Source organism: Harpia harpyja, chromosome 1 (assembly GCF_026419915.1).
Source record: "Harpia harpyja isolate bHarHar1 chromosome 1, bHarHar1 primary haplotype, whole genome shotgun sequence".
Taxonomy (NCBI): Eukaryota; Metazoa; Chordata; class Aves; order Accipitriformes; family Accipitridae; genus Harpia; species Harpia harpyja.
Genome location: NC_068940.1, coordinates 84027215 through 84170932, shown reverse-complemented (window position 1 = coordinate 84170932; position 143718 = coordinate 84027215). Strand labels below are relative to the sequence as shown.

The window sequence follows — 143718 nt, the reverse complement described above, 5'->3', positions numbered from 1 at the left end:
TATTATCTCAAGATTATCAGTGTGTGCCTCTAAATGAGTTTCTGCTTTCAATACACAAGAAAGAAGTCTGAATTCAGAAGGTGTTACCTTATTCCTAAATATGCCAAGTCCAGTGAAGCTGTGGTTTGAATCTTACAATTTAGCTGTGCAGAAACAACTGCTAAAATAGCAGTACTCAGTGACAGAAATTTTACACTGCACACCTTCTCAAATTTTGGCCCTTTTTACTGGAAGCAAAATGGCTATAAACTGGATAAAAGGGAAGTGGGATGATAATATATGTTGCAAAAAATATTCAATGGTCATGTTAAGCCCAGTTGGGATATACAGAGTTCCTTGGGAGAGGTATGACATACAGCTTTTACACTTCAACACCTCTATTTTATTAGAATATTTGCACTATAATGGAAGGAAAATGGAAGTAAAGAACAACTGTGAATACATGAAGAAGAAGAAATGGAGCCACCAAAGAAATGGAAATTATGAAGGAAGTATGGAAACAAATTGAAGGAGGTCACAAAAGCCCTGGTTATTGCACTCTGTGAGTACAGTTATGAGAACAGTCTTCACTATGAAAGGCATTTACCTCCCAATCATTCTTCTGAGCTGTGCCTACGTGAAAAAAAAATCTCTACTGAATACAGTCTTTGGAGATCTATGTGCACCCACTTCTGCCTGCTTTGCCATTGGGTCTTTTATTCCAATGTCCTTTACAACACTGCACCACTGAAAAACTTGCCTTTCTTCTCATAACCTTTCTTTGATTTCTGATTGCTTTCTTGTGTTACTGCTTTGATTAATCATTTTCAATGACCAGTCACCATTTGCTAGTGCAGACTACCAGCTCATTTAACCAACTGTTAACATGCTGATTCCTCCTTTCATTTTCTACTGCCATATACAATATTTAATGAAGCTCAGCATTCCTTGATAGATAGCTTTTCAATTTCCTTTCAACTTAACAAGCAGCACTTCAAAGCCTTCCTTTGAACCTGGAGAGGTGGCAACACCCAAACCTTTTTGCATACCTTAGGAGAGAGCTATAAAACACATTTTTACTGCAGAAGGCTTTCTTCTTTGCTTGTGCTGTGAACAACTCTTCCCCATGTCTATCATCTGTTATATTAATTGTGCTCCCTACCTTTGTCTGAAGCATTGTTTATTTCAGGCTTAATTCACCTACTTATTTAATTTACACCTGTTGTATATGCAATTATGACTATATTCTTGATCCTAGATTCTTTGGTGACTATTTTTATACTTTGTTCAGTTACACTGTGGACAGCTGGAAATGCTTGTACATGGCATATCTCTCTCTGAAGATTTATTTGCTTTGCTCTTCTCATCTAAAATAAAAGTTATCCCAATAGCAGAAAACTGGGATACAATATGAATATGGCTATGTCTTACAGAGATACTTTGAAATGTTCTGAACAAATCGAGAACATTTTATGGAAGAGGTCAATATGGAAGCACATCCAGTGTCTGTTTTAAAGAAAATAGTGATCCAGTTTTCTGCACCCACCTGCACAGCTCAGGTGTGTGAGCACTGGAAACAATTTCTGTTTCTGAACAGCTGTTTCACAGAGAGACTGAACATGGGAGAAAATCTCAGCTGTAGTTCTTTCTCTAGTGTTTTCTACCAGCTGTCTTCAACAACTCCCACACATGCTGCATTATAAACCCAAGGGATGTGACAGCCTTCATATCCTATGGAAGCAACTTAAGGACCTTAAGAGGCTCTTGAATTCCATTCCAGCATCTGACTTTGCAGCTTGGGAGCACTGGGTATCACAACTCACATGTCCCTTCCTGTGGATTTGCTTATTGAATACTAATGGGAGCAGGCTCGAAACTGAAAACTGAAGAGAGGTAGGCATCCCACAGGACCAACATTAGAATTACCTCCACTTACCTATACTTTTTAGCAACAGATTAGCACAAGATGAGTCTATCTCCATCCACTTGAGCTATAAGAGGATTTCATTTTAAAAGATAAGATAAAAAACAATAGTTTTGGTCTTGCAAGAGCATACTTCAATCCAATGCCATTTCTTTTAAGCTATTTAATGAGTGAACAGAACCTAGCGATCTTCTGAACCTAGCACAAAATTCATGTATTCAACTTAGCTTTCCCCCTGAAGCTTTTCACGAGTGCCAGCATGCACCACACCCAAAACAGCATAAGCAAAGACAACAGTATATCTGTACAAGAATCAACCTATTTGTCATACAGACCAAAAAGGATTATTTTAAATAAGGCAGAATCTGAAAAAAGTGTTACTGTGTGTGTGTTATTCATGTGCTTATACAGGTATCACCTTGCTTAATATTCTAAGGGTGCTCACTAGTGTCCATTTCTAAGTCTCATAGACTGAAAAAGCTTGATTTCCTACAAAAGCTGTGTTGTTATGATACATCCATGATAAGATCACAGTGCACTGTAAATTACCACTCACCAGGTTTCATAACAACTTCTGTTTCTGCCATAACTGACCATATTTGTGAATATTCTTTTTCATTTCAATTTAAATTTTCTTATCCAATCCCAATATAATCATACTTTGTCTTTTAAAAAACCTATTACTTGTTTTCTAGCATAAACTTCATGAATGACAATTGAAGGATATAAAATGCTATAACAATTTTATGCTATAATTTGCTGTGATTTCATTAGGCCTACAGCTTCTCTACAACTTTCTTCTTACTTACAGTCCATACTTCCTGCAGACTACTTACTACAAGATAATGGAAAATTTTCCTGGATAATGCCAAATTTTCCTGATATAAAGAAAGCATTTTGCACTGTTATCTGACCAACAAGATTCAAATCTACATATATCTCTGGGACCTGATCACATCCTTAATTCTGGGCTGACACATTCCCTTTATGACCTCTACTTTCTCTAATGTAACTCTTAGGAACAGCCTAGCTTTATGCAACCATAATTAAACTCTCATTCTCTTTTCAGACATCCTTTGGCAACCTACTTATAATTAGCTACCTTCTCTTCATGAGTTTTTCTCTTTTTTAACTCTTTCCTTAGTATTTCCCCCATTCCATTCTCCCTGTTCACCATTTGTTGATGTCTGTATAATCACTTATTCTCATTAGAAGTATATTCATCATTTAGTTTTGGAACCTTGTCCAAGATTCAATCATCTCATCTATCACTCCCTATCTCTCATATGGAAATTGAAAGCCTTGTTAAAGGCATGAAGTTTATTATTTGATATAACATATCTTTTATTTATCCATGAATTAAATTAAAAGTTTGATTCCTGTTTAACTAGAAGCTTTTAAAAGTCTTGCTACCAAAGAGTTACAAGGTATATGAAGATACTATGAAGTTGAGGTGAGATTTCTAAGACCATTAAGGCTGAGATCTTGAATGTTTTTGCTCTTGATTTCTAAAGGCTACAGACCTTAGATGGCCACCACATAATCCTGCTTAACAACACCTTTTCTTGCCATGGCAGATAGATTTCTTTATTTTCCCAGCACAATGGGGACCTTCAAATATGCAGTCAAACACAGAAACTAGCTAAGGACTTGGAAGTCAAATGTAGCGGAGGACAGCCCAGATTTAGTGCACAAAGATGACTACCATGGTACAACTGGGCTCAGTGAGTTTTGAAACAGTACATGAGCAAATCATGTCTCCAGTCAGAAGAGCAAATACCTTTGCTCTATGAACACATCGAAGACAGGCTGTCAGGTGGAGCTATATTGCAGGAGGAAAAATAAAACAGAAAGTAGATTTTTTAACTGTGGGAGGAAAGAAGGCCACTGCATCAGTTTCCACACTGTTGCCAGTTGTTCCACTACACTAATTGTCTGTTAGCGTCCTACTATTATTAAATTAACTCCTCAGACAGAAGCATGCCACACAGGAGAGTTGAATGCTGTGGGCCTAATTCTGTTATGTTAAGGGTCTATAATATTACCGTGCCCACAGGGCTCCACATATCTGAATAAGAGAAGGCCTCATTGGCCTTAAAAGCAAGGTTTAATTACAGTCCTCTTCCCAGTACTGTACAAAGATAGCAAAAAGATATGCAGTAGATGGTTGTGGATACGCATAGCTGAAGTATATCCACAAGAGCCATGTTATCTGATTTTCAGGCTTTCAATGCACAGTGTCTGTTGTAACACCCATTTACAAGAACAGATTATATATAATGGAACAAACTCTGCATGTTTCTAGAGAGGATGAATTTCTGTTTGTCTAGCAGTCCAGTGAGACAAAAAAGTGAGTAATGTTATGCATAGAACCTTGAGAGCATGTGAAAGAGCACGTAGCAGTTACTATAACACAATGAATTAGGGCTGCTGGAGCAGTATTTCGTCTTGAAGTAGGGAAGGAAGCTGAAAAGACAATATATTGAGAAGAGCAACCTGAAATGGCCTGGGAACTAAAGATCTCAGAAGACAGCAGATGGCATGAAAGAGACTGAAAGTTACTAACCGACAAATGAGGAGGAAATATTTTCAAAACAACATTTAGTTGAAAGTCTGTTCAAGCAGAATCCAGAAAGCTTTCAGTCATTATCATGGTTTCTCTAGCATTTCCACATCCATTAACTAAATCTGGACACCTAAATGTTTGGACAGTAGCACTCAAAAAACTAGTAGCTAGCTAGTGAAGAGAGCTTCAGAATCCTTTCTTATCTGGTCCCATTTAACTCCTTAGGAGAAAAGAACTCTAACACCTACAACAATAAAACATCAGTCATAAATTTAATGTGAAAAAGAAATTAGTTTTGTAGTGAAGCCTCAGGCAGGCTAGCATAACCTTGATTTTGAATGAAATCCTGAGAGCAAGTTGCACTGGCAGAGTATTCAAGCTGTATGATCTCCGTGGACCACACTGGGATGAAGACCAGATAATCCTCTAGATAAGCAGTAATGCCAACCATTCAGAAATCAAGGTGTTTTATGGGTCCAAATCAGAGAGATCCCATCCATATTTACTATATTCTTTCTCCAAAATAAAAAAAATGGCATAGGAAGAACCCACAAAAACCTCCCCATTTGAAATGGTGGAGCTATGGTGGAGATAACCAGTGGATGGACTGAAAAAGGAATAGGAATATAGGACTGCAGCAGATGGAACAATCTGTAGCCAGAGGATAAGATCTGAAAGGAGGAATCTAACATTCATTTTGACTTTCAACTACAGAAAAAAAAAAGGCATTCCTGGATTCCCAGTAGGGTGGGACAATGACAATTGCACAATGTGTATAATTAAAAGGATATTGTGAAATCCAAGGCAAACATCAAAGAGGTTGTTTAATAAATCAAAATAGGGCTGTTCCATACAGCTGCACAATAGCAAATATAAAGTTTCTAGCTACAGAGAAGAAAAATGATTGTGCAACAGCTCAATAATATTAATGGCCTGGTAACCTTAAAAAATTAAGACTTGAAGCTAAATGAAAAGTTATATAAAAATCCTGCATGGATTTACTGAAAATAAATCATGCCAGATCGCTTCTTCAATAAGATAACTGACTTTTAAAACTAAGAACATATGACCAAAGTTGACTCCAACAAATTTTTGTGTGTTCACTCTATGAGAAATTGAATTAAAATGAAGACAGGGAATTAACTAGAAGAACTGAAGATAGGTAAGAAACTGACTGAAAATAAAATAATGAGTTGGTCTGAAAAGAACAGTTGTCAGTGTAGTGGAGTTCTTCAATAAACAGTCACCATTAATGACCATAACACAGTGACATTTTCTGATGGTACAATAACTGAAAACATGGTGTTGTTGGATGACTGGAAACTTACACAGGAAGAAATCATGTACTACGAAACAAATAGAATTTGTATAGAACAAGGTGCAAGGACCCAAGGTTACAATATAACAAGTATTTCTGCTACAATCTGGGAGCTCATTGGTAGGGAAATACTAACAAGGAAGGAAAAGAACAAGGGTGTCTTAAACTGTTGGTCAGTTTTAGACTGAGGATTTGCCTCCTGCTGCAATGCCTCCATGGAAAGCACAGATATGATCCTAGGTTATATCAGATGGAGTCAGCATTCCTGGGGGAATATGGAAAATTACTGCTATTTTACAAGGTGTCACTGAGAACTTATCTAGGTGGACATTTTTCTTTTCAAAAAATATGAATTCAAACTGGAATGATGCTGAGATAATTAGGAGGCTAGAGAAACCAGTATTACTGGGGAGCATGATAAGGATTTGGCCTGTTTAGCTTAGCAAAATGAAAATGAAGAGTGAATAAGATGGGTCTCTACATCAGAAGGGTAAATACCAGAGAAAAGAATAATTAATGTGGACAAAATGCAACAAATGCACTGGAATAAATGGATTAAAAGTGGTTATAAATAAATTTAATTAGGACAGGTTCTTGCCTACAGAGGAGTGATGGTTAAATTCAGAATTCAAAACATATCCTTCAAATCAATTTCTAGCCAAAGATATGAGGATACAATGACTTATCTTTGGATTGCTGCTGCCTACTTCATGTAATCTTGGGGAACATACTGCACCCATGTTATCTAATGGTCGCTATGTCCACAAATAGGAATTTTTGTCTCCATAAGGACAACAGGTTAAGCCCTTAAGATACAGAAAGGAAGTATTTACATTTGAAACAGAGTAAGACTTACACACATGGGGTTTTAAAAATTATGGCACTTACTTCAGGTTCCTGTAATTCTTAGACCCATTTAGAACTCACCAGCAAGTCCTCTGCTTTCTTAGTATTTCCAGCTAAAAGATACTACTGTGCTATGCCAGGAAAATTATTTGCAAACTTTGTGGGATTAAGATCCAATTTCTATTCCATTTACAGAGTACTTTGTGGACCTGCTGGCCAAAAAATACCTTTAGCATCCCTTGGGTGTTAAGCAAAGCAATTTTTTTAACCTAATGGATAAAGTGTCTGTCATATATTTCAAAAATATTGTGTTCACGTCCTGCTGGGGTTGTATTTTCATTAAAAATTCTTTATATATTTCTTTCTTTCAGTGTCAAAAGGTTGTCAACATACCCATTTATTATTTATTAAACATTTTCAGCCTTCCTCTGTTTTTATCTTTGTTTTTTAATCAAACCAAACAAATTGTGTCAACAGAAGAAAAATGTATTAAACATGAGAACAGATGAAAATATTCTCTCAGTGATTGGATGCCCATACATTAAACACAGTAGTCCCCCTGCACTGATTAATATGACACACACTAAACCAAACAAAAACATACGGCAATTAAAGTCAGAGAGAAAAACATGCAGAGTGAAGAAGAGGGGAAGAAAATAAAGAAAAGGGAAGGAGACGTGGATTTAACTCCAGCTGTTTTTTCTAAGTCTTCAACTATGAAATCCATTTAATTGATTCAAAGGGACTAAGACTCCTTAGCAATTGCTGTTCATTCAGTATTCTTCTTTGTCACATCCCACAACCACCAAAAACTTAGTAACTGCCTGCTCTATGCCACACAGAGACACCATTCATTAAGGTCAACAAGGTGTATTATAATTACACCAGTATCACACCAGAACTTTGGAAGACAGGGCATGAGCAAAAACATAGAATCATAGAATCATAGAATCATAGAATCATTTCGGTTGGAAAAGACCTTCAAGATCATCGAGTCCAACCATTAACCATGCCCCCTAAACCATGCCCTGGAGTACCCTGTCCACTCGCTTTTTGAATACCTCCAGGGATGGTGAATCAACCACTTCCCTGGGCAGCCCATTCCAATGTTTGACAACCCTCTCAGTAAAAAAATTTTTGCTAATATCTAACCTAAATCTCCCTTGCCTCAACTTGAGGCCATTTCCTCTTGTCCTATCTCCAGACACCTGACAGAAGAGACCAACACCCACCTCACTACAACCCCCTTTCAGGTAGTTGTAGAGAGCGATAAGGTCTCCCCTCAGCCTCCTCTTTTCTAGACTGAACAACCCCAGATCCCTCAGCCGCTCCTCATAAGACTTGTGCTCAAGGCCCCTCACCAACTCGGTTGCCCTTCTCTGGACACGCTCCAGCACCTCAATGTCTTTCCTGTAGTGAGGGGCCCAAAACTGAACACAGTACTCGAGGTGCGGCCTCACCAGTGCCGAGTACAGGGGAACACTCACCTCCCTGCTCCTGCTGGCCACACTATTTCTGATACAGGCCAGGATGCCGTTGGCCTTCTTGGCCACCTGGGCACACTGCTGGCTCATATTCAGCCGGCTGTCAACCAGCACGCCCAGGTCTTTCTCTGCCGGGCAGCTTTCCAGCCACTCTTCCCCAAGCCTGTAGCGCTGCATGGGGTTGCTGTGACCGAAGTGCAGGACCCGGCACTTGGCCTTGTTACATGATACATGATATTTCTTCCCCTTCAATATCAGTCAGTTGGTTCAACTTTTATTTCATAAAGCCCCTGAAGTGGCCAAGGCATTAAAAGATTTTTTCTATTAAAACTGAATGAGATATATATGATGATCAAAGATTACTCCTTTAATCTCATATGTTGCTCTTTTTCAAAGTGTGCAAGACGTTTCTTCCCAATTCTGATTACATTTTTTAACTTTATGTGTGCCTCTGTATACACGTGCATGTGTACGTGTGTGTGTATAAATAACCTATGTGGATATATATATCATTTTATAATACATAAAATTATTTAGATATAAATATATTTATTTATTTTTATAATACTTGTCTGTGTGAACTTTGACGTGTCAGTGGAAACTAACACTGTGTAGTTGGCAGTCTCTGTATATATAGTATCACTTTCAGTATGGAGAGGATTTGGGTATTTCAATGGCATAAATATTTTGGGGCTTTATTCTGATGTAAGTAAGTGATATATCTAAATATATTGCCTTATTTCAGTACATGCTAGACTTCTTGGCAGCTCAAAACAGGTGGAATCCAGGCCTCAGTTACTAACCAAGAGATATTTCTGGAGGTGTACATATACATGTGTGGCAGCCAGTCTTTTCTCAACATTTCCCTTCAATTTTTAACTTGAAACTTTCTCCACATGGGCTGAAGGCTAAACTGATGTTGATGATACACTAATCTGGTCTTTATCTGACAGATGCAATGAATACTGCAGATTAACTAACATTCAAAGTCCAGAACCACAGTATAAATAATTGGACTCAAGCATATAGGCATTGCATTTGTGATAGAAAGTAGACATTGCATGGCCTGCTTTGTTATAAATATGATACTACTACAGCTTTAGAAGCCAAATACTGTCAGACAAGCAGATAAGCGTAAGAAGGCAGTTCCCATTTTCAAGGGTATCCCTGATTTTCTGAAAATAGCGTTGAGGTAGGAATCTCCCTGAGCCCCTACTTAATCTCAGTAGAAATAATAATTTCCGTCTTTCTTTTCTCAGATAGTCTGAGAGGAAAGACTTTCATTTAACCAATTCTCAGTTAGTCCTTGGTGTAATAATGGCATTGATTTAGCTATTTACATTTCCTGGCATTAATACCCTAGATATTTCAATGTCATTTGCTAAATCTTGAATTTGTATTTAATCTATCCCATAGCAAAGAATTTTCTGCAACATTTGCACAAATATTATGTACACAATTCTCAATGCATTCTCATAATTTGGAAACAAGTCTTCATGGGTTTTAGAACCAGCACATCCTCTGCATAAAACTTTTTGCTCATTTCTTGCATGCGTGTTATAGCTTATAGAACACAGCAGCCATATTGCCCTGGGTTGTCCTTACTAGCACTGCCAGCAGGATCTGGAAGAGTAGGAAGGATTGTCCCTCTTTAATGAGAAAGATTCTGAAATCTAATTACCTATTATTTGCCTTAATGAGGGGTTAGTATATAACAATTTAGTCTGATTCTTAAAGGGGGCATTGAATCCCCTTCCTTCAAGGGTTAGGAAAAAAAATCCCAAGCAACCCTATCTTTTCTCAGTGTCCAGCAGCAACACTACCAAGCATTCCTTCAAGCACAATTACAATTATATTTATGAGTTGTCTGCCTCTTGCCAAGACTGAATAAATCTGACCTGATTTACGTGTCTAATTAGAGTAATAAGAGGTTTGAATTTTTTTCATCTTACAAGCCAAGGGCTCTGGCAAGAACCTTTGTGTCACAATAGATCAAGTAAATTGAGCAGTAATTTGTGCCATTCACAGGTACCTTCCAAACTTCTGTAATGAAGGTTCTTCAACTTTCTTAATCGTTCCAACTCTGTAGTAAATTCTGGGTTTTGCTTACCAAAATGTCTTTGTCTGTGGAGGACAGGCATGTGCAATGGTTAAGTCTAGCCAACACGTTGATTTCTTGTATTAGCACTCACTCAACATTGGTGTTTTCACCAATATCATCCTTCCTTAATTTAATTTTAACATTTTTCTTCTTTAAAAATGCCAGGTTCACAACAGAAGATTCACAAAATCTGTGCCTATCTATAAAGTAATGATAAATGTTTTGAATCCATGGGGACCTCCACAAATAATTCAAAGACTGCACAAAGTTTATGTTCTATGGTTGCAAAGGGACTGAATTAAAGGCTTTTGGTTTGGTGGGGAGAGTTACAAAATAAAAGTTGAAAGCTACTGTCAAACTGAACTCCTTGACTCCATGGTGACAGGCCAAACACCCAGTCTTATTTGAGGATAAGAGACAAGTTAGATACTGTAGCTTGACTTGACTCCAATCCAATTGATCCTAAGGCCAAATAGACCAGATTAAAAAGTCTTGAAGGAACTTGCTCCATTCCACACATTTAGTGGTGAGGTATCTCCATGGCCTGCTGACTTTAGGACAGTTGTTCACTGGACTGACTTCCGTATTTAATAGCCTGCATACTAGCTCTTGCAGCTTACCAGAAAAGCACCCATGTTTCTTAAAAACATGACTTTGTGTGCAGATTGTCCCAAGAAAGCTGCTTCATACAGATTCTTTTTACTTTCAAAGAGATTATAAATCCCCAAATTCTCAGCTTCACCCTGACTCCCCCTGTAAGGAGTTAAAGCACAATAAAAAGGTTAATTAAAGGTTAAAGCACAATAAAAGCTAGTTTAAGAAGATAAAGTTCACACAATTAATTACAAACTTGTAAACTGGATTGCAAATAGTAAATACATTTAAAAATGCATACCTAAATTTTAACAGCTAAGTGGTTTCTCCCTAGGTGCTCAATAAATAATAATCACCCAAAAAATCTTGTTGCAAAAGCTAAGGGTGCAGAATTCATCAAATTACTCCATCTGCTGGGTGATTCCCTCCAATCCTGGATGATTTCTCTTAGACTGTGTATTCCTGTCCTTTTTTAATGCAAATGAAACATTCAAAGCTTGATCAGTGTCCTTTCAAAGCAAATGAAATATTCAGGGTTTGCCTTTGATATTCAGAGCACTTCCTGGAATCATGACTCCCTCTTTTCTCTCTCCATTTCCAGTTTAAGAAGACTTTTATATTGCAATTTTAACATATTCTTTCTTCCACAGAAGGCACAAGACAAATGCTTTAACACTTTCTTAACTTTACTAGTCTTCCTATGTTGCACCTCATAAAAAGTATAAATTATACAACAGTTTGGCTAAGCTTATGATTTCTGGTGTGTTCCTATTGTTCTATGGAGACTAATGACACATAGGAAATATAGATGTCCTACTCTGTAATAGAGTACTCAAACTTTGTGGCTGCCTCCCACCCTTTGTACATCCTAACCCTCCTACTGAATAGTCTTCCCTGGACCCTAAGCTCAGCTGTTCTAAACAAGATACTGTAGCAGCTCTACTTCTTCATAAGTCAGTGTCTCCCTGTATCTTGTATTCAGTCATGCTCTTCCAGTATTCACTGAGGGCTGCCTCATACACCCTGTTTTCATGATTTGTCCGCAAGTACAAAATTTTCTGTACAGCCTTCTCTCCGTCATGTTTTTCATATCTTTTTCCAAATATCAGCACTGCCACCCATCTGCATCCCTGTTCCTCAGGTATTGAAGTCAGCTCTCAGAGATGACATTTCATATCCAAATGTCTCCTTCAAGGCTGCCATTTAGGGATAATTTTTATCCTGTGGAATCTGCATCCACTTATCTTTATTATCTCTTCCCTTCAGTTCTTGCCTCTGAAGCATCGTCATCATTCTTTCTAGCCCATGTATTCAAAGGGAGCAATCCTACCTCCAAAGTCCCCTTCAGCTGGGCCACGTTCTGGTTGCTGGGTTTATTGCTGCAAGATTGTCTATTAAGCCTTTTGCATAGGGTAATTCTGATCCCCCTTTGTCTTTCGTAATCATCCATGTACCAGCAGAACCTGAAAGTAGGAAGTCTGCCTCACAACCTCAGCTACTAAACCACTTTCTCAGTCATGACATACAGTCCCAAAACACAGACAGCAAACCAATCATACAGACACAGATTTGCTCTCTTGTTAGGAACAAAACTTACTCTGCTTGCATTCCAAGTACATTGCAGGCAAGCAACCTCTTGCTCTTTTTTCTACTCTCTTTTCTGGCTTCTGTGCACAATAAACCATGAGTAGACTGCCAGAAATGTGAACACTGGCCTACGAATAAACGTGTGTTTGGAGATACACTTACCTTGTTTAACAAAAGCTACCCTTCAGCACAGACTCAGCAAACACATTGTGAAATTTTTTGCATTGGGACCATCTATTATGGAACATCAATATGTCTGTATTTAACCTGATTGTACTTCTGTTTTATTCAGAATTTATTCGGTTGAGCTAGTGCATGAGTAAATAAAAATATACCTCTAAAGAATCAATTGTGAAAACCGGAAAGTGTAATTTCCTATTTTAAATAATCACAGTCTACATATATCCTAGTTTATGTGAAGGCTTTGAGGGGATGTAGCTCTAAGATCAAGGCTTTTGTGGTCTCCAATATCTTTTCCTGGAATTTCAATTCTTGCAGGTCAGTGCATATTCTACTGGAAAAGTAAAATGCTATGAGCAAAAATATTTGCAGTCTTGAATCAGGATTAGGCGAGCTAACAACCAGAATTTCCATTCTGGAAGTTCTAATTGATCAGGAAAGACAACTGCTAAGTGTAGACACATAAGCAAGCTGCTGAAAGTTATCTGCTTCACTAATAAAATAACAGAGCTTTAAATTAAATGCACTTGGGCTTGAAACTGTCTTATAGAATGCCTAGGTTTCTCTGATATTAAATGATTTACACAAACTACTTTAGTGTTTAGTCCTAACCCCCTGCCAGACATACCAGTCAGCAATGGTAGAATGAGGCATCCTATCATGCTTAGTCTCAGTTCAACTAAGCAAGTTATCAGGCATCTCCTGACCTTTCTGTGTTGGTTTTGCATTCAAGTGTTGAAACTGGTCCCATTTTAGGCCACGCTTGCTATGGTTGTACTAAAGATGGCCCTAGATAGGAGTCACCATATCTTTCTATGGGTTTCGTCAAGGGGACCAGGTTCAAAACACCACAGAGACAGGTGATCCAGCACGCAGATAAGGCCTAGCCCTGAAGTTCACAAACATTTTCATCAGTTAATGTCATTATGAGGTTGAGACCAACACTCACATATGGAAGGTCTCAGTCAATGTTTCTCTACAGAGAGACCTGTGCAACCCAAGCTGTGCTCACATTAGTTCAGGGAGGAAAGAAATCCAGAGCACATATAAGAAACTGAATCAATAGCCCTCCCTACCAACCCATCCAGAGCAAATTAAAACTGCCCTCCCATTTTGCAAGCCACAGAGAAGAGTGAGACAGAATCATATATATTGCCTTGAAATGAATCCCCTTAGCACACAGCTAGAGTAGCACAAGAAAATATAATGTATGTCTTTTAGCACAAGCTTGAGTTTGTACAGCTCAAGGACTCAAGCAGATGAAAGTTCCTGACAGGACCAATGGGCAAGAGAGCACCCTTGTTCAGGAAAAGACATTCCTACATTTCCATGCACCAAAGAAAGGATAGAAGAAACTTATTGTGGGAAAAGGAATGTGGGGAAATTAAGACAGAAAAGACACAGGGCAGGTGCAATGATGGCATTTATATAGGAATTTGGTACATTGCCTTCTACACTCTAATAAGGATAGCACCTATTCAGTAGTGGTATTTCTTTTATTTACTATAACCAGTCTATTACATTTCAGGCACATATCAGCAACTTGCTGAATTCTTACGGTAAGACTCAACTTTCTGTGTAGTTCCTCAAGCAAAATTGTGCAGAAATAATCTGTCTGCAAGAAAAGCATCTAGTAGCCTGAAAAGACCGTACCAAGTTCACACAATAATACCTTTAGCATCCCTTTGCAACTCTTCTTATGAGACTTAGTGTATGAAATTACATTTAAACTAGGTTTAGCTATAAAAGGCATGTTAAATATGAAGATAATACCATATGAATGCTTCACTGAAATCAGTACTATAATAATTTCTAATAAAAGGTCCCTTGGTGGACCAGTTAAAGAAGAAGATACTGAACTGAGATACTGAGGTGTTTTTATAGTGTCTTTATTTTCATTTTATCTCAGGAAATGTCCATTATTGATTGAAAATACCATCAATGAGACAAATTAAAATAAGGCCTCTTCTTTGCCTAGGAGATGAGTGTTTTCTCTATTTAGTTTAGGTGGAGCAAAAAGCTTTCATTAATACTTACTGATTGCCATACTTGGGAAATTTAAAGGACACATGAAACTTAAATGTCTCATGCTTGCATATGCACAGATATACCTGCATTTATGTAGTACCCAAGTTTCTTGTACATACATAACTAGTTCTGACCCAAACCCACCAACGCTTTGAAAAACATGTCCTGAAAGGATGCATTCCTACCTTTTCACATCATCAATATATTTTCTTCACTCAGAAGAAGATCAAGTAGATAACATGTGACTGAGATTTTCTATTCCTGGAAAGGTCAGTATCTCTGACCTTGTGAGGGGATTGTCTTATGACTATTGGGCACTGATATGTCTGTGCATCAGCAGTCCATCCGTCCATGACCACAGGGGAGGATTCCAGCAGTTCGGCCTAAATATAAGAGTCTTACTGTATCAGTGTGAACTCATCAGTTAACATAGTCAAACAAATCTAGATTAAGTAATGATAGTAATTGAAAAGAAGATCATTGGAGATCTTCAAACAGAAGGTAGCTATGGAGGATTGACTAATGAGCTTACAAACTAAATACTTAGCCCAGTTTCACACCTTCACCTGACAAAGAAGCAGAGGCATCTCAGGTCCACCTGGAACCAAGGTAACACTGAATATGGGTGAAAAGGAGACTCAGCATTGGGTAGAAGAGGTGTAGAAGAATTGAAGTTCAGGTTGTTCTAGTTTGTACAAAGTGCAGTAGCCCAGTGGTGGCTCTGTCTTGTCTGAGTTGGTTTGCCTGCTTGGGCAGCATAAGAATAAAGAGGCAAATAAAAGATGCAAAGAGTCACTGTGGCCTCAGGATGTCATAAAGGGTGTTCTTTGTACCAATTGCATTTACTCTCCTGGCAAAAAATACACTTGTTCTTCACTAGAAAAAAAAATTTTCTGCCATTAAATAATATGTGAGTGCGTCAAATGAGATTCTTCAAGTATCACTGCTCAGATGTCCTGTGTCTACTTCTTGCTGTCATTCATGCATACTGTATGGTCTCCAAATGCTGTCTTATCACCAGAACATCAATGTTCCAATTCCAAAATAATGTAACTAAACTTCTAAAAGTGAATTACCATTTTCTGCAGAAAGCTCTTCTTGAGGTACCAAAGCTCATTGCAGAAATAAAAGCTCTACAGGACTGCTGCATGATAAAGCATTACAATACTCACAGTTTTCCAATTTCCTTTTAGGTAGAACCTTTTAACTACACCTTTCCCTAGTGCAGTCCTTTAATTTAAAATTGATTTCCTCACCAAAAAATGTGGCCTAATTGCATAAAAGGCTCCTTAGTGCAATGAACAATTAGTAGTGTTCAGTGTGTTTCAGTCTCAAACAGCAGATGTCAACAGTCTTGCAGATTTCAGATATACAAATCAATGACACCATCTGAAAACTAAAAAGAGCTTGGTTTATATTAGTCTAACAACTAACAAGAGCTTGGTTTATATTTTGAGCAATATGCATTTGAAAAGAACACATCACTTCCCATTTAGAAGTTGTATGTTCTTTTTATTTTGTTCTTTACCATCACCTCCCATGGTGTAAGAAGCAGAAAGTTTTCAATAGGAAGAAAGGTGAAGCCTGCTTTAGGCTCTCAACATGAAGTCTTATATCAAGGGTATAGGAATGAACATAAAAAATTGGACAAAAGTGCTTTGTAATTGTTTAAATCAGCATTAAATTTTAATAAAATTGGAACATTTTCAAAAAAAAATTAGATGCTCCTGTTGGCAAGGAGGGATCCAGCTAAGATAAGCTCTGCATAAAAGTACCTTCTTATCATTAAATGTTTGTAATTGGCAGCTATAAATTGTTCTTTCTTTATCCCCCCTGTATGCTGTTTTCTTGGTTACAACATTATTGGCTGCTAATTTTATTTTTGTCCTGTGATAATGTATAAAAGTCACTGTGAAACTAACGTGAACATACTGTGAGTTTTATGTGCGTCTCTTGCTGTTACTAGATAGGGCTGCAGGGCAGGCCTGCTTGGGTTTACTGCATGGGTATGTTTTATTATGTAACAAACACAGCTAAAGCTGATAACAGCTTTAGATAAATACCTAATTGAAGATATTTTTCTGTCTGCAGGGGAAAGTAGAAAACATTCGCTGTATACCTTGAGAGGGAAATAAACAGCATGAACTAAGGAGGATGACCTGAAAAGAGATGTGTTTTGTACACAACAGGACAAGCTAAGTTATCAGTCCTTTGCATAACAGGAGTTATGGGCAGAGACAAAATATATTATCCAAAGATTTATTCAAATCAACCATTACCCAGAGATTCTCTATGTCCCAGTTTGAAGTTTTAACAGACACTGATAGCATTACCACCCCCTGACTGGGCTCCAGCTACTTCATAAAAGCTACATTTAGTTTGCAGATTCTCTGCCCTTTCAAGTTCCCAGTCCTAGGCACAATTTACAGCATAGTCAAGCTCCTTATTACAGCTACATCCAGGCATGCATCTAGCCAACCCTCAGCACTGCAGCTATCACGGAGGGGAAATCCAGGCACGCTGGCCAAGTGGAATTCATCAGCTAAGCACAGCAGCAGCCAGTGCTGATTCTTGGTGTTACTGATGCTGATACTGTGTATATGGCAGTAGGGAAAATTTTGTCCTCAGCACAAGTTTTAAGTATTCTAAGGAAAGCCATATCTGAAATGACAACCAAACTCTTAGCATAAAGTGCGGTGTTACTCTAGTGTTAATGGAACCTTCTATATTCCATAACATTTTGAAAATCAGGACACCCACATAGGATTTAAAGAACCTTATTTAGATTAGTAATTTTGACATGTTTGGAACTAAAAGGGGTGTGCCTCACAAGTAAAATTAAGTGCAATATGTAGTTGGGTACCCAGTTCCCAAAGAAATTCACTAAAATTTAAGGACCGGTGCCTTTTTTACATTTAAACTTACATATGTAAATTGTCTTTGAAGTAGCTCTAAAAATATCAGATTGCTCTCCTTTTCCTGAAACAGTCTATATGAATTTTCCTGGTTTAATTTATTTTTTTCACTACAACAAAAAGTCCTTCCCTCTCTATTCAAATGTGAAAAATGTATCTGTTTTCATCCACATAAATTTCTTTCCAATTGACTGGACTTCTTTATCCACTATACACACTAAGAGAAGAATTTCAGATCACCAGTGACCTCATCCAAAAACTTTAAATGAAGGAATTACTTCAAGTTTATGTGGAATAATAGCAATGCAGCCAAATCCTTCTTCTTTTTTTCTAATTGAAGGACTGCTTAAGATTTCTGGAAAAAAATTCACAGATACTACATCCCACTATTCTTTGGCAGCTGGGAAAGAAGATGGTGGTTTTATTGTTTACAAATAATCATTTTACTGTTATAACTATAAAGGATATTTTTCAGAAATACTGCTTATCATCTGCAGCCTACCTTCCAGCAGGCAGCAGGTCCCCACACCACTAATTGTAACACAGAAAAGGAAAGACTTTTTAAAAACACTTCTTGAACTTCGGATAAATTTCAGAACATGGTATTTTGTGTATTATCCAAACCACAGTATTTTGTCTTTCTTTTTTTTGTTAGTTCCCAGCACACAGATATATTTTCCAATGCTTACCAAAGCCTTCTATATATGCTTTAAGTAGGTTACATTTTTAGAAGGCAGAAAAGGAACCGGAAGTCAAAGTATGTCCCACTGTCTTGATCAGGTAACACAGGAAGATTCCACCCAATCAGCAAACAAACAAAAAGGGGTTTATTCTCCTCTAGGCATGAGTCCCATTTGCTGCAAGGATGCTGTCAGGTACATGTGGCATTTCCTTAATTCCACAGAGAAATCTGAGCTCATTTCAGCACTGTGTTTCCTCATGGTGGGGAAAACCAACCACTTTGTCTCCTTCCAAGCCTCAACTTGACATGCTCCCAGCACATACTTCCTCCACCTCAAGAGCTTTATACATCCAGCAGTGGTGATAGCAGTACATGGGAAAGAGTGAAATTAATGCTGTTGAGAGGGGCATAGGTTTCCTTAGAGCCACGTCTGGCTATAGAACTCTGCAGTTGCAGGAGAACCACAATAGAAAGTCCCATCTCAGGGGGCCAGATCAACAGTGCCGCAATTTTTGCCCTGCCACACAGCACAGAGGGAGCACCACATTGACACAAGCAGAGCTAATGAAAGAGGCTACAGCCATCTCACAGGTAAGTCCACCTCCAGGCATTTCCAGCACCCATTCCAATGGGGAAGCAGCTCTACTGACTATGAACCAGCTGGGAGTTTCTCCCATAGCCACCCCAACACTCCCAGGTAACTAGTTAAAGCTTTTATCTGGCACCTTTACTCTGACTGATTAACACAAAAGAAAAGAGTTAAAAGTATATAGCTCAAAAGGTGCCTCACTCAACATGAACTCAACAGAAACAGCAATTTCCATGTGTGGGTCTCTGCAAGTATTTAACTATACATTTCTGATTTCTTCATCTTCTTGATTTCATTTCATCTGCTCAGCGTTCATCAATAGTTAGCAAAGAATTTAATTAGGACATGTTATCTAAGCATTTGCAATTGCTATCAAAACTGTACAGTCATTCCAAACTGAGCTAATCTAAGAAATCTGTATCTGTGAGTCTTCGGAACAACAAGAAACCCAAACCACAGAAGCTCTACAGCATCTTCATTTAATAAAATCAGAAATTGTATGCATTCAGAAAAAGATGTGGTTCAAGTAAACACATTTAGTGTATCTCCTGTCAATGGCTTCCCCTGGTTGACTCAAATCATAGTGAGAAAAAAAAAAATTCTTAAACAAATGTACTGAAAGCTGGGAAAACAGGTAAAGCATTCTCCAATTCCCAGTGTGAAATTAAAGGATTGCTCTCAGTAGAGTAGGGATTGATTTTCCCATCCTCAATGTCAAGCTAATTTGTTTTGAAATTTAATGGGATTAACCTACACAAATCATCCATTGGCCAGTAAAGGCTTCTAAGAATACAGCATCTTACAACACTGCAGCATTTGTAGGTTTAACTTCCAGCTTATTACAGGCTTACAAAGTAGTGGTTAGCATAAACTATATTAAATAACTTTTGAGGATTTTGTACCTTGTTTTCAAATTGGGACCTGATGAGCATCATGTGATGCCAAGGAAATCTGGGCTGCATGGCATGAAAGTTTCCTTGCAAAGAAATCTATCACACAGCGGAGCAACTTCGCAGAGGACAGGCTGTCAGTTTTTTAAACTGGCTGGATCACACATTCAGTAGGATACTGGCTAACAGTGTTATTTAACCTCTTTTCATATGGAGGACCATTTACAGCTTTAAAAAAAACAAACTTAAAGACTGTCTTGTACAGGATTCTTACAATACCTTGTCATTTCCAACCAAATAAAAATCAGGCTAAATTTTGAATATTCATTTTTTTACTCTTATTGCCCACTATTTTATTTGCTTACTTCCTTGTTTATATTCCAAGGACATTGTAGCTGGTTTTTTACTAATTTTTTCCAAGACAAGTTTTTGATGTCTTATAGATCAACAGTCATCCATGGATTACAAGTTGTAAAAAGCAGCCATACAGATAAATGAAGCTAAGTTTCATGATATATATTCCCCATAGTTTCCATAATATATTTTACTAACATTCAGGAGAAAAATGCATTGAAAAATACACAGAGCCATCAGAAGACATTTACAGGAATTTGACCTTACCAATGGGCTAAACCCAGAAACTAAATCTGAGTGTTTCAGCAATGACGTTGAAAAATATGTGTATGTGTGACTACTTCAAATTTTATGCTTCTGTGCAAGTGAGGAACAATTTAAGAATGAAAAAGGAAACTAAGCCCTGGGGTATAACTACTTGAGGAAGAAGCTATCTTTTTAATTAGTATTTTCTATAAAGCACAGCTAGAGTATTTAGCTATAGTCATAATTAATAAGGATAATAAAGGAAAGTACATTTTTAAGACAAAATCAGTTGCTGGAGAAAGAGTGCATTGTTATATGTGTTACTTAACTGGATAAACATTTAGCAGGCACAGCTGACAAAAGGCCATAGATCATGTGCCCACACCCATAACAGTGAACCAAACATCCTTACAAACTACAGCTGACAGAACACAGCAGACAAAGATTTCACCATGGTCCGAAGAGCTCAAATGTTGGCTTACCCCTTTGCTTCACCAGTGACTCTCAAACAGAACTAGAATCGGACAAGCAAGAGAAAGGCTGCTTAGACATGTAGAGTGTGCACTGGGAATGATGGATGAGCAGTGCCTTGGGTGTTCCTATCTCAATAGGAAGAGCCATCCGAACCTTCTGTGATCTCTTCTCTGAGCAGCAGGAGACTAGATCAAGGCAAAGCCATTCTTTTCCTGTCTTACACACAGCTCGCACAAGAGTCAATAGCAGGCTTTTATCGAGCAATACATTACTTCAGTAAGTCAAACTCCTTTTGGAGTTTTTACATTAACATGCAGCCTAACTGGTAACTTTTTTAACAATAATGCTCTTAAAGCTTAGGTGAATTAGATTTTTCTTTTAAACTGTTTAGTATTCAAAGGTAGGATGGTGTGTTTTACGTGTCTTCACTGCCACCTTTTGGTCAAACTTTTTTCTTATTGCTTTTCTTTATTTATTTTTTATTTTATTTCTTTCTAAATCAATACATAAAGAGCGATGTAACAAACAAAAAAAACCCCAAAACAAAAAACTGAAAGTATATCCAGAGCAAGAGAATGTGCAAGATGATACAAATACAACTTTTCAGTATCAACATTTTCAAAGCCTAAGACGAGAACAAAAAAAAAAAAAAAAAAAACCAAGAAAAAGGTCAGACAAGAAAACACCCAAACTCATTCTATCCTAAATTCAGTTACAGAAAGGTTCACTGCTGTTGATTCACAGCCCTCCTGAGGTACTGTGATTGAATACAAATTTATAAAGCTGTCTCTAGATATGCTGACTTCAGAGCTAGGGTTTACTTGTTTTCTCTCCATAGATCAATGCCTCCCACTAAACACTTGTTTTCTTCTGATAGTTAGCTGCTTTTTCAGTACTATTAGAATTCCCATTTGTTCTACGTTAATGCACAACAGAATCCTATTTCATGATAAAGGCTGCTTGGTGTCACTGAAAAGCACACATAATGTTTTAATAAAGTATTATTACTACTATATTAATGTAAAGTTTATACAGCAACAGCACTTAAAATGCAACTGGAGAAGACTTCACCATATACAGACATATAGTAAAGTGTTTATTCACAACCAAAGCATTTACTATTCCAAAGAAAATGAGCAAAATTATTACATTTGTTGATTCCTCAAGTACCCTTTAACGGTCTTCAGCATTGAGGAGCCTCAAAAAGGCACGGAGCTGGCAGTCACCTCTCTCCCCTTGCTTCCTCTAGTCTCAGCAGAGGGACACAGGGAAAGGCCAAGAGGAGGAATGGCTATCACCATCCACCCTGTTATTTCCACCCAATGAATGGTACTGACTTCGGGCTGTTCTAACACATGCTGCATAGTGAAAAAGCATCAGAAACTACTAAGCCCTAACAGTCTTTTCTCACAGCCACCACCCAAGTCATCCACTATCCTCAGGAGACATAACAGAAAATCTGCTTCCAAGTGAAGCTATTTTGCATTCTAATAAATCAGAAAAAAAGTACATGCAAGAGAGCTGAACATTATTTTAATTTGTACCGCCACAAAAGAGAGACATTTACAAGTATATATCACATGCTGAGACCAACTGGGATCAGGACCTAGAATGTGCCTGCTCATTTATTAAGGCCTTAACTCTTCATTCATTAAACAAAATGTTACACAGACAGGAAGCAGCATCACTACTCTCTGGCTGCCACAAAGTGTTCAAATGAATTGAAATCAGTTAAGAACCCAGAACACCCTGGGCAGGGATACTGCTTCTCTGTGAGACTGGGTAAGATGAAGGAATATGTGGTAGAGAAGTGTGCCAACCTGTAGACCTGTAGAAAGAGTACATACAAGTAACAGAGGCATTTGTACTTTGGTGCTACACAATTAATAAAGTCTCAGGCTTACAGTTTAGCACATCCCAAGCCTAGTAAGTATAGCAATTGCTGCTACCCTTGCTCTGCTCTACTATTTGTCCTTAACGATCTCAAAATATTTTCATAGACATCAGGGTGAGCATCCTTATATTAAGCAGGGGGAAACAGAGACACAGAGCACTGAAGAAACTTTTCCAAAGTCACTCAACAACCTGTCAAAAGCAGATGAGAAGGAAGTCATCAGAGTTCTACACCAGGATGCTTTCCTCCAGTCCACCTTGGCTCTCCCACCAACCATGCAGTGGCTCCTCTGAGAATGCTCCCTCAGGACACTAACCACCGCAGGCAGTGTGCTGGCTGGGGGGACACTTTTCAGCTGAGAGAACTGGTATTCTGAAGTAGTTGGGAAGCATTGTTGTGTTAGGGTTTATGCTGCTGTACATCTTGTCTGGATAAACAAAGTGAGCATCATGGAAGATATCATTCTGAAATTTCTCCCCCGTGTTAATAATCACTTTAATACTCCAGGATTTGTCAAAAGTTCTGATGAGCAGAATATGCTGACTCAGACACTGGCACCTTTCTTTTCAGCCCCCATGATAACTTGGTGGACTTCTCTTTATAGTAGATTTTTGAAGTAGACAGCTATTGTAGAAATAATCAATGAATAAAAAATAAAATTAAGTAACCCCAGTGAAAATATTAGTTTGCTTTACTGCTTATTTCACCTTGCTGCCTCCTTCATGGTAAGTTTAGGTCTCCATTATGAAGTATTTAATTACAGAGATTTCATTCCTTAATTCTAACCGTTTATTACTTCAGGAATGCATTTTAAATAAGTGTTTAATACTATTTCACATCACCCTGTTGGTTTATAAAGAAATAGATGTTTTCACTGTGGTTTTATTCTTGTTGGACATGACTTAACCCATTTCTGTAATTAAAAAAGATTTACTCCTGCTATAAAAACCATAATTGATACAACATTTTAATTCCCATTTGTTGCTAGGAGTGATAGTTGTATTAATGCTCAGACTTAGAGTCTTGTTAAAATTTGACAGCAGCTTAACAACTTATTGAACATAACTGAGTTATGGTAACTTTACATGTGCCCGTTCTTAGTGCACAGCAGATGTGAGATACTGCAGCTTAACATAAACCACAAACTACACAAGGAGCCAAAAAACCCCAGCCTTATATCTCAGGTGCCTCCGGGGACTGTCAGCTAGGCACGGACATCACAGCTACATTCTTCTCTAGAGTTCAGCTTCAGAGGAAAGCAAGCATCAAGTCGGATGCTGACCTTCACTTTGGAGCTTTTGGTGTAAGAGCTTCTTACAAAGGACCAGATACAAAGTCTGCTGAAGTCAGTGGACGAATATCTGCCCTTGACCTCAATGATCTTTTGATCAAGCTTTCACCCTACAAAAACTATAAGCTATTTCATTGCGAAATGGGTTGGTGAAATAGTGACACAGCCCTTCTGTTCCATCAGAAGAAGGCCCTCTCAAGAAAAGGAGCATGTCCCATCACAGTCAACTTCTGGGAAGGAGGGACCACTGACTTTTTAAATCACTCTAACTGAAAGCTTGGCTGCTGCAGACTGAAGAGTCTTAGGGCTGTATCGGGATGTGAGCATGTTCTGGCCCTGTAGCTAATTTAGTAATAGTACAGGAGGTGCAGAAAAAACAACTTGCTATAGAACCCCAAAATGAAGTCACTCACATCCAAGTTTCAGTTTCTCCAGATAAAACAAAACAGATGAATTAGGACAATGGAAATGGCTTTTCCAGTTTATTTTCAGTCTTAACAAAAAAGAAAAAAACACAACATCTTCTACTGAAGTTTTACTCTTTTGGCCACAGAAGGTGGCCAAGAAGGGGATGGGGGAGGGGAGTGTAGTAGAAGCTCTTTTCCAGAAGTAGAGTAATTCAGTTTCCAAAGTATGTTCTTCTGAAGAGAAAAGGTTGTCACATGTGGAAAAGGCAACAGATGGGATGAGGAGAGAAAATATACAGGAAGCAGTTGTTGTGTTTTTCACTGAGTCAAAATATAACTTTATGTGTTTCAGACATAGCTGGATAGACTGGGGGGAGGAGGAGTGCATGTATGTGGCTGCATATGTAAATACACATACAAGCATACATACACTGTTTCAACACTGTTGTGGCAGCAACAGCCACTAAAATGTTCAGGATTTTTGAATGAAGATAGAGGTGGCCAACATGACATTAAAGGGAGATGTTATTTCATGGTAGAGCTTTGCCATTTGCCCATACCATCAAATCTCTAAAGCTTTTCTAGCAGAAGAAAGGGCTTGGTAGCATATAGATTAACATTCCTCCTGTGGATTACACTATAAAGTGCTGCTATTCAAGGGTAAAAGTAAAACTAAGAGCATTTTTATACAAAATTTAAAGGATCACAGCTGCAAGCTCTTTCAGTATGGAATATTCCAGTATCTTGCACATGAATGAAATTGTCCCATAATTTACTGAAGAATTTCCACAGAGGATACTCTGTAGGGCTAATCCATGTTCTGTTGTGATGCTAAATAAGGAACAATTCCAGCAAAAGTAACATAACACAACACTAGTGTCAAGCAGGTGTCAAGCAGATGTCAAGTCCACAACAGTAGAATTAGCCATCCTTACCAATCATTTTCAAATTACTGATTTAATTTTAAACACAAGCCAACTTCTTTCTCTGCTCCAGTGGAGTCTCATTTATTCTAAATCACATGCACTACTCTATACCAAACAGCTTCAGAGTTTCATTTAATATTTCTGACTCTATAACTAAATTTAGAGCAGGAAGAAAGACTTGTATAAGGAAACAGTATTTCTTTTTCTCTTATATAATTTCTATCCTTTTCCTTCATTATAATTGTATGTATATATATTTAGTAATGCTACAGTATTTGACTCATTTATGAAAATCCTTGCAGTATCTGAACATTCTGTGTAAACTTGTATTTGAAATTAATGTATTACCAAAAGAATTTATTTCTTCACCATTTTACTTTGCTCTACTGATCTGTTAAATGTGTTGCACCTCTCTTCCATTCAAAAGCATTATAAAAAAGACTAACCTGTCATTTTTTCTAGAATTACAAATAGCTATGTATGTTTTATGGAAATTAACAGTGCAAAAACATACAAAGGCAGCATTTGGGTTTTTCTCTTCAGCACCAAAGCAGTCATAGTAGGGCAGAGCTCAGTATGAATAAAACCAAAATTGGACAATATTCTATAATTTATTTTTATGACTTTGCCAGCACCTTTACTGAACTATAATCAATCCCTTCAACTATTTTTATACCAGTGACTTCTAGATAGCATAGAAACACATATTTTGAGTTATTTTTAAACAAGATAGTAGGATAAGTGAAGAAAATCGAGATTTCCAATTTCTGTCAACATAAAATAGTCCTTGTGAGTCCAAAAAGTTAAGTAACACTCCAGACTATAAAACATAAAGAATACTAAATTACAGTTTTTGAAAGTACTTTGTTCTAAGTTTCCATTCTAAGTTGTGTTTTGGGAGTGTACATTAGGATGGACTGCTAGGATTTCTGTTTTGCTGAAAGCTCTAAATTTACAGGAGGAGGCAGTCGGTAGAACTGGGAACCATTTAGTCATGAGTCAATCAAAACAAGTATCTTCTTACAGACAAAGATAAGAGGTTTATGGTTTACCAAACCAGTTTATTAAAGAATATTCATTAAATACTTCTGTAGCAGTCATTTAGGCAAGTTCCTCAAAGATGCTAAGGCATCCTTAAGCATATCAGCCCACTTAGGTGTCTTAGGCATGCAAAGCACCACAACAACTAAAAGTTAGATAGATGCCCTGCAGAATGGAATTCACAAAGCTCCAGACAGTTGTTTTAGGCAATAAGAAGAAAGTGCTTGTAAACATAAGGGATCTCTCAAGTGAGAGCAAAGGATAAATAACAACACTCAACCTCTTGGAGATCTCCTAATAACATTCAGGAGCATACATCCTGTCTTTGAAGTCTATTTTTTCCATGAACTGTTGACTAAGGAAGTCAAGGCAATGTTGTCAGCTGATGCAGATTAGGAAGGGGAAAAAAAAAAATCACATTGTAGTTTATGCCAAAGCCAGGATTCTTACAGATCCATATTGACAATCAGGGAACTATAATAATAAATCATTTTAAGAAACACTTGTTTCCTTAGCTTTGCTGCTCTTTATGAATGCTCAGAATGAGTTTCTCTACACTGCTTCATCTTCTGATATTGTTTCTGAAAATAGAAGACAAGACATATGCAATTTTTTCTACTATCTAAGCAGTTTAAAGATCTTCTGGCTTGACTCTCATCTCTTTGTAAAGGTATTGCCAAGCTTTCATTTGGTAGCCTACAATGATTAAATCCATGTCAATGTCTGTCTTTCTTTGCTTTCACTGCACTCTCCCTGCCTCCATTTTCACTGAGATCTCAAGTAGAATTGGCAGAGGCAGAGTTCTCAGAGGGCCATTAATGGTAAGTCACCTTAGGTCAACAACGCTAGTAAAACAAGTGTGCCAAAGAGAGTAGCAAAATAGCAGAAAACCAGACTTCTACTCTAGACTTCAAGTAAGGGCAATAACCAAACAAAAAAATGACCTGAAAGGAGATTTCTGAGTACACTTGCTATGATATGGATTTAAAGTTCTTATCAAACTCTTGTGCCCATCATCCAATGTCCATATTCAAGCTAGTGCACTCTCGAGTCCAGTTCCTGAAACCACCCATAGTCATTAGGGTCACGTATCGCTGTGGAGTTTGTTTTCAGTCTTTTCACAATCAATGCACCTTCTCAATTGCAGCCAATCAGGATTATTTTTCTTATGTTGAAATGGAATTTCCTGTATTTCAATTTGTGCCCATTGCCTCTTGTCCTGTCACTGAGAAAAGTCTGGCTCTTCTTTACTCCCTTCCGTCAGGTATTTATACACATAGATAAGATGTCCCCATGCCTCCACTTCTCCTAGCTAAACAGTCCATCTTCTGTTATGTCAAATGCTCCAATCCTTTAATCATCTTTGTTACTGTTTGCTGGACTCATTCAAGTATGTCCATGTCTCGCTCATACCAGGGAGCCCAGAACTGTACACAGCACTCTAGATGTGGAGTGCCAAGTAGAGGAGAAGGGTAACTTCCCTCGACCCGCTGGCAATGCTCTGCTTACTGCAGCCCAGGAGATTGTTGGCTGCCTTTGTTGCAAGGGTGCTCATGTTCAGTTGGTGTCCACCAGGACCTCCAAGGCCCTTTCTGCCAAGCTGCTTTCCAGCTGGTTGGCCACCAGCCTGCACTAGTGTATGGGTTTATTTCTTCCTAGGTGCAGGACTTTTTGTTGAACTTCATGAGGTTCCTGTTGGTCTGTTTCTCCAGCCTGCTGAAGTGACTCTGAATGGTAGCACAACTATCTGCTGTATCAACCGCTCACCCCAGGTTTTGTGTCTCCTGCAAAGCTCATTTCTGACTGGATGGCTGTTAGATGGAAGCTTACAGTTTTTCTCCGGAGCCTGCAGCATGCTAGAGCCTGCTGTTCTTGCTCTGCCTGAGCTCCCTGTCTCTATTCCAGTCCTGCCCCATTTCCTGCTCCAGTTCTTCCTTGAGTCCCTGCTCTGCTTCTAGAGTAGACCAGTGTCCCAGGCAGCAGAAAAGAGTCTGAACAAAGATCTCAGCTCTTGGATTATTCCTGACAATTAACTTCAGCTACCTACTGTTGTTTGTAGTGTGTAGTTAGTCACACAGTATAACTTGCACTTCTGGGTGACAGGAACATTTTAATTTCAACCATGGATAGCATGGATAGCAAGTCAGAATCTTAAACTAGAATTCCAGTATGTAGTTTTGGACTAAAGATCTTTTCTTTTGTAAGTAATAAAACTGTCCAGATTTAAAAATACTCTTGCTCTAAGAACTTGGTATAAAATACCACTATTAGCACTTCAATTGTTGAAAAATAATTCCAAATCTGGCAAAATACCCAACTTAACAAGCTCTAATTAGCACAATTATTTCCATATCGAAGACATATGTGTAATTGTGTTGTCAGTCTTTGCATGTAAGCAACAAAATTCCCTTACCAGTCAACCATAATAAATGCATTAATGTAGTAGTTCCATGTAAAAAAATTTGCCCCAAATCTGATGGTAGACAACTTTGAAGCATTTATTTCTTTATTTAAATTATGCTATTATTTAAATTGTTAATAATTATTAAAATATTTAAGTAATTCCAAATGTATTGGCAGGTTCTGTGCCACATTTATTTAGATTGTATCAAATTTATAACAACTGTCTGATCAACTCAGGGGTTTTTAAGTACCTCAGTACCCTTAACACAGCATTTTAAGAATTTCTCACATCTGCTCACTTCTCAAAGACATCTCGGCAACCAAGAAATGACTTTTAAGTTCTGACAAAGCTAATTCCTTGCCTTCCTTCAAATCCCTCTTTAAAATTAGGAAGCTGTTGTTATTACAATGGCATCCAGCAGTTGGAACTGCTATCACCACGCTGGCGAGTTATCACCACAGCCTGACATCCTAACCATCACCGTCTCATTATGTTCCTAAAGCAGTGTTCAGCTCTGCTTCTTCCCTAGGCGCTTGCATCACACCTCTCCTATTGTTTCAAATGTGAAACCTACATTACAGCCTGCAGAGAAAGTGTCAGTATTTGTGGTTTGTGTTTGCATAGCGCCTAACACTATGGGCTATGGTTTGTAGGCACTATGGTAATAGGCAAAAAAATCACAAAGTAAATGCAAGGTATAGTGTCAAAAAATTCCTTACAAATTGTAAGGATTTTAAAATATGGTATCAGAAGCAGAAAGGTTTTCTGAGAAATTCCCAAGGCAGAAGGCCTGGGAAAGGACATGGTTGTGGGATGGATCCTGCAACACTTTGACAATTCTGTGGTCTTGCCACATGCCTTCATAAGTCCTCAGTGGAAAATATGACATTAGAATGCCATTCCTAAACCACAAAATCTGTCAAAGAGCCATAGCTACAGGCAATAAACCACAGTAAATATTTTTCCCAAGGTATGTTCCAAAGCATCTTAATTTCAAATGACTCTTGTAGAAATATTGTAAAAAATTATCTTTTTTAACAATTAGAGGTAATGAATACCCATATACACTGCAGCAGAAAATATACCACCGCTATTTGCTACTATATAATCAGACTTAAGCAAAATGGTTTCCGGTAGAAAAAGAAAAAAAAAAAAAGAGGCAAAAATGTAAAAAACCTCTTGAACTGGGGCAGGTCAAATGCCTACCTGCATGCCCAATATTCTGTCTTTGCTCAGTAACCCTTCCCCGGTGAGTCCATTCCTTCCCCTGTATCCTTTGCATTTTACAGTCGTGAAGTGCTGCAGCTTTTTTGTTAATCTGTATATAAATTACTGTTATTTTTATTATCACTGGTTTCATTATTATAAGTATTTTAAGGCAGTAAGCTCTATACTCCAGTGACATGTGTGCAGTAAAATCATGAAATCATCAAAACACCAGAATCAGAGAAGTATCATAACTGCTTCAAGGGATAACGGTACAATTTAAATGTTATATAAGTAAAAGTGACAAACATAATGAGAAAGGCAAGCATTACTTTAAGAGTATGTGATTATACACAAAGAATATCACTATGCCTGAGTCAATCAAATTTTGTTCTTAGATATCAAGCAAATTCTTCTATGTTGCTTCCAAGAAACGACATGCATTATCAGAAAGGAATTTTGTGAAAGGTGTTAGTTCGACAAACTAGGAGTGGAAGTGCTTTATGTACTTGTCTATAAATTATACACTTGAAATCCAGAATGTAATTTCTTTTACAAGGAACGAGAAAATAAAATACTGCTATTCTTCTCTATTTTGAGTTGGTTTTCAACTCATTTAATTGAACTTTAACTGAAGCAGTCATGTGGTCTTTATTTGTACTTTCAACAGTGTCTAAAAGTATCACTGTTAAAAAATTATTTGGAAGTCATGTGGTTCTATTGATTTCTCATAATTCAAGAGAAGTAGTACATAATTTTGTTTCTTACATGTGTTGGACTGGATTGAACAGCCCTCTCAAACAATCTTGAGCCTCTGGGTTTTTTCACTGTATTCCTTTTCCTCAGCTTCCCATAACTTGGCACTGATGACAATCCTCCAGAGGAATTCAAGTATTTCAAGTAGTAGGAAAGCCACTTCTTTGAATCAGAAGAACTTGTGTGATAAATCCCGGCCAAGTAAGAAATTTGTTTGACTTTAACAATGTTACTTGCTAAGAACAGCTGGTCCTTTACTTTACATTCATTCAGCAGGGAATACAGCAGTTGTCTGCTTATCTGATCTCTTTCTATCATATTCCTTTGGATAAAGGAGCTTATTAAATGACAGTAAACCAAATAAGTTGTCTGATGTCCCAGTTCTCAGATGGCCTTAGCCCACAAGGAACGAGCATTCCCTGCCAGGTGCATCTGCAACTCCCGCTCACCATATGAAGAGAGGGCACTTATCACTTCCGTTCCCAAATCAACTCCGTCCTATTTAGGAGCCAACACTGCAGTTTCTTATGTTACAATTTTCAAAATCAAGCTAGATTTGATTGCATTTCAAAACGAATTTTCAAATTATTTCATAATTTTTCCAAGTTCATACATGGTTCTTTGTAGTGCGCGTTTTTTAATATTCCTTTTCACAGATTGCTGGGGTTTGGAATTTTGAGCAAGAGTCTTCTTGTTGGCATCTCACACATCTTCACGGCCAAAAACGTTAATGCAGTTAAATTCTGTGTCCACTGTCCCACCCAAAGCAAGACCCCTACCAATACCAGATCAAGTCCTAGGCTGCATTAGGCAGAAGATGGCCAGCTGGTTGAGACTGGTGATCCTTTCCCTTTTCTCAGCCCCTCTGAGACCCATCTGCAGTGCTGTGTTCAGTTCTGGGTTCAGTACAAGCAAGACATGGATGTACTGAAGTTACTTCAGTGCAGGTCACCATGAAGATGATTAAGGGACTGGAGCATTTCTCCTACAAGGAGAGGCCGAGAGAGCTGAGACTATTCAGCCTGGAGATAAGAAGGCTCAGGGAGGCTCTTAACAATGCATATAAATACCTGAGGGAGGAGGGGAGTGGAGAAGATGGAGCCAGACTCTCATCTGTGGAGCCCAAAGAAAGGACAACGAGCAATGGGCACAAACTGAAATATAGGAAATTCCATTTAAACATAAGAAAAAAGGAAAAAAGAAAAAAAAATTGTTTCCTGTGACAGTGATCAAATACTGGAATAAGTTGCCTAGAGAGGTTGTGGAGTCTCAGTCGTCAGAGATATTCAAAACCCAACAGGACAATGACATGAGGAACCTGTTCTGTTAACACTGCTTCGGGCCAGGGGAGTGGAGGAGGTGGACTAGATCTCCAGAGTCCCCCTCCAACCTCAACTATTCAGTGATTCTGTGAAGTCAGCCACCACTCTGTATAGCAAAATTATGAAAATTTCGATGATTCCACAATCTCTCTGTATTTTCACTATCCTCACAGTGAAGAATTTTTTCCTAATATCCAGTATAAACCTTCGAGCTGCAATCTGTGATCCCTGACTGTTCTTACACTCCATGGCACTACCAATAAGAGTTGGGTTTCCTCACCTTTGTACCTTCAAGTGTTTGAGTGTTGCTACCACATCACCCCTTAGTCTGCTCTTCACCAAACTAAACAAGCCCAGTTCCTCCCTGTCTCTCCTCAGGAACCATGTGCTGTAAGCCCTGCAGGACCTTGGTAACCCTCTGCTGAACACCCTCCAGTGCCATCCCGGAAACCCAGCCACTGTCTCAATGTTTCAACCCAGCTGAACCAAGACCATTTGCACTTGTTTAAATTACAGGGAATGGTTTCCACCCTTCTACACCACTTCCCCCACGCAGCATCATTTCTGAGTCACCCAAGGGCATGCTAGAGTCATCTTGCTGACAGTAATAGTTACACTTAGCTTACTCAACAAGTTCAGAGTGAGACTAAGTGTTAGTATGATTACATGTAGGCCTGTGTGTTACTGGAAGACTGCACCACTATTCCAACCATTTGGCAAGTTGTTCTCAGAGCTCCTCTTCTAAAGAGCAGTTGCAGAAGCAGACGAACTGCCCTGACCACAGACTTCTCCCTGTATAAACTGTGGTGAAAATGTTCTCAAGATTAAAGCACTGTCAGGCAATCTTGTCAATGATGCAATAGATTTTTTTTCTCCAGAAAATGCAATCTACCATTCCTTCACGTCCTTTGTCAACAACCACACACAGACTCTGCCCAGAATGGAGAAGGACTAAAACACAGACAGGCTAAGACAGAGTCACCAGAGTGTATTTCACCTCTGGAAAATACCCTGTCACACTTCAGCTACTACAGAAGTATTACTCTTTCTCACCCAGCTCCTGCAATAGTTAAAGAATATTGACACTCTTCTAAATACTTGGAGCTAGCCAAATATGCACAGCTTTAAATTTTTGTCAGCGAGATCATCCCCATTCTGCATGTGCCAAGAGAAATTATCTCATTTTGAATCAACTCCTGATTCCTGTGGTGTTTCCTACCTTAAGTCTCGCACTTCTTGCATAGCACTTTGGATAAATACCAGTTCAAAGCTGTCAGCATGCAGTGGCATCACCTAGATGTAATAGTCTGCAGGACTGCCATGCAGTTTGCTTTCCAGTAACCACTCTAATACAAGTGGTACTTTGAATGACTTGGAGTCATGCTTTAGGATAGCCATGAAAGGAAACTTTTCCCTAGCATTTGTATCTATTTCCACTTTGTCAGTGCCACCATAAAATGAGCTTTCCATTTTTATTCACAGGCAGGCACCTAATAGTACTCAGGATGCAGAGACTAGAGAGGGGATTGCTTGTGCAGAGATATAGCTAGGAGCATCTGTGCAGAGCAGCTTACTAGGTACTTATTTAATAGCCAGGTTCACTTTGGCTGGCTTTTTGCTCATTTTCTGAGAATGCTTATGCAGGAGCTTAGCTCTTGTGTGTTTTATGAAAAGTCTAAGGATATTGTAAGGATATTCTATCCTTAAGATCAGATATCCAGATGCTGAAATCTCTCAGCATCTTGAGCTACCTTTTGGTCTATAAATGCAGTCCCCATAACACTAACTTACACCAGGACTTCTGAGGAGAGCTTTACCATGGAGTTTCACTTGAAATAAGACAATGCTTTTAGCCCTTTGCACTACAAATTCTCATTTAGCCGGAGCGCAAGAGCGGCCCGGTACCCCTTGCCACAGTCAGCCTCCTCCTTCTCCTCCCCTGCGCTCCCACCGCCAAGCGTCACCCTGCTGATGCTAGGTACTGGGAACTGGGGAAAAAAACCCAACAAACCGACGGTGCAAAAAAAGGAGTAGAAGAGAAAACGAAACGGCACTTTCACAGAGTGAGAGCATACAAAATTTAGCATCCCTTGCAAAAAAGTGACTAATGGGAAGCAAGTGGAAAATAGCCTTCATGCAAAACCCAGACAAATATGCTAATGAAGGCAGCTATAAAGAAAAAATAAAAGTTAAGGTTTTGTTTTAACACAGGAGAGATAATTATTCTATCTTTTATTCCTTCTACGACAATCTCTTCTTTTCTGCCAGGCGTAGCATTCAGCTGGAGTCTATGTCCACTTAACATCTACTGAGAAGGAGAAAAAAATGTATTCCCAAGATATAAAGAGATGGAACTTGGCACCATTTTTGTGAAGATGTCCTGAGAAATACACAGTGAGCTCTAACATTTCTGAGACAGACGGGCCGTGTTTTCTGCAATGTCAGTATGCCACTAAATGTCAAAATATCCACTAAAAGAGAGCTTTCACAAGATAATGATAGTTCACACTATTGTGTGACTAAACTTTCAGGAGACAACTGCTTTTTCAGGATCTCCAGCACAGAAAAGAGGTACAAGATCATGGTACTCGGGGAAAAAAAAAAAAAAAATTAAACTGAGGACTGCTCGTATTAGAAGCAGGATTTAATAAAGCATTTTCTCAGGCTGGAAGAGTGACGGCTCCGGAAGAAGCGGTGGGGAAGGGAGAACGGACTGAAAGGCGAGGAGAACTTTTCCCGGCTAGAGATGCGTTTTGCGGGCAGGTGGTGGGGCGGGGGCAGCCCCCCGGTCCCCCAAAGTACTGCAGCACCCTCCGGCAAACCCACGCGTGCACCCCGGCTGAAGGAGCAGAGCTGCTGGCAGGAGGCATGGTCGCGGAGGCGAGGGGCGCCCGGGGAGGCAGCGCACCTCGGCGCCTCTTCCTCCTCCTCCTCCCTCCGGCCGGGAGGGGAGGGCGCAGGTGAATGCGCCCTTTGCCCAGCCAAGGCCGCAGCAGACCCACGGCCGGGCGCTTCTTGGGGCGGCCGGCCCGGGGGTGCCGGAGGGAAGACCCCGAGGCCCCGCCGCCCCGCCGCCCTCCGCTGCACCGCCGCCGCCGCGGCTCGGGACGGGGGACGGGACTCCGGCTTGCGCCCCGCCGGCGCGGAGGGGAGCGGGATGGGCGCGGAAGGCGGGGCCGGGAGGGGAGGTGGAGGCTGCGGCCAGCTCACCCGCCGCCCCGCCGCTCCCCTCCTCAGAGTCCGGCGGGCGCTCCGCGGCTGACCCGAATCCGCCTTCCCCGACAGAGCCGCACCGCGGGGGGCTGCCCCTCCTGCTGACGGAGCCGAGCCGGGGCCCGCCGCTGCCGCCGGCCCCCGCGGCGGGGGCTCCGGCCTCCGGCGGGAAGAAGAGGCTGAGCTGACGGCGGGCCGAGGTGGGTGAGCCCCGGGGCGGCGGGGAGGCGGCGGCCGTTGCCGGAGCCGCCGGGGAGGCATCCGCGCGCGCCCGCCCGCGTGGCCGGGCTGCGGCCGGGTTCCGGCGCGGGGCCCCGCCCGCCTCGCGGCCGCTGCCGGGCCGGGTCCCCGCGGCGGGATCGGGATCGGGATCGGGATCGGGATCGGGCTCCGGCTCCCCGCGGGGCCCGGCCTCCCCCCGGGCAGCGGCGCGAAGCGGCCGGGCGTCGGGCCGGCAGCCCACCCGGCCCTGCCCCGGCCGGCGCCGTCCGCCCCGGGCGCGCACTCTGACCGGGGAGAAACGCCGGGCGACGCTCTCCCGCTCCAAGCCCCCGGGTTCTTACTAGGTTTTCCACAGAGCTCAGCAGAATTTTCGAAGAAAGTTGTTTACCCGTGTCCCGAGTGCTTACACCGTCCCGCACGGTGCAGCAGGCACTTCAAAAGCGAGACAGCTATCCCTAACGCTTCCACGCTGTCATTTTCCGATGGTGCCGAAGGAGAGAGATGCAGTCGCTGTCCCGCGCCTCTTCCGTCACCTCGTCATTATTATCATAGCCTGTTTATTTTACCCATTTTTCTTTTTTCGCGGAGCCAGCCCTGAAACCCCTTACTCAGGAAAACCTCTCATTGACTTTGGATGATGTTTTCTCGGGGTAGCGTCTGCACAGCACGGATCCCTGTTGGTTCAGCGTTACAATGAGCCTGTTTGCTCAGTACAAAATGCAGTAGCGTACTTGCAGCGTTGGAAACTTGGCTTTCTGCAGCTGGATGTTCTCCATCCTCATTCACAGCTGCCTCCCAGAGCAGATGGGGTGTGCACTGAGGATGGACATTAATACAACTGTTTTCCTTCATAACAGTTGTGACTTAGACAGGGCTGTAACTGATTAGTTTCTGTCTCTCACAGGACTCCTAAATTTTTTTCTTCAGATGTATTCCAAAAAGACACATGCTGTAGATGACTCCTTTCTGGCAATTCATAAGGCACTGAATAGTGGAATTATAAGTGCCTTCTGTTTAGGGTTTTCCAAGACTATCATAGTGCTTTGTTATTGGGCGTACCCAAGAAATAATTTTGTGTTAACTCTGGTATCAGAAGCCAAGTGGACTATTAGAGTTCAGCACCTATGTTTCCTTGCATGCAGTCGCATGGCTGTAACCCATATTTCCAGGGATAAGCACATGCATTCCTTCACACACACTTTCTTTTTTCTTTCCATTTTGTCTTCTCCTGCGTAAACCATTAACACTGTATTTAACATTGTTTCCCAGAAGAACCGATAAATCAGCTTTTAGGATCAGCAGCTGGCATTCTAGCTCATGGATTTTTTCTTTCACATCATGATGTCATTTACTACATCCTCATCAATACAAACCTTTAGCTAGAAGCTATTACTGGACTCTTCATTTCTAAATTTTCTAAATGAAGAGTGATAGCAGCATGAGAATCAGGTGAGTCAAATTCTTCCACACAGAGCTTCCTAATCTAAAATATGCTTTTGGCCCCCCAAGATAGTGGTAGTCAGAAGAGGAGAGTTATGAAGTGGCTGGGATCACAGTGTAAGCTCATGTAGACTGGTGATATTAACGCTTGAAAGCTCAACAGAGATCAGTACAGAAAAAAAATTAAAAGGGTCTGAGCCACAAGCTGTTTAAACAATTTTAAGAAGTCAGTCTCTACCTAAAAGAGTAAAAAGTTGGTCAATAAGTTTACATGCTTTTTTTTTCCACATCAAACTTTAAAAATCAGAGGGTGGGCCTCAAAAACAGTGTGACTGCCCTTCATATTCTGAGTTCTTTTAAAAATAGATCTGGAGCTCACTGTATTTGTTAGCGTTTTTTTCCAGGTAAGTACATTATACTGACTTCTGTTTGTAAACTATTCTTTGCCATTGTAACAGCTGGAAATACAGAATATTAAAATATATAGAAGTAGAAATTCTTAACTAATCATGGGACTGCAGGAGCCGAGGTTTTATGATTTTTATCTGATACCCCAAAACTTGTGATAAAATCACTGACACTAGCCTTAGGAATAGGGGGAAAAGATAGAAATGTGCCTTCATCAGCCTATGCTTTCTTGTGTGCAGTATAGACAAACTATCCATTAGCTGGTGCAGGAAAGGGTTAAGACCCTGACCTTCAGACAGAAGCTCTTGTTGACCCTACTCTGCAACACTTGGCTGAAAGGTTATGCCCAAAGGGAGAGCTTGCTAGGAGGAGGGAAAAATCTAAAGAGAAATACTTAGGAAGAGAATACTTCAGCTTCAGAGTCTGGTGGCCTGGCAGAAAGCAAACCCTCATAGCAGACAGTACAAGACTGTAGGACTCATCCACTGAAGGAACGAGACACAGTAAAAAAAGGACAACTGTTAAAGTCTGATTTGTCCATACAATTTCCCAAAAGGTTTATGGATATAAAAGAATCAGTAGTTAGCAAAACAGTTTCGTATCTAGTAATTCAGCTGCTTAGTAGGAAGGTACATGGAGGAGCTACCTAGTCACTGTCTTAAAGGTAGCCACAGAAAGTCACACTGTGGTATGGCACCCTGAGCTTCCAGTGGTGTGGTGCTAGTGCCCCTCCTGCAGCGTGTGACAGTGTGAGGCACACATGGGAAGTCCTTGTTACAGGAGGGTCCTTGTAGTCCTTGTCTTTATTTTACGGTCTTCAGGATACTGTCTTCCCTGCTATCCTAGGATTTTCAGAAATGTTTCTTTCAGTTTATCCATTCTCTTCCTTTTTTTTTTTTTTTTTTTTCCCCTGGCCTCTGATTTCTTATAGTCCTTAGTAGCTTAGAACCATTTCTGCTGGTACTTGTGGGTGATGAGTATTGCCAGTGTACCTTGGAACAGAATGAGTTTCCTGACGATATCAAAGGGAGAATATACCTCTAAGGCCACAGAGTGACTGTCAGGTAGACCAATCCTAAAACCTAAATCCTAAAACCTAAAAAATATTAGGAAACACACATTTCTTGCCTCAGCAAGTGTCATGAACAAAATCCATCTTCGTAACATTTTACATGTTATTTCCGTAAGCTGTTTCAAACTTTATTGTTGCAATTTAAAAACTTTCAGCGTGAATTAATTAATTCATTCCACTGGTGACATAAGCATTTAGCTTTATTATTATTTTTCATCAGTGATTTTGTTCTGTTGATTCATACGCTCTCTTAGTCTCCACTTTACTTAAAAAACTAGCTGAGCTTTTCTGTTCTCAGAGGAAAGACTTTCCTTTCCCTAGGTTATTGTACCTTCTCCAGCAGATGGGCAGAGGAGAGGGAACAAAACATTCTGAGGGCAAATAGGCTTCAAAGTTCCAGCAGGGCATTTCAAAACCTGTTTTACATCCTGTGTTTGTTTTGCAGGGAGTTTCCACAATGGAGAAGAGGGAAGGTGATAATCACACCATTGATCAGAATGCAGGTCAGAGCATCTTGCCCAGAAGAAATACAGGAAACCTTAGCAACTTGGTAACGTTTCTGTAAAAAAGCAGCTCATATGTCACACAGAATATTGCAGTCTTTCATTTGCTTTTGTCCAGAAACACTGTGTTCCCATCACACTGGCATATCATCAATACTTCTAAAGTCTTCTCACAATATTGACATGAAGAGACAAAAAGATAAAGAGCATCTCATTCAATTTGATCACAGTCCATGCTAAAAAATACACAGTTTGGGCCAGCTAAAAACTACATGAGGTTAATTGCTAGTTGCATTTTACCAGATGAGCAAAGCTCTGCAGAAATAATTTGGGATTTTTATACAGGAATATAAAATTTATCTTTGGAGGAGTCTTCATAATTGCCACATCGCATTCAGTAAGTTTTCCACATCACACAAAAAAGTCCAGAAAAAAAATCCACTCCAGCAGCATTTGCCTCTGCAACTGCTTATGCACAGAAGTAGTTCAAGCTACAACTTTCTATTCTAATGTGAATTGACTCACAGGCTGTGAAATACTGAATTAGGTTTTATAGACTATCTCTTCAAGAAACAAGTATCTCTAGGTGAAACTTGGTTCAGGTGTGAATCTCAGTTTGTGTAATTTATACCAACTTCTGAGTCTGCAATGCATACACTACACTCTTCTGCACAGACTAGAGAATAAAAGTTACTTAGGCTACACCTTCACTGTTACAAAGATATGCTTTTATCATCAGATAAACACATAGTAGCTATTCAGCTAAAAAATCCTAATGAAGACCATGCCCTTTAATTTTACTGTGAGGCACTGTAGGCAAGTCAGTTAGACATGTGGGAAACGAGCTACCTTGTCTCCAATTAGGATTTTACAGCAAGAGAGCAGTGTACATTTTTTATCTCTCTGTTAAAACAAAACACCTATGTATCATTGAAGAACACAAGACTTACACCCACTTACCCTTGCATTATTTACAAGTAGTACCTTGTTTGAATTGACTGCTTAATCAGCTTCAATGTAATATTTGATTCTTAAGAATAAAGGCAGATAATATTGCTGAGATAGGAAGATCTCCTGTATCCTAGCAGAGCACTAACTTACAACTTTCAAACTACTGGTATTTGCCTTCCTCAAAACAGACAGTGCCATTTCGCTTTCTGGAGGTCTGGACATCTGCCACATCAGGCATTCTAAAGCTGAGGCATTGCAGCATTAGTTCAGTTTTACTTTATATTTCACTGGAATATTGAAGGACTTACATGTTTATTACCTAATGTTAGCAGTTCTCCACCCCTGGGCAGCTGTCTGCTGCATCAATTGCAATGACCTGCTGTTGGTACGTGTATTTTCATTTTGTATGTGTACTGATCATGTACCTCTTCCATGAACTATAATTACGGGACAATCTTTAAATATATTATCTCAGTGTACAGTTTATAATATTACACTAAAATTTTGTACTAGCTTAGCTCCTCCTAAAGTCTGTGATAATTCTGCCAAGATCTTCTGTGAAACTAGAATCAAGCCATGCCTACTTGGCAGTAGAAAATTCAGCTTTTTAAACTGAAGTGACTCAGTCTCACAAGTTCTCATAAAAGTTGAGGACGCTATTACATTTGTGAAGGAGAGGAAGAAGACCATGGGACTTGATGCTGGAGTTGACGGATGCACAGCTGGTCTAATGTGCTGGATCCCAAACATTTCTACTTACATCCTTATTCCCCCAATTCAATGTCATTAAAATAGCAGTGACTGAATGAAATATTTTATTGTCTCGACTCTGGATTCTGTTATTGTGCATATTATTTGGGCTGCATCAAGACTGTAGCTGAAATTTGACATTTGAAATCTGTGGCTCATATCATAAGAAGCTGCAATGATGCTTCACATAATGTAATCCATCTTCCCTTGCAGTGTAGTTAACTGCGTGGAATTAAAATCTCTTTTGAAATCACCACAGATAATGAATAACAAATGAGAAATCTATGCTAAAAGTGCCTTGTTCAACTACTGACTATGCTGTTCGAAACATTACGTTTTCAAGCTACCTTGTCTTTAATAGCGTGTATGTTTTGTATATGGTTTCAGTGCCATGATGGCAAGTACTGTCATTACTGAAGTTTTCAATCTTCTCTTGAACTCACTTGGTATTTCCTTTCTGTCCTTCCCAGAATGTGGATATGCAAGTCACCAATCCACCAGAAGCAGCTGCACTTTTTAATTTACATCAAGCACACCATTTTGGTGAGTTTGAAGACTTTTCAGAACAACACTGCAAGCAGGACCTGTTCCCCAAGTGGCACCTGCCAATGAAGATAGCATCTGTGATCTCATTATTAACATTTATATACACTTCTATGAGAGATGTCATATATCCTTTTATAATCAGAAACGAAAAGGTTTTCTATAAAATTCCAATCCTTGTCATAAACAAAGTTTTACCAGTGGTTTCAATTACCCTTTTAGCACTAGTATATTTACCAGGAATATTAGCTGCTAGTTTCCAGCTGTACTTTGGCACCAAGTATAAAAGGTTTCCCCAGTGGTTGGATAGATGGATGTTATCAAGAAAGCAATTTGGACTTCTCAGTTTCTTCTTTGCTGCAATGCACGCCTGCTACAGCTTATGCTACCCAATGAGAAGATCATACAGATACAAGCTGCTGAACTGGGCATTCCAGCAGGTATGATGGGCATGCAAATGCCAACCCTTCTGTATTCAGAAAATCCTTGTTTTGGTCATTCAAGCAAATCTGGATGGGAGGGAAAGCCATTTTCATTGCCTTCGTTTGATTTTGAAGCAGATCCCCACAGAGCACTGTTAAGGGATGGAGCAGGACCTAGTTGTTAAAGGATGTAATAGAGTCAAGAGTCATCACAGCTGTGTCAGTGTGTATTAAATAAGTCATTTTCTTCATTTGGGATTTTTTATCTCTCTGTAAAATGCATGTAATTATACCTGCCTCACAGGAACATTTAAGTCTTTGGCACACTATTAGTTTAGCATGGATTAATCTCTGCACCAGTGGAATTTAACTATCTACAAAAACCAAGCACACACCATTTTTAGACATATTCTTTGTAAAGTGAATTAGCCAGCAATGAAGGAGGGCTGAGCTAAATCACAATAATCTACATTTGCCAGAAACTAAATTTGTGAACACTGATGGCTCCACTATTGGGCTGATGCACGCTAACTTGTTAAAAGATAGAATTTCAATCATGCTTCTGAGTCATGGGCTGGCAAAGCTCTCTAAGATCCTCTGTGACTAGAGCGTTCCTAATACTTGCATATCGCCTTGAGTGCCACGAGTATTGCAGTATAAGGAATATTCCAATATAAGGTATAGACTGCAAATGTACATTTTTGTTACCCTCAAAGTCTAATCTAGAGTTTTATTAAAAGCATAGTATGATGTTAGCAGCTTCTTAAGAATTATCTAAACAGTCAAACTACTTGTTGAAAACTCTGAAATCAGCCTTACCAGTAATCTGATTTGAATGGATTACCAGAAATTTCCTTGAGATTCCAGTCCTCAAGATGAAGAAATGATCATATTTGGGGCATATTATGCCATGGTGATCACAAGCAGCATCAAAGGGCTGTTGTAAGTTCTCATAAATAGGAGAAGCTTTGACATCAGCTTATTAAAATCACAACCATTTCATCCATACCAACCATCATATTCAGTACAGCTGAATATACCAAGTTGCTGTTTTTAAAAAAATAGAGCCAAACAACTATCCTGGCAGGATACCATCATTAAGAATGCCTGCTGAATTAGCTCCCTAAAATAGTGCTGTTAATATATTTCCTGTTGGTATAATCTCCCAGATATGGTATTTAGCCACAGATGGAATTTTTTTGTCAAAGAATAAGATTTCTCCTGCTGTGAAGGCAGGCTAACAGGCCTCAGAAACAGTCTCTCCTGGGCCAAGATGCTGATGAAGTCTAAATTCTTCTCATGTAAAGCCTACCTTTGCTCTACAGGTACTAGTGGAGACTTTGTCGTCAGAAGTAAATAGCAGTTACATTCAGAGACATTCAAACAAGCAAAAATACTGTGTTTCTTGGCTTATTTCCTGAATATTATGGTGAAAATAGTTGTATTTCACATAAACGGCTAAGTGTGCCAGTCTGTCATTTTAAATATGGTGTTCTTTTGGCAGGTCAAACAAAAAAAAGAAAACGCCTGGATTGAACATGATGTTTGGAGAATGGAGATTTATGTGTCTCTAGGAATTCTGGGACTTGCTTTGCTGGCCTTGTTGGCAATAACGTCAATCCCATCTGTCAGTCACTCTTTGACCTGGAGAGAGTTCCACTACATTCAGGTATGCATAAATGTCATTATTGCATGTCATTAGTCCTCATTGTAGGACTGTATGTTATCAACAAAGACCATTAGGAGTTAGAAATATCAAACGCAGAGGAGTTAGTGAAACAAATCTAAAAGTTTGTTCTGTACTCTTTGTTAAATGCTTTGCAAGAAATGTTCGTTTCATTTGTTATTTTGTCAGGAGAAAAGGCTGTCAGGTTCAGGGTATGAAGTGGGAAGAAAGACAACTCCAAACCACTTTTTTGCTCCTCTGACCTGGTGACCAGCAGCAGTTGTCCCTTCAGGACCTATTCTTAGGTCAAAGACCTCTGGTGCTGAAGGCATTTCAGTCATCTTCTGGTCATCTTATGTTTCAGGAATGCCTTGTGTCCTGCTGAATTGGGAGTAGGTGGTATTGAACCAGCCAATGCTGTTCCCATACAGCATGGGATTCCACTACACAAGGAGAATTGCTTGTTGCTCCCTTGGAGCTGTTTTGGCAATTCTTTACTGCCTGAGCAGTACCAGGTGGCTGGAAAGTCCAGGAGAAGGCTTCTGCCCAGTAATATGTGCAAAGGCTTTCCATCTGCAGCATTGTTAGCTTCATAATCCCCTCCAAAAAGGTGTATTCTGAAAAGGAGACATCTTAGAGCAGATGCATAATCAAATCCAGCCAGTCCTGAGTTTGCTACAGATGTGCTTGTTTCGTTCACCTAAGCATCTGGTTTGCTCTTAGTTCTCCTGTATTATACGCAGTAATAATCAGTGATGGGTTTGCTGACATCAATATGATCACACTAGAGTTATGCAAGTGTTGAATTAGGTCCCTGAACACCAAAATCTGAAAATTCAGTGACCTACTAAGTATTTGGCATTGGAAAATTTGATCTGAATTTTAAAAGTAGATCTGAAATGTATCTCTTCCTACAATTAGTGATATGAAATTCTGCCCACTCTATGAAGTGCATCATTTGTAAGAAAAGTTTTCAGCTCTACAGAGAATCTATATGAACAAGTCTAGCGCATGATTGCTTTCAGTATTAAATTAGCATGGTAAAGAAACCCAGAAGAGTAATACTAATATATTGGATTAGTTTTATAAACAAATAACCTTTATACTTGAAAATCAGATTCTGTAGATTTACCACTTGGAAAGGCAGTGTTTGACTTCACTGATGACTAATTCTGTTTTTCTAACAATATCAAGATTGTTATGCAATAAGAAACTCAAAATTACTAGTAACTCTAGCATAAGATTTTCTTTACTCCTGAATTTCGTAGACATCCTAAGCCAAATTTATCACTGTAAGTGGAATGAAAGACTTCAGTTTCCTGTAGTTGTGCAATTGCTTTTGTCATAGTACTAGACTTACTAGAGTTTCTGATTTTAATTGACCTTAAAATTTTTCTTTGCAGTCAATTAAGCCATTTATAAATCTGCTTTTGAACTCATAATAATTTATCACAGAAATAAGTAATTTAGGATACAGGTGACATCTATAAATTGAGATATTGAGAACTGACTGTTTTTCCAGAATAGCCTGTAATCCGTGATCTCTTCTGTATATTAGCTAAGTATCATAGCAATAGTTGAAAAATGTTCCTCATCTGTTTTCTCTTGCGGTGGCATAGAGGGGTACAGTTAGATTCTTGAATTATAGTTCTTAAATTTTAGTTCAAAGCCAAAGGTCTCTTCTTTGACTAAGTGTGCTCGTTAAGGCCCTTCCTGATTTCCATATTTGCTTAACAGTACTCTTTTTGCCACGTTGGAAAAAATAAATAGCCTACTATTTTCTTTCTTTTTTCAGAGCAAGATGGGATATTTAGCTCTGCTGCTGTGCACTGCTCATGCACTGGTGTTTGCTTGGAATAAGTGGGTTGATGTTAACCAATTTATCTGGTATACACCACCTTCATTTATGGTAGCAGTTTTTCTTCCTATTGTTGTTCTGCTTTGTAAATGCATGCTGGTCCTCCCATGTTTTAGGAAGAGGATAAAAAAGATCAGATGTGGTTGGGAAGCTAACACACAAACCAATCAAACCAGCATGACTTCCAGACTGTAGATCAAATATGGACATTTCCTGTCTATGTATGTAAATATGCTGAAGGCCATGAAATGTTCACTTGCAAGCTCTGTTTTCATATTTTTCATAGATGTGTCTTTTTCACTTTTCATTTCGACTTCAGGATTATGGGATATGTGATGCAATTTGGACCTTTTCTAAGACAGAAGGTGGAAACATTCATTTCACACTTTAATCTATGCAGTGTTCTGGTATTTGATCATTTCTTTCTTCTGACTCACTGCTTTTAAAATCCAAGGGCTTCATTGCCTCAATCATAATTCTTTTGTAGGCAAAAGCAATCATAAATCATTGCTCCAGATGACCACAGAAAATAAATAAATGATTACACCACAGAACCCAGGAATGCTTTCTGCTTCCCACAGCCATGTTTGTTCCTTTGTTAAATCTCAGTATTATAATGGGACAACAACTAAAGTATTTATCATCCCATTCCCCCTTATCGCCTACATCCTATGTTTCACTCTGCAGAATGGGGACCTTGGCACATGAGCCAGACAGAAACTGTATTCCCACCAGGTCTTGAACTTAGACAATTGAGCAAGCAGAATTGCAGGGAACTTTACAAGGTAAATCTCTCCTGAGGCTTGGGCACAGTCTAAAAAAAGAGTTTTTAGACTCAGATCTCCATTTTATACAGGACTAGGTGTGTCTCTGTTTACTTAAAACGATAAAACATTTCCCATTTTTTATTCCATGAACACATTCTTTTGTTTCTGATGCTGGAAATTTTCCATGCTTTTGACCTAAGCCTGCAGCCCTTGACATGTGCTAAACTTTCTTCGCACAAATTATTCCAGTGGGATAACTCATGTCAGGTAAATGTGTTTTACTGTTTACCCTAGGGCCAGCACAATTGTGTGACTGGAAGAAAAACATTAAAAATAGACATTTGAATCTTGACATTGATTTGGTGACATTTTCATGTAAAATGGCTTATGAATGTATTTGCTTTTACAAAAATTTTTATATATGCTAATTAAACCTCATTTTCCTTAGGTTGCATAGGTCTGGCTGAATGTTTTAAATGGTTAATTAATTTGTTATTATCTATTTTTAAATATGCAGTAGTTAATATTTTCACCCAGCATCAGGAACATTTCTGCCATTCTCCCTGCATGAGTTGACTAAGACATGGACTGATGATGCTACCTATTGCTGGGATCATCTGAATGAGAATTGTAATTGGTAATGGCTCTGGTATTAAAACAAACAGGAAAACAATGTAGGTGTAAAAATATATGTAATACATGGTGTTAATGATTCTGCAGCTAATGATTCTTTTGTACATTTGTGGACTTGGTACACTGAGCATAAATAACAGATTGAATAGCTACAGCGATACTACATTTTGTATTTTCCTGGTTATAACTCCATTCAGCTATTGCAACTTAAAAGTTGGCCTTGTTATTTGCACTTAATGTAGTACTGTGAAAATAACTGGGGACGTGGTGGCCTGTATAGTATAGACTGAAGAGAATTGAGTGGCATTATGTATGAAATCAGTAATGCATGACAGAGGCAAACACTCTCTAAAACACAGAAGGCTAGTCTGCAATGTGAATCTTAAGAAATATCTAAAACAGAATGGGAAAAGTGTGGTTGTCAATGCATTAGCATTTACATTTCTATAAATGAAATAAATAAAATCTTTTAGAAGTCATGTTAGGGATGAAGAATAATATTTGCCAAAGGCTTATTCAGAATATTACCTGCACTTTGTTGTCGGGAGTCATGAAAAAATTAATGAAATCATTTTTCTAATGGAACAGGTTGAGGCACATGCAATGATAAAGAAATCCCTTTATCTTCTGTATTATCCACTACCTACTCATAAAGTGTGCTCAAACTTACTACCTAGGACAAAGCTGAGACTGTAAGTACTCCAAGCAACCCCTGTATGCATCCATTCAAAAAAATTATATTTGGTTTTATCGAAATATGTGTTAAATTGTGCTTTCCAGAATCAGCCCTGTTGCTCCCTTACTTAGAAAGTCTGGAGAATTTAATTCAATCTCCAGCTTTGTTAAATTCTGGTCAAATAGTTGGCCTAATTGTTTACAGCTGATCAGAGAAGCCAACCCTTTGACACAGAGGAATATAAACAGCTTCAGGGGTATCAAAGCATGTAGCATAGAGAGGCAGAACCTGATCCTTCGTAACTGGAAAGAGGTGAATGAAGACACTTCTTGGAAGAAGCCATTCAAAGCTATTCATATGGCATGTATAAAACAAAATCAGGGCAAATGAATATGTATATGCATTTAGAGAGCAAAGTAGTTCAGGGGAATGATAATGGGCTTCAAGACTTCACTTTATTATCACCATTACCAACTGAAATCTTTTGCACAAGGGCTGTGTTATAGATCAGCTAGATCAGTAAGCATTGAGTAGAGGAGTCTGGTCAATATGGTTACGAAGTTAATGGAAGCTGGAAGTTAAGACTCTGTGCCTTTGGAGTCTGCAGCTTACTGCACAGCAGTAGGATTTAGGCCACTAAGTCATTTTTGAAAATGGGACTTTAAAGTTGGTTTGGCCCTTCTGAAATTTTTGCCCAAGTTCTTAAAACATTCTCTCTCTGAATCTGTGAGATATTGTCTAATTTGGAGACTGACAGATCCTTATTGCAAAAATCACTATAGGTACCACTGCTAGAAAATAGACCAAGAACTCCACGAACATGTCAATATAGTATCTATATTCAACATTTCATAAAAAGTTTTTGAGCCATCTGTTCTACTACTTCTTTATCCAAGCAGCAGGAAGGAACTGTTGTCTGTACCATTGTATTTAGTGCATAAAGTCAGAACAGAGCACGTCACAAGCACAGAACTCCTTTCAGGAAGTACTAGAGAAAATGTATGTAATGTACATCTTTATTTGTCTTCTATTCACAGTGCAGCAGTGATAAATTTAGATTCATCCCACTTCAAGTGGCTGAGAAGTCATGTCCTAATGAAGCGTTCTACTGTAATACCCTGCTCTATGCACTTGTTACACAAGGTAGTGCAAATTAGCATAACTTCAATCTGTTAATATGGGTTGAAATCCTAACATAAATTACAGGTGAAAACCAATTTCAAGATCATCACATACTATCCAAAATGACCTTTTACATTCATCATTCAGCTGGGGACATTAAGCACACTTCAGATTTTTCTCTCTAGCATTGCCCAGGGGCATACCCAGAAGTGTCTTCTACTGTCTATCAAAGCTATTCCTAAAATCACACATGACATCCAAACATTCAAGCAGGTTTTTCCCTACTGATTGTCTCAAGTAGGAGCCAGGTTTTCTGTGTCACAGCTAGCCATTTCTCTAGAAACCACCACTGGATGCTTACAGGCAGAATTTGAGACCTCATATCAAGTCTCTTCCATGCTTTTTAAGTCTTTAGTAAACTACTTCTAAGTAACTCACTTCCCAATCTGCAGAACTGGAGCAGTAACACTTTACAGGACATTGCAACAGTATTTTCAAGCTTTTAAGGCATTCAGATACAATAGTGAGGGAGGAGGGTCATGTAAGGTCTATAAAGGGCTATGGAAGAAAATGCTATTGACAGTATTTTATTTCTCCCTTTGTAATAGACATGATTTAGCTCAACACAAAATAACTGCATATGTTCCTTTTAGTTTATGTTTATGTACCTATTTCAAAATTCAGTGTATTAATATGCCTATATACTACTGTAATACATAAAATCAACATGTGTGCAAATTTTAGGCACTTATTTGTATACCATTGATTACTTTTATAAAACTGTGCATTATTAAATGCTTCAGTGTATGCTGTAGCTGCCATTGTGTCATATACATCCAGGGTATAAGAGTAAAAAGGCACAGTAGACTCTAGAAGAGCTGCTGCCATGAACCATAAAAATGGCTTCAGTCAAGGGAAACCATTCTCCCCATGCTGGTGCAGAGCCTGGAGTCTCCAAAGGAGAGAAGACAAAGATGTAGAAAGCAAAATGGACACTTTCATAGGGGGATGTAATGAAAGCACATTTTTCCTGACAGATCTTTTAACTGACAGACTGCATATTCTAGCATTCAGAGGAGATTTTGTGAGAAGGAAGAGAAAGCTGAGCTAGTTGTGGAGTGCTTTGGAGGGAGACCTGTGATCCCTGAAAACACTGATCAAAGACCAGGAAAAGCTCAAGAATGGTGAGGGCATAGAGTAGAGGAAAGGAATACAGGCATATTTTTGAGTAAGAATCCATCACTCTCGTGTAAGTGGTTTTGCAGTGCCTCTATGAAGGCTGCAAAGTACTTCCTTCAGTTGTTGTATGTCCCTGATGTATTTAAGTCAGAGAAAATTGAAACTCTGGAGAGATACTCATGAATTGTTGAAGGGAATTGAGGAATTTTATGCCAAGTTTACCTGGGGTAGCCAGATCCCAGAATACTGTTCTCTAGAAGTGATACGAACAATCAGTGCCCAGAAAGCTAGAGCCAGGGCTGTGCTGGCTATAGTTTAACGTAAATTCCTGTTGACAGCAGCATTTACGGTAAGCAGTCCCTCCCTTTGGCCACCCTTCTCTGTTCTCTCAGTTCTGCAAGTGTTTAAAGCTACAAAGTTAATCAGACCAGGCAATTGGATCCAGTTGAAAAGTAATGCAGGGAAAAGAATGATTCAGCCAGATCCATACACTGGTCTCATTCACCTGACAGCCACGCACATATGCCAGCAGGAAGGACAGGAAGAGGAATGGCATAAAGGGGCAGCTTAACTTAAACCAGCTTAAACTACACAGTTGCAAGTGCTTCTAAAATTCAAAACTTAAGTTATTTCATCCTATTTCAGTAGCAAGAATATTTCATTGCTTCACTTATTTGTCATGTTCTTAGTTTTCCATGAATCACTAGGCAAAAATGTGTTCTAGAAATTGTCACCGAAAACATACAAAACTGACTGACCTCTACATGACTGTGGACTGTGTGGCTTCATTTGTAGAGATGATGATCTCACGTCTTCCCTTCTTTTCTGCTACATCCATGGTTTCTAGTACTGTCCCTTGATAACATGAAATGTTATGTTAACCATTTTTGAAATTCAGACTAATTTCTGTTAAGCTGATTTTGTTAAAATGGCATTAAGAGAATCATTTAAAAGAATAAAACAAAACAAAAAGACAGATTTTTTAAAACATGCAGAATCCACCCCTGGAGAATATAGTCTGCTGTAGTCACTGTAAGTGTCTGGCAAAGGCTGATCATTGCCGCTGATTTTTTTCAGTAGCGGCAGGATTTCTTCATCCCATCAGCATGCTCTGTTGCCAATGGCAAAATAATTTCTTTCGGTGAGACCTTGGACTCTTTAAAAAAATCTTATTGAATTCAGTTGCATCAGAGTTCAACTTCTGCATCGTTGTTTGAACTTTTCCATAGATTGAATGTCACATTTGAATGGGGGTGATGAGGCTAATTTATTAAGTATGCATAATAAGTTTTCAGAGATTTTCAAATGAAAGTATATAAAACCAGTCAGTGAACAAAACTCTATAAATTTATAAAAAAGACCTCAGCTACTTCCAATAAAGATGATGCAACAGAAGATACAGTTGTTTTGTCTTTTTTTTTCTTTCTTTTTATGTATATTTCATCTTTGTAGCATGAAAGTATATTACTGAGATAAATATGCTATATCCTTGACTTGATTAAAGATGTGTAGTCCCTGTAGGACTGGTAGAATACTACCATTGCTACTGATGGAAGTATTTGATCCTTAAAATTCATCTTTTGAGCTCACTATTAAAAAAGAAGTGAGGCAAGTGTGGGCTTTTTTGCACTGGACAGTCAATCTTGTATTTTGCAGTCATGTGCAGTCTTCATATACATTCTTACACTGTTTTGTTGGATGTACTCTACTGAAAAAGAATTTTCCATGTGAATGTGTCCCTTACTTGAAATGCTGAGAAGTATCTAATTGCTGGACTTAAGGAATGGCCACATAACCCATCTCTAATTTTTTCTCTGCCTTTTTTCCCAGTCCTGTGACATATATACAACTGAATGGCATTTCTCTCTTGCCTGTCCACCTGTACCTGTGCATATACCAGAATAACTTTTGAACAGTGCATCTCATTCATTCAAAAATATTCTAAGTGTTCTAACAGAAAATCTTTAACAAGAAAAAAAAAACCAAGAAGCCGGAATGGTAGAAAAACAAGCCACTTGCAGGGCACCTCAAGCACCTCTGCAAGAGTTTAGCAGTCTAACAATTGTTTGATGGCACCCATAATTAAAATAATGATGGCTTTCTCTTCTGCCTTCTAATTTTCAATAGACTTAGTACATTCACAAGGATATGAACATCCTAAATTATTTATTCCCAGATAATTAATGACAGACAAAAGGGTATTCTGGGGCAGAGGAAGTCTGGGACTATGAAGCTATGCAAACAGGCATTAACATGGAATGGGAAGGAACAGGACAATTGGAGATCTGGGACAATGAGGAGAGGAGACTTTGCAAGTGCTCAGATTTTCTTACGAGATGAAAGAGTAAAGAAGCCCAATGGATACTGAATAAGATGAGTGCAACATCATCAAGATAGTAGGGAACAGAAATCCTTAGTCAGGGAGATGGGTAAAATGGAGGACAAGTGAATGACAGATGGGAGAGAGTCTGAAAAAATTGAAGTGAATCCTTGAAACAGAGGGGATATGAGGCTTGGTTATCCACATGGAGCTGGGGAATGGTGTGAACAAATACAAAGAGGCCAGGTGTGTGCAGAGTTTGGCCTGCAGAACCTATTAAGTTGCAACCACTTCTCCATCCTTGAAATACCATTTGAGGCATTTCTGGGGAAATCTGTTCAAATTCCACTGATAGGTATGAACACCAGCAAGTTTGTAAGTGGCTCTCTGACTTGGAGGAATTATGCTCTGAGATGTAGCCCTATGATTTTATTATGGATGAAGAACACTGTTTCTGAAGCTGGGGAGATACGAGTAATAGATATTGCTCCACTTTTCATAACAATCTAAATATAAACTGAGTTATCTTCAAACAGATTGTGCTTATAGTGGAGCAGACATGGCTGCTTTACTTCCTGGTAAAGTGTACAGTATGTTGTGCTAAATGAAGGAAAACATTTATGTAAGACACAATGAAGCTAAGCCATTCTTAAACATTACTTACGCAAAATAAGGAACCAAGTGAAACCAGAATTAGATGGTGCATTAGACTGTATTCAGAAAAGTAATTCGTAATAACTTCAGTTTTATCCTTGTTCTGATATCACTATTCTATTGCAAATATTTAATCCTCACCATTTAGTTCTCGCAGAGGCAAAATTCCCAGTGAAATCAATGGGACTTTTACTTAGCTATTCAGAGTCAGGTTTGTCCCCTGCAGTCACATAAATACTTCAGGTCTGCATTCTCCTTGACACAATTACCAATAAATTGTTCACCTTCTCCAGTGTTTGGGATGGACTCTATTCTGCTGTTTACCCTCCATCAAGACAGCTTTATCAAGGGAACAGCACTAAAATTTATTACCATTTCTCCATTACCAAAACCTGGCCTGGAGCACTCCATATCACAACATAGCAGCTGAACCACAAAATCTCCTCCTCACCAACCGCCCAGCTTCATTTGGCCATCTTTTAACATCCTATGCTTGTTTAGTTATTTCTAAGTTCCTCCCTGAAAACTCTTTCACATAATTGGGTTCTTACACCTTTCTGACACTGAGGTGCTAAAAGAATAAGGGAAAATTGGTGGTGGGGAATGCCAGTGGTGAGGAAGAGGAAAATGAAGTACATAGGATAAGCGGGAATGGGATACACTTAGCTACCAGAATGAGGTGTGGGTGGGTGAATGAAGCAGGGTGAAACTGAGAGCCTATAAATAGTTTCAGAGATGGAAGGGGGGTATCATGTACTGACCGGCCCTTTTAATGCCCTTTTCCCTGTGTTTTCGCATTCTTATTCCTCCCTGATCCACCTTGATCCCTTACTTTCCCCACCTTTGGTCCTAAAGGTTCCTAAACAACCCACAGGAAGTCTTGCACATTCTCACAATCCCCTTAAAATAGCCCATAATAATTTTCAGATAATTCTCTTCCCCTTGCATACCATAACAAGTCCCACATCCCTTTAAGAAAACAGCTCTTTAGTTCACATCATTACATTTTTGAGGAAAAAGTTTCTTCCCTTGATCACCTTGGTGGGTTTCACCCCAGGGACAATGATCTGGTCATTCCCCTTGGACGGTGTTGGCAGTAGGCAGTTTGGCTTCATTTGCTGAGGTTCCTTTGCCTGCTACTGCCCCTCTGACCCTCGCTGGGTCTTTGTGTGCACCATGATTAGCCTTTTATCATTTAACCTAACAGTACAGAGAAGAGAATCTCAGGTGATCAAGGTGTGGAGCAGCTGCTTTACAGGAAGAGACTAAAAAGGTGGAAGCTCTTCAAATGAGAGAGGAGAAGGTGGAAGGGGATAAAACCAAGGTTTACAAAATGTTGAAAACAGTGGCTAAGATAAACACAGAACTTTTTCACCACATTACCAGGACCAGAGACGATTCAATGAAACTAGCAGATCAATTTACAACTGATTAAGAAAGTACCTCTTTATGCAGTGGGCAGAGAACCTTTGGAGCTTGCTGCCACGGAGGGCTGCAGAGGCAAACAGCATCAGCAGGTTCAAAAGGGGGTTAGACAAATTCAGAAACAACAGCCCCTAAAGCAACACTAAAAGGACTTTGCAGGCATGTACCTATGATATCACTAAGACAAATATGGATTTGGGAGGAGAGTACAAAATACAGCAGCCAGGCTTGCACGCTCTCTTTAAACAGCATTTTGTTTTGCTGTTCTTGAACATGTACTAATGGGTTAGATAGGCTATTGGTCTAACCAAGTAGGGTGTTTCTTATGTTCCTATACTTGGAGAGGAAATCCCTCAGACTTATACACTCCTCTAAGTTTTATGGCTGGAAAACAAATGTGTTGGGAATGACAACTTAAATCCTGAAGAAAAAGCTATTGCCTTGATCTTGAAAAGAACTGCTTAACTCGCAGGCTCTGTAGCAACTCACTGCCCTCAGTTCACTTCTGTGGAATTAACTACATAAATCTTCACAGGACTGAGAACAGAATCAGTATTTCATTGTTCTATAAAGATACAGATTTTCATCTCACAGTACTAAGTTGCTGTTGAATTATCACAGTTTCATTTTTATTTGTCAGGGAGTATTTTACACAGCTGGCATGGTCCCATTCAGTGAAACAAAATGTTCAGAATAAAGTAACTGAAGACCTAACCTATGATAACGTACATATAATAAGAAGGTTACAAATATTTTACACGTTAAGTGATATAACTCTACATTTTCACAACCATGATGCTACATATTGCACAGTGTCATCTTGATTAATTTTCATTTTGCTTCTGCTCTCAAGAAAAACTTGTGGTCTGCAGCTTTGTGAAGGAAAATTGAATTCAAAGAACTAAAATCGTATCAGTAAACCAAACATGCTAGTCTTAGGCTGTCAAATGGTGGTCAAGCCATAAACTAGCCTATGTTTCCCTCAGCTACTTTAGTATTCGGGCAAATATTATCATCTTTTAAATTAGTTTTTCAGTTTTGCAATAGTCATGCTTCCCTAGGAAGGATGTATGTCTGTTCTTGGTTAACAAGTCAACTGACAGAAAGTTTTGCTCTGGATTTAATTGTTTGCACTACAAAAGTAGTCTATTTTTCCCCTGGCTTTGGGTCCAACAATTATTGCAGGCACAAGATCACACTTTTAGAACCTACTGTCTCACTTTGTAGGTGCCTTCTAAGATGAGCAGCCACAAACCAAGAAGAAAAATTCTGACCTTCTATAACTTAGACCACAAAGCAAATGTTGTTTCAGAGTCACAGGGAGAAGTGGAAAGGTCATACATGACCTTGTGCTCATACAAAGCCAAGAACAAAGGTCTTGAAACCCTTTAACTGGGCTTCAACAATAGCTATGGAAAACCATATTCCAAGAAAGCTAGGAGAGGTTTCCTTCCTTCAGCTTCTTTCTGGTGAATAAAATTAACCTGCTAGATCATAAAAGAAGAAACAATTCTCACTGTTTTTCTACTCAGATTGCCTTAGAAATAGAACTGTAAGCCTGGATCTCCTGTACTTCTGGTTGCTTTGGGTTTGGGGTTTTTTTGTGGGGGTTCTCTGTTTTGGACATATCACCCTTAATTTGTAGTTCTTCTTGGGAAGAAGGAGATACCCTGTCTTGTTTTGCATTACTTCCTATGATTTCTCAACTATGGCTTATTAAATGTGCTCGATAAAGTCTTTCCTTCTCTTTCCTTTATTCTGTCTTTCTCTTTTTTCTCTCTTTTTTCTTTTTTCTCTTCTCTTCTCTTCTCTTCTCTTTTCCCTTCCCTTCCCTTCCCTTGCCCTTCCCCCCTCCACCTCTCCTTACCTCACCTCTCTTCTCCTCCTCAAAAGAATATCTAAATGTTTTTATTTATGTATTTCAGTTTGTCCTTCTTTCCTAGCTTTTGACTACTAAAATTCAGATCCTACAGGGTCTGAAAGAAGTAGTGATACCTGGATGGTTAGTGAAAAGGGGACATCACAAATTGATGAAATCCAGAGTGAAGGAAGGGAAGAGGTTTTAGTTGAGGTATTTACCATTCATTTTTGTTCTTTGTTTAGTTAGTGGTTAGGTTTTTTAAAAAAAACAGTATCTTTATTAAAAACCAACATCTTTTCAAGCAAACAATGACATCAGATTAATACAAAAATCAGAAAGAAGCAAAGAACAAAACTACCATTTGTTTCTACAAAAGAAAGTAAAAATAGGTTTCAGTTTTCTAAATCTCTCAGATCGATTTCATCCTTATAAAGAATGGGTAAGAGGTGTAAGTTTTATTTTTAGAGTAATCGCAGGCTGCCATAAGAAAAAATTAGTTGGCCTGAATGTTCCTGGCTGGGAAATACTGTATTTTTCTGCTAAGTTACAAAATTAGCTGTGTTGAGGGTGGTATGCCAGAAACGATTGTATTTGGGTTTGTTGCCCTTATAGGAAGCAAATTTTTGTGTGTTTGTTTTCACTCTCTTTCCACGGGGAAATCCCCGGGGCTTTGCTTTCCCCTTGCCAAGAGGAAGAAGCAGAATATCTGTTTCCATTTGCCAATTGGAAACTCCTTTGTTATGTTCCATCCTTAAAGGAAGAAATAATAATGCTGCCCTGAACTTTGCTAAAGAAAGAAAAACACCTGCTAAGAGCAAATAATATTTTTTTTAACAGATTGTTTAAGATAGCCCTTTAACAGGATATCTGAGAATTATGTTGCCCATAGATCTTTGTATATAATTTGAGAGAACTGTAACTATCCAATTTCATCCTCTCACTAAAGAGACACGGTCCAATTTTTCAGAGAGTTTAATTATACAAAAGGTACATATATACCCTTGCTCTCATGCTAAACTGCATGCAAAACAGGGACCTCTTTATGGTTCTCCTGCTTGAATGGATCAGTTACACAGCAATGGAAGGGAGGCTGCAGCTGTTTTAGTCCCGATTTCAAATGAGGATATTCAAACTGCAAAACCTCAGAAAGGTGCAAGGAAAACATAGGATCAAGCTAAATCCCTCAAACTGCCTTGATTTTAATTGTTAAATGTACTAGATATCAAGTTAGTGGTGTCTGTGCAAGAGTCTGGTAAATGACCATGACTCAAAAGTTTCCTCATTTACCCCTATGCACAAAGGCTAAAGCTAGGTAGGTTTGCACAGAGTGACAGGAGAAACAACTGGAGAAGAATTGAACAATGTAGGGGAGAAATGACACTGAATGACATCCATGGGAACCCAGGTGGGTTAGGCATGAATGACCAGGGTCGGAGCTGGCACACCCTACATAGCGCAGGCTGGAAGACAGAACCTGTGACGTTTTCACATGGAAAAGGTACCTAGTGAGCAATCACAGGCGCAACAGCTGCACAAGAAACAGGTAACAGAATTCAAGGATCATTAACCACTTACTATCTGTGTAAGAAAAAAGCCCTCTCCTTGTTACAAAATCAACACAGATCTTCTAATGCATCATCTCCTAAAGGTCTCAGTCTTCTGTTCAAGAATTTATGGTGCAGTACTAATACAAAAAAATCCCACAGGAAAGCAGTCACAAACATTCAGACTTACAGCCTTCCTATTAAGGCTATAATTCAAATAAATTAAGAATGCTTATTTTAATGTCAATACTTTTATGGCTACAAGAGTCACATAAAGTAGCATATAAGGACAATCAGCCACAAATAATACAAACATTCTGCTTTTTTCTTTTGATACATTATTTAGTTAGACTAAAATTTTTGAGCTCATACTACTGTAGTTGTACTGGCCACAGAAAAACAAGCCTAGGATAATGACTTTTGAATCAATAGTAGAGAAAAGGACAATATTAGAACATGAAACTGAAGGGCTGAAATGCTAGTTCTAGGCACAGAAAGGGCCAATTCATTTCTGAGTAGTCTGTGAATGGACTCACCTTTCCATTGGCTTCCATGGAATACCAACCCTGTCCTCACTGTCTGGGAGCTGAAAATGCGATTTGGAAAAACAGGCAATAGGTTTTCTGTGCACCTGTTTACCAAATTAAAAAATACTTTAAAAATACAAGTTTTCAATGTCAGGAAAATGACTTATTTAATAATTGGGGGGGGAAATGGCTTCTGAACTACAACAGAAAAGTTTCTCAGCCCTCTTTTCAAGTTCTACAGCATGGTTGTTCGTGATTATATATTGAAACAAATGTTTGAATTGATTAAATGGTTCATTCTGCTTAAGTCCTCAATTAATGCAATACAGAAACAAGCCAGTATGCACACACAAAGGATAAAAACAGGTACGTTCAGTGTTTCACTGCGATCATATGGCTCCTTTTCAATCATCTGTGCATGTGTCAGTTTTTTGCAGCAACATGAGAGACATACATCATTATATGTGTTGGTCAGTTTTAAATGTGTTAAACACAAAGGGTTGAGGGTTACACATTGTCATATATACAGCACAGCTTAATGAAAGATGGAATTTATTTGGTAAATCAGAAAATATTAAAATCAGAAGCTACACCTTTTCACAAAAAAAGCTCCATTTATTTTCAGCTGGAAATTTCCTTGGCCAAGCAATGTAGAGTTCAGATCTTGAGGTTTAGCTTCGCTTTTATGCGGTTGAACCCTGTATGCCCTCTCATTTTGTTTAACACTGAAATCAGAGCACAACTCCCACCTGCACAGAGTACACCGGGTGCACAGCAAACGTGGGGAGCAACCTCCCCACTATCCACACCCAGAGAAGCTGGCCTGGGCCACAGGGTCGTCCAACACCGCCTCGGAATAAATTTTTCACGATGAGGGTGGTGAAACACTGGCACAGGTTGCCCGGAGAGGTGGTAGATGCCCCATCCCCGGAAACATTCAAGGTCAGGTTGGACGGGGCTCTGAGCAACCTGATCTAGTTGAAGATGTCCCTGCTCATTGCAGGAGGGTTGGACTAGATGGTCTTTAAAGGTCCCTTCCAACCCAAACTATTCTATGATTCTATGACTCTATGATTCCTCACCTGCAGCCGGCACCGGCTGAGGGCCAGCAGCACCCTTCTGCCAGGAGAGAATAAGGAAAAGCAGCCGGGGGAGGGTTGCTGCTGAAGAACAAACCAGGGCCGGAGCAGCCGAGACAGGGCAGGGCCCGGGAGGAGAGGCACGTTTTGCCCTCAGGGCCGGTGAGCTCGCCTGGGGACCGGCGAGGTCCCCGCGCCGTGTCGGGGGACCCTGCGTCTGGGTCTGCGTGTGCTTGGGGCGTTGCGGAGGCCTGAGGGGTTTGTGGCCGGAGGGCAGTGACCGGGGGCCGGGGCCGAGGGCACCCCGGGGCTGGCCGCGCCCCTCTCTTTCCCCACACGCCGCCGACCCCCGGCGCTGTCACCCCGCCGCCGCCGCCTCAGTCCCGGCGGGAGCGCGCCGCCGCCCTCCCGGCCGCGGTGGTGTCGGTGGTGGAGCGGCCGCAGCGGGCGGGTCGCAGCGGCAAGACAGGCGCCGCCTTCCCGCCTGCCCGCCCGCCTCTGCGGGGCCGGAGTCTGAGGACGAGAAGCGGCGACGCTGGTCCTCCTGGCGGGCGGGAGGAGGTGAGCGGCACCGGGGCCGGGGCGGGAGGTGGCTCCATCCCCTCCGGGCGCCTCCTCAGGCCAGCCGTGCCTGCCGTCGCCCCGCGGGGGTTTCCCCGCTGCCCATCGCTGTGACGGCGGACTCCCGCCGCGGCTGCCCCCGTCTGCGGGCAGGCTCTGGCGGGCCTGGCGGTGTCGGGGGCCCCCCGGAGCGGGTCGGGCAGCGGGGCTGAGTGCGGCCCGGCCCCCGGCAGCCTCGAGGGGCTTCCCGGTGCCTGGCGGCGGCGCGGAGCCGGGGTGCCTCCGCCCCGCGGCGGCAGGGCCTGGCAGCGCTGCCCCCGCTCTGCCCGGGGGGGGCGGAGGCGGCCGGGGCGGCGACCGGCCAGGCGGTAGAGTCGCCGCTCTCGTCACGGGCGATGTTGTCGTTGCAGCTGGAGATGCCGGCCAGGATCTGGGCCCCGCCGAGCTCCTCTGGGGTGGACAGCCGCATCGCGCAGCCGCCCGCTAGCCTGCTGAGGGGGCACCGGCCTGCACCCCGCGTCCAGCCAGCCCCTCGCCTCAGCCCTCGCCCCGTAAGTTCCCGCCCGAGCGGGTGGTCACAAATTCAGTGACTGCCCGGCTCTCTGTTTTTCTTCTCCAGTAGTTATTTTTCCAAGAGCAGTTTTTCACATCTGTGTCACCTTCTGGCTGACGTAGCTCTGTAGTGTTTTCTTAGCTTATCTAAGGGCAAATGTCAAGTTTATGTCACTTCTACTATTTTTTATATCTGTGAAGCCAGGTATTTTGTAAAAGGAGGTTGGTTTTGTTGCAGTCTGTTCCTGAACAACCCGCCTTAGCTACTTCTTATCATCTGCTTCCCATCTGTTTACAAATTGATTGCTCAGTAACTTGATGTAAAATCTGTCCAGAGGCTGAAGAAGGCTAACAAGTCTTTGCTTTCCTCAGTCCTCCTCCTCCCTTCTTTTAGCGGTATGTGCTAGTCTGCCTCTCTTGTCCTCTCTGAGTTCTCAAGATGTCATTTCGATCAGCATTTTAAGCATCAAGGGTGGATTTCATAAGTGTCTGCTGACTTGAAAATCTTTATCTTATCTTTAACTTTATCCTTTACTCTTAACTTACTTTTTTCCACTTTGACCTCACTTTCTGTCTCCCCGTAAAAGGAATTTCATTAAATATCTCTTCACAATTAACCTTTCTGCTGAGGGCTGGAATAAAGAAGACACTTAACACTTTGTCTTACTTTGTGTCACCTATAATTTTTTCCTTTTCCTCCTAAGTGATAAACCTTGCCTTCTGTCTTTTATTGTATTTATGGAACCTTTACTTGTTATCCTTTATGTCCTTCACCATTGCTGTTCTGATATGTCTCTTTATACTGTCCTTAGCCATGCACACCCTCCCCCCCTTTTTTTTTTTACTTTTTGTGTGACTTTTCAGGTTATTAAAGCTCTCCTGATGCAGTTATAAGAGTCTTACACACCCTCTTTCCTCTGAATTGCTATTGTGCATTTAATATAGTCCCTTTCAGTAACTGCCAGCTCTCTGATCTCTTCCATCTCTTAGATTATTTGCCCAAGAGTCATGTCTGCCTATTCCCTGATGGTTTTTTATGAAGTCTGTTAGTTTTATTCTGTTCCTCACACTCTACTTTCATTAGAACAGGCAGTGAGAAACTTTGGCCAGTGGCCCAAATTCAGCTCACCAGAATAATTCATCATGTCCAAATCCTTGATGCCCACTCTCCTAAGGATGCTTTGGACAAAAACTGAAAGTAGGCTGCAGTATGGTTAAATGGTACTGGTAGCCCATTTCCTCATGGCAGTTCCCTTTCTATCCCAAAGTTTTGCAACACCTTCAGGTCACATGGCATGAACTGAAATGGGCCTCTGTAATCACATGGTGAAAGCGTACATGTTCTGTCATATCCAGTTGATGTATATCTCTCATCTGATCAAAATACAGCTATTTTCATTATGTTCCTGGATGTGTGCCCAGCATAGTACAGGAAATACTGGTATTTTGGTCATGTGTTAGATACATTTCAGGTCATGTGGTAAGAAAGAAATGTTTTTTCAGTGCATGCATAAAAATCTATATGGGCTGCCTCTGCCAGAAAGATCACTGTTAGAATTTTTCTTAGAATACTGATTTTATGGTCACTTTCACATATTGTCCGTTGTTAGAGTGCAGTTTCAGTGAGTTCTTCTGTTCTAGTCAAAGCTGAAATGAAAAGTGTCCATTCTTGTACTAGCTTCCTCCAATTTCTGAAACACAATGCTACTTTTAATTGTGGGAGGTTGTTCACCATACATCCTGTATTCCTAGCTGATGACTGGGTAAGGTCCCCCACTGGTGATTAGTTACCATCATATCAGCTCTTGGATGGTGGCTCAGGAAGAGGTTCATTCAGCTCCTCCTTTCTGTGTGGTCTGTTGTTGATTGCTCCCAAGATGGCAATCTCATGGTTTCTCTTTGCTCCTTCTTAGCCTGCCTTTCCTCATTGCTTCCTTCATTTTCAGAACTCATTGCTGTTCTACAGTGCAGAACCACTTAGGTCGTAACTGTGGTTTCATGTGAAGACTTCCCTCCTGGGGCTTGTTTTGTTGGGGTTTTATGTCTTTTTGTCTTTGTTACAGTTTTACTGCAGTTCTGTGACCTCTTCTCTCCAAAGCTATAGCAATATTTTTTTTAATTTTTTCGTGAGCCTTAGCCCCTGTTCTTCTTCAAGGCCTCCCTCACTGCACTGAATTTGAGTCCTAAAACTCTCTTCCCTTTTATTATTGCATGAAATCTATCTCTTGCTGTTGTGGAGATGTCCCATGTATTTGTCTCCAGGATTTATCTTCTCTGCCTGGTCAGAAAATTCTGTAAAGCATATTTATGACCCATGGCCTTGAATCCTTCACCCTTGCACCCACAGTTAATCCTTATACATCCATGGCCAGACCTAGCAGTCTGACCTAGCAGTGTCATTAGTGATCTCATGAATAAGCCTTGACAAATTTCCCTTGTTGTCTTTGCCATTGGATCCATGTGGGCATGAATCCATTTCCCACACTGACAGGTGAGTGTGTCGGATGTCTGTCATGGTGGTAGCCATGACATTTGCAGCTTTGAGACTTTTGCATCCCTTCCTTCCTGGCCAATATAGGATACCACAGTAATAACCTGCCTAAGCTTTTAATGGCATTCAGCTTCCATGAACTCACTGTCCTTATGCCAGCCACAGGCCAGCTATCTCTACCTTCTAATATTTTCCATAATTACCCAGTTTTTCTTACATGTTTCTTCTCATTATTGCATTGACCATTAGTTTCAGGAGCACAGGCTTATCTTGTGGTCCAATATTCCAGGGCAGTGGAAGATAGGAAATAGGAGAAGATGGAAAAAATTATCATTTAATTCTGTAACTGTATTATTGAAGTTCTTGAAGTATTTTATGTTTCTCCTTGTATTAGTGACTCATTGCAAGACAACATTGATTAGCACATACTTTATTAAGGAGAAAATATAACATGAAACTTAGAACCACAGATTTTGCTCCCAGAGGTGTTTATGGATTCTGATGTCTCGTAAAATTGTATGATGCTGCATTTTTCCTTCTGTTGCTTTCTCTTTTTTCTCTTCCCCCCCCCCCCCCCCCGAAGAAATCATTGTAGGTTTGGTGTCTTGGAAGTATGGAATCAATCTCTATGATGGGAAGTCCTAAGAACCTCAATGAAACTTTTCTACCAAATGTTGCCAATGGCATCAAGGATGCCAGTAAGATCACAATAGGCATCATTGGAAGTGGAGACTTTGCTAAGTCATTGACGATTAGACTTATCAGATGCGGGTACCACGTGGTTGTAGGAAGCAGAAACCCTAAACTTGCTGCTGAGTTCTTTCCCCATGTGGTTGATGTCACTCACCATGAAGATGCAGTAACAAAAACAAACATAATTTTTGTAGCCATACACAGAGAACATTACGCCTCTTTGTGGGACCTCAAACATTTACTCACTGGTAAAATTCTGATTGATGTCAGCAATAATACAAGAGTAGACCAATATCCGGACTCCAATGCAGAGTATTTGGCATCACTTTTCCCAGATTCCCTGATTGTCAAAGGATTCAATGTCGTTTCAGCTTGGTCACTGCAGGTAGGACCAAAGGATGCCAGCAGACAGGTAAATGTTATATTTGTATTAATTTAACTTTTTTGTGAGATGAAAATGACAGGAACTGAATGTAAGCAGCCAGAACTCGTGGGATTCATCCTGCCTGACTTAATGTACCTAAAATGTTGGGCCTTTAGTTTAAGTTAAAAAACTTCCGGAGTCTAGTTCGTCCCACTGTATGGGATCCCATTGCATCCAAATTGTCCTCTGGGGTGCCTGTTTATCTTTAAAGATTGTAGAGGACATGTGGATACTAGCTTAGACTGGACAGCTGACCTTTAGATGACTACAGACAGAGGAGAAGAGTTGGGTATTAATGTCTTCTGTAGGAAATATGTTAATTTTTATCCTTATGCTCTATACAAGGATAGAGGCAGTCTTTCCCAGTATATTTTAGTTTTAGTATTGGTTTAGATGGGGTGAACTATTGAAAGAGATGCACAGAAATCTGAGGTCCTGATCCCAGGGCTCAGGAGTCAGCTGTTCTAAAAATGTTTGCATTCAACGTAACAGTGAATGAAAGAATGAAAGAAATTATCTAGCTTTTAGAATGCCCTAAGATCATAAATATGAAGAAACAGAAGGAGGCACATATGTTTCTAAGTGATCATTCATTTTATCCAGGACTGCTTGGGAACATCATGTTCAAATTCCTTTCCAGTATGTTCCCCAAATCCATCCTGCGTATAGAAAAGGCAGCTTTATGTTTTTCATGCTTTGCTGAAGTGATACAAAGGATTTAAGCCTATGCAAGAACCCAGTCCTTCATGGCTTTATGAACTCTGAGAAATGACTTGTGTAACGTGAACACGGGAGACTAAATTAGAGTTTTTCGACGCTTCAGGTAGATTTTAAATGGAATGCAATTGATACAGAATTAGCAGAATTTTAAAAATAACCTTACCGTATTATTTTTACCCCCTTTCAGAATACCACTGCACTATAAGTAATTAACTCTGTCAAAACAGATCATGTTTACTCTAATGCAGATGATCAGCAAATAGTGTTTGGCAAACTATGGCCCACTGTAAATTTTAAAGGAACTTTAAAGTACTTTGTAGCAGTGCATTTCCTCCACTATGGAATAACTGGTCTTTCAAAGGAGTTCTTATTTATCTGCTAGTTTTTGTCTTTTCTGTTAAACATTCAATTTTTGCAGAAGTCTGGATTGTGAAATTAAGCTAAAATTGTTATACATGGAGAGATTATACAATTCTCTGCTTTTCATTCTGTTTATACTACAGTCATCATTCAAGATTCCTGTATTTTTGAGAGACTCGTGATTTTCTGAAATGCTTTTAGCCATTGTTTCAAGTTCAATCCAGTCCTGCAGACATTTCACTGTGGGAGGTTTCAGTATGCAGATTACCAGGGCATCCCACAGTCAACTCATTATTAACTCCCAAGAAAAAGCCAATTTTGTTTTGGTTATTCTGTTGCTAAATCAGTGTGCATATTGTCACTTTGGCTGCATTTGTGTGTGTGGTTTCATTCTCATCTTGGTGATATAAGCTGGGATAACACTGTACAGTTCTAGCAGTAGTGGTTTTGACCTGGAGGCCCTTAAGGGGTTTTTGTGGTGGTGGGGTTTTTTTTAACCATTGAGTCTCTTTCTCTGACTGCAGACAATTCACTTGACTTTCCCAACAGGTCTATATATGCAGTAACAATGTTCAGGCTCGCCATCAAGTTATTGAGCTTGCCCGTCAGCTCAGTTTTATTCCTATTGATTTGGGGGCATTGTCGTCTTCAAGGGAGATTGAAAACTTACCTCTGCGACTGTTCACACTGTGGAAAGGGCCTGTAGTGATTGCCATTAGCCTGGCAACGTTTTTCTTCATTTATTCCTTCATCAGAGATGTAATCCATCCATATGTGAGAAATCAGCAGAGTGACTTTTACAAGATCCCCATTGAGATTGTGAACAAGACTCTACCAATTGTTGCTATCACTTTACTTTCTCTAGTGTATTTATCAGGACTTATTGCAGCTGCTTACCAGCTTTACTATGGTACTAAGTATAGGCGATTTCCACCTTGGCTGGACAACTGGCTCCAGTGTCGAAAGCAGCTTGGACTGCTCAGTTTTTTCTTTGCAACAGTGCATGTGGCATATAGCCTCTGCTTACCTATGAGGAGATCGGAGCGATACTTGTTCCTCAATATGGCATATCAACAGGTAAGTCAATCTTTAGTTCAGTGAGTTAAAAATGCCTTGGCTGTATGCGTATGGCTCATGAATACTATATATATGTTTTCTTAATCTGTTCCACTGTTTTCAGCAGAGAATGTTATGGGTTATCTTATGCTTAGCTAGTGCTGAATAAGAAGGGAGACTAAAAGAAACATCTGTGCATTGTGCTCACCTCGTGCGTCAGGCTGCAGTCAAGTTTGTGTGGTAGGGGGAATCAAGGATGTGTCCTACTTGAATCCATGATTGATAGTAATATACACAAGGAGAACGCAGGATAGACAGGACAGGAGCAACAGCAGGAAACTTCTGAGGTATGTTCCTCTATACATAGAGAGACAACATATGGGTGAAGTATGTATATCATGTGTTTAAAAGTGTGAAAAGTATAAGGGTAGATACTGTAATAATGCTTGCGGATGAATCTATTTTTACAAAATGAAAATGCTGTTACTTTGTAACATTTTGGACCAGTGGTAAAAATATTTTATTCATTAAAAATTCTGTGAACATCATCTATTACAGACAATAGAGATTGACTCAGTTCCCAGGAGCAATTGATCTTGCATAACCCTGAAACAATCTCCGACAAATCTATCATCCTTTAGAAGAGGGTCTGATGCTTCTGTCTGTCAGTGAGATAGCTTATTGTCACCTTTAAAGTGGCAGAAAAGCAGCATTGCCAGAAAAGGGGCATTGTCATTCAGCACATAAAATCTGCAGGAAAGAGAGATGTGATGGAACAGAAAGAAAACCAAACTAAAGTATCAAATCAAATGGAACAAAGTAACAGGCATTGGGTCCACAAATTCTAAAAAGGTTAGCATGAAAAATTGAACTTAAGAGAAAGGCAGGAAGAGCAAAACTGTAAAAGGCAGGAAGAAACTGTAATTGTTCACACTTAGTAAAGGACCCACCGATACTTTTACTAAGAAATTATCTTGGTTTTAATAATATTGTAAAACTCTCACTTGCTGATATTCCTAGTGAACCTCTTTCAAGACATGCCATATCACAATAGTTCACCTGAAAGTGGGAAAATAATTTAATATCCAAGTCTTTTAATTGTTAAGGACCTGAGTTACTTTTCTGGTAAAGCTCTCAAAAGAGAACAATTTTGGATGTATCTGATGTCAGCAGTGAAAGAGGCAAAATAACTTGGACTCGGCATAGGGAGCTGAAGCAAAAAACAGGAAATGATGCTAAACTATTTCTAAATGTAACAAACTAAAACCAAGTTGCAGGTTTACCCAGTTTATGTTATAGAATTTAAGTTTCCAGGGGCTGAAGAACACGGCTACTTTTCTACAGTGTACAGGAATGCGCAGATTTATCTGTTTTTATAATGTAATTGTTATGAATAGTATATAATGTTACATTTTCTTTTAACAACTCATCTAAGTTTCCATGTTTAACATATTTTTAATCTAACCAGAGCCAATACCAGCAGTAAGGAAATAGTTGGTTTTCTCCAAGACATGAGGAAACCTCTGAAATATTTGACCCCATTTTATAGTTGTCCTGTGACTGTAGACTTTTACTCAGCAAAATAACTTCTGTTGGTATTTTTAATATTCTGTAGAATAAAGTGCTTCCTTTCTGCTCTTTCATCAGGTTCACGCCAATGTTGAAAATTCTTGGAATGAGGAAGAAGTGTGGCGAATTGAAATGTATGTCTCCTTTGGAATAATGAGCCTTGGATTGCTTTCTTTACTGGCAGTAACTTCCATCCCTTCAGTAAACAATGCCTTAAACTGGAGGGAGTTCAGTTTTATTCAGGTGTGTTACTTTTTAAATAAGCGGGTTTTGCTGTTTATAAGAATTCTTGATGATGATTATGGTGGTGGTGATGATGATGAACAAAAGCACTCTGCAATATGATGAGAACTTTTTTTTTTCCTCTCTCTGGTAAGTTAGTGAAAAAACATAGCCTTACTCAGCAGATATATTACCATGAAGGCACATTAAGCATTTCATGAGTGTTAGAACAGGAATTTACATTTTACACTTCTTGGTCTTAAATAACCAACATAGCTAAGACCAAATGAGCACTAATCTATTCCTTTTCCATTGTTAGAATTTCTTGCTAAATTCAAATTAGATAAATTTGGACAAACTGATGTGTCTATAAGGTCATTTTTTATTGTGTCATATTTACTGCAGTTATTTCCACTGTAAATAAAGTCAAATAGTTCCAAATCTAAATAATTATGAACTTTAATGAATAATCTGTCAGTATTTTGAGGAATTTGATTGGGAACAAGTTGTTTGCTCTGGAGGTATGTTACAGTTGATTCTGCGTTACATGCTGAAGAGAACTGGTAGTGGTAATTAATTATGATAATTTGTAATTTTTAGTCACAAAAAATATTGAACTACTAAAAACTTCCTTTAAGTTAATGATGATTAAAGGTACTTTGTCATTTATTACTTCTCAGGATGTAAGTTGTTCTTTATTTAGTTACTTGTCCTTCAAAAAAGTCCTCTTGCTTTTTTCAATCAGAAAACAGACTTCCAGTGATCTCTCACTAAAGTAAAAGGAGTCTGCATTTCTGCACAAGCTTCACTGTACCCAGTATGCAAGTAGAACTGATAAAACATCATAATACTTACTGTCTTTTATATTTTTCTTCTACTGAAGTACAATATGTTGAAGTGAATTTGAACTTAATTTTCTCAATCTTCTCTAAGTCACGGGGACAAAGTGGACCTATTAGCCCAACATCTCAGTGCTGCTTTTTTTTTGTCTGGGAAAAGCAGCATGTCTCTAGCTTTAGTCCTGAATCTCAGCTGATTTCCCACAATAATTGCTGAACTTGTTTTGCATCTGACAGGTGAAGAATCAGTCAGTCAGCACACTCAGACAGTTTCTTACCTCAGCACTTTGCACTGAGAACAACATAGTATTGCTTACTCATCTTAGTAAACAGTTTCATCAAAATAAGAGTCTGGCCTCTTCTAAAGAGTTTTACTGCTAAAACATACTCAGTCTTGATTCCTACTAGGAAAATCTGAGTTTAGGATTAACAAATTTTTAACATATACAGTACAGACTATTTTTTAGCCCTGTTCCAGTAGTACAAGCCCTGAGCAGCATCTCCCCTACCTACAGTGGTTCAAACAGACCTCCACCACAGTCTTCCTAATACTGTAAAGAAATGCCGGTTGTGAATGTTTTTGCTCAGAAATCATTGCTGTCTTTGATATCCCCAATTATTTTGGAGATGCCTCCACCTTACCTAGCCTGGTTTCACAACACAGGTGTCAGCAGCCCCAAAAATTCCAGGCTGCTTGATCAAGGGAAAAGGACTTTGAGAGGAGAAGCAGTGCAGGCTCTGCTCACTCCCTCACGGTATGAATGTGGTCAGCCCTACCAGGAGCTAAGAGACCAGCAGAAAACTTGGGAGTTGCTGCAGTAGAGAGCTGACCACTGTACAAAAATATCTGATTACTTCACCATGATTCAGAGACAAACACTCATAACATCCAGATGGAGGAGCCACAGAATGAGACAGTGATGAAGAGTTTGCTCAGTAGGAGATCCTAGATGATGGAAATTTAACATGAAACTTTGCAGGCATCTTAACATGACCCAGAGTTGGAGCTTACTGAGGAAAGAAGCAGGGAAGAAGCTGGGGCTGATAAACTAATGCATCAGTTTTCTTAAACACCACTTCATTAATCTTCTTTTCCTCTTCTAAACATATTTGGATAAGGAACAACGGTAGACATGGGCAAGAAATATAAAAGAATTTGTATTTTGTCAGAGCAGGCATAATAACTAACCTAAACCAACACACTGCAAACAGAAGAAGACATTTATTGAAACCAGTCCTTGAGTGTTCATGTAAAATACATGGAAATGGAGAATGTTGTCTGCAAGTAGTGCTGCACTGTGTCCTTCAGTCTTCTGAAGGAAGTTAAACTGTAAATATATAATGTAAGTATAAATGGCTGCTGCTTTTGTTTTCCAGTCTAAGTTCAAGTCCAAAGCACATCACGCAAAGTGGCAATGGACAGAGCACACTGGCTTTGAAAGCTGAGCTTTATGTTTGTTAGCAACAATCAGTGCAAATCTGCCATTTGTGTAGTAGGAAGCTGATCTTCTTGTAGACGTTCCTTTTGTCTGCTAGCACAATCCTAAAGTTTTTTGGAGACAGTATTGCTAAACTTTTCTTGCACACACACACTTTGAGGAAGGTCTGCCCTGCCTTGGTTCTCCCACAAGAATAGGATACTTTTCCCCCAGAGTAAAGAAGAATGAGGCCCGAGCATTTAGCAAGTTTATGGCTAAGATTCCAGTCAGAATTGCTACAGCCTGTTTATAAGTTTAGCAATATCCTGTTACTGGGGGAGTCTGAAGTATACGTTGCATAAATGTAGGCCTTGGAAAATACCTTTTGTATATGTAAATTGCTTGGAATTACTCGACCATTGTGAAGGTAGAAATACCTGAAGCAGATTTGTCCCACAGCAGATCTGTGTCTCTATATACGTACATCTTCCTGGTAACATTTCAGGGATTTTTCTCCTGCATTTTTCCACTCCTTTACCATTTTTTTGTTTGCCCCAAACAATGCCAGTTTGTCCAGTTTATCAGTGGCCTTGGCTGGGAATCTCCCTCATTGGCTAAAAAACTGACTTGATCAGGAAGGAAAAGAAACAAAACAGGGAGGACTTAGAAAAAAGCTAAAATATTGGGGAGTCCATAGGAAATGTGCTTATCTATTAACTCAGCTTCCAGGAAACACAGTATTATGGAAGATAAGGAAGCAAAGCAACCAAAGTTGTTCCTCCCCTTTTCCCAGCAGCCATCCTAGAGCCTAGGCAGAGGGTTCCCAAGACTTACAACTGATATTGCTACCACTCACCAATGTGAATTTACCAGTGAAGAAAAAGTATCCCTTCTTGCTGTTTGAAAAGTCCTCTTAAAGTGCTCTTAAAGAAGTTAGCGCCTCTCCTGGCCTCCCTGTGGTAACATCAGTGTAAGTGATCTTCCAGCTCTTGTAAACACATTCATCCCTTTCTTTTTGTGTCTTAAGAAGCCAGGAAAGGATGACAGAAACACAACATGTATATTCCATCTGAAGCGTAATTACATTTCAGGAAATCCATTGTCTCTAATCCCTGTATTCCCTCCTCCACATTGTCCAGTCATAAACTTGTGCAGAAGAAAATAACCTTGCATACCTGAATGATAGCAGCTCTCTCACCTTTCCAGTATTAAACAGATTGCCTTCTAGCAATTAATAACTCCCACAGCACAATCATCATTTATTTCTCAAATAAATCCATAGGGGTGGTCAACTTTGGAATATGGCTTTCTGACACTACCGCTGGCCAAGATTTGTAGTATGATCCAGTGCTACCAACTGATTTTATTTTTACTGTTCAGCTGCCCAGCAGTGCCTTTTCCTGCACTAGCTTATGTCTTTTCGTCCAAGCCTGTTTCAGTCAGTTCTGAGTTTCCTCATTTTACTACTGTACAGCCATTGCTGTAGTCTTTGAACATTTGCAGATACTGAAGAATCATGTCTTTATAACAAACACAGAAGTTTTGTTCTGACACAGCCTCCTGCAGTGGGGTTTTATTTAAGTAGCAAAGGCAGCCAGTCTTGCTTGTACTTCTGGAAAAGTCATTGTCAGTACCTGTGAGCTAGGATAAATGCTCTTAATGGAACTTTCTAGTGCAGATATGCCCTGACTAAACAAGCCAAAGACTGCAGAATGCTAAGTTGTGTGGAGGACATCCTCTTTCTAGCTAAGCAGTGTTATTACTGTTAAAAGTACAGCACAGAAATATAGCAGTTAAGGGCCTGGTAGAAAGAAATACCATCAGTAGGTGACAGAAGCTCCTATAGGACTGTCTTTGTTAGATTTTTAGATGAGTGGTTGAAACGGTCCAGTACATACTAGCACATGCCCTACCAACACTTCAAAGAATCATATGGCAACTTTCAACAGGGCAAAAAAAAGAACTTAATAAAGGTGCATCGTAAGTTTTTCTTGTTCTTGTGCTGTTAGTAAAATGTACTGATAAATGACGTACTTGTTAGTTTCCATTTTGACCATTAGATAGAAAGACATATAGAGATGTCTCAAAACTGTAGTTTGCAGATGGAATTTAAATAAGCATTAATTTTTCTTTTTTAAATTTAGGAAGAGTCTGTATAATATTTCCCTCCTGTTTCTTTTTCAAGAATTGTTATAGTACTCATCTGATGAAGTACTGATGAAGAAATGAGGGATATGATTCACTTGTGCCCTTTTGCCTGCTGGCAGTGATACAACAGCAGTGAATTCAGGACAGTCATACTAGCAAAAAACTGCAATAACATATTCAAACATCAGGTTTGATAGTATTTCTGCTGTCCAAATTTCTTAGCAGAACTTCTGTTCAGATACTGCATATGCCATTTTCATATCCACAGGTGGTTGTCTGATTGTTCTGTTTCTTACAGAATATTTTGAGAGCAAATTGTTCTTTTTAAAAAGAGGGTGCAGCATATCTAAAACGTACCAACATGGCTCTGAAACCATTGGTAAAAAAATGCATAAATATTGGCAAGTTAAAACACATGGTACCAATCTCTAGAAATTAACAAAAGTATTTTCCTTTTTATACCATTATATCTCTACATCCTTGCAAATGGTATTAGCTCAGACATTCTCCTTTCCCTAGAAACTGGTTAATCTTGAAGTAGAAAGAATTAATTCTTTCACTATTATAGACTTATAGACCCTTAAGCTGCACTTTTCTTTGCCTCTCTGGTTGCTGGAATTAAACCAAACCTTGGTAGCCAGTTACCTTTCTTAATATTCATTCTCTGTTTCAATGATTTGCTACAGAAGTTTCCCAACCAAGTTAGTCATTACATTAGTTTTGGCCAAAAAAGAGTTTTTCTTCATTTGATCACCACCAGAATTCAAAGCATAGTGGTCTTTTTTTACCATGGTTTGGGAAAGTCAACATTAATACATTTAACTCAAGTCTGCAGAGCAATACAACTACAGAGTTCTTAAAATGGCAGATTCGCAGAAACAGTGAATGGCCCCTATTAGCACTACCTTCTGTGGCATGCTCTACATTACATGATGAGAGGTCCTCTGCAGGGTGCTGTGGGAACCTTCTACTTCACATTTCATCTGGCACTACCTGTTCATGACAAACTGCATCATTGCTTTGTGCTGTTATGCCCAAGTCCTGCAGTCCAGACATACCCATTAACCAGTAGGCAACAGCTGATGGAGGGAGGTAAGGGATGGTTTATGCTAACTTCAGACAAGTGGATGTAGGCCACTGTGAGGAAGAAGCAAACTGCACCTCTCAGAGTGATAAAAATCTGGAGTGCTAGGCCCAGATCTCTTCCAGCAGAACTGCATTGTTCCATAATCATGAATCATGGAAGTGATCTAGCCTCATAGTTAAGAAACAGGGAACTTAATTTCCGATCACAACTGATGTTGTTCCAGTAACTTCACTGGGATTATTCCCTATTCACATACATATCCTGAAGTTGACTTCCAGTACTTAGAATTTGGGCAAACGTAATCTTCATTTCAGCTTTGACTAAGGCCTGTAGATGCTAGCAGAGACATGTTGTAAATCAGTGTTCAGTTCAGTCTGTAGTTTTCAGAACATGTGAACTTAAAATCACATATTGCTAATTTTAAATAGTGTATAGGTAAGAGATTTTAACATGATGTCTAATAGAAATGTTAAAGTAATGGATTAGAGCTATTGGATGAAGGACCAAGTACTATTATCTCTTCTTTTTTCCCTGTTTTCTCTTTTTTCAAAGTCTACACTTGGATACGTTGCTCTGCTCATAAGTACTTTCCATGTACTGATTTATGGATGGAAAAGAGCTTTTGAAGAAGAGTATTACAGATTTTATACACCACCAAATTTTGTTCTTGCCCTTGTTCTGCCTTCCATTGTAATTCTAGGTAAGATCATTTTACTTTTGCCATGTGTAAGTAGGAAACTGAGGAGAATTCGAAGAGGATGGGAGAAAAGCCATGTTATAGAAGAAGCAAGTGGGTCTGTTCCACATCTCTCCCCAGAAAGGATAACTGTGATGTGATGATAGACTAATATTTGTTAGCACTGTTGTAGATGTTTGGTTTTGGGGTTTTTTTTGTCATAAACTTGTATTTTTAGGAGTTTAGTTAAGTATGAGTAAAGTCACTATGGACTTGCTTGGCATATAGTACAAGCTCTCAACCAAACTAAGAGAGATTCATTACTGAAGACTACTACTTCAGAAAACTACAAAAATATTTTTGTTTTGAATTACAGAGGGCAGATAATTATGAAATCGGAATTTTTTAATGCTCCTTTGCACAGTTATATCACAACAGTATTTTATTATAACCATGCTTTCCAGATATTTCTTTGACTTAGAACATATGTGTCAGAGTGCTATTTATTACTACCACATTTTCTGGGCAGTGTTTCTTTTATTTTTAACTCTGGTTTTAACCACACTTCTGGGTTGGTGAGTTCAGAATATATACTAATAGAGTTAATAATTTAGGAAATAATCAGGTTTTGAAACAACTTAAATTAATTTGTAATAATGTATTGCACATGTACAGTATACGTATTTTTGTGTGGTTTTACACTATTCCATGATTTTAATATGCAAAACCAGTTTCAATTATGGTGTAATTGTAGATCTTGTAAGCAAATGGTATTGTGCTAGCAGGGTCATTTTTTTCAAAGTCTCACATAGGATTTTAGACATTTGGCATCTCTTTATTTCCATACATCATACAATGAAAATACAAAATAGTGTCATACATGTATAGAAAGACTTGCAGGTATGTGTGCAAGCAACTAGTTTTTGATTCTAGAATGATTTTGAAATATCAGGAAATATTTTCAAACAAAAAAAAAGCTGAGAAATCTGCAACAATAAAAATCCATTTTCATGGTGAAACTTCCAATATGTTGATACAACAGGGAAGCATCACAATACTCATGTATTTCTGTAAGTTTCTACACTGGAGTTTCAGTTATTATATGTGAATTTCCCAGAGTCTGTCTTAAATTCTTAGTATCTTTTTGTGCAAATCCAATCTTCTATTTTTATATAAAAGTCTTACTTTTACAACAAGTGTCTCTGGGATATGCCTGAATTTTTGAGAAACAAAATTATTATTCTTATACTTAAAAATGAATTCATCTCCAAAACTAGACGTTTGCATTTCCTGTGGGATTCAAAAGAACATCCACAATTATTTATTACTACTGCTTTGTCAGGTTCTACTCTTCTCTAACAAAATAGCTGAACTCAACTCATACCTTCAGGCTACTCCTGCTTAATTAGCAAAACCTTTATTTCAGTGAATCAGAATGTGTATTTGGTCCTGATTTTCTTTACTTGTATGAAATTACATTTTCTTATCTATATTTGCACTGTTCAGGATCTCTGACTTTCTTAGCTGAACCTTCACTTATTATTTATTACTTTGCAAGAATTTGTCATTCATATGATACATCAGAAATATACAGTACTTAAGCTTGAATTTATCCTTACACATCATTAGTGCTGTAAATCTCATTATCTGTTTGTAGTGAAACCAACAGCTCCACAGAACAAGAAGAATCTAGAATCAAACTGCCCCCAGTTACACCAACCTAAATCTAAAGAGTTCATGGTAGTTGTTCTTAATTTTATTTCAAATTCAAAAAATTACAACAATTTAATTTTCATTGTAGTGTTCATATTCCCCAAACTTATATTTGGGGTGTATATTCTGGGTTTGTTGCAAATCAAGAGACAGTTGAACTGTCTTTCATTTTAAGCATGTTCAAATCTAGAGATGAAAAATAGAATATTTGCATGATTTTTTCCAAAATTAAAGCATTTTTTATATGTCTTTAAACATGTTTTGTATCGAATGAGAGGTCAGTGAATTCTTTTTGAAAATGGAGGTTTGTGAAAACATTTTTTTGGAAAAAAAATTCAACTGTATTTCATGCATGTCAACAGAAATTTGAGAAGTTTTTTTCAGTTCACAAATTTTCCATTTCAAATAGTTGGAAAATGCATGTTTATTCTCCTTTTTAAGCTGGGGGGGGAAGCAATTGGAAAGAGAAAATTCATTTTATTTCACTATTTTTTGAAAAGTAAATGATAATAACAGCTATAATTGGTCAGACTAAGGTCTTTGAGAGTTGTCTCCCAATAGCTGACAACTGGCAGATGCTTCCAAAAAGAGAGCATGTGTCCAGTGATTCTTCTTCTGACATAACCTCTCAGCCTCTTGGAAATCAATAATTTAGGACTTATTTGAGAGAGGTGCTGCCTCTGGACTATTGTATTTAATAACTACTTCTTTCAAAAATTTATCTAGCTGTCTTAGAAATTTGAAACTTTCCCAGTTTTTTACAGGAAAAGAAAGAAAAAGATGGAAGAGAAAAAAAAAAGTTTAATAAACCTATCAAATTAATTTAAAAAGTTTGCATTCTTTCTTTTTTCCAGAAATAAATCACTTTGAGTTTCAAGGTACTACTTTTATTGTCCCTCCTCCAATATGCAGCTATGTCAGTGATACTTGTGGTGATACACAAGCACAATACTATTTTATCAAACATCCTAGACATTAAGTGAAAAACCTGTCATTGTTGGAGATAGACAGGAGCCTAAACTAGTACAAATGAGATTTGCACATAAAAAAGAAGAACAAGTGACAATTAAAACTTCTAACTTACTTTGCCTGTCTGTAAATGCATTCCAATACAGAAAGCTGTATATGTCTTGAAAAGCTTGCAGAATTACACGTAACTGAATTTCCTGGCCTGTTTCCTATTCCATTATTGCAAAGGGAAACCACACAAAGCTTAGGCATTTGTGCTTCAATCCTTTAAATAAAATTAATTTTAAAAATCTTAGAATACACAAAGTCTTGGAGAATTTTGATGGGATAAATACCACACTACATTCTACCCCAGTCCTGTGCACAAAACCTGATTGAAATCACTAGAATGGGATGGTATAACTGAGAGCAGAATTTCATACCTCTGAACAAATTTAGGGCAGAAACCATTACTGTTGACAATCTGATTACATTTCAAAATTAAATATGCTGCTATTATTTTATAGTAATTCTACACTTCTGTAGAATAGGTAATTAACATACATGTTCCCTACAACTAATTCATTTGATGCAATAGCGATGATGTTGCAGAACTAAGATACTGTACTAATTGAATATTACTGTCAAAGTCCATATATTTTGTACTGTAATGCAACCACTCACAGTATATATAGAAATATATTGGGCCTCTTTCCTATGCAAAAAGTCATTTCATCATTAAATTTCTTCAAGAACATTAAACTGTTAAATTTCGAACTGCCAAAGGTGTCTGGAGAGAATAATGATGTGTTGTTCCTTTTTCCAAACTGTGTGTATAGAAAATTAAAAATATGTTTTGATTTTATAAGTTAATTGAAATGTTGAAATATTAAAGTATTAATAAATAGATGATATTTTTAGATCAAATATATGAAGACACTTTGTTAAATATTTGTGCTACAAAAAGACATATGGTTTCCCATTAAGCCATGTATTTACTCCTAACTGGAATGGCAAGTTGACTTGTGATTTAGTAGTTTGCAGTGTTCATTAAAGACCAATTCACTCTAACAAGACACTATAAGTCTGAAAGTAAAATGGTACTCATGCATTTACTACACATTATATATCAGATCATGCATATGTTTAGTCACATAAGGAATCTTTATTCGTGTAATCAAACACATTGATTTCTATAGAAGGACTCACATTTGGACTTCTCATTGGAAACAGACCTGAGGCTAAAAGTTTAGTTTTGATTGCCTAATTATAAACAACTAAATTCATTTAGACATCTTAGTTACTTAGGAGAATAAATACATAATATGAAGAATAGCCTGCTGTAAAAATATTTTTGTGTAGCTCTATATAAATTGCTTACTGCCTAATGAAAAATGAATAATGAAGTAAACATTTCTCTTCGTTACTGTTCAGTAAAAAAAAAAATAGTGCTTAATATGTAACACAGAACTGTACACATCATATTAGAAAATTGAGAGCTCTGTATTTAGCAACAGGTTATTCGTTTTCTATGGATATTAAGGTATTCTTTCTTAACATTGTCTAAAATACAGTTCTATTACAGGTTCCATATGTGTCTTTAATTTTATCTTACAATTCTATTAACTGTGGCGACTATGTACAAGTTAATTAAGTATCCATGTTCTTGAATTATTTAGAGATTAATTATTTTGTAATTGTTTTGCAAGTTCTTTGCATATCTAGCTTGTGGTAATGGTTACTGTGAATTGGTGCCACGTTTAACTTTTTGTTCCAACATTGTGCATTATATGATGTGCCAACATGAGAAAATACGTTTGTATTTTTATTTGGCATTAATTGCCTATAAAATAGTGTGTCTCTGTGTGTGTGTCTATATGTTATTAGCTATACTTGCTGCCCAACTAGCACTAAGGGAAATTATTAATTAATGTAAGGCAATGAGTTTCCAAGAGGCTATAAATTTCACAGGTATGAATATAGTTAGTTTTCTCTGAATGTGAAGATTTCCTCTGAAAGTTAGATATATCAGGTGCATAAAAATTAGACAGATTGAGTTTTTCAGTATAATATTTTCATATATGCAGTGGTAATAGATGCATACGCATAGTTCCTTTCAGACAGTGCATCTCCTAATACACGAGTTTTTGATTTCTTGGCTGTTCGTCCTGTAGTATTTTCTATCAATGTAATGAGTAATGTTGCAGTACTGATATTGTATCATTATATGATACTGATTGAATTAATTAGATTACAGCCTTTAAAATCAGTGACACATTGAACTCACTTGAACAATGATCTCTGTCATTATATATTGTTTCTCATGTCTTGCTGGCAGTGTCTTGCAGTAAGCATAGTACGTCTCCCATGTGCAATATTCTCTTTGTAGTTGTGTTTGTCAGTTTGTGCTGTCTCTCTGAACAGAGCTATTATAAATTATTAGTAATGCTTTTATCTATTTTTCCATAGATTGTGTTTTACAAAAAAATCAATAAAAAGTCAATGTCATGTATTTGGCTTTTTCTTCTGTGCTTATGTATAATAAATTTTAGCTTGCTTTTCTTTATAATACATGTGTGCTCTGTTCAACATTTTCTCTGAGAGGTAGAACTTGAATGTGAGTTGATAAAAAAAATTCTAAAGGGCAATTTGTTTCTTTTACAATGGCTGGATAACACATATTTCACACAGACACACTGGAAAGCTATATCCCATATCCTACTGTAAAGTACTCTCCATGTTTTCAGAACACAGGGAGCACCACAGTACTGTCAGCATATATTCAGTCCACTTTTCATTGAACAAACAAAAAGTCTGCCAAAAGTTAGACTGCTAGGCATGAGTAAGTTTGCCAGGTGGAGACGCTCTTCCTGTTTGGTTGTGTGTGTAAGAAAGCATTACTGTTTAAATGAGAAAAACAGGTGAACCACTTTGCGATCCTTCATTGGGAAATACATAACTTTTTTCCATAGAGGCTTATGCCAACATAAGAGGAAAGAGGAAAAGAATACATGAGAGGTGAAGTCTTGCTTGACTAGAGGTCAGCACTATATGAGTCAGTGAAGCTGGCAGGAATCGCATTGCTTTCACATTAAGTTACATAGCCTTCCCAGATTACCAAATGGAATTCAGGTATTTTTAAAATTCAAAATATTTAATATCTATTTGTGCCATGCCTGATGTAACAGTAATGTTTTGGTCCTTGAAGTCTGTCTTTTCTTAGCTTTTTTAAAAATCTCACCCTGTTTCTCTATATCACAGTGCTTGTTTTACTGAGTGTTGATACTATGCTGGCAGCTGGGGCCCCGAACTTCCACCTTTGTCCAGCTGTACCTTGTACTGTACAAAAGTGTAAGTTCTGTCTACTGTGACTTATTGCATTTCCTTACAATAATAAAAGATCAGCGTGAAAGTCCCCCGCAAATCCATACCACGCAATGACTCAAACACTGTATTTTAATAGTATAGGCAGGTGAATCCAGATGTTAGAAGCTCTGTTGACTTTCCAGGTTTAAGGTTGAGTCTACTGCCAGCCACTTCACTGTTCTTTTCTTTTTTCTGTGGATATCAAACACAGGAGGTCTGGCAGGACAGTTCTGCACTTTCCTGTTCCTATGCCCCTCCTTCTTTTTACCCTTCCTACTGACCAAATGAAGAAATGAGAATGAAAAGGAAGACAAGGAGTTAACAGACTGATTCTTAGAAAGACTCTGATTTCTATACTATAAACTGCTCAGTGTCCTATTTGATAAACAGTGCAGATGGCTTTGGAAAAAGTCTACAGGTTCAATACAGCCAAGGAAAGGACATCACTTGGCTAGGGCTGAAGACCCCCACTGCAGCACACGAAAGGTGCATCTGTACTGAATAATAGTCCTTCAGGAGCTTGCAACCTCATTTGTAAGACAGCAGATAGAGAGGTAGAGGAAATAATTCACTTAGCAAAGTCAACAGGAGATTAATGGCAGACCTAGATATGGAACCTTGATCTTCTAATGCACAGCTGTGTCCTACACATTTGACTACACAGTCCTGTAGTTTTATGAAATTTAACTTTACCTCAAGAATAGAGTTTGCTGAAATGTCTCTTCACACCAAAAGAGTTTGTCCTCAGTCAAAACAGAAATCCTCTCTACATCAAGTCTACTTTTTAAACGTATTTCTTAGCATTTGTAAGACTTCACATATAATACTTGTGAATTAATACTTTCAGAAGTAAGGTACTATAGCCTTAATGTCTTGAATGTTATTTATTACTGTCCTGGTTTCAGCTAGGATAGAGTTAACTGTCTTCCTAGTAGCTGGTACAGTGCTGTGTTTTGAGTTCAGTATGTGAAGAATGTTGACAACACTGATGTTTTCAGTTGTTGCTCAGTAGTGTTTAGACTAAAGTCAAGGATTTTTCAGCTTCTCATGCCCAGCCAGCGAGAAAGCTGGAGGGGCACAAGAAGTTGGCACAGGACAGAGCCAGGGCAGCTGACCCAAACTGGCCAACGGTGTATTCCATACCATGTGACGTCCCATCTAGTATAGGAACTGGGAAGTGGGGGCAGGGAATAGCCGCTGGGGGACTGGCTGGGTGTCGGTCTGCGGGTGGTGAGCAATTGCACTGCGCATCATTTGTACATTCCAATCCTTTCATTATTACTGTTGTCATTTTATTAGTGTTATCATTATCGTTATCATTATCATTATTAGTTTCTTCTTTTCTGTTCCATTAAACCGTTCTTATCTCAACCCACGGGTTTTGCTTCTTTTCCCGATTTTCTCCCCCATCCCACTGGGTGGGGGGGAGTGAGTGAGCGGCTGCATGGTGTTTAGTTGCTGGCTGGGGTTAAACCACGACAATTACCAACGGAAGAGGTAGATGTGATAAAAATACAATGTAAGCCTGTCCAGGGGTAGAAAACTGTTAAGTAAATATTTTCACTGTTGATTGCAGGTTTTTGAGGATGGACATTTGCCAAGGGCAGCAGAATCGCTGTAGTCAGACTTGCACAGTGTAGCTTTCATCCCAATTTTTAAAAGCTTCTTTTATGAAGAAGGTGCACAGTGAGCAAATGGAGCTTTGCAATATGATCTTTGGAACAGTCAGCCAACAAATGGCATGTGACCTAAGCTTATAATTTACAGACCAAGTTGCCCAATTTAGGTACGTTCTTTATACATTTGTCATTCAAAACACAAGCAACAGAACTTAAAACCACTTAAGCCACAGTAAAAGTAAATTTTAGCACTTTTTTTTCATAAGCTTAAAAACTTTGAATACATACAACTTCAGTAAGTATCTCGGCACCAAGTAAAAAATTATATAATTGTTTGTTCAGCGCTAACTTCTTCCAGACCTATAAGCATTGTCGTTACAATTCATCTCAAATGCTTAATAAAAAATCTTGTTCCATCCAGTGCAGGCCCAGATACAAGACCGCCGCTGAGAATATGTTCACAGAAACAAATGTTTAAGTACAACATGGAAGGGCTAGTAAAATGGTTAGAGGAATGGAGAGGGGTGTGTACATGGATGGATGAAAAGTGTCAAACACCAGCTCCAAGACTGGCAGCTGCACTGTCGCATTAGGTGAATGCACTATAATGTTCTACAGGTCCTGCCATTGTATGACCTGTATTCCTATGAATGCAACTCGGGAGGTTAAGGATGTCAAAGTGGTCATTGTATTTTCCAAGTTATAGTCCTGTTCTATGCTAGGCTATATTTTTGCTATCATTTTGGAGTTGTATACAGGATGAACTTCTACAAAATGCAGAGTGTGGCTGGGTACATGTCATATTGTGTATTTCCCCTTTGATGGAAGGAGAACTGTATAGCCTGTGTGAGTACTAAACATGATATATATCTTCCTTATTTCTGAAGAAGGCAGATATGAAATGGGAGGGGTATAGCATACAAGCTGGGAAGAGTGAAAATAAGAACCGTATTGGTTATAGATGGAACAATGAAGGTTTCTTTCTTGTTTCTGTTATCAATCGCTTCTTTTCCTATAAAAGCTGTCTGGAAATTCAGACAGCTATCCTAGCATTTAATAAATTTATTCATGTATTAAAATGGTTTTTTGGAACCACAGGAGTTAAAAATTACTTGTTAATGAGAACTGAGGTTGATACCAACTCTGCCTGCAGCCAAACTTGGGATATGTGTGTCTCCAAAGTTGCATATGTGCCACTTGTCCAAAGTATACCCAAATCCAATGAAGGGCAGCTGGAATGAGCAGCCCAGCAGAGTGCCTGTGACCACACCATGAGGTGTCACCTTCTGCTGCGGCCACTTCTGGACACCCAGCTGTCTTCCTCCAGGCATGTCCACCCATCACAGTAAACCCAGCAGAGGGCCTGGTGTTCCCGGACAGTTTGGCATTGGCGGGCTCAGCCACACTCCCATCCTGGAGACACCGTTTCAGAATACAACCACGCAGACATTAGATACGCATGCGTCCCCTTAGGAGCATCCCGTGTTCACAGCTGAGAGATGCCGTAGCAAACCTAGGGGTGAAAACTGTGAGCAAGTAGAAAATACCCAAATCCCCTTACGCTTCTGTCCCCACCTTCCAGGCATGAGTCATCTGTTCTGTTTCGGTCTATGCAGAGAAGACTCTTTTCCCCTTCCTCCCCGCAGCCAGGCTACCCCAGGCAGGGCTGTCCCACCTACACAAGCGCTTGTCATGGTGGTCTCTCAGGGTGGAATTTTTCATGATCAGAAGTTACGGATTGACCAGCCTCTTCCCCTCCAGCTCCCCGGCAAGTGGGAAAAGCCCACTCTCTGCCCTGCGCAGGGGCGGGGAAATGTCTTCTGTCACAGGGCACGAAGTGGCATTCCTGGCAGGGCGGAGGAGGGTGTCAAACATGGGTGCCGCGGCGGCAGAAGCGTAGAGGCGTAGCACCGGAATGAGGCAGAGGGGCAGGACTGGGGCCCGCAGGCCGCGGGGGGGGATACGGGGCGCACGGCGGCACCACGGCGGTCCCCACCGGCCGGCGGGACCCGCGCTGCCCGCTGCCCCTGCCGGGGGTGCCGGCGGGCGGGGGGACACACGCGAGGCCGCCGCGGACCTGGGCCCCGGCCGCGGGAGGTGGCGCCGCCCCGCTCCCATGGCAACGGCGCGGGGCCGCGCTGCGGCGGCGGCGGCGGATCGGCACCATGTCCTCCTTGGCCGTGTCCGAGCCCCCCGCCTCACGGGCGCCCTCTCGCTCCCCCGCCCGCTCCCCGGCGCTGTCGCCGGCCCCCGGCCCCTCTCGCTGCGGCGGGCAGCGGCGCAGGAACGCCTCGGACGCCGGCGCGGACCTCGGCGCCGTCCAGGTGAGCTCCCCCGCGGCCAGGAGTCACCCGCCAGCCCCGCCGCCTGCAGCCGCCGCGGGCCGGCAGGCGCTGCCCTGGCCTGGCCTGGCCTGGCCTGGCCTGGCCTGGCCGGCGCTCGCTGGCCTGGCCTGGCCTGGCTTGGCTTGGCTTGGCTTGGCTTGGCTTGGCCGCTAGGTCGGGCTGCAAACAAGCCCCGGTTTGTGCTCCACACAGCCTGGTTTTACCCGTCCGTGGGTAGATGCATGTTGGTTTAATGCGGCACTTTGACAGTTTAAGGTTTAAGCACTTTTAAAGCACAGGCTTAAAAAAAAAAACAAGTTAAAAATGTGGCTTTTCCAGGATACACAGTTAAGATCAGTGGATCTCAGTCGCGTCATCAAACTACTTGAAGATTCAGACTCAGTAAGTAAGCCTGATACCTCATTATTTCAGTTACACAGGTAGTAATGGGGCTTAGAAAAGTGTATTATACAACTACTTTAGTACCTGCCCTAAACAAACCAGATGGTGCTGGTGGCTGGGGCTACAGAGCACAAAGCTGAAGTATTTGTTCTGCTATTTGAACACTTCTAAAGATGGTCATTGTAATAGAGAATGGTGTCAGTGATGGTTTTATATTAAAAAAAAAAAAGTATATATAACCTAGTACATCCTCACACAGGCACTTTGCCAAAAAAAAAAAAAAAAGACAAAAGCATGTATATTTAAAAAGTACACGTTCAAAATTTCTAGCTTGTCTGGGAGTTCTTGAGTGCTGAAACCTACAGCTGAGAAACAGAAATACATACAGAATTACTGAAAGTATGTCAGGAATTTATGTAATTGCCTAAGTTAACTGCTAACGTTTCTCCAGGGAGGTGATTTTAAAGGAAGGAGAAATACACAAAGTTCAATGTTGAGGAACAAATATGACTACCTAGGCACACAGGAGAGCATAATCTCATGGACTTCCACAAACTGTTTTTCATCTCTACAAGATTTGGCAGACTAAATTCACTAAACCATCAGTTATTTTTGTTCTAAAAAAACCTAATAATTTATATTCTTAAACCAAGAACTCGATTAAACATACCACATTTTAAGTTAATGCCCCACAGAGAAGTAGTTCATGTCCTTTTTTTTTCCCCTTTTGATACAGAGCTGATAGAATAAACTTACTGACTGAAGAAAAAGGTGCTGGATTATAGTGTTTACTGCTTCTCTAGAGAGTGTAAGATATATGATAAAATGCCCTTAGGATTCTGGGCTTGTAGATTCCTGAAACAGCTTTCTGGCCTGCCTCAAGTTGCAGTGCTCTTGCCCAGCGTGGAGGTGCTCAGAAGAGCTGGAATGAATGCTGCATATCACTGACACACCCTGACATATCCTCACTTCAGTTGTTTTTAACTTTGAATTTGCAGACTGTTTCCTAGTGGTGGCAGAGCTCCACTCTAAGCCACTTAGATCTACGTTTTTATACATTTATGTCATGTGTGACATAGGTTTGGTTTTCTTAGTTGTCTTTCACAGAATCCCAAAGAATTTAAAAGAAAGAGCCCACGCATTTGAACAAAAGATAGAGTTTTAAAAAGCCTCTTCAGTTACAAGAGCGCAGACTCCATACTTAGAAATGAAGCTTGATCAAGGAGCTAATCCTGCTGCAAAGCACTTTCAGAATTTCATTGTGTCTTGTGATTTTTTTAATCTGGTTTCCACTTTAATTTAAACTTAAAAGGGGATAAACATAATCACTTAATGTTCTAAGGCAAACTGCAATTAAAACCTTGTCATTCTTTTGCTTAAGAAAGATTTGGAAAAAGAGCAGCTGAAAACTCTCAAGAAGGTAGTCAAGCATTTTGAAAACGGGCTTGTATCCTTTTTGCCACTGTAGAATTCTGAAGTCATGGTGTTTTACGTATGATAATACTCTGACTTTTCAGCAAAGCATTTTATGATGTCCTGTACTTCCATATGGAGAGCAGTGATGGTCCACATACGTTCTCATCATTGGCCTTCTTGTGCACACATAGCCAAGGTCAGTAGGTTAGCAAGATTCTTGGATGCTAGATTCATTTGCTACAAAATTCAGTAGAGGAATCTCACCTGTACAGTGGTTGAAAGTGTTCAAAATGTAATTAGTGTACTTTCAACTCAGAATAGACAAGCATAATAATTGTCACTACTTAAGAAGCAGAAGATACAATAGCAATGACTTCCAGTGAGGAGATATTTTAAAGAAAAATAAAGTCAGACTAATTAATCTGAAACTTTTTTTGTATTTACAGTACAAATCGAAAGGCTTCAAATAATCAGAAGTAGTAGGGAGGGTGTGGGCATATGGAAAAATGTGATTAATTTCATACAGTTCAGCTAATTGCCACAGTGATTTAAGCTATCACATTACTTCACAATTGAGTTGTGGCTAAGTACTTACAGGCAGTTTCCATGAGTCAGTGGATTGGTAGTAACTTCTCAGTCTCAGTGATCTGTTCAGTTTTGATCTTGTGCCTCTACCCTAAATTAGATAATATATGTCTGGGTCCAGATTTCCAAACTTCAGTTAGTCACTTTGGAGTAGAGTAGGAAAAAAATTTAAATACCTCAAGGCTGTCTCAGAACTTAGATAGGTAAATCCGACACTGATGTAAAAACTTTTCATCCTATATTTTTAGATACTCAGTGCTGAACTTCCAGTGAGTTAAACTGATAAGAAAGCTAAATCAGATTTGCAAAAGTTGTACTTCTGTAAAAGTAAAGCCTAAGTATAGACTCACATGCTTTATTTTAGACATCTAACTTTGAAAGCATTGGCCTTGTTTTTTCTTGGTTGTGTCTTTGAAGTATGATGAATATGGTTTTCAACTTTTTCTTCTGATTCATAGCAGTAAAAACAATCTGATTTCCTTAACTTTAAAGTAAAAGCCCCTTAAGGATTTAGCACAAATAATTGAAATTCTTAACCTGTGTGCAGAAAAAATGAACGAACAAGAAGCTTTCACTGAGCCTTTATGTGAACTTATTAAATTATGTGGGTAAGTACATCAGCCCTTCTTTTAGAGATTTAAACACTGCTTATTAACGTGTTCATACATTTTCTAAGATGTCTGACATATCCATACAGCATCTATCTACAAGGCATCTATATCTGCAAGGCATCTATTGTATCACCCTTCCTTTTCATGAACTGTGTTTTCCTTGAGTCCAATTTCTGTTGGCATGAAGGAGGGACCCATTTTAGCATTTCAGTATCTGTGGAGCTACCTATTACGTCATCCAAAACTGTGTTGTCATTGGCCCCAGCTTGCTTGGAAGCAAGATTCCCCACGGTGTCTTATTGCCTGAGTAAGCTGGGACTGCTGGCCTCAATTAGCAGCTAAGTCCCGCTGAGGTATGTTTCGCTGTTTCAAACAAGCTCTCTGAGTTTAAAAACCTGAGGTGTGACATGAAGACACTTTAATACTTGAAGGTAAGCTTTATGAAATGACAAGCCATGTTGCAGAAGAGAAAGAACCACAACAGTTGGAGGATTTGGGATTTATAATTACTTTAAAAACATACTGCATGAACTTTTGGGCATCTTCATTGTCATACTGTACTTTAAATTATTTGTACAATAGAATTTAGGTGTTATCCACACTTGTCAGTAGTCTTCTCCTCCTCAATAATTTAATAGTTACTTATGGAATGCTTGTAACTACAGTTACTCCTGTATTTAGTTAAAATTGGAGAAAATAAGGAACAGAAAAATTATGCCAGACAGAAAATGAGTCGCATAGTTAGTATACCGGATATTCAAATAGGTTTTTACATAGCTTCCTCTCAGCTGTTAGGTCTAATAAACATAGAACTTCTCAGCTGAATCTTTCAGTTGTGCTGCTTTCCTTTGCTGCCACACAGTGGAGAATGAGAAAGCACCTCACAAAGTTTTGTTTTCTTCAGTCTTTGGCAGAATCGTGACAAAACTAAGAATGAGTGTATAAAGTCGATAAAATGTAGTTGTGAGTAAGACTTTTCATCTCCTACAGCAGTCAGCAATAATTGTGGTTTCTGCAATGAATATATTTTGGAAGATTGCACCCTTGGGTTTTGCTTTAATTTCTGTACTGTGGAAATTCCCCCACAATTCACTACTACTTCATATGACAAAGAGAAGCCTATAACTAGAGGGAGGAGCTGTTATTTAAAATTTCCTTTGAGATACTAGAAGTCTTGTAGTAAAATTTTCCACTCTTTCGTAACTGCTTCTGTTTACCTGTCTTCCCAGGTTTTTTTCAGTGTCTGTTTCTTTTTCTTCCCCCCATTTATTCCATTATTTGCTCTCTCCTTTCTTTTTCTCTGGCTATGTTTGCAGAGGTAAACCTACCAGAAAGCTACTTCTACACTATGAGCTGCAGAGATCTTAGCATAATATTGTAATGTTTACTGTTGGAGAATTTTTAGCACTTACATGTTTATGTCATATCTGAGTATTTTGCAAATCTTGTTGAATATTTTTAATATCCTGTTTTTAAAAACAGATTTGTTGTTGGGCTATTTGGAGTGAGTTTATTGGTTTTATTTTTATCTGTTTTAAGAGGTCTCGCCCAGGGATATGATCCTTTTTTTCCACCTCTGCACATGTCTATGCATAGTCTAGCTCTGCAATAGCCTGATAGTGCCTAGGTTCCAGGATTTAATCTTCCACATTTAAATGACATTTGTTTATTCAGTATTTCTTATTGCATCAAATATGAATTATGAAAATATTACCTATGAACATGTACCACTAATTGCCAAAATGTAATTGCCAGATTATGGAACTGGAACTTTCAGTGTAGAATCAGCATTGCAAAGAATGTATTTGTCCTGGGAAAGGTGTCCTTATTTGAAAAAACGTCAAGGAAGAAGAGAAAAGCTATTGAGCTTTTCTGGTGACTTGATTGAAGTGTTCTTCTGCAGTTTTAAGCATACTTGTAATATTTTTAAATTTCATTTTGCAGATTACCATTTCAAAAAAAGAAATTATCTGATGAAGTAAGCTATTCTGTGGCAGTTTCAAATTGCATTGCACAACTGGGTGAGTGTAAACTGATATGCCACAATAAAATTATTATTATGCCATAATAAAATTAACTGTATTATTAGCATGATTTTAATTTCTTGTTACCTTGTTAGTAAATGTAAGTAATTTCTGCCAATTATTCATTCAGTCCTCTGTGCTTTTTAGTATTAGAAACCAATCCTACTTTGCTGTGCAGCTAGCCTGCAGATTAGCTAGCAGAATTACCTATTTGCCAATGTCAGAAGCTACGCAAGATAACTTTATCAGTACAGCTGAAGAACTAAACTTGTCTATAGCCTGTTTCATTTCATTTTGCTCTGAGAAATTGCTGTATAAACACTGAAGCCTGGGATAAGGGGAACATGTATCCCTCCTGCTTCTTTGAAACCAAATGGAAGAAACAAGTGAGAAACAGTAACTCCTGACTCCCAGCTCAAACCTTCAAAACCCAAAAGCCTGAGACCTATCACCTACAAAGGCAAAATACAAGTCAGTTTAGTGCCATGCCTTACTAGCTTACTGGGAGTAGCAGTTTCTGACTTCAACTTTCTCCTGCATCTGAGGCATGAGCTTCTATCTTTCAGAAATCTGTTTTAAGAGAGCTGTTGAGGAAAAGGTGTCAAAGTCGTGTCTTAATGTCAGTGGACTGCTTAGTACCAAAATACCTTTTTATGACCTTGCATGTTATATTTGTGATTTTCAAAGAAAATACTGCAAGCACTGTAGGTCAAAAAGGATTCAGAATAGAGCAGGGGTGATATATCAGCTCACTTAATGGTAAGATTTTAATGATAAAGAGGTAGCACAATCAGCCTGTCACACATGAAAAAAGATTACCCTTGAAATGGGTGAGAAAAAAAATATTTTTAGAAGTCTTTATTTTCAGAGGTCCAAGTAGATAGCAGAATGGCCTCCTGGTTTCAGATAGTTGCAGATTCTCTTTAGAATAGCATGTCCAAAAAGACCCTAAAATCTTAAAAGATTGTTTATATTATCCATGTTAGGTAATGGTAGCTCTTAATGGAATTCTCTTTGTCTTGTGGAAAGGGATCTCTTTCTGTGCTCCCTTTATGTCATATCATGTCTGCTAGAAGAGTTTCTGACATGTTAATGATGACAACAGCCTAGCGTAGTGGCTTTCTTCTGAATTCCACAACTTCTGGAATAACATCCAGTCTCTTATAAGGGTCTGTAGCCATAAAGCAGCGGAGATCACTTTTTGATTAACCCTATGCTACTCCTCCAAGACCCCTTTGTCCTCTTCAGTGTGGAAGTCCCTGTCCCTTGAGTATTTTATAATCAAACTTTGCATGAAATGACAGATTTGTAGGGGGCATGACCAAAGGAAACACTAAGTACTGTAAATAGAAGTGTTAAGATTACTTTGTAAAAAAATTATAAATTTTGTAAATTACTTTTTTTTTTCTGTTTCTGACAGGTTATTTGATGAGGGTGCCAAGCTCTCAAGTTAGAATACAAATCTGTAAGTGTGTTGTTAGCTTTTATAATACGGAGCTACCGAGAAAACTACTTTCAGGTAAAGCACAGTATTTTCAAGTGTCACAAGAAATCAAGTGTTTATGATCCCAGCTACTTTGAAATGGCTCTTTTAATTAGCTGTGGATTAATTTTTCTTTATAACTATAGTTACTGTATCTCATATATTAAACATATAGCATTGGCAAATGTGCAATTAACATGTTTTTATAGAAATGCATACTCAAAATCTGAAATTAGTTCATCAGTGTACAAGGAATTAATTATTACACTTACGAGATTAGGATTAAGTAGTATCCAGAAAATGTGAAGTGGTCACAAGTTCTCTGAAACGTGGATGATGGAGGAAGAAGGAGTAGTTAGGATCAGAATTATAAGAAGGGAAATGTAATTTTCAACTTCATATATGTAGCGTGGAGAGAAGCAGCTCTGGGTTCACTTGTGTTGCTTGTGAGGGATAGCTCTGAGCCCATCTAAATTTGATTGAGTTCATATTATATGGACACATTTGAGCATAGGCTTTGAATAAATTGTGTGACTTGTCTCTGCAGAAAGAGGTTGATGATGCCTGTATGTGAGCTCAAGCATGATCCTCTGGTATTATGGGTAGGCATGCAAACTGTCATCAGAATCCACTACTATTTATTCCTTTGACCCTTATGATGGTGCCAGAGGCTGTTGCCAGGCAAAGTCAGTCATGGATCCCCTCCTAGAGGGGCACAGGATCATGTGTCATTGACACAGTGTGGATCCAGAGCGCGTGTGAGGGAGTATGCTGGATGTCAGTGTGTTTCCTTGCTGTGTTCCTACAGCGTGGCACTAGTTCCTGTGCCCTCTTGCTGGTTTTCATTTATTTTAGGAGGCCTAAAGAAGCTGCAGCTGCAACAGCCCTCACAAGATTCTAGAAAAATGAAAGCATATAAATCTGTTTTTACCTTACAAAGAAGACTCAAATGTCCAGATTTAGAAAATAAGATATCTCAAAAATGAAGAATGTGTTTCAGTCTGTTTTTTTTAAGTCAAATTCTTCATCTCTAAGCTTATATGTAAATCTTGCCAAAGTTTGAACCTGCAGAGTTCTCTTACCTTTGAAGTAATACCAACTTAGAGCATATCAGAGTTTATGCTTATTTAACACTCGTTTCACCATGTGCATTATCTGCATTTATCAATCCTGCATTTCACATCATTTGATATATATATTTTTTTAAGCTATTTAAGAAAAACTTTACTTTCATGAGTTAGCATGTATAAATATAAATTTCTTTTCTCAATGCATCCCATTCCTCCATAATTCAGTAATGAAATATGATTTGCATATGCATGGGCAAAACTAAAAACAGGGACACATTAGAAAGTCAAGTTTATAAATCAAAGGTTGGATTCATATATTTTAAGTAACGTGATAGTAAAAGGTATTAATTCTCTAGTGAATAGGCTACAGAAGAGAGCTAGGTCCTGTACCAACAACTTGTTGCATGACCTGAAGAAGGTTTTTCACCTCTCTATAACCCTGCTTGTTCTTTCATTCTGTAAATTCTAGGAAGCAATTAATTTGCTTATATATCATTTTAGTCTTCTTGAGGTTAAGTCTGTTGGATATGCTTTAGACACTATTAATACTCATATATAAGAAAAGCAGCTCTTGTTTATTAGATTTTTTTTTTCAATTTATTTTAAGACTAAGGAAATACGATACTCAGTTCTCAATCCTTTCTTGAGAAAGGATGAATATTTTATGAAGTAACCAAAATTCTGAATATTTACTGCATTATAACTAAAGCTATTGTATACACAGGTTACCAGCCAACAAGTGCAAACTATAAAATTCAGATGGCTGAATTAGGAGGATTAGCAGAAACTCTCATTTTGTCACTAACATTAGTTGAAAATCAACTTACTGAGAAGTTGTGGGTACTTAAAGCTCTCCAGCATCTCTCCAGCTCTGGTTAGTACAAACTGTTCTTTCAACAATCTCATACCTCTGATCTTAGATCATTTGTTCTCTGAATATGCCTAAAACAATTACTGACCTACAGGGAATTAATTATTCAGATTTTCATAATTTCAGGAGTAAATTGCAGACTTATGATGAAGGCCCAAGCAGCCAGCAGACTCTGTTTGTATCTAAATGGTGTTGATCCTTCAGGACAGCTGGTGTTCCGCTCCTCAGAAATCCTATGGAACCTATTAGAAAACACCTCAAAAGAAGAAGTTGTTAATCAGCTCAGTAGCTTGGAATGTGTACAGTAAGTACAGGGAAACATTTTATGAATTACTATTCTAATTTTGGAGACATCTAAAGCATCGCTATTATGTAGCATTTTGTTTGAAGTGAATCGAGAGAAAATACAAAAGGGGAATGGAGGTCTCTCATTAAGTCATCATTAAGTTTTCAGTATTAACACATCCAATTCTCCAAAATGGAAGCACTACTGGATCAGACCTCATAGCCAAGCAGCCCATGATTGAGACCCCTCAGGCATCTGTTTCTGTTTCAGCAAGTTAGATAGCACTGTGGCCAGTAAGATGCCAGGAAATGATATATGATACAAGAGGTGCCTGCCAGGTAGCTTACAAACTCAGTGGCCAGGGTCCAGCTAAAAGCCTCTCTTTATTTCATGAACACAGCATTCCACCACCGGTTTTTTCTGTTACAGGGCAAGAGGGGGATCAAGGTGCCCTGCTGCATAGTGCAGGAGGTATAGCCCTATCTATTGCTTTGTATGATGAAAAAGTTAATGGCACCATTTTCAAGCTGATGTTAGGCTCGGTAGGCCAGTATTACTGCACTGTTGAAGTGCTTATGTTATAGGATTAGTAGGAAATTCTATGCTATGATACAGAAGGCTTGGTTCTAGATCCTCTGCTGGAGAAAATAACAGGTTCTTCATTAGTGAGTTACACTGTTTTAACTATTTAGGACTAGACCATTTCTTCTCAATAGTCATTCAACAACGTCCAGTTCCATGCTTGAGTAAATATTACGTCTTCTATTAATTATAACACATACAATGGAAGGTGCAATTTGTAATACATGCACCCTGCATATATGCTTAAATCGGATGTCTAGTGGTACACATAAAAATCCATTTCACAATAAAGTTTTAAGTTATTTCTCTTGCAGTTAAACCCTAAGGCTTTGAAAAGTATGATGCTGAATGAGGATTCATATACATAGAGCTGTCTAAAATTAGAATATGAAAAGAAAAGGTAAAATGCATTTCACTTTCTTTTAAGTGCTTTGAAAGAAGTATTTGTAGACCTTCTCATGCATGGTTTCCGGCATTATGATCGTCAGCTACGGAATGACCTCTTGGTGATTGCCACATTACTAGCTGAAAACCCTGCAGCACCTATGATTGTAAGTATTTATAATTATATTCCAGAGACTAATAACTTCTCCTTCGCTATTATATACTCAGTATTTTTCCCCATTGGGGTTCTAATATTTGTTCTGCTCTGTCTCCAGTACTTTCTTCTTCCTTAGATTTGCTAAGCAAGAAACCATTTTTCTTTCTGCAGTTCCCTTTACCTCAAAGAGACTTCAAATCTGTAGGTCATTAGCCTGGAGTACTAGCATCAACCTTATTTAATACTTAGAAAATTACACTAACACTATTAATTTGCAAAAGTTAATGTTAGCGCCTGTGTTCTTGTATAGATTCTCAGATGTGCCATTCTGTTACAATGAGTTTTGCACTAAATCTCTTTTGTTGTTTGAAGATGTAGGAGTACAGGCTGTATTCAGATGGCCCGAATTCAACTGAAGTACCTGTGCCTCATAACCAGGAACAAGAAGGCTCCTCCAAAAATCAGCTCAGAAGCTCTAAATAAGATGCTGAGAAAATAATTACTTGGATCCAGTTAATAAGAGGCACATAAATTCTTTCTAAGATTAGGTCACATAAATGTAGTCCAGAATGCACTATCATAAGTTGCCTAAAAAGTAGATGACTGATTCTTCTGTAGTATTCCAGAATTTTTATGAGGAAACTGCAGAGAAGTTAACTTTTCATAGATGTTAATATTCTTTTACTCTCCTGTTTTACAGCTGAGATTTAGAACTTTATATGAAGTTGTGACATACATACTGAATAATTAAGAAATCAAATTCCTGTAGATCTATTGGCTGTTCAGGAATGGATTACTTTCAGGGAATTCATTTCTCAACTTGAGTAGAAGTTTCTGAATTGGCTGTATTACTAAATAGATTTTATAGTCTTTAATGAAGATTACAGATTTTTCATTCAAGCTTTCCATTTTATCACTAGCCATTATGAAATGTCTGTTACACTATTGCAGCAACATATTTGATGTCTAAAACATTCAAATTGTTTATCTGGCTGTAGAAACAGGGCAGTTTCTCCTACAAGATAAATAACCAGGACACATTATTGTAATTCCTTATACTACAAGGAAGAAAAATTATTTCAATGCAAAGAAGAAATGAAAATGTTTTAATTTAGATTCTGTATCTCCCTAGAGATTGTACTTCATTTGTGGAGATAAAGTACAAGGTATAAATATCATGTAGACAAAAACATTAACATTACCATTCGCTCCTGCCTTGTAGATAATGCTAGAGAAATTTTCTTCAGAATGTTCTCTTTTTTCTTAATATACTATCCAAGCAACTTCAGAAAACTCAGTCTTGTATTTAGCATAATTCAGAAATAAGCACAGGAATCAGCCTTTGAAAAGGAAAATCATTTTCTCACCACAAGGAAACTGGAAAATATATGTAAAGTAAAGCTTATAATGGTATTAATTATGATTACCTCTGTGTTAGAACAAAACTGTCCATTTGGTAATGCTTACTAGTTTCCATCAGAATTTAGTACTGCATTAATCAGCAAGGAGAAAAGATTATTAAGTTTTAATGTTGTTTTTTTATTTAACCACTTTGCAATGGCTTTCTACAGAGAATATAGATACCATAGAGACAAAAGCTAGTAGGCAATATAGTTGTGTACTTCAATATTTTCTTTAAAATTACTTTTGCAATATTTTTCTGATTGTTAAAATCATTTGAGTGTATGCTAACTTCCAGAGCTAGGCCAAAAAAATCTAAGCCCAGCTTTTTGAGGATGCATCTAAAAAGCTGCTGCAAAACCAACAGAACTGCTTGATTCTGTGGGGATGTCTGTGTAGCGTTCTGTGAGCCCTGCTTCTGTTGGGAGCTGGCGGAAAGCTCTGTGGTGGCTTTGCCGGCATACTGAGGCCAAGCTAATGTATTTTGTTCCTCAAGAAGAGCAATATCCTGGTAACCATGGCTTGTAATCACCTCAGAAATAAAGCTGTTTTGCCTCTAGTGTGCTGCATAGGCACCACCTGGCCTTGGTCCTATCCGTAGTTATATTAGGTGTAATTGTCCTTCTGTTAGCTCTTTAGGAGCTGTGAATGACAAGATTTTATTTTCTGAATTTTTAATGTGTAATATTTGTAAATGCATGTTGCTCATACATGCATTTTTCATATGCTTACTTGTAAATGCACTGAAGTTGAATGTAAGTGTATTGGTACACACAACTGAAGGTACAAAATTGTATGTACTGATGACCCTGATGTATAAACTTTACATGTGCACAAATGCATTTTTAAAAACACAACTCTTAACAGTACTGGGAGTACAGTTTTCTTATGTGGTAGATTATAGGAGTGAATACATGTGTTTGGGACTTCCCCATACAAGTTCAAACTTGTACTGAATGAGACATGGGTTTAACTAATTGTACCCTTAGGACTGTAGTTAGTTAGTATTGTACGGTTTCCAAATGGTTGAACTCTTCTTTGATAAAATTCTGTTTATTCTGCCATAGGATACATTAAACTCTGTGTTCTGAAGAAAAAAGCAAAACTCAAACTAAATCATAAGTCTTAATTTCACTGCAATTTAATTTAATTAATGTATGTTTTCTGAATGCCTATTAGGAAAGTGGATTTACAAAGCTGTTAATAGTACTTGCAACATTTACTGAAGGTAAGAGATTTCATACTGTATAATTACACTATTTTTACTTTTGATGATGATTTTTTTGTAACTTATCTACAACTTCCTTCATAGTTAAAATTCCCAATCCCTTGATAAAAGGTCTTAAACTTACCTACTCTTATGAGGACTTCGAGCTGAAGAAGTTACTATTTAATGTAATAGCAGTCTTATCTAAAGACCCATGTGCTGTACGGGTAAGTTGTAACAGAACAGAAGGTACAGTAAGAAAATAAAAAAGGGGTGTCAAAAGAATCACAGGAGTATTATTTAGCTGTCCATCTGGCATAGTCCAGTAGACTGAAATCAGCTGTTCTCCAAATCAAGAGTTCCTACGTAGCTTCAGATTAAGTCATGCTGTTTGAAAGCAGCATACAGTTTCTATTTCAGAAAAGTTACAAACCTAGACCATGGTAGGAAAATCAGCTGACACGTGACTGCAAAGCATTATTGAAATACATGTGAAGAATGTAATAAAGTTTAACAAACCACAGTCTGTGGGAATGCTCCAGAATATAAACAGAGTTTGTCTGTACTTGTAGCGTTCATGACATACTTTCTCAGTAAAAAATAATTTTCTTAGTGTAGGACAGATAAAGTTGACTCATTGCTTTAGATTTTTCTTATTTGCATGTGAAACCTGTAAGGTGTCTCTCTCTTTGTCTTGACTCTGCAGCTTCTCAGTGAAAATTATGTGATGCCAGCTTTGCTTTGCTATGTAAAACCAAATCAAAAGCCTGGATTTCGTGACTGGTCTGCTGCCCAATATGAAGAATTACAGCTTCATGCAATTGCTATTTTAGCTTCAGTGGCTCCCTTGTTAGTAGATAAATATTTGTCCTGCCAAGCGAATACTCTTCTCCTTGTGTTTCTAGAATGGTGTATAGGCCAAGGTCAGTAGATGCTCATGGCTTTCACACACAGTAACCTCGAAACACAACTCAACTGCACTTACTTTCTTTGACAGGAAGGAAAAATGTAAAACTTGTGAAGTCAGAATGATTCTTCTTCAATAGGTCACTTAGGAAACTAATCTTTCTGAATAAATGACCATAATATCTACTGAAGGATAAGCTCGTGCCCCATTCCCTGTGTACCACTATATTGATATTCCTTCAGTTGTGTGGGCAGCCACACAACTCTACTGACCATATTTTAAGCTAGTCAGATACGCTTATTGTGGCAACAAGTCCAACGAGTAATTCCTACCATGAGGCAGGACACCTTAACTCAAACATAGAGCTGTCTTACACAGTAAGACAGCTTCCAGACTAAAGCTGGCTTGTGGCCATCAGCTAAGAGTATAGGCTAAGCAAAGAGATAACTAACTGCACCCAATTTCATGGACTGGTTTTCTGGGGATGGATAGTGTTCATCATAAAGTCGGTAAGATTTCCTAGGAATAATTTTTCATTTGGGTCTAATGGAGATCAAAAGGTTGATATTATATGTCATGCTAGAGAAGATATTTTGAGTTTTGGAGACTGCTCATTAACCTACTAAGGTTAAAAAAATTGTTGTAATAATTTTAAATGTTAACCAAAATCATGCCTTTCTTATGAAAGTAAAAAGTATAGCCCTACACAGAAAAGCTTATTACTAGATGGTTTTAAACTGAAAGCCTTTCTAACATTAAGGGATTTTGGTTTTTTGTTTTTAGCTTACACCGTAAGCCTTTTTTTTTTCTTTTTTCCTGAGCATGTTACTATTCTGAATGTACACTGTCTGTCAAAAAAAAATACTCATTGCAATTGCTCCACAGATCCTTTCTTTGGTCAAGGTAACAGTTTCCATGGAACAGGTGGTCGTGGCAACAAACTTGCACAAATGCGGTGCAGCCTGAGAGTGCTGAGATCTGTCGTGTCCCTTTATGATGATGCTGTGAACCTTAATTTGTGTGACCAGGGAGCAATTAGCCAGCTACTGGGTAAAGCACAATTTGTATTGCTGTACTTAAATTAGTACATTTCTGTTGACACTAAGAATGTTCATGCTTTTTTGTGTGCTGTGGTTTTAGTGCGTTACTCCTTTGACTGCTGAAAAACTAAAAAGCCTCAAACAATCCCATATGTAATTGATTTGATTTTGAATTTTGTTACACTTTAACACACAGAATTGAATGAATTAAGCAAAACAGCTGTAAAAGCCTAGGTGTTTAATTTCAGAGTGAAAGCTGCCCCTTCTCCCTTTATTATACTGCTTTTGTTACATCTTATTTTCATTGTGGTACCCCCTAGGAACTCCAGCCATGAGTCTTATTCTACCTAAGTCTATTATGGTGTTGCTTTCCACAACTCCTCTTCAGAGTAGAAGAAAATTAATAACAATGTACTTTTATATGAATAACATTATGAAGAATAAAAGCAGAATAAAACTGCTTAACCACTGCTTCTGCAATTTTAGAGCATTTTCTTGTTCAGTAACACATACCTACTGTTAAATTAGGTCTTAAGTTCCAATACACCCTGGTTTAAGTTCTTTTCTTACAATAATAAAAAGTTTCCAGTACTCTGAAAGAGTCATAGTGAAAGAAACAAAATAGGTAAGATCCTTTGGAATTCAATGAGTATATTCTAATAGAAAGCCTAGAAATAAAGGACTTTGTATCCTCAGTTGAAAGTTGAACTCCAGTAAAAACTCTGTGGAAACTTACATATTTTAGCGAAAGCAAAATTAACACTATACCTTACATACCAGATTCAAGTAACTTTTCTTACTTTGGGGAAGTTCTGTGTCTGAATGTCCTCTTGCACATAGTGGTTCCAAGGCTGATTTTCTCAGCAGTGGTGGTATTTTCTGTCTCTCCCACATTTCAACTGTCAGTACAAATGTTTGCGAGGCTGTACAGTAGAGCAAATCAGTAAGTTCATTGCCTTTTTCTAAGAGTTCCTTAATTCAGATCAGTTCCCTGAATTCATTGCACTGGCACAATACAAGGGGCAGCACAGAGACTGAACAAGGAAGAAGTCAGTGGAAGCAGCTATCATTAACTCTGTCACCAAGAGTAAAGTCTGTGAAACTATAGCATCAGAGTGCTGCACTTCTGTAAGCTATTACAAAACACAGAAGATAAAACTGAACAGCACAAGTAGATTCCTTTAAAAATCCCGTGGTGTAAATTTGATTTTTTTGAAAAAATCAGCAGCTGTAATAGAATTCTGACTTGTATATAGGACATTCACATGTATAAAATATATTCCTTTATAGACATCCTAAAGTATGCAGCAAACAAATCTAAAGAGAAAGAAGATGCCATTGTACTGGAAATCCAAGCTGATATATTATTTATTTTGTCTGCTCTCTGTGAAAATGATCTCCACAGAAAGGTATGTATCATTCTATGTCATACTGTGCAGAAAACATCAAAACATAGTATATTTTCATTTAAAGGATGCTGCTTTTTTTTTATTCAAAAGCAGACGTCAACTGTAGTTCATCACTAACAAGTCAGGTCTGGTAACTGGTTTCTGTGACAGTGGCAAAATGCAAAATCACTCAGAAATCCACTAGGAAGTGTCTCACCTATTTAATTGCTAGTTTACATGATTTTTAAATGAATATATGAAAGTGTGTTAGTGAATGAGATTAGCAGTTTGGAAAAACTGAAAATCTCTTTTTCTTATGTATATCATAAGGAATATATCCTGCTTTAACAAATGGGCCAAATTTATTACAATATAAATATTTACATTTTTCAATTTCCTTTTTATTTTCTTATATGTAGCTATTTAGTAAATATTGTTTAAGAAACATATTGCTTTAATTGTCATTTCAACAGGAACTCTTCAGCTATGAAGGAGTGGATATACTTATCCCATTCATTCAGATGGATCCAAAGAGGTTATACAGTGGATTAGGCCACAATTGTCTCCTCTTCAGTGCACTTGATTGCTTGTGGTTAGTAAAGTATTTTAGCAGCAGGAACTCTTAAAATGTCAAGTCTTGTATTTTTCAGGTCTGCAATACTATGCCCTTTCTCTGCACACATAGGCCTTTTATGTATGAAAATCCTGCATACAATTTGACTAATTAAAAATGATACAAAATAAATGGCATATTCTGCATGTATTCTCTTCTCAATAGGGGTTCAGTATGACAACCTAACTCCCTACACAGCAGTCTTAGCTCCCCACACAGAGTGACCTCCTGACATGCAGAGTTACCTAAGACTTTCTGAGAAAGAGACATGTATGATTAGAGTCTGTAAATAAGTTCAGAGAACTAAGCAGAAGGCAAGACTAGACCAATGTTAGCTAAAAACTGTGTAAGCATAAGAAGAAGCATTTGTAAACTGGCTATATTAGGCTAGAAATATTTTAAAGATTGCTATCAGAGAATGCCAATACATAGAAGGATAACCAAAAGTTAATTTGTTTTAAGGCAGAGTTTGATAAGTAAATACATTGAAAGCCAAATGATATGTTTGTCTGGGAGAGAAGACTGATGCAGGAGATCCCGTCAGTTTCTGTGTTAATGACCATAAGTGAGGAAATAAGGAAGCAATAGCAACATGAATGCTGGTTTTATGATCATTTTAAGCCGGGAGAAGCAAACACTGTTGCCAAAAAAAGTCTTTTGCTTGTCTCACCCCCTTGATTCTGCTGGCAGAAATATTCACACAGCCCTGCAATAAGCCAGATCAGGGACATGATCTAGCTAAATTTTAGCCTCTTTTACTGAGTTAGTTTTAGTTCAAATCCAAATTCTAATCCAGTTAATTGTGAACCTGCCAAATTTCTTGGGCTGCTACAAGGAAGGTGTGCCACCTGCAAGAGAAGAGAGAGAGCAGTCAAGTAGCGTATATTTAGTTGTACAGTGTAAATGAAAAGGCATGTGAAACATGATTTTTCTGCTCCCTGAAGGTATGAAGCGTATTGCATACCAAATATATTTATGCAATTCAGTAAAATAAATGAGATGCTTGTAGAATGTTCTAAAGCATACAAATATTTCTACACAGTGAAATTATTTCTGTTTAAGGTCCTGTGTCATTGGATGTTACATTGCAGAGGATTATTTTCTTGAAAAACAGGGCATTTTTCTCCTTCTGGATTTGTTGGCAGTAAGTATTTTTATTATTGTTGTTACAGAATGACAGAGTAGTAAAACATCATAGAAAATTGCATTATTTTTGTTATAGTATCGCCTAAGACTATTACAATACTAACAAGAAGACCAGTGTATGTAATTGCTTGAGATAGGAAGGTAATCACACACCAGGATATCTGCTCAGAAATGATTTTCCATGTATCTTTTTTAAAAATAAGTATTTGACAGAGTTTTAAATTTACCAAAAATACACTCTTTAAAAAGAAAACTCAAACTATGCTCTTATGTTGGATGACATCTCTGTTTAGAAAAGCATCTCAGTTCTTACTTCATATTGAAGCTACTAAGAGCAGAGTTAGTATACGCTTCAAGGCTTTGAAACTTTTGATGTTTAAAGTTACTTTGTGCACATATTTTGTATGTATAGCTACTTCTGTGGGTCTTGGATATAGAGCTGGCACAGGCATTTCATCTCTCACAAAATAAGCATGCACCTTCCTTGTTTCATTCCCTCCTCGTTCTCGCTTATTGCCAGCCTCTGATGCCCTTGCAGTGCAAGGCTGCAGGCCCTTCCTTACTCTCAGCTGCTGCTGAAAGATCTGGCCACAAAATAGAACAGGTGCTGTGCGGTACCACTCAGCCACTGCCTTCAGAGTCCATTGCTTACAAAAATAAATCTTGGTGGTGGTATATTCAGCATGTGAGCCTGGAGGCATGTATACAAAACCTGTTATGTAATTCTACACACAGGTATGCACATCTCATATGATCCTACATTCGTTCCCCTCATGTTCCTTGATTTATGGAACTTTGCATGGCAGGATTCCAGAAACTTGAAAGATTTACATGTTTATACACCAGTGCAAATGGTTTATACAAAAATGCAAATAGTTGTGATGAAAAGCTTGTGGTTACTTGATTAGATATTGCACAATTTCTCTATTTTTTTGGAGGTAGCTATCACTGTGTTTTGAACAGTTTAAAGCATTTTTTCCTTTTCCCTTCACCAAGTTAAAGCAAAAGAACCTGTGCAATATAATTCTTGGAATCTTGGTTGAATTTTGTGACAACCCTAAAACCATTTCGCACATCAGTACCTGGCGAGGGGAAAAAGATCGAACAGCAGCTAACCTTCTAATAGAGTTATGGAGACAGGAGGAGTTGGAGCTAGGAGTCAAACGTGATCGATATGGAAGGATTGCTGGTAAGTTTTATGACGCATGTGAAACTGTGAGCAGTTCCACTGAATAAAGTAAAACAAAGACAGTATTTGCTTTTGTAGTCTGAATCCTGATGAAAGTAAATTACAATATTTATAGCTTTATGCTGTAGTTCTTACCAAACCCAGAATACCTCTTATGTATTTCGTTTAGAGTCTGGCCACTAGATGGCATTTTCTACATCAGCTGGGAATGAACCAGGTAATGAACAGAACCATGACTAGTATCCCGAACAGCTTTTTTAATGCTGGACAGTTAAACTACTTAATTTCTTCCACAAAAGGCATTGTGTTTTGCTATGTGTTGTAAAAAGTAAGGAGAGTGCTATGTTCTCGCAAATCTTTAGTCATGCTAATTGATATTTCCTGGCCCAACTTATGTTCAAATTCCTGGCCAAACTATCAAAATGATTTACATAGTGTCCACAAAGTTAAGGTGGAACTGTCTTCTTTTAGAGGAGGCATCACAGAAAAGAATATGTCCATAGCTGCTTGCTGAATTTCCTCATACTTCATTACATAGATAGCATTTCCTCCAAGTTTAAGAGCTTTGGGAACATACTACCTGTTCATTCTTCTACTCTGGTTTTGTGTTTTGAAATTATTAGACGTGAAGAGACCTATTGCTAGCAGCTTCCAGAAACAGCAAGAGGTCATTCCCATGCCTGCCAACTGTCCCAGCTTTGCCATCATGGAAATTTCAGAAAACATACGAGCAAAACTTTATTCATTATTGTGCAAGCTAGGTAAGACAAGTGAATTGCCTTGTCAGTGTCATATTTTTCATTAAGCTGAAGTTGTTCACTGGCTATCAATAAAGTAACTATAAAAAAAAAAGTCAAAGGGAACTTTGAGATGCATCAACACTGTTATTAGTAAATGCTTGCTCATCCTGTTCTTTAAAGTCCCTATTGATGGGGATTTCAAGACTTCCCCAGTACTTTGCTGCCCCTACCATTAGGAAGAGTTTTCCTAAAATTAAACCTAAAATATGCTTGCAATTTTCTGTAATTTGTTTTCTCCCACACAAAATCTCTTTCACATATTTTAACACTTTTACATTTAATTTTATTTCCCTAGATTAAGAAAGACGTTACTCACCAATCTCATTTTCTAGCATAACGTCTAATTATTCTCATTTTTTTTCTTGAGTCTTTCCATTTGATTTACATTCTTCTTGATTTGTAGTGTCCCAGAACTGAACACAGTACTCCAGCAGAAGCCTCACAGCCAAATAAAGCTACATTACTCTACTCATCTTGTAAATAAACATTCCGACATTAATATAACAATTACTATATTCATAGTGGCATGATATTGTTTGCTCATTTGACTTAGGCTCTTGTACAGTCCTCTACCATCCTGGATTTGTACAGATGACTATTCCTACATTTAGAATTTTTTATTTGTCCTTATTGAATTAAATTCTGTGGGTTTAGATAATTTTTCAGATTGGCAAGATTAATTTGCATTCTAATCTTTTCCTTCAAGATGCTCTAGTCCCTCCTAATTCTGTATTGTTTGCACACATTACAACTTGTCTAAAAACCTAAACTGAAGTCATGATACATGATAAACTCTTCCATATCCATAAGATTTCTTATCTGGCTGTAGACGAAAGCTAGGTCTTAGTTTTTTCTAATTCATGTTGGATATAAATGTTTTCACTGTTACCATTTAGCTGCATAAACGTTATTTAATTATTTGTTTCAGGCTTTTTTCAGGAACTGAACCAATATTCTCTGGCTTGTCCTTTTCCACTTTAAAAATAGGCATTATGTTTGTTTTTTCATGTCCATCCTCCACAGGTTCAAAGACAATCAGTAATTGTTCTGAGATTGCTTCAGCCAGTTTCCTGGGTAACCTAGAGAACCAACTGGTTTGAAAACATCCTTAGTTTCTCTAATAAACTATAGCTAGTTCTTCCCCTGTTGTAACCCAGGTTCTTACTAATTTTTATTAGCATTAATTATGTTAAAAGTTGGATCATAGCTAAATTCTTTATTAAAGCAAAAAGGCTTGAGATTTTGTTCCAGCTTTCTCATATATTCACACATACCTCTTAGTTATATACATAGTAATGTCTCCTGTACTGAAATGACATGAAAGTGGATAATAAAAAAATGGAAAGATTTTTATAGTCTTTTCTCAGCATCTTCCTCTTACTGTAGCCATGCTCCGTAACAGCCTGTAACATGGTGATCTAGAAAACCAGTGTTAATTGGTCTTTATTCATGGTATTTCTTAACTTCAAAACATGATGTAATTATACTCTGATAGATGCTACATTCCCAGTTACCACACAGATGTTGTGATGAAGTCTAGAATGAGATTTGATAGACTATATTTAGTTTTTTTAAAAAAAATCAAGTATAATTAACATTCAGTGTGCAAAAAATGAGGCATAGTCTCAGCAACCATACTCCTCTACCTTATTCTTTTACACATATTGTAAACATTTTTTAAAAGATGGAGTCATGATGCTCAAGGCATTACGCTCAAGGCTCAAGTCTATGAGTTGGAGGACACCCTCATTACACAGCTTTGAAACAAAGTACTGGACACCCTGTAATGTGATTCTCCTGTTGACTACTTCACAGCTAAAGCGAACTCTTTGTGCTGAATTGCTTCTTTAGAAACTGTGACCTGTGGACTCAGCTGTTTGTCTGCTTTAACAGAAGATCAAACCCTTACCACAAAAGCGTAGCAAGTGCAGTACTATCCTGGCTTTCCAAGTGATTGGAAGTGTCGTGGTTTAACCCCAGCCAGCAACTAAGCACCATGCAGCTGCTCAGTCACTGCCCCCCACCCAGTGGGATGGGGGAGAGAATCGGAAAAAAGTAAAACTCGTGGGTTGAGATAAGAACAGTTTAATAGAACAGGAAGGAAGAAACTAATAGTGGTAATAATAGCAATAATAAATTTACAATAATAATAATAAAAGGATTGAAATATACAAGATGCACAATGCAATTGCTCACCACCCACCGACCAACGCCCGGTTAGTCCCCGAGCAGCGATCCCCCCACTCCCCCCAGTTTATATAATGGACATGACGTCACATGGTATGGAATACCCCTTTGGCCAGTTTGGGTCAGCTGCCCTGGCTGTGTCCCCTCCCAACTTCTTGTGCCCCTCCAGCCTTCTCGCTGGTTGGGCATGAGAAGCTGAAAAATCCTTGACTTAGTATAAACATTACTTAGCAACAACTGAAAACATCAGTGTGTTATCAACATTCTTCTCATACTGAACCCAAAACATAGCACTATACAAGCTACTAGGAAGACAATTAACTCTATCCCAGCCAAAACCAGGACAAAGGTCACTGGAGCCACTCATAAGTAAAGAGTTAGTATAGAGTGAATTTATTATGGAGAAAACAGGTTTTTTGTCACCAAAAGCCTGCTCAGGATTAGAAAAGTGAATGAATGGTGTATCTGTGATGAAGATTTTGCATGTGATTATATGACAAATAAAATGGTGTCTTTTTTTAGAATGTTATATTTTAAGATAAATTCATCATGCTGTTAATAGTGACATGATTAATATTCTTTTAGGTTTTGAAAATTTACCTGGCTTATCTGCTAAGGATTTTGTCACACTTGCTATCATACGGCGTTATATTGACTTTAAAGTGAGTATTGTGGGAGAAAATATTACTACTGTATCTGCGTTTGCAAAAATAGCAAGTATAGCTCAGGATACAACAAACAAATAACCCTTCAAAAGCTGTCACCTATGTCACAAGTCACCTATAGTTTCACAGAGAGTGTAAGCCAGTATTTACCATCAAAAGCAACAATACCACTTCCATCATTGCAGCACTCCCCGGACTCTTCCTTTGTACTGCTACGAATATTTGTGACTGCATAGAAAATATGACTAGAAACCAACGCTAGTTAAAAATAACTCAGAAAAAAATAGGTTTAAGTGTTCACCAGCTCAAGACACAGGAATGCACCAGGACAGGAGTAAGAAATTGGGGAAGGGCTGAAGAGTAGGACTGCTGCTTTGTGCAGTAAGGTCAGTTGGGGGGGGGGGGCAGTTTGCTATTCAAAATGACATTAAATACACATTCTGATAAAGGTTTTTCTGTGCTTTCCCATCTTTGTCCCCACATGCAGTTCTATCCATACTGTCAAAAGTTAAGAATGATGTGCTTATAGGAGACAAGAATAGGATAACAAGCTTTGTGGGAGCCATCCTGCTCAAAAGATGCTTCTGTTCATGCCAATTTTTTGCTTGGGAACAAAGTCTGTGAGAGCTTGAAATGTTCAGGAACTAGCAAGACTCAATCATTAGCTGATAATTCTAGCTTCTGTTTATGTCTCATGTTGCAGTTTGGTCAGATAATGTGTGCAATTTGAGATTTTAAGAAGCAGCCAGTAGGACATAACACTTCACTCTTGTAATCTGGTATCGTATAGCTATATGTATTTCTTCTGAGTTTCTGTAGTTATCAGCATTCCTGTTACTCCTCTGTGGAGTCAAGCTTGGGCTTGGGAGGGCTTAGGGAGGATTATCATGAATGAATTTGTTATAGCATTACTGAAGTCTAACCTCGCATAAAAATTCTGGGAAGTGAAACAACAATAAGAAGAGGGATGGTTGCTCTATTATATTTTGAATAGTTGGTACTGAGAAAAGAGATAAATAGTGTGGTGTGTGTTTCACATACAGGTTGGAGAAGTTTGGAGTGAACTGTGTGCAGAACTAAAAGAAGAATTCAGGCCTGTTACGTCGGATGAGGAAGCCTTGAAAGTTATTTCAGAGGTATCAGAAGACACTGGAAGAATGGTTGCTGCTCTGCAGACTGAAGTGCTTGAAAGTCAACACCACCAAGAAATCCGAGAAGAGGAAAAAACATATACAAAAGTAAGACAAGGAGTATTTAAACAAGTAAAGCCCATGTAAGCATTTTTGTCAATTTATATGAAGCTTTTCTTATATAGTGTTGAGTCCTATATGTGTACGCTTCCTGAAGGTATTTTAATCTGTCTCAGCAGTAAAATTTTAATTTTAAATTAAATTAGGTTAACCTCAGTTCTCCCAATTTGTATAATTTTGCTAGTATTTAGAGAGTAACATGAAAAAATGAAGCAGTATCATCACTGATGCATCAGCAATGGTGTGATGAGTAATGGTCATTATGTTACTGTAGAGTTGCACCTGTGTTCATCTGTAGCAGATAACAATTTAACGTACCAATTACAACTACATCTGCTTCTTAAAATGAAACATAAGCCTCTGTTATAAGCTCCCTTGGCTAAATATTCACAGAGCTTCATTACTTCAGAAAGTAGGGCTGTGTGATTTCCAGCATGCTGAGAGTGAGCAGGTATAGACATTTTCCAGCTTTGGTTATAAGGCAGGCATTTGGGATTTTTGCTCATCTACTGTCTCATCCTCTCCTGCTTTCTGAGAAGTAAGATCAGTTGGTCTAGTTGTCTAAAATCTCATGCTGATGTTTTTGAGGGATTGTCATAGGTTATGATGCTTGCACTTTTGTTACCAGAACTGATTCCATCTCTGTTATTCAGCATTTGAGAGTGAGAATATACAGAAAGTATTCCTGAAAGAGCTGGGGCTCTTCCAACATCTGTGTTGGAGGAGGGGAAAATTAGTTTGCACAGAGAAGGTAAGCCTTTTTTTTTAAAAGGTGGTGCACAAGTGAAGTTTTTAAAGGACAAGTACATTACTACAACATTATTATCCAATCTCAGGTGAGAGGGCTGAGCTAAGGTAGCCAAAGGGGCATAGCTGAACATGCCATCCAAACAGTACAAGCAAAGAATTCAGAAAAGCTTGTGAGGATTGTGTTGCATCTTGTAAATCTCATTTATATTACAGATACAAGCTATCCATAAGCAGAGAGAAATGGTGAATAAATCCTGGAAAAATTTCTTGACTCGGACATCAAAGTATGAAGCATTGAAGGTAAGAAATCTGAGTGATGGAGCAAAATTTACATTCACAGTGTAGTTATAATAATTGTGAAGTTCCAAACACATTTCTTAATGAATTATGAGGATATTCAAGTAGAAGTTATAGTAAATTTTATATTCACACATAGAAGAATGAACCATAAGATGTATTGGCAAAGCTACACGAAGTCTTTGATTCTTCTGCTCTTCTGATTACTATCACAAATTGGGGATCAACATTGTTTACACACTTGCAATTGGGGGGTGTATGTGTGTGTGTATATATATATACATATGTATATTTGTTCTCAAACTGTTGAAACTAAAAGTCTGGTCATTCTTACTTTATTTTTTCTAATACTTCATTCGCTATTTTTAGTACAGCAAACATCTCTTGAGATGGGAAATATTTTATGATGAAAGGAGATTCTTTTAGCAATATTTGCGCTTTTCCAAAAGAACATAAAAAATAGTCTGGTTAGGCAATCAGACTAAGTTGGAGAATGAGTTAAATCAGACTTAAATAAAATGCTTTGGCACCTAAATTTAATTTTTCTTCATTTCCCAAAGTAGGTGCAAAAGAGAAAAATATTTTTCATGTGCAGTCACCTCCCTGGCCTGTGGTAAAGATCTATGCTAGAATTAGAAATGAAAAAGGGCCAGAAAAAGGATTTGGAGAACTACAGGCTGATTAGTTTTAGCTGAGTCCCTGGGAAGCTGTTTTAGGCACATGAGGGACAAGAAGGTGATTGGTGATGGCTGTCATGAATTTACCAAGGACAAATCATGCCTTGCCAGCATGGCTGCCTTTTGTGATAAAATTATTTGCTCTGGAGAATGAGGAAGATGGATGTTATTTCCCTTGGCTTTAGCAAGGTTTTCAGCACAGACTTGTGTAGCCTCCTTGTAGCCAAAATGGGGAGATGTGGACTGGACTACATACAGGTGAACTACAAGTTGGATGAAAAACTGGCTGGACTGATGGGCTCAAAGGACAGTGGTCAGTGATTAAAGTTTTAACTAGCAGTCAGTTTTGAGTGATATTCCTCAGAGTTAATCATAGGGTTGATACTATTTAACATTTTCATTAATGACTTGGATATTGGGTCAGTATGCATCCTCATCACATTCATGCATGACACTGAGCTGGAGGAAGCAATCCATACGCTGGGAGGTAGGGTTGCTATTCAGAAGGACCTTGACAAGCTGGAGGCATGGGCTGACCAAAAGCTCATGAAGTTCAGGAAAACAAAATGTGAAGTCATGCATCTGGGACATATTGAGGTTGCATGCATCAGTACAGCCAGGGGACTGACTGGCTGTGTAGTTGTGTACTATGTATAGGGTAACAAGCTGAAGATGAGGCAACAGTGTGCTCTTGTGGTGATGAAGGCTAATGGCATATATGGCTACATTAGAAAGAATATAGCCTGCAGGTCATAGCAAGTGATTATTCCATTCTCACCCTTGCAAAGCCATGTCCATTTATTCCATTTTCAGGTCTCCAGTACAAGAGAGAGTCACAAACCAGAGGGAGGGTACTTACAATTAAAGGCCAATAGAATTATCACCTCATTTATTTTGTCGTTTTGTTTGTATATTTTCTAACAAGTGCAACTCACACAATTAATTTGGATTAAAACAATTTTGCCTTTTTTCTAACTATCCTCAGAAGGCAAAAAGGATTCAGGAAAAATCAATAGAGGCTTCCAGATCTAAATTGAAGACTCAAAACGGAACAGTCCATTCTACTGATATTAAAGGCCTCAGTACAACAGTAAGTAATCCCCAATGACACTGTTTTATTTTCATCAATGTGTAAGTAAGTGGTTTGGGGTTTATTCTGGCTGTATATGTGCTGCTGCTTATTCTTTCTTTAAATAACGTTTATGTTGACAAGCTCCAAGTATGTAAGAAAGAATCTGTATCTCCTGCAAAGCACCTCTCCCCCTTCTGACATCCTCAGACAACAGGTAGTTAGTTGCTCAGAATGAGATTCAGATCTACAAATTACTCATAAAAAGTGTGGGCAAGATGTCCCCTATACTACTTGACATGCACCTCTTGTGGGACAGCCTTCCTTGAAAACCCTGCTGAGGTCAAGACCTCCTTCATTTATTGTTAGGTAAATCTGTGCGATCTCTAATACATCAGCAAAGGTGTCCTTTGTCAGTAAACGTGTTCCTGACTGCAGATAAGCCACTCGTTGCATCTGCAGAAAAGATTTTTTTTTTTCTCATTTCTATCAGTTAACTGAAGTGTGAGAAAATAAAAGCCATTGTTAAGATCTTATTCGGGCGTAACAGCATATTTAGATGTTGGGTTTTGACAAACTGGGGTAAGACATGGGAGAATCTCCATTCCAGTCAGTAACTGGTTTTCAGCTAGCTGGATGATTTCTCTGTGAGCATCACAGCTAAGTAGGATTTTAGGGGGAGGGATAGCTTCTTGGTTGCTTCTAAGTTACACGTAAGGAGAAACAAGGAAGAAAAAACATGAGGTGCTGTTTTCAAACTTGCACAAAGGCAAGAGATTCTATTATCACGGGCTCTCTGGCATGAATGAGTAATGACAACTAAGGTGGCTGCATCCTGAAAAAGAAAAGAGGCAGTTCATGTTTGATGTGACGAAGAAAGGAGGAGCTTAATAGGAAGCAAGGGAATGGTCTCAGAGTGCTGGACTAGGATTTTTGTCAAATTATCTTTGCCCTAAACTTCTGAAAGATACAGAGGGACACATCTGTGAATGCAAGTTGAAGTGGGCTGGAAAAATTATTTAGTTATGTCCATATATCAGTGAGACTTAATCAGCAATATTTTGCAGAAAGTATCTGAAAAATTTAGATGGAAATTGTTAGTAGAGAGAAATACATTGTTAGATTTTATTTTAAAGACTTGGACTTCAAGCCAAGATTATTCGTTTATTTGGAGGGAAAGGATTTAACAAGAAAATGTCTTCATGGTTCTATAATCAGTATTTCAACAGCTGTAGACAAAAACAAGGAAAAGGTTAGCCCATTTTGCAGAATAAGTGTATTAAGAAAACGAACACATGAGCAACGTCAGATAAAATTCCTTGGGTACATTGCTTAGAAGAATTACAAATGACAGATATGGCTGGCAATTTTTTTCATGGAACAATCTTGTTCCCTCCTCTCTGCCAAACGGCCTTAGTAGGGAGAGATAAAAATTAAGCTAAGATGGTTGTTGCAAACCAGTCAAGGTCAAGTAATCAAACATGTGAGCCAAATGCACTCAAAGAGTTGCATGGTTTATTTTAGCAGGTCATGGTTACAAGATAGAGGTGTCACTCAGGGATTTTTATTCAAAGACCTGAACCTATTCAGTATAAAGAGTAGTAATAAGACTGGAAAGTGTATGTCTCTTTTAGTCTTGGAGTTTTGCTGGAGCAGTAGTTACAGGCAATTGCATTTTGAGAGAAACAGGGTCTGTTCCCTTTTTTTTCTTTGAAGTATTAATGTATAGTGAAATTCTGAGGACAAAAACTGTGGCTGATATTACACGTGAATCCAATAACATTGCACAACAAACTTCTATTGTAATAAAGGCTTGATTTTCTTTCCCTCTCTTCATAAGATCAGACATGAAGGCAGAAAAGCAGAGTATATAAAGGTACATGCTGAAAAAACGCTCTGTCCTTTCCTTTGTATTGATGGGAACAATTTGTGAATTTAGTATAAAGGATAGTTTGAGTGGACCTCGGAAACCTCAGCATGCATCTCCACCAGCTGAATAATATTTTTGAAAGACAGTTCATGATTTAACTCTCATCTCATTTTAAATGCTAACATGAATGTCAAGCAATGTGTTTATTTTGTTTTTCAGATTGGATCTGGTCGCTTAGTAACTGTTGAAAGTACACCTCCTCAATTAATTGGAGGACCACTGGCTGTTACAGACCTTGCTCTTAGAAAGCCCTCTGTTTCTGAAGGAGCCTTAAAAAAGATCAAAAGAGTTAAAATGTTGGACTCAGTCAAGAAAGATTCAGTACCTATAGAATAGTGTTCTGAACAGTGCTTTTAATATTATCGTTAACTGTATGTATATTTTAGATACAAGATAAAATCTATTTGTAATGCTTTGATGAATTGCACAGAACATCTTGAGAGTAAAACTATATTTTGTCTTAACTAATATAAACGTGGGGATGATTTATTAATAAAGTACCCCATACAGTATGGTACAAAGGTATGTTAAGTCTAATAATTTTGTGTGCTAGTGTCAGGTTACCCTGATCCACTATCAGTAGGCCCACTATTTAGATTTCCATCTCTTGTTGTTGACACATTCCATACATTGCAGTTTAAGAAGTACCTCTTTTGTTGAGCAGGGTGATGAACCTTCACAGAAACACATTCAGTTCTTCATTTTGTGGATACCATAGCCACATGGGTTTTGTCCAAGTCCATTTTGTTTCTTGAATTGCCACCTTTAGCATCAGGACTTCTGACTTCTATTCTCTCAGTTTTCATCTAACGACTCACTAAGAAGCTTGTCTGTGCCAACAGTTTCTCCAAGCCTGTTGGAGAGACATCCTGAAATGTCCTGCTCCTCATGGGTTTCTCGTAGTTCTTTAACTGATCTTACTATTCTGATTATTTTTGGGATTATTGCCCATATTGTCTCCAACAAGAACTCACCCTCTTCCACCCTAGCACCTCTAGAATACCAACACAAACTTGTGAGCAGCAGACCTTCTTGTAGATGACTCAGTTTCTAAGCTATTGCCTCCTTTCCTAACTTGGGCAAAGCCAGAATTTGCTGTATTTCAATAGAGCAAGATTCCCTGAAGCTGTTACTTCATTTTAAAACCAGTTGCTATCCAGTGCTATGGCATAAATTTCTGTGACATTGCAAGGGGTTCTGTGACATACAAGCTCTGGCACACAGTCTGTCATTTTTGCCTGTAAGCAACATTTTGGGAAAAGAACAAGCTTTCACTTTGTTAAATGCCAAGCTGCAAAATGGAAATAAATTTGAGCTCAACAGGTAGAACTTAGTTTCCAAATCCCTTTTTTACTTCCTGAAAGAGGGATGGGGTGGGGGTGGTGTACAAGCATTTCTTAAAAATCTGTTTGTCCCTGTAACAAAACATAGCAGTGCTGGCATTACAAATAAAGGCAGAGATTTTTGTTTCAAAATTGTCGACTTAAATTCTATAAAAAAAGAACCCTAAGAAATTAATGAAATAAAACAAAACAGCCGTATGAAATGGTACTTAAACTTTAGAGAGATCTCCACAGGTGTAGTTTCCAAAGATCAGAAGCATTTTCTTATGGGCAGGTCTGTTAAACATTACATTGTAGGGTAAGACAGTCATCTAGTACTTAAAGCTAGAGAAATTAAATCGAGCTGTGCTGGTTTCATTATGACATTTTTTCCCAAAAATTATCTGCATAAAGTTTAAGTATGTTTTATTAAACAAGCCTGTATGTGTATTTCTTGCCTGCCTGCAAGAAACGTAAGCTAAGGTATATAGAGATTATCTAACTAAAGTCCTCTGTGTCAAGTAAAGTCTTGCTGAGTTGTTTATATTTCTCCGACAGCTCTTCAGCAGCTATGCTGCTTTATTACTGTTTTACAGAATGTCAAAATATATCTACACACTGGGGCCACAAAAAGTTTACTCCATTGTCTTTTCACAATTAAAACCAAACAATAAATATTTGACTAGGAGAACAAAGACTGTGACAATTAGAGTTTTTTTATATGCTTGCATACATGTGAATGTGTGGGTGACTCATTACTACTGGCAGCAAGGCACTGGGGCATTTTGTCCAAAAAGACATACAGGACTCATGTAAGTCCTTCCAATTTCTGAGCAAAAGCTACTGCAGTACAGTGTAGCCAAGGTATGGATATAAAAGATCTTTTAACTGGAAATCAGTTTATATTTATGCTCATGTAAAAACTTTAAAGCAGGCACAAAGTGAGCCCCACAGCATTCCTCCCCCAGCTGCGTCATGCTTCTGCTACAGACACCCTGACGTTGCAGGCAAGTAGTGCTCTTGTTAATTGTAATAAAGAAGGAAGGGGACAGAATTTCCCGAAATGCTTACATTTATACTTCATAAATGAATACTAACACAAGACTTCACAGCAGCATAGACAGCATTTGATTTTGCCAGCCAGCCATGGACTATGGTCTGGCTGTCGGGGGGGAACCCAGGAAAACTGGGCTTGCTGTTCCTGCTGTAACCCAGGGATGGAAAGAGAGGGAGTGCTGAGTACTGCTGGAGGAAAAGATCATCCCATTCACTGTTAATCCTTCTTGTAGACACCCCAGGAATAGCCAGCTGGCTTTCCAGGGCTCTGTCATGGACAAAACAGGTATGTCCACCTGGAATTTGTTTTGATGCTGCTGCTTAGGGTGCTGTGTTCCTGTTGTTAGCAATCACCTGCCACTTTGGCAGACACTGCAGGGTGACCATAGCAATAGATTGTTCAAGCATTCTGGAGCCAGTTATGTAGATGCTAAGCACCTTTGTCTCCTATAGAAAATTAATCAAAACAAAGACTTGCTGTCTGAGGAAGGATGGACCTTTTAAAACTGCATAGGATACCTTGCTCTGGCATTCAATTAAAAGATCACTAATACAGGAAACATTACCTTTAAAATGTTATTATAGTTTTACACTTCTGTAGGTGATGAATAAAATTATTTGTAGGTGTGAACAGGGGGAATTTATTTATCTGGTTCATGACAGTTAAAACACTATTTGTTGCAAATGCAGTACAGTACACAGCTTTATAAACTGGATATTGCTGGAACAGATTAGATGACAGCTCTCAAATAGCTGCTCATCATCATGTATCAATTCCTGAAACTGCTGTTTGGGTGTGTCATGACTCCCTCTGCCCAAAAGAAAAGGTGTATTTAAAATATTTTGTGTATAAGGAACTTACAGTGATATTTATGGGTAAGAGAAATTTCTCACTCCTACAGACTACTGTAGGAGACATATTTTACAAGATGCAGTTCAATATTGTGTTTACCTAAATGAACATTCACAAATCTATGAGAATTGTTGGGTATTTTATGAACTACATGAGCTAGGCATTATGTGGGATAGATTTCTTGTTACTTAGGAAGGTTTATATGCTGTTACTGGCTAAGTACTGTTTCCTACAATAATTAAACCCAGCTGGGATCTCATAAAAGGCTAGAACAGAACAGGGACTGAACAAGCTGCATTGCCCAAGGAGCAAAGCAGAGAACAGTCAGCATCTCTGAGTGTTCCCATTTGTTCTCAGGCTTTCTTTGCCCAGGAGAAATGGATTAACTAGATGGTTAATCTCCCTGAACTAGCTCATCCATGCTGGATGGTTTCTTATCATGGGAGCAGTAAGTCAAGCCAGTCTCTCTTTCAAACCACTTGATGCATGGATCTCTTCTCAACTGTGATGTTGCCTGTTATGACAGGGATGGACTGTATCACCTTATTTACCTGTATGAATGTGTAAATAAAGAGCAATCTTGTGTAAAGTACTGTTCTTAACGTGATGTAGTAGTGGTTTTGCAAATAACATTTTAATAGACAAGAAGACGACTACTATTCAGACCTTGCTGCATAGAAAAATACTTTAATTAATCTGTAGCCTAGACTAAGCAGTGACAAAATACAGTTTAGACTGCACAGGACATTACAATGAGCATAATCCTTCCCTTTAGCTTGATGTCACACTTTTTTGCAATTTTTTAAAAGTAAAGTTGATTGTATGTGCAAGACACTGTATAAAATGTGTTTGTTGACATTTTCTCCATTGCTTAATGTATAAAAATATCAAAATCAACTTTTAAAAAAGTGAATTATTGGAAAAGATGAGCCTCTACAAAAATACAACACTAGTTCAGACTTAAAAGCTTACCTGAGAGAACAAAGGTGTTGACTCAAAACACAAAATCATTCACATGTGCAGTGGGGAAAAGGCAACCTTGGTAGATTGCAAGACAGGAAAGCAAAAGGGACAATGTGGGAGCTCACATACTTATCAGTGATTAAGTACTTTATACAAAGAAAAGAAAAAAAAAGGTCGAACCATGCCAATGGATTTGTCTAAGCATCTACAGTATATGCTGTGCTTTTGTGCTCCTTCATTTTGATGTTGCCTTGCTGAGGTATCTTCATTTTCTCCCCTTTTGGCCTAAAATGGGTTGGTGAAAGCAGACCCTGCAAGATTATGAAAGAAAGGTAGTTATTTTCCAAGCAATATGGTTAGGAATGCTAGGGTGAAATGATCTCCATGTTCAGTCTGGAAACCTAAAACATCTGACTGGGTACATCAGAAAAAAGTCTACTGCCAAGGAGGAAGGAAGCCAACAGATCTTAGATTGGTTAGTAAGATGTAAAGCCAATCACCTATATGATCTCAGTTCAGACTCATCCCAGACCATGATGACCAGAATTTGTCACTGTTTGATGATTCATGGTGACCATGAGATCACATTATGTGTCAATACTTTTAATGGGAAGAACAGGGTTCAAGCAGTCAGGGATTTGATCTTCCCTTTTCATGGAGGGATGATTCCCTAAAGTTGAGACTGAAGTCCAAATACCAGGAAACCTTTAGTATTGCAATGTCATGTATATGCACACAGTGATAAACAGAGAATGCAGCATCCATTTCCACACGCTCCCACATGCATACCCAACATTTTTTACACTTTGTTAAATACAGAAATGTAGTACCCTAACTACTTTTGACTCACATATTGTGAAAGTAGCTACCATTGGAAGATGCAAATACTTTTGACAAGTAGAGACAGAAAACTGGAAATTACTATATTGAGTTGTCTAAACAATCAAGGACAAGGATGAAACAGTGGTTCAGTTTAATATTAGTACATAACAGACTAACACCATATCCTGTAGTTACCTTCTAAAGTTCTATGTGAGTATGTGGAAGAATATTTGGGAGACATTAGTTGTCTTCTACCCATTCCATGGGATCTTGAGAGCACACAGTCTACATACATATCCCAGAAGTTCTGGGCTAAATCATTGAAGAGTTCATTGTGCTTGGGCTTAGGGGATTCCTTTAGGAACATCATGAAGTCCCAGAGATCAATGACCGTATCTGCTACCTTGAGTTTCTTCATTTCCACCAGGCCATGGGACGACACCTCCCAGCACTGATGGTCAATCTGGCCCAGGCTTGCAGGAGTTTCTTTTTGATAGTCTAGATTGGCATAAACCAAATTCAGTATCAATATACAGCCCAGCTGAAGATACCACCTTCGTTTCCATACAAATTCCATACTCCAAGAAGATACCTGAAAGAAAGTGTATCAAATCAGTGATTCTGCTATTATGTAGTTCATTCTCACATAACTTTCAAGGATACCCCAAGAGATGATTTAGGCATATATACAGAAAAATATTTCTTTTCAAGCCATGGAAAAAATACCAGTCAATGATCTCTAGCACTGGAGCTAGGTTTGCACCTAGAAATTGTTAACACTGTTTAGAACATGAAAACCTGAAGCAGGAAGTTTGACGTGATTGTAGCCTATGTCAGAACTGCTCCTTGAGCTCAAGACTTCTTCCCTTAAACTCCTGTGCTTAGATCATCAGTAAAATCAGATTACTAGCAGATGCTTAAAGAATCCTAGTGGTATGCTATTTTAAATGATTGCAAACAAGTAACAGTTATAAGTAGCCAGTCTTTCATGGAACAGTCCAATTCAGAAAGGTGGTAGTGAAGGAATAGTAAACCAGACCATTACGCTGTATTGGGTAAGCATAGGCAGGTTATGAACTCATTCAGTAGCTGTTGCCAGACTGGAAAAAGGCAAATTCCTTTCTGGCTTACGTTAGAAAATTAAGCAAACTTTTGGCACAATTATTTCTAGCATATATGCAAAACACAGAAACTATCTGGAGAACTGGAGTTGGAAAGAGTAATAACACAGGAGGCATAATGAGAACTTCGAATGCTGCAGAATATGTAGTCATTACTATACACAGATTCCCTCTGGGAAAACTGCAGTTTTCCTATGATACATATTCCATATGCTCAAAGCAGGTTTAGACAGAACATCACTAAAACACCTGATAATTTTTTTATCAGTCCTTCCTATCAAGATAAAGTACAGTGGAAGAGAAGAGTAAACATAAAGAGGAAAACAAACCAAAAAAAACCCAAACAAGTGAGCACAGGAAGAAGTCTGAAGAAAAAGATGACAGGCAAGACTCAGATAGTGCCCCTTATTTTGGTGTCCTAAAACAATTTTGTGTCAAAGAGTTGGTGCCATGCTCATTCCCACAGTTTCCAATTCAGAATGTAAAATACAATTCCAAAATGATGTGAGGTTTTGTGCAGATACAAGGCAACTTTTTGGGCAACTGTGCAAATTTAATTGGGAACTTGGCCAGAATTGCAAGTCTGCTCTCCCATTCAGAATATCTTCGGGCACTGGCAATATGAAAAGTTAGTCTATGATATCGTCAAAGTGTTAACACACTGACGTCCTCTCTGCAACTCCTAGGGATGCAATTAAAGAGAGGATAACCCACAGATAATACAATATGTTCGTGAACTGTCTATAAGAAGATATACGAGTTGAGGTGACACCGTGGAGTTCACAGTCATACCGAGCTGGGTCAGGAAACAGGACCTGTGCTCTCATGGTTCTGGGATGATTTTTAGTTTGAATGTGCCATTAACACTGCTGCAGCCATCTGAGGTCCCTAAACTCATGTATTCCTTTACCTCACCTTCAGGACTCAAGGGAATGAGACAGACAGATACCCCCAACCTAACTCCTTTCTAAAACTTCACTTGCTAGCTACATTTCAGCAGGCAGCAGGATTACCTGCCTCAGCATCCCAAGAGCTTAGGAATATGCATTAAAGTTTCTCTTCCTTGGGTTGTTAGAAAACTGGCTCCAGTTTTCAAAACAAGCAGGGATAGAAATGCTTCTCGTCTCACTTCCACTTCTCTAGGCACCAGTATTTCGAGGAAAGACACACTAGCAATTTAGCTACAAAGTAGGAAAACGGCAGCCAGGAAGCCACCAACATTTTGAGTTGTTTTGATTTCATATTTTAATCCAGCTAAAAACTAAAATGCTAAGGGTCCATTTGAACACCTCAAACAGGAGCAGAGACCACACCAAGCCTCACAGCGACTTTGAACTAGTAACTCCTACTATTCAGTACAAAACAGATGAGTTTCAGAAAGGCAATAAATAAAGAGCCGCAGTAGAAGTCATACTTACAGAGTTTCTGTGATGAGATGGAGAACAGTAGCCTTGAAACAACAGTAGTCAGCTACTTGAAAAAAAAGCAAGAAATTCCTGAGAGGGCTGCAAGTGCCCGGCAGCTGCTGGATGCTCCAAGGATGCCGGGATCCCACTGCACAGGGACGACTCTGCCACCGGCAAAGCAGCAGCCGCAGCAGCAGCAGCAGCAGCAGCACGAACTCGGGTGAGGAGGAAAGGCGGGAGGGAGCGGTGGCTGTGGCAGCCCCACCTCTTGCTGCAGCAGGAACCCTGTCAGCCCAGTCCAGGCTGGGGTCTCACCTGGAGGGACTGTGTTCGGGGGGGGTAGGGGGGGTGTTTGGTGGGGGAAGGGGAGAGGCGGAGGGCTGTCAGAGGGAGGAAAATACAATGGATAGCAAATCTTTCTCCAAATTGGTAACATGAATGCTCTCCTCATTTTATAAAGCCAGGTTTCCATCCGCAATCCTGTCTGTCTACCAGAACGTGCATCCATCAAAGACAGCGTTTCAAAATAATGGAAAACAAGTGTACAGCCCAGAATTTCTAGGCACAGTGTGCATCCACTACTCCAGTTCCCTTTTTGTAGAAACTCCCTGACTTGGGATCGATTTGATGCTATTTTTTTAAATCTCCCATAACTTGGTTGCCAGAGAGGATTTCGATGCCGTTTTATCTGTACTTGACAATATCCCCTGCAGGAGCTGGCGCCGGCGCCGGCTGCTGCGCACTGGTGTTCACGTCCCACATCGTCCAGCCAGCAGCAGGCCAGCTGTGCCAGTGGTTAAACACTCGTCTGTTGTTTTGTTTCTGGCCAGTTATTTTCTCTGCTAAGGAGCTAGGCTCATGCACACGTTTAGAAAAGCTCCATTTCCTTTGAGGCACAGCAGCTTATGAAGAAGATTGCTTAGATTTCTAATTATTTCTTCCATACATGTTCTTATGGTACACCAGTTATGATGTCTCATCAGAAGCGTAAGGCCAAAAATAAAAAGAGGCAGATTCTTGTTCCAGCTGCTGTGGATTTTCCATGGGTCTACATGTTGTAAGTCAACCCAGCCAGACCCAGTACACTATATAAAATAACTTCTATATCCTGCTAGTAAAATAAGGTTAAAAATACCATTTTAACTAAAGAGTGTCAGGGAACCAAGAGCATTAAAATGTGTAAAAGGCCTTGACTTCCTATAATGGACAAATTCCTGTCCATAAATTTGCAGTTCTGTTTCTCCCTCAGTCCTGGCACTCCTCCTTGGATAGCTCAGTCAACTCCACGCTCAGCAAGCTGGATTTCTGGAGCCTGTTCTAGGTATCTATTGTGCCCGATTCAGGACAGGTTGCCCAAAATTGAATTCTACAAGGATGAGGATTAGGATTATTACAGCTATCTTGTTTTACATAATTAAAGCTTAAATTTCTTTACACAGATTTTTCTGACAAATTTCTCAACATGTATATTCAAATCACCTCTTAGATCACCAAGGAAAATGGATTGCATCATATTCTGAAATGCAGATGATTTTTTATGGAACTCTTCATACATTGCATACGTGCTTTCTAAACTCTCCAAGGAGACTGTTGCTTTCAAGGAAGATCATCAGTCTTTTACCTTCAAAGGCACTAGAAAGTTTGTCAAAGTAAAACCATCGGCAGCCAACATCATTAAACTTGAAGCATTTTTGCAAATAAGCTGAAATTCTGTGTTTCTTTCTAACCTGCTGCAGTTCGATGTCAGATTATAACTCTGAATGTAGCTGCCTCTCTTCATGTCACAGATTCCTGCAGCTGGGGATATGCAACAAAATCAGTTATGAAAAATGGCAATGCTATCAATCATGCCTTAGAAATGTTCCAGGATTCCTGTGCCCACTTCTGCACTAAAGGACTGGATCTTGAAGCACTGAAGTCCCCCACTTTACTGGTGTCTCAGTGCAGCTCATCACTGTACAGAAGAACAGTTCATAACCTGAGAACTACTGCATAAGGGATGTCCTAGCCCTTTTCCTATTGCATGTAATGGAAGGAAGTAATTTTACTCCCTCCTCACCGACTTAGGGCTGGAAAGGGCTCTTGCTAAGAGAAGGCGGCTGGGAGTTCCTGTGGCCCGATGCTACATGCTCTGGAGTGGGTCTCCTGAGTTACTTCACTTTGTCTTCGAGTTTAGACACCCACTTACAAAGAATAACTTGCAGACCTGGGGCTTTTACCAGTGTGATTTCCTCATCTATTAACTTAAGAGACCAGAGTCTGCCCTGCGTGGTGTAAGGATCTATGCATGTTTTGAAGACCTATGGCATGAGGAGTGGTAAACAGGGTTACTCTATAGAACCAAATTTGAAAGTCAAAGGAAAACACTTGCATGGAAAGCTCAAGTAGAAGACAAGTTTCTTTTTCCTATACAATCATTCTAGCACAATGTGGGGACAAATACTTTGTCTGCAAGTAGCGTTCAGGCACCTTAAAAACAAGTGCTCCGAATGTCATCGGTCTGGTGCCTGCCTCACAGAAATTACGTCTTCCTAAAGGCTGTTCAAAGGTTCACAGAAAATGTCAGGTATCTGAGGCACTGGCAAGACTTGGGCTCCCTCACACTTCTCTTTAAAAGCATGACATTTCAAAAGGCCACTGTTCAAAGTACGATGAAAATGCTGCATCTGGCACACAGCAGAAAATCACTTCACTCTGTAATGCTGGGTCCATGTATCAAACCCCTCTGAACCTATGCACAAAACCAACAGCTCTCTTCAAGGTTGTGTGTACAGTTCGACATCGGAAACTCTCCTGCGTGAGATGTTGCCTGAAGGAACGCAGTCCGCTCTATACCAGGAGAGGGCTGATGTAACTAAATTGCAGCTGCTCCTTTCTTGAATTTGAGTGTCACCCAACAGCTCAGGACTGTAATTTAAACTTTGTCTGTGCAGTACATTACCCCATATGAAAAATAATGTACCCAGAATTGTGATGTCTGAAGCACTTAAGCATGTAAAACTCTTAACAGTTCCAGACCCAGAGAACCTCCTCTCTCTAAAGAAAGGCATGGCTGATGAGAACATCGGACAAATACGTAGTAAAATTGGGTCTATTAGGGTTTCACAACATGCTTTGGTGGAACACAACATGACAGGAACAGCCTGTTCTTTCAAGTGGAAATGTGACAATCTCTGTCATGAAAACAATATATACAGTACTTAAAGGTAAATACAAACCTGCTCTGAAATGACAACATTCAGAATAACTAGCTATCTTCTGAAAGCCTTTCCAGCTAAGCAATGTAAACACTGTTTCAAACTTCTGTTTCAAAAAAATAAGCCCTGTTTGAACCTACACAGCTATGTAGAAGAAAACATCTCAAAGACTGGAATATAGTTACCTTACCTCTGAACTCTTTGTATCATTGAAAGAAGCTAAGGCTGTATTAGGTGAAATTACTCCTTGAAATTCTAAAGCAGCATTCATAACCAAGGAGATCAAAGCATTAGGAAGGCTGCACAACGAACCTACCTTTAAGAAAGCTCCTTCATATCATTAATCAAAATAGCTTTCTGTAAGTTTTCAAGTTAAGAAAAGCTTTTCCCTTTTCGTCTTTTTGTTTGCTTTATGCACTATCAAATTTATTAGCATGATCAATCTCACAGTGTAACAGCCAAAAATTCAAAGGCATTTAAAGGCATGTAAAGAAGCGGGTAGTTGCACACCTGTTCAGCCACTGCGTCAATTCCTTCTTCTCCTTTCATTCCCACTTAAAACATCTAGGATACTGGTGCAAACACAGTGATTTCATTGTACTCCAACAGCCACTGACAGCAGCCCTCAATCCATTTTCTTCATCATACAGATTTATTTTTATCATGCTCCTCTTGCTTTTCCTAATCTAGTTAATAAATCCACCATTTTTAATCTTAAAATGAGGTATTCCCAGAATACAACTATAGAAATCAAAATGCTGAGGAACAGATTTTTCTTAGGAAAATCCTTTCAAATAAAAAAATCTCTTTTTAAAGTACCACCTCATCAACAACGTTCTCTTAAGAATCTATTTATGAGAAAATTCTTTGATAATATCTAAATATTTACCTTCCCAAGTGAAAATGGTTCTGAAGGCTGATTTTCATATTTCTTTTATGGTATTATGCATCTTTGTCAGTCAAGCACCGAGGGATCATCACTTATGGGAGAATGACACCTGGAACAATGATGAACCCATGAATTTAAATTGGCAGAGATCAAAATTATTGGCGACTAATAATCCTGCAGGATGTTACATGAAGTTTGTAGGATGGAAGCACCATGAAGACACTGATCATGTTTATTAGGTAAGTATTGTTATTACAATTTCTATTTCAGAACAGGTAAGGTCAAGGGAAGTGAATCTGTGACCATCTTCATAAAATCTAACATACCTGAAAACTACATGAAAGCTTGGGTTGTAGGTGAAAGCCCTTAAAACCGGAGACTCTGTCCATGTACTTGGGAAAGCAGATTTTTTTTTCAGCTGGTAACTAAATATAAATGGGATTTAGAGAAAAATTGTGTTGTGTTCTCTGTTCTGCAGGGGTTCAGGAAGAATTCCAAAGACGCAGCATACGCCATGTGTAAACCCAGAGACTCCAGCACAGCCATTTCACACAGTAAGTTTTATGAGATGAGATTAAAGACAAAAGTGACTATTTCTGCGATTTTGAGTTTTTTTAATTGATAACCGAACTTAGGCAAAATAAAATGGTTCCCTCCAAATTCTTCCATCATCGATAGTTTTTCTATAGCGTGAGTTTCGAACTGTTGTGCTTCAGCTTATTCTTATTATTGCAGTTGAGGTGTCTCCATCTAGTGGCACTTTATTGTACTGAAGAGTGTATCCTTGGCAATGGTTAAAACTTTTTTTTTTTTTTTTCAAAATAAAACTGTAATAGTAAACCATCAACTTTTTAGAACATCTGGACCTTGGATATGTTGGTGTAGTTATTTCTTTCAACTACAAAGACCTTTGTGCCAGCTTCCCAGCATTGCAATGAACTGTTGTGTGCATGTTCAGAAAGGCAAGGAAAAAAAATTCACTTCCATTTTTTAATTATTTCAACTCTATTTTAAAATAAAGCTATGTTGCTAAAATATTTCAGCTTAATTTTTAAATATTTCCATCGAAGTTAGTTCTTCTCTAGACTGAGAAAAACAGTACATCAAGTACAAATTTCAAAAAACTGCCGCTGGAAGCTTTAAAATTGTTGTGGAAAGAGACTTTACGGCTTCTTGTTCGAGCTGATGACAGCACACTACCTAATGATTTGTATCATGAGAGAAAAGAAACAGAGTGGTAAAACCATGATTTGATGTAGCAGTACCCTTGTGATTTTCAAGCAATCATATACAAGTATTTGAAGTACACGATGAGAACAGAAAGAGCAGGAACTGAAGCATCATTTAGCATGAAACTCAGAATATGCATTGGTTACATATAAATCAGTTTGGAGAGCTTTAAAATGCTATCAGCCTTTTGTATGACTGAATTATAGGTTATCTCTGTGACTACACATCTGCACACTCTTACGTAAACAGGGTTTACTGAAAGAATTGAGTCAGCCTCTGCATCACTGATTAGCAGCTTCTGAGGTAAAGAAATAACAGAGTGATGTTCTACGATCAGGCTTGACCGTGACGTGCTCACAGCCCTGTTCCTTAAGTTCCAGTACGGCACACCCACTACTGATTAAACAGCCAACACAAACCAAAAGAACAAGATGATAGAATCAGTGCTGCCCTGGCAAAACAGTCTCCAGGTGATCAGATACATTTTTGAAGCAAAGTATTTAGAAAATAAACCATCTAAAATATCCTCAAACTTTACAGTTTTAAATGATTCAGTTTCAGTAATTTTTAGCATCGTGTATGCATGATCATGTGCTTACTGGTATAAAAGGTTCCAGAGAATGCACAATGGCACATTTCAAATGAAATGTTACTTAATTCCCTGCTGGTATGAGCTTGTTGGCATGAGCTTGCTCAGTGCTGAAATAAATCTAGTGTTGTGTCAATAGATTTAACACTTTCAATGCACAACATAGAGAGGAGACTAGTTTTTCTTTCTCTTTTTTGAGGTTGAGTTGTGGTTGATTACATGAGTTGAATTAACGTTAGTGGCTCTGCTGGCATCTCTGGACCAGTCTACACATTAACCTGTTGTTGGATTTGACCTCCTGCTGTGTGTTAAGGAAGTTCAGCACACTGAATATAAGGCTCTGCTAAGTCAACAAGCTACAGACCCTGCTGCTCTCAACAGTCGTAACAATTCAACAGTACTAAATTCAAACAGTATGCACCACAAAAGCAGAAAAAGGCATGAAAACACAGGGTAATTTGATATATGCTTGCACTGGTATCCAAGGAGAGCTCAGAGCCTATGACTTGATCCTTGAAGAACTTTGCTGATAACCTTTTTGCTATCTGCAAATTCCCCGTGCTTTCTTCATCTCACTCAAAAGTTCTTTTCCTTATCTACTTCTATTATTTTCTATATAATGCCAACATCGTATACTTTACTGAAGTCACAATAGCACAATCTAACTTTTGCATATGTAAGAACTTCTGAACCTTGCCTTCTATTCAGATTGGACTGACAAGTCCTTCCCATACTATGAACCATAAATCTGGACAAAATATTCTGCTATTTGTACTATGAATTGGCACGGTAGCACAGAACAGAAAAGTCCTCCCGAATGATAGGGCCTAGTTCCCTGCCACTACAGAAAGCTCTGTTGTACAATCACCTCATAAATTTACCAAGTGCCATATTAAAAACAGGTATATTTTTGGTCCCACTAATTCCACAGAAAAGCTGTTTCAGAATTTGATTGCTGTAATGACTAGAAACATTCTTCTCATTTCCTGATATATTTATTAATAATAGTACATATCTGTTTGTTCATCAACATTGCCCTGCAAATTACATGGTTTTCATCTTTCATGTTTACTTTCCTGATATATTTATAGATAGCACTCATATCTCCTCTCTGGTTTTGTTTTATTGATGTAAACAAGCTGAGCCATCCTAATATCTGTTTGTACAAAAGGTTCTCAAGCTCTCTGGTGATGTGCCTAACCTTCCTCTACCCCTCTTTCAGTTCAACCTTAGCTGAGCTATAGAACAATTAATTAGAAGTTTTCACAGTACCCCAATGAGATTTCACCAGGGCCTTAAATTACATTAATACCTCCCTTCTATCTCCTGAGATACTCTCTGTACTTTTGATGATTCCTAAGTATATATCATTATCAGATTTCATCAGTATGCTCTTACTGATTTTATCAGGGCTACTACAAAAAATATCAAGACCATGCTAAAACCAACCCTTTAAGCCTGACATCTTCCTTTTCAACCTTATTTGTGGCTATCTCACTTCACAATTTCTCTCCTAACCCCCATATTCTCATTCCTTCCCAGGTGATACCATATCAAATGTTTTATCAATAGGGTATTAACATGGCAAATTTGAGTTTTTCCAAAGCTTTGCATGAGATTGAGACCAGGCTTCGGGGTCTGTGGTTGGCCAGGTCACTTTTATTCTTTTCAAAGATAAGCAATTACAGCCCAGGTTCAGCCCACCTAACTTCAAAGACTTAACAGAGAGAGACGGGGATCCACAGGGAGCCATTCATGATGTGTCTTGTCCTCTGGAGACACCTCTCACCACCGAGTATAGAGGGAGTCTCAGCCAACAAGCCTCTCATCTAGGACCCCTCTGTTAAATGCCTCAAGTACAAACAAGGCCAGACCCACGTTTGCTATTTTCCAGTCATCTTATAACATTCTCAACAGATCTGTTCAAAACAATTGCTGCTAGATTTTATGTATCACGTGTTTCAGAACTGCAGATGTAGTCCCCGTGACGTGAAAGCATGACATGGAGTTTTGCATTTTTTGCTGTTGTAATAATTTCTGTTCTGCATGATCCATCTTGCCTTTCTCCACGTGGTGAAATTACTTTGGCACTAAGGAAAGGCAGACTTTGAATTTGGGGGATTTAACTTAGGATCACTAGACAACAGTCACATCTTCTCCTGCTCTCCCATTTGTATCACTGAAAAATCTGCTGCTCTAAAAATTCTGTAACAGAAAAAGCGGGTCAGTAATAGTCAACAGAGTGAAAAGCTTTTGAATGTATTTTTTTCCGTACATGTAGGTGGAAAGAAAGGGTTCATAAAGGGGACTAAGACCTTCTAAAAATACTACTAAAAACTCCCATGGAACATGACGCTTCAAGACAAAAGAAAAAAAAAACATTTTGTACTGTAGTATCTTGTAAAATTGTATTCAATTGAAGTGTGTTATTATTTTATTCATTCAACAAGATCATCAAAATACATCAGGAATAATCATTCTGAATGACAGCCACACTGCTTCTGTACCTTCTTCTGAATAATGCAGTTGCAAAATGAACAGTTTGCTTTTTTAAGCCAGCGAAGTGTGGGTCAGCTGAAAAGCACAGGATTAGGAATTTGGATTTTTTTTTCATTCTTCCCTGATTTCTTTTAAAAATATTTTTTTCCTAATTTATGTCTAAAATTTTAGCAAATTGAAGATTCCTTTACCCTAATTAACTGATGACTATGTAGAACTATGTACAGGTAAGTTTTTTAAATGTAGGTATTGGCCTAACTTTTATAGTGTACAAAATAAAGCAAAATTAGAGCAAACATAAAGCCCAAACAATAATTCGCAGACGAATCTAACTATGTAACTACTATCTTGCATGTATTTTGTAAATCCAGTTCCCAAATCTGGTGTCTTAGGCCATGAAGCAACTAAGAAACAAAACTAACAAACAACTAACGAAACCAAATTTACATTCTTACAATAGCATTGGACAGCACTGCCATGTTGTGATACATCCTGGGTACTGCTTAAACGTTCTGTTGGGCTATTTAGCATGTATATGGCACACCACTGTTTTCGGGGGGTGGGGTGTTAGTATGTAACAGATAAAAATCTGTTTTTGAACTATTTTTAGTATTAAATTACTGTAATGATTCTCCTCAGGTAGCTAACAACTGCAACTGAGAATGTATGACCTTATGGAAACGCTGTAAGAAAGAATAGAAGAGCATTTACTTTTTCATGAGGATTTGTGCTTAAAAAAAAAAAACAAACCCACTGAAAATATGCTCATGCGGTCTGAAAAATACTTATCTACAAAACAGACTTGTGAAAGAACTCACTCGTGGACATTTTTTCACCAATTTTACCCTTCTGACCTCACTAATGTAATGATTTACAAAATAATTTCTCATTTGTGACCATTTAAGAAATACAAAGCACCATAAGCCTTATTAAAGCCAGGTACTTTCAACAGGGGCATCCTTGCCCTGAAAATCAGTACCGTTGAAAGGTCAGGTTCCACTTTCTTGAGGGAGAGCGCGTTAGCAATACAACCAACAAGCTTCAGAGGGTCCAACTGTTATAGACGCTTGTGACAAATTGGAGGAGCCAATTTGTATTAAATGACAAGATCGAATTTATTAGCAAGCGATAAGAGAGCAAAACAGCGCTGGGCGGCCGGGGAGACAGTGCTCCGCCAAAGGCTCGCACCGAAAATGGGGAAGAGTCCCTTTATTTATACAGTTTCTAGTTTCTGTCTACGTGACGGCTGGTATCTTCTGCATTGTGTGTGCGTTTGTGCCGTCAGTTGCTAGGTGGTCGTAATCTGTCTTCAGGTGGCGGCTGGTATCTTCTGTATTGTGTGTGCGTTTGTGCCGTTATGTTTGTTAGGTGGACCGTCTTTCGTTAATCATCGGTACTTAACTGGATACTGTGGTTTTAGATAAGCGAGGAATGTCTCTACCCCCACATGCGATTTCATGAACAAAGTTAACCAGTTCATTACACAACTGCATGGGCAAAGCCAACAGTAGATGCCCTATCTAATCGGCACACAGCTTCCAGGGAGAACACGCTGCTGGAGATGGCGGATCCTGCCCGAAACCTCGCAGCTCCGGCAGCTGGGGCCCGGCTCTCCCCTCAGGCGTCCCTGCCCGCACCTCGGCGTGAGATGCTTCGGGGGCCAGGGCGGACTGGAGCGAGGAGCTGACACGTTGCAGCAAACAAGGCCTGTCCCCTGCAATGACGGCGGCTCCGCGGGGACCGGCCCGGCGGGAACGGCCTCGCCAGGCCGCGGCGGGAGGACGGCGAGCGGCCGCCGCAACCGCGCGCGGCCGAGGGCGGGAAGGCCGGCGCCTGCGCACCTGCGCGGGGCACCGGCCCGCCTCGCCTGCCATAGCGGCCGCCGGCAAGGGGGGGAGTTGGAGGGCTTGCTCGCTTCCCTCCGCGCTCCCCCGGCCGGCAGCCAGACGCCCGGAGCCTAGGCGCTGGCCCCGACCGCCCTCTTGCCCTCTCCTCTCCACACAGCCCCCTGGGGCCTGGGTCCGCCCACCCTGCGCTTCAGGGCCCGCTGCTCCCGCCCCTTCCACCGCCGCCGCAGGCCGGGCCCGGGCGGCAGTGGCGGCGGCTGCTGCCACCACCATGGTGCGGTGCGGAGGGGCGGTGCTGCGGAAGGTCAGTACGCCCGGCCCGGGGAGCGGTGGGGACGGGCCCTGCGTGCGGGCAGCCTCGGGGCAGGCAGGGCTCGGGCGGCGGGAAGGGCTGGCGAAGAGCCGCGGCCCCGCTCCCGGCCCCGGGCCGGGCCGGCGCGGCGCTGCCTTCCCCAGGGCTGACCCGCGGCCCGCCGGGGCCCCCGCGCTTCGCTGCCTGCAGTCCCCAGGCACCGTCGCAGCGAAGCGGCCTCCTGGCAGGAGGCCTGTACGTGCCGGGACAGAGCTGCAGGGCCGGGCGGGGTGCGCGGCGAGGCACCGCGGCCGTGGCAGGCCTGTCTCCGTGGGCGCCGGGGCCCGGGGCAGGGGCAGAGCCTCGCCCCGTCCCGTCCCTCTGCCCGGGGTTCTGCAGGCCGGGCGGGCGTGCCGGGGAGGAGACGTCAAACGTTTCTCATGTTAGAAAAGTATCTCGGAGGGTTGCGTGTCTGTTTTCTGAACGCTCATTGTTGCCATCAGGTAAAAGTTCAAGCAGTTTTAGCCACGTTGTTTCTAACGACTACAAAATGAAATACAAACAGAATGTAATACTGATGTGAAACTTGTTGTTTTATTAGTATGGCAACTTCATAGATGATTTACGGCTCTATGTGAGAGGAGGAACTGGTGGAATGGGTTATCCTCGTCTAGGTGGGGAAGGAGGGCGAGGTGGTGATGTCTGGTTCGTCGCCCAAGAAAGAACTACCTTAAAGACCATAAGGGACAGATATCCCCAGAAGCGATTTCTAGCTGGAACAGGAGCCAACAGCAGGTATGAATCTGTTCGATGAAAGTTGTTATATACATCTTTTCCAGAAAGCTAAATGTCAGGTTAAGTTACTAAGCCTGGTTTAATTTCTCCCAGTGTTAAAGCACTAAAAGGTGAAAAAGGAAAAGATTGTGAAGTGCACGTGCCTGTGGGAATTTCAGTTCTTTGTGATGATGGCAAGCAGATTGGTAAGAACTTTTGCTTTGGTTTAATGTATATAGTAGATACTGTCGTATTTCTTGATAGCATCTAGCAGACTTCTAACACTAGGATGTTTTGAGGTTACATGTCTCCCAAAATATGTGTGTGTTTTCCTTTGCTGGGACAAAGAGTTGACAAAAAATACACTGCAGAAATTGTTGAAAAAGCAGGGACCCCTTCCAGAATTGAGCAGTAGTCAGTTTGTATCACTATATGCAGCAGAAGGAAAACTGCTCTTGCGAACAAGTGCTAAAGGGTGGAAGCCATACTGATCCTCTGCAGAATCATTAATGACCTTTACATAAATTATGTGTCCATAAACTCAGGTAAGTGTCCCTATAACTTTACTGAATTATGACACTGCTTAAAAGATGAAGATCCTTGCTGAGTGTCAACATTTCAGGTTATCTAAAATACTTATCTTTTTTTTTACTCTTTTTTTAAAGAGTGGTGCTTGGTAGTAACCGGGAAGATTGCTTTCGATACAGTGCTCTTGGAATAGCTCTCAATGGTTCCTTTGCAGTTTCTCAGAGTTTTTCTTCTCACACTGTTCAGAGTTCAAACTAAATTCACAAATGACTCTGATTTGGATGTCTAACAAAGTTGGATGTATGGCAAGGACTGTTAATGAGGTAGGCATGTCAGTGTCTAAAGGTATCCTTGAATTATATATTGAAATGTTGTGCCTTTTTTTTTTTTTTTAAATTATTCTAACATTGTAACCCTAAGGGAGAGATTATAGCCTGCATCTTAATGAAAAAATACGGAACATCTGAAGAGTTTGCTGTAGTCCCATCTCTATCAATGCAAATTTTTTCATGCATTCTTGAATTCAGGTATTGGAGGCTTCAGAACTACCATTTTGGCCACACTTCGCCTGCCTGTATTTAGCACTTTTCTTGAAGTAACTAGCTGTATGACAGAGGGGAATACTGAGGTGTGATTGCACTCATTTGTTTCTGAAGAAGGAACAATACCATGACCCTGAGTGCACAGCTCTTGTAAGAAAGCGTACAGAAAATTCTCTTTTCACTGAAGATAGATTTAAGTGGAAAAGCACAACTGAACTACTGCAGGGGATTGTGCCTTTTCACTAGTGAATTTATTTTCAGGAGAGCTTAATGCAGCAGGAGAGAGACTCCTAGCAGCTCGCGGAGGTCTTGGAGGCTCTTTGGCCACGAACTTCATGCCTTGCAAAGGTCAGAGGCGGATTGTTCGTCTTGACTTGAAACTTATAGCAGATGTTGGCTTAGTTGGGTAAGTACTGTAGTTTGAGAACTGACATTAGAAAACAAAGTAGTAAATTTCAAGTGGGATTTCAAAGAAATTTGAGAGTTTGGAGGATGAGCGTTCCTGTACATTTGCATTGCTTCTTAAATGACTTGTGGTTTGCAAATCAGATAGAGTTTAAACCTATTAAAATTAATTTTAAAATTTGGAAAGTATTGGTTATGCTTTTGTGTGTGAAGAGTTTCATGAATTGGGGTAATATATAAATACTGATATAATTGAATTTAGCAATTGCAGTGATTATCAAAATACTATTAGCTAATATTTATGAAGTGAGTAGGAGGTGCAAAACAGAGCCAAGAACTCTATCCATATTGCATCTTTGACTTCATGGTACTGGCACAAGTGGATCCTTTCAGTAGTAGTTTTAAAAAGAGTTTCAAAGGCTACGTAGCCTACTCTCCCAAATAAACAGCTTGGAGTGTTGGAAGGAAGTAGTTACAAACTGGAACAGTAGGACTTGCATTTCTTTTGCTCTGGTGCTTTTCAATGGCGCTGCTTTATAACAATGCAGATAAATCTATTTTTGTTTGGAGAAAGCTTTCAACAACGTGCAATTGTGAAAGTATTGGTCTACTCAGCAACTACTACCCCCCCATGGTCCTTATTAATAAACACCATAGGAAACATAAAATGACGAGGGGTTTGAGGTGGAAATAGTCTAATTGGGATATGCCATTAAAGAATAGAAACTTGAAGACAGCATGGTTTTCTACCTACATTTTTCTTTCTTTACTTATTAGAAATAGTTTTGTTAATATCAGATTTATCTAAAGTTATATAATTTTCAAGTGGTCTTCAGTAATTACACGATAGAGAATTTTTTTCTTCTTAAGGTGTGTGAAACTATAGGAGTTTTATGACACAAGTGCTGCTTTAATCTTGCATTTTGGCTTGTATTTTAGCTGACTTTCCCTTTAAAATGGATAAAAAGAATCATCAGTTAATTAGAGGAGCATATTATTTTCTTGTTGAGAGTATCAGTCAGCCTCTGATAGTTTGTGGTTGTACTTTGATCTCTTTGTGTTTGTTATTTTTACTTCAGTAGATTTGCAAGTGGTTTGCTATTAGGTCGGGTAAAAAGCATAGAGACTTGAGAAAGGCCCATCAGGTTTGGGTACAGGTTGTGATGTGTAGTGTAGGTTGCAATTTAAACTTCAAAGAGCATAATGTACCTCAGTGGAAACAAAATACTTACTTGAGGAGATGACCAGAGTAACTTTCCGGAATGTCTTTAAGGCACCTTTCAACATCAGAGAGCATTAAAACTACTCTCAATAGTTTTCCTGTTATAACAAGAGTCATTATGTCTCTTTCTTTTTTTTAAGAAAGCCCTGTATACAACTCCTTTATAAAGCCCCTTAATGTAATACTAGTCTTGATTTTCATTAGCTCATGTTCTTTTGAGTTGTCCCTGTTAACAGGTCATGTTTCTCCATGTATTCAAGTGGAGAGTATATGGTTTTCTGTGTGACACGTGCCTTTGTATCTTGTGACCAATATTCAGTTGCCCGTAGGCACAGTTTTCTTCGATCACTGTCGCACTGTAACATGCTGAATAACTGTTTGTGTATTTGACTGGAACACAAGTCTGGTGTGGTCTCCCATATGGAGCAGGTGCTATGAATAAGGACTATAGTCTATCGTCTGATGTCAGCATTAGCTTCAAGTTTCACATGAATTAAGGCTATTGTGTCTTTTATGGCTCAGATTAGTCTTTAAAATAAGCATGTGTTATAATTTCAGTTTTAATTTAGGTTTCCATTTCAATGGAAACGTGAGGAAGCTTTTGTAAAAGCTACCATATCCCTTAAGGAACATTTTTGTTGTAGTATGCAGGTTTAGCTATCCCTTCTAAAGGGAAAACGTTACAACAGTCAGGTCTGCACAGGCCAGCTCCTAGGGCTTCACTGGTATTCTTTTTGGTTTACTTGGTAACAAAGCAGGTTAGTCCTAATTTCAGGATCCCTCATACAACTTCGTTGCCTTAAAAACATACACAAACTGTGCATGTGTGTGTCTATATACGCAAAGTCTCTTTCGCTCTTCCCCTCACATACATATATGTACGTACAGTTTACATATGCTTTGCTACATTAGCTAAACTGTAGCATTGATATCATTGGTATTTAAATTGTAGAATGTTTCATTAACCGTGATTTGTATACCAAAAGACTGTAAATCCCACTGATAAGATGTATTTGCATGACAGGTGTTTAGAATGTACATGTAATTTACAAAATCAGCTATAGCATGTGAAGACTGAATTCAAGTAGACATGTATGCTTATGCTGTATTTCTATCCAAGTGACTTTGAAAGATTTCTCTTAAATCTGTTACGCATGTATTTACATAACTCTCCTGCCTGCATCCTTGGGAAGCATTGTTGGATTTAGAAAAATTATTCCAATTTGATTTAAAAAAAAATCATAATGATCTGGGTTTTGGTGTGGTTTTTTGCCTTTTTTTTTTAAAAAGTCTGAGTAAATGAGTCTGCAGAAATTAGTTGATAGCATTGAATTTGATTAAGGTAATATAGTGTATTCAGTAATAAAATATACAGGAATCACGTATATGTTTATTCACTGTATAAATCCTGACTTTCCTTCTAGGTTTCCAAATGCAGGAAAATCATCCTTGTTAAGCAAGATTTCTCATGCCAAACCTGAGATTGCAAATTATGCATGTAAGTTCATAATCTTATTTTTAGATCAGTAATATTTCATGAGAGCAAGAAGTCTTTTCTCTGACTTGCTTTACAGGTTTATAATAAAGAATAGGTGATAACCATGTTGCCTGCTAAATACGTTACACAGATTTTTAATTGTAAGAAATACTTCAAAGAGAGAACTTGCTCTTTCAGTGTGCGGTTCCTTTAACCACCTCAGTTTTTCATGTGTACACCCTCATAGTGCTTCAGCCTGTTGATGCAGGTCTATTTAACATTTATTTCAGTCTCAGCCCATTTTATTGCATCTGAGACGCTCCATGGTGCGGTCTACTGAATATGCACCATCAAGTTCCTTTGCTTAAACATCTTTATGCTTTGGAAATAGCTACCACCTGTTCTTGCAACAGGGTAAGATTTTGGGTTTGAATCTGTCCATTGAAAAATGCCATTTTTATTAGTTTTCTGTCAGTAAATTAGGATTAGCCATCCGATCATGCTTTAATTAAAAAGCAAGAGCACAGGTACTGATAATTCTTACTGACCTTCTTGCACCACTCCTGATTCTCTACAGCCTTTTTCCATAGTCTGGATAATCCTTTTTGTGTCTGACACTTCTCTAGGTCCTCTATTCCCTTTTTGGGATGACAGGAGCAGAACTGCACACAGTGCCAAGATTTGGTGAACCATTATTTTTTTGAGTAGTCTAATTTTGTTCTCTCTTGTTTTGCTTTTTCTTTATTCCTTTTCCAGTAATTCTTAACATCCCATTTGCCTTATTTTTTTCTGCTACTGAACATTTGTTTCATTTAAATATGAAGTGAGAAAGTCCTGCAACATTTAAATGTTTTGTAACATTAATATTTTTTTAAAATGTTAAGAACAGTTTTGTTTTCTTCCCCTCCTCTTTTTTTCCCTTGTCATAGTTACAACAATACAGCCTGAACTAGGAAAGGTCATGTATGCAGATTATAAGCAGGTGGGTATGAAAGTTCATTCTGCTTGCTCATTAAAGTTGTATATAATGGTTAGTTACATTGCTTAACATAATTTCAGAAAGAAAAAGGAAATTTGTATGTTTTTTCATACGTGTATCTATAATGTATACATATAAAATGCAGTTACATGGACTTAATGAAAGTTGTGGGAAAAGTACTATTTTTATAAAGTCATAAGAGAGCTTTATAGCCAAATGCAGGAACATGACATTGAGCTGATAGCAAATCACTTTAATAAATGGCTTCTCATTTTCCTTGTCTCCTTTCTGTGGTTCTAATCCTGCTTTATAATCTTGGAGTTGTGAGCTCCTGTGTGGAATTGAGATTGCTGTGTCCTAGTATACTCTTGTTAAGTTTAGAACTTTAAAAAAAATCATTATTTCAGAGACTAACCTGTTATTTTTATTTAGAAGAGGCAAATTTTCTGCAAGTCGGCTATACAGAGAGCTTCGGAATGAATGAGTCATTTCCAGAATGGATTTTAAACAGGGGCAAATTTGTCCAATAGCTGCAGATCTGCAGTAGCAAATGACAGGGAATTTAGCGAATATAACCCAGTTACCATACCTTACTGTTTTAGCTTTCTAGGTTGGCTGCTCTGACTTCCTTTTGTGGTTTGTTTTTTGTGGTGTTTGTTTTGGGGGGTTTTTTTAACAAAAAACTTGCATAGTATGAAGCGATAGTGATTGCCTGAACAGCCAGGATAGTGCACTAACTGAGAGGTGGGGTACCTGGGTCCAGTTCCTTTTGTGGTAGGCTGTAGCTGTGGAGAACTGGTAGAGCTACTGCCCTACCAGCTTAATTTTTGTGAACCCAATTCCACCCAGCTTCTTCAGGTAAAGTTGTCAGATGATTGCGTGGTGCCTGGAATCCTTTCTACAGTATCCACTGGGGGGAAAACCAATGCTAAATGAGGCTCTTACTAATAGATTTTGGACCCCAAGTTCATGTAAGGATAGAGCAAACATTTTGATTCCTCAAGCTTGAATCTTCTTTGATGTGCTTTTATCTGGTTTTTAAGTGTATGATACATGCAGTACTAGACTCATCACTTCCAAGATAAAAGGCAAATGCCTAAAAGGATTTCAGATGAGTTAACCAGAAAAGCATACCTCTCAGATGTGAGAAGACAGAAAACTGCTCTTTTCACTTTCAGAAGCAATAATCTTGGGGGGATTCAGTAGCTGATGCTTGAAACCTTCATTTAACAACCTTTAACAAAACTGCGTATTAAAGGAAGTAAGTCTAGTTTGTCAGGTTCCCTGTAGAGATGCACACATCTAAGGGAAATTTTTTGTATATTCATTTTATCTGCTAGTTTAGGGTAACTTATCCTAGAAAACTCTGCTGCAAATAACAGGACTGTTTATAGCCTTTTAAAAAAACTACCTGCCTGCCATAAATCAGGACCTCTTGCTCTTACTGGCATATCTTTCTCCAGCAGGAGAACTACCTGCACTCCTGGCTTTCTTTTCTGCAGTCTGTTTCATGTCATAGCCAATGACCCTTATTGTTCGCTGTTTCTGCAGTTCATAGTTTTTACACTACAGTGTTGGGTGCTATATAGGAACTATATGGACAAAATATCTCTTTTCTAAAACCAAGGGAACTAGTGATTGTGATCACAGTGAGCATGTGTGAGTAAGAGGAAGTACTTCATCTCTCAGTATTGCAACTGCTAAAAACAAAACAACGAAAGCAATTGAGAGCAGTAATTGAGGTGACTGTCCTGTATCACTCAAGGGAGACTGGCTCATTATCTTTTTTTGTCTTACAGAACATTAACATTTTTAAGGAAATACATAACAATTTGCTTATTTTATCTTAGTACATTATAAAGAAGAAAATACATACAAGTTACCTGGTGCCATCTGTCATTACTACTTGGAAAAGACAAGACATGAAAGTAGAGGATCTGAGTATGAATCTGGCATCAGGTCTTAGTACCACATCATGAAAACTAGCAGAAGCATTTACATTTTCTACCAGAATATCTGAACCAAGTGCTGTTTTCAGAGAGTATGAGTTTCTTTGAGCTCCTTAAAAAATATTCTTTGAAAGAGAACTAAAGTTCAGGGAAAAGGTGGTGATGATGGTACTACAGCACCCAAACACATCACACCAGGAAGTGGATGTTTCTGTTCTAACTCTAGTTCCTCTCTCCCTGTTTCTAGTTACAAGCCTATGGTTTATCCATCTGTATCTCATGTCTCTATAGATAGACAATTCTGAAGCAAGGCTTCAAATATTCAGGAAATGCATAATAGTTTAAAGGGTGACACGTGTGTGGGAGTGTAACTCACTCATAGCAGAAAGCCCCTTTCTGCAACAGGTAGCACACTGGAAATTTTATTGTGTGCTGGCTTTCAGCATGATTTAATTGAATCTGGTTGCTGTCTAAATGGGTATTAGATAGATTTGAAGACCCTACTTTTGCTCTTCTTTGCTTCACTATCTGTCTTGGGTTTCTGTGAGCTACTGAGTAGATATTTGCAGGTTTTAGTATTCTGCTTTTTTTCGGTCTGCCTCGGCTCTCCTTTACAACAGTGTACGGCCCTCTCAAACAGAAGAGAAAATTACAAGATTCCTCTCCATTGTGGCAGTCTTTGCTGGGCTCTGGTTGGAAGCTGATATACTAATCAAAATCTCATTTCAGTTGAAGAGCAGAAGAGAAATTCTTGGAGCTTCTCACACTCAGGGGAACAATGTTAAGTGAGTTTGCATTTGGAATGGTGATGCTCTGTAGCCACAAGGAACAGACTTTATTTTCTTTTCCAGTGACAGTTTGAATTCTGTGCAAACATGATAGCCTAATCTTCTTGCCTTTCAGAGTCTGTTTTATTCTCAGGTAATAGGTAAATTTTGCAAGATCTCTGCCGAGGTATTATTACCCTCTATTTTCTACTTTGCAGACAGCTATAAATAAACAGATGGGGGGACATGAGGAGCACAATGTCTGTGTAATAGTAGCATTTTGTTTAAATCTGCTTCTGATAGTAGATTCTAAATGTATAGAAACAGCCAATGCATACTGCTGGAGAACTGATCCCACGCACAATTCCAAGGAATACACATAGTTGTAAAAGTCTCTCAAAACAGAAACTCCTGACATTCCTGGTTTTGGCTGGGATAGAGTTAATTTTCTTCTTATTAGCTGGTACAGTGCTGTGTTTTTAATTTAGTGTGAGAATAATGTTGATAACACATTGATGTTTTAGTTGTTGCTACGTAGCGCTTATCCTAAGTTAAGGATTTTTCAGTTTCCCATGCTGTGCCAGCAAGCAGGTGTACAAGAAGCTGGGAGGGAGCATGGCCAGGACAGCTGACCCAAACTAGCCAAAGGGATACTCCATACCATAGAACATCATGTTCAGTATATAAAAGGGGGGAGTTGACTGGGAGGGGCAGATCACTGCTCAGGCATCGATCAGTGGATGGTGAGCCATAGCATTGTACATCACTTGTCTTTTCTTGGGGTTTATTTCTCTTTTTCTTTTGTTATATTCCTTTTCATTACTATTATTATTATATTTTATTATTATTGTTATTATTATCTTTTATTTTGCTGTAGTTATTAAACTGTTCTTATCTCAACCCATGAGTTTTACTTTTTTTTTTTTTTTGATTCTCTCCCCCATCCCACTGGGAGTGGGGAGGAGTGAGCAAGCAGCTGCATGGTGCTTTGTTGTTGGCTGGAGTTAAACCATGACACTGGGTTCTTTTGTTTATATAAAATGATAACAGGTGTTTAAAATGACCATTTCTGCTTATTGGAAATCTTTTGTTTGAAACTTTTGTTTTCCTAGATTTCAGTAGCTGATCTCCCAGGACTGATTGAAGGTGCACATGCAAACAAAGGGATGGGCCACAAATTTCTCAAACATGTAGAAAGAACCAAACAGCTTCTCTTAGTTGTAAGTTAAATAAAATTTATAGCTTATTGAAATCAATGGCAGTGCAGTAAATAAAATGCATCTTAATTGCAGGGTAGTTGGAATTTAGGAAATCGTTTGTAATTTGTATGATTTATGATAAATATAGCTGTAATACTGTTTTCAGAACAGAATGCTCAAATGACTGATGATAAATTAAATCCTTAAATAGAATTTATCATTAAAATTTGCCAATTAACTTAGAGCAGTGAAGTGTTCCAAGCATAATTAAAGCATGGGGTGATTATTTTTTTCTTTCTTTTTTTCTGTGAGATCCCCTTAAAAAAGAGGTTTAAAAATCAGACCTTTGAGAAACACTATATCAGAACCAACCAGTTTGTGCTTCCAGTGTCTATGGTGTTACTTTGGTGTATAGTTGACCTCTGTTACTTGGCCAGGAATGAGGGCATGTACATGGACATTTTACTGCAAAGTAGTTGATGGAGAATACCTTGATACTGTAACATAATTTAATGCCATAAAGCTTGTTTTTGTGTAACTTTTTCAGGTTGATATTTCTGGGTTTCAACTGTCTATTAAGACTCGGTTCAGAACAGCCTTTGAAACTATATTGCTTCTGACAAAGGTAACTTCTCGCCTTCATAATTGACAGTTGTAGTTATGCGTTGAGCCAAGAAAGAGGCTCAGTTTTGATCAAGAACTTTCAAATGTTAGTGTGTCTTCTGGATTTATAAGGCTGGTTAACAAGCTTAGGATTCTTGGAAATGATTAAATCTTTATTTTTAACTCTCCAGGACAAACTGCTCTATTTTATGTTGGGCACAACTGTTCCTTCAGTAATCTGTGCAGCATATGGGATATTTCTTACAGTCAAGCAAAGGTGAAAAGACACATCATTTTCAGTTCCCCAGTCTCGTAGTCTTTTAGGAAGTAGAAATGGGTATAGTTAAACCCTTGCCTTGATGCCCTTACTGCATAGCCTAAAGGAGATGAGACATCAGGGCCCAGCTATGCAGACACTCAGTGTTTCCATCTCTTACCATTGCTTCTGATTAAAATAATACATTTTATGTAATTTCAAGTTTAGCAGCTGTTCTTTCTCTAGCTATACAACTGAAGATGATGAATCTTCTGAATTTCAGTTATTGCTGTTTATTTTTAGCTGATTCGTGGTTGTGATTTTATTTCTGATATTGACCATAGTCAATGCTTAAGAATCAGAAAACTCTCCAAAGAATTTTCTTGTATGTTTTATAGATCTGAACTTTTTCTGAAATTGATTTTGTGTTTGTGGATATCAGAAAAACAAAACCAAAACTGTCATTCTTTTTATAGGGGGCTGTTTCAGAATTGGCCAGTCTGTTTACCTGAAATAGCTGTGTTTGAATAAAAAATCACTGAACATTATTTTCTTCTGTCAGACAGCTTTAATACATCAACCTGGAGCACCTGAGTAAATCTCACAGCTGCCTAGGCATTAAAGACTATTTAAGCAATTAAACAAATGAGAGAGGAGATGTAATACTGAAGTAGCACTTGTTAAACTACAGATACTTACTAAGGCAAATTTACTTGTCTTTTAAGGAACTGGAGCTGTACAAAGAGGAACTTCTAACAAAGTCTGCACTTCTTGCCATTAATAAAATGGATTTGCCTTGTGCAAAGGATAACTTGGGTGAACTTATGAAACAGCTACAGAATCCTCAAGGTAAATTAACTTTCAACAATTAGCTTTGACAAAAGTAGTAATAAGATTTCATCGGGGTAACTCTGCATTGGCAAGGAGTTGTTTGAAACTGAAGTCAGCTATTAAATTTATTATTTGAACATATGTTTTAAAACCACTTCCTGCATTTAGAGCTCTGTTTATATGCATATGTAGTGCTGGCTTCACTGCTGGGGAAGTATTTTAATAAAATACAGAGATCCTAGATCTTTCCCAACTATGATAAGGGAGAGTAAATTTCCAGTCTAGGTATCTCAGATAACGGTAACCTCCATTGAAGGTCCCCTTACAGACACTGATGTATATACAATTTATCATGTGACTTGGGCCAAAACACATGAAAATTCTAGACAGGCCTATGTAGGTTTACTTCAATTTTGCTATTACATTGGGGTGAATTTCCTCCTATTTCCTGGAGAGTATAAGAACCAGGAAGGCTTAAAAATATCTATCTCCCATATTCTGTAGCTTGGGATTTCTTTGTACTCATCTTAAAGGAAGAGTATAGAATCTTCTCATAAGAGTGCAGGCATGGTATAACTGCTATGTTAGTGCTTGTTTTCTGAGACTTTAGCTATAAAGATTAATTAGGCAAATAATACTTAGATATTAATTGCAGTTATGTTTATTACTGTAATTTATTACAGTTTGTTTTCTAAATTTAATGGGATTTTATGGGCTTTGTAGTGATACAATATTTGGGGAGTGAACTAACTCTTTCAATATGATTTTTCAGACTTCTTACACTTACTACAGGAAGAAATGATTCCTGCAAACACACTTGAATTCAAAGATATAATTCCTATATCTACATATACTGGAGAAGGAATCGAGGAACTAAAAGCACGTATAAGAAAATCTATAGATGAGGAAGCAGATCAGGAGAATGAAGAATATCGGAAAAAGAAACTACTACTTTTACAAACTTCAGAAGAAGGACAAGTGAATAGAAGCTAGCATTCTTGGCTGGATCCAACGCATTTTAGTATTTTTAGTATGTACATGAACCCATTGCTATGCAGACCTTCCATTTAATTTTTGTTCCCTCTACCACCACTTCCCAGTTCTCTGCTTGCCCCACCATTGTCTCAATTTCTTTTGGCACTTGGGTAGAGCACAGTGGGGAAAAGAACGGGTTTTTCTGATTGATGTTAGCTACCGACTCAACAGAGTAAAGACCACAGCATGTGCAACTCGGAGCACTGCTTAACAACTGATGATCCCTGGAATATTTTTTGCCAAGTGAGATGAATGGAAGGAATATAACCTGCACAGGTAGCAAAGGAGCAAGTTCAACCACTCTACACCTTCTGCCATGAGCATCAGAAACACCAAGGGAAATTTCTGATGGAGCCATTTTCCAGGGTCTAGCGCTTCTAAGGTGAACCAGTTCTGCTACTTTTGACAGGCATCGGATTGTGGGGGTTTTGTTGTTTTTAAAGATTTAAAGGAAAACACAAATAAATGGCAGCAAGGAAGTGACTTGTAGGAGCACAAAAAAGCAAGGCTGATGTGTAATGTTGGGGTTTGGTTTTTTTTTTTCCACACCTGCTGTTGCCTACTGTAGTCCTCTTGATCATATAAATCCTGATTCCAAATTCCCCAACTTAATTTGGGATTCCCTCCTTTTATGGAGTTGTGGGTATATGTAACTTCTTGGTGAAGAAAATGATGATTGCTTTTCAACAGAGCTATGCATTTTTCAGAATAGTTAGTGTTCCAGTTTTTGTATTACAAGCAGGTATACTTAGATATTTTACTTTTTAAAAAAAATTGGAATTCCTTTATTGTACAGGGTGTTTTCTACTTCAAAACAATTAAACTGGCAGAGGTCCTTGCCAAGCCACTCTCTATCATCTATCAGCGATCCTGGTCAACAGGGGAGGTCCCAGAGGACTGGAGGCTTGCCAGTGTGACTCCCATTTACAGGAAGGGTCGGAGGGAGGATCCAGGGAACTACAGGCCTGTCAGCCTGACCTCAGTACCGGGAAAGATTATGGAACGGTTTGTCTTGAGTGCGCTCGCATAGCATGGGCAGGACAACCAGGGGAT

General features: G+C 38.9%; 5 protein-coding genes across 8 annotated transcripts; 4 read left to right on the top strand and 1 right to left on the bottom strand.

The window, feature by feature from the left end:
• Positions 1-35326: 35326 nt before the first annotated feature.
• Positions 35327-50811, top strand: STEAP1 (STEAP family member 1). 2 transcript variants are annotated; one of them, XM_052802707.1, is made up of 5 exons: positions 35327-35417; positions 38805-38909; positions 41034-41546; positions 43033-43197; positions 44990-50811. In XM_052802707.1, the coding sequence occupies exons 2-5, from the start codon at positions 38817-38819 to the stop codon at positions 45245-45247; spliced, it is 1029 nt and encodes a 342-aa protein (XP_052658667.1). In that variant the 5' UTR covers positions 35327-35417; positions 38805-38816; the 3' UTR covers positions 45248-50811. The 2 variants fall into 2 exon arrangements, with proteins under 2 accessions (XP_052658667.1, XP_052658678.1); XM_052802718.1 differs by lacking the exon at positions 35327-35417 and adding an exon at positions 36027-36888.
• Positions 50812-59276: 8465 nt separating this feature from the next.
• Positions 59277-82856, top strand: STEAP2 (STEAP2 metalloreductase). Its single transcript, XM_052802720.1, is given in 9 exon segments — positions 59277-59400; positions 59811-59951; positions 63027-63548; positions 65190-65717; positions 67344-67508; positions 73532-73679; positions 79578-79667; positions 82629-82759; positions 82761-82856. Coding segments are annotated over 7 exon segments (1635 nt in total). The 5' UTR covers positions 59277-59400; positions 59811-59951; positions 63027-63056; the 3' UTR covers positions 82842-82856.
• Positions 82857-83216: 360 nt separating this feature from the next.
• Positions 83217-113487, top strand: CFAP69 (cilia and flagella associated protein 69). Its single transcript, XM_052802694.1, is given in 24 exon segments — positions 83217-83255; positions 83257-83625; positions 83965-84027; positions 85409-85474; positions 86527-86636; positions 88584-88660; positions 90084-90182; positions 91941-92090; positions 92214-92391; positions 93383-93506; positions 96077-96125; positions 96210-96331; positions 96811-97027; positions 97897-98061; positions 99342-99460; positions 99913-100031; positions 101115-101196; positions 102195-102387; positions 103011-103148; positions 105960-106036; positions 107083-107277; positions 108253-108339; positions 109999-110103; positions 112172-113487. Coding segments are annotated over 24 exon segments (3120 nt in total). The 3' UTR covers positions 112349-113487.
• A 3004-nt stretch (positions 113488-116491) lies between these two features.
• Positions 116492-117605, bottom strand: FAM237B (family with sequence similarity 237 member B). The gene is made up of 2 exons (XM_052789497.1): positions 117224-117605; positions 116492-116517 (listed from the first exon to the last, which is right to left on the bottom strand). Exons 1-2 carry the CDS (start codon positions 117603-117605, stop codon positions 116492-116494), a joined length of 408 nt encoding a protein of 135 aa, XP_052645457.1.
• Positions 117606-129663: 12058 nt separating this feature from the next.
• GTPBP10 (GTP binding protein 10) lies at positions 129664-143512 on the top strand. 3 transcript variants are annotated; one of them, XM_052802661.1, is made up of 10 exons: positions 129664-130110; positions 130700-130893; positions 130987-131078; positions 132204-132348; positions 134994-135067; positions 135976-136028; positions 139854-139961; positions 140488-140565; positions 141525-141648; positions 142403-143512. In XM_052802661.1, the coding sequence occupies exons 1-10, from the start codon at positions 129679-129681 to the stop codon at positions 142621-142623; spliced, it is 1521 nt and encodes a 506-aa protein (XP_052658621.1). In that variant the 5' UTR covers positions 129664-129678; the 3' UTR covers positions 142624-143512. The 3 variants fall into 3 exon arrangements, with proteins under 3 accessions (XP_052658621.1, XP_052658630.1, XP_052658639.1); XM_052802679.1 differs by lacking the exon at positions 129664-130110 and adding an exon at positions 130448-130601; XM_052802670.1 differs by lacking the exon at positions 139854-139961.
• The last annotated feature ends 206 nt before the right edge of the window (positions 143513-143718 follow it).

Coding starts and splice junctions, on each gene's coding strand:
- STEAP1 (XM_052802707.1), top strand. CDS start 38,817: ATGGAGAAGAGGGAAGGTGATAATCACACCATTGATCAGAATGCAGGT. Junction 38,910..41,033: donor CAGGAAACCTTAGCAACTTG/GTAACGTTTCTG, acceptor TGTCCTTCCCAG/AATGTGGATATGCAAGTCAC. Junction 43,198..44,989: donor GAGAGTTCCACTACATTCAG/GTATGCATAAAT, acceptor TTCTTTTTTCAG/AGCAAGATGGGATATTTAGC.
- FAM237B (XM_052789497.1), bottom strand. CDS start 117,605: ATGGAATTTGTATGGAAACGAAGGTGGTATCTTCAGCTGGGCTGTATA. Junction 116,518..117,223: donor CTCACATAGAACTTTAGAAG/GTAACTACAGGA, acceptor ATAATCTTGCAG/GGTCTGCTTTCACCAACCCA.
- GTPBP10 (XM_052802661.1), top strand. CDS start 129,679: ATGACGGCGGCTCCGCGGGGACCGGCCCGGCGGGAACGGCCTCGCCAG. Junction 130,111..130,699: donor GAGGGGCGGTGCTGCGGAAG/GTCAGTACGCCC, acceptor TTGTTTTATTAG/TATGGCAACTTCATAGATGA. Junction 136,029..139,853: donor TGTATGCAGATTATAAGCAG/GTGGGTATGAAA, acceptor TTGTTTTCCTAG/ATTTCAGTAGCTGATCTCCC.